General features: G+C 40.9%; 2 protein-coding genes across 4 annotated transcripts; one reads left to right on the plus strand and one right to left on the minus strand.

Annotated features, from left to right (window-relative positions):
• Nucleotides 1–38735: 38735 nt before the first annotated feature.
• RPL7 (ribosomal protein L7) lies at nucleotides 38736–46354 on the minus strand. Its single transcript, XM_051612570.1, has 7 exons — nucleotides 46251–46354; nucleotides 45276–45378; nucleotides 44633–44799; nucleotides 43906–44043; nucleotides 43423–43532; nucleotides 42110–42320; nucleotides 38736–38798 (listed from the first exon to the last, which is right to left on the minus strand). The coding sequence occupies exons 1-6, from the start codon at nucleotides 46262–46264 to the stop codon at nucleotides 42112–42114; spliced, it is 741 nt and encodes a 246-aa protein (XP_051468530.1). The 5' UTR covers nucleotides 46265–46354; the 3' UTR covers nucleotides 38736–38798; nucleotides 42110–42111.
• A 1564-nt stretch (nucleotides 46355–47918) lies between these two features.
• Nucleotides 47919–73896, plus strand: RDH10 (retinol dehydrogenase 10). Of its 3 annotated transcripts, XM_051612568.1 has the most exons (7): nucleotides 47919–48571; nucleotides 49069–49307; nucleotides 68520–68618; nucleotides 69963–70108; nucleotides 70440–70571; nucleotides 72496–72648; nucleotides 73443–73896. In XM_051612568.1, the coding sequence occupies exons 1-6, from the start codon at nucleotides 48280–48282 to the stop codon at nucleotides 72617–72619; spliced, it is 1032 nt and encodes a 343-aa protein (XP_051468528.1). In that variant the 5' UTR covers nucleotides 47919–48279; the 3' UTR covers nucleotides 72620–72648; nucleotides 73443–73896. The 3 variants fall into 3 exon arrangements, with proteins under 3 accessions (XP_051468528.1, XP_051468527.1, XP_051468529.1); XM_051612567.1 differs by having other exon boundaries at nucleotides 72496–73896; XM_051612569.1 differs by having other exon boundaries at nucleotides 49072–49307; nucleotides 72496–73896.
• The last annotated feature ends 34355 nt before the right edge of the window (nucleotides 73897–108251 follow it).

Genomic DNA, 108251 nt, shown 5'->3' on the forward strand with positions numbered 1-108251 from the left:
AAGATGTTAGGTGGCAATCAGGTTTTGAGGAAGACGAAGAACTAAAGGTGGAAGGTGAATTGCTGAAAATGGCCACAAACACTGAAATCCACTATTGAGCCTGGACTTTGAAAGACAACATTTCATGAGGAAACTAGCAGGAAGGACAGCCCGGAAGGAAATTATGAAGGGGGTATGAAATGGCAATTATTAAAGAGAATATAGAACAAATTGCCCCACAAAGGGAAAGAAAAGAAGCTTACCCAGCTTTACTAATAAAATCACATTCACAAAATCATGTGTTTGTTTTAGGAAATACAAGTAAATAAACCCACAAAGAATCTATTGACATTGGGAAATTGAGAACACACTAACTTCCAAATCTGTGAAACAGGCCAATTGAAAATGAAATGAAATGAAATGAAATGAAATGAAATTAAGAAAGAGAGAGAGAGAAAGACAAAGAGAAAGAAAGAATCTGGGACCAGATTAAAGATTTTTGATAAACTAAACATTAAAATACCTGACACTTTAGCATTTAGGTAGAATCCGTGACTTGGTCAGTCAAAGATTAATCTCTCTGTTGTGAGATCGGTACAATATGTAATTGTTAATAGTGCAGCTGATAGAAAATAACTGATTGATCAATAGATTGAAAGGGAGATTCAAGTTTGTTAAATGCTTTTTTGCCAGACAGGTGCTGTTTTGCCAGCAAGTATCAACTGAAAATTGCCACATTTTAGAGGACTACCTGTCTCTGTATCACTGGGGAGCATTTCTGTTTCAGAAAAAGAAAACATAGCTTTCTGAGTGAGTGCCTGAGTTGACAGAGCATTTCTATGAAATCCATGCCATCTGGATTCAGAATGGTTCCTCTCACCAGGTACTGTACATCTTTGTGAGTCACTTCTGTGTAGCATTAGTAGCTCCTGGCTCTGAAATGAGAGCTGGGTTCACATGCAGTAGGAGATACATTTCAAAGCTCCTCTCTTCATTCTTACAGCACAAGCGGCTCGGCATGTACACCTTACAAGTACAAGAGGCGACTTGAGAGAGAGAACCAAAAGTTCTTCTCTGCTTGCTCTTCAGAAGAGGCAGACAACCGAAGGGAAGTATCCAGTTACCCTGATCTGACTCATGTGCTGGCATTCAGACCACACTAGTTTTGCATATGGTATATAAAATGAGCAAACATAAAAAATTGATATTGATGAAGTGAGATTTCATGCTTAAAATACAGCTGAATTCATTGCATCAGTCCAGACAAGCATCAAAAATGTGAGGGAGCTGCAATAGTATCACATAATCTGTTGTAGGAATAAATGTAGAGTTAAATGGACCTCACAGCATGAATGTGGGGACTATGCCCATCCAGTGTGAGGAGGTCTCACAGTATAAGTAAGATTCAGACATAATTCTCGCAGGAACTGTCACAAATAGGGGTACCTAAAGACATTTTCATGCCTCTGCAAAAACTATCATCACCACCACTTAATGGCAGTAGCAGAGGGGTATTGAGTGCAGCAGTTTGTAGGTAGCCAGGAGTAAGCCAATCACCACACTGTGCTTATTTTCTGCACCTTTAAACTGCTCAGTCCTTGGAAATTTGGCACCTTCAGATGGTTCTATTTTCTCACTTGGCCCTAGGAAAAAAAGCTGGTTAGGAGGGAATAAGTAACCTTTTTTCGCCTTGTTGTTTTGTTGAGGGCTTTTTTCCTCAAAAAAAGAGCAGAATCATCACTCTTCTTTTTTTCATCATTTTCTGCCAACATGTTGAAAGATGGGCACATTATCAAACATAATTTTCCTAAGAATTCTAGAGAGTTGATCCGAACCAAATGGAAATACTAAGCAATGAAACTCTCATATTTTCTGTGTTCAGTGTGGTTACAGAAGTCATTAAGTTGAGTGGGGCTTGGACCAAGATTTGTAATATTTTTTTCCATGTTCATCAGAGATCACTAAGTAACTTGAAAAATGTTCTTTGGTATCTTAGTAAACAAAACCAAAAAAAGAAGACCAAGTTTCTCTATGCCATTCCAAAGTTAAACATTTTAGCTTCCTTTGAGATTTGTCCTTCCCTTGAGAGATATATTGGAGTTTAAAAACTACCATTGGATTGACAGACTGGCATGTCAGAACTTGTGGGGTTATTACTGTTGCTTTATGCTCTCTGGAGCATGACTGCTACACTTCTTTGGTTCTCATTTCATGTGGATAATTCCACTGCAGTCTTCCAAGAAGAAGTTCAAATACATCAGGATTTATGGTTCTTCTGATTCCTGAACTGTGATCTGTAGACGTTGTTTGTAAAACACCTGAAGTTTATTCAGTGTTAGGCACTCATGGGCATGTTCTTCACTGAACAGCGTCTAGCTGTTGTATAGTGAATTCTATGTAGATCTAAACAAACTAAGCCTGAAAATGTTTCATCATGACAGACAGCAATAGAAAAGTTAAGAAAAAAGCACAAGTCTCAATTTGTATTTAATAATTAATATACATAAGATTGCAAACCCTTTACTCCCACTCACAGACTGCTACTTGTCAAAGTATTTTCTGTGCAGTCAGTGAAAGGTGTGTAACTGCTGACAAACAAGAAAAAGAGTCTGCAAGTCTTCAATACTTTATGTGAACTGCCAAGTCTTAAGTAAAATTTTGCTGTAATTTCAGGACAAATTAGGTCCATAATATAGCTGCTACTTCAAAAATGTGTGGAGTTTTGGAGTTGTGTTTTTTTGCATCCTGGCAGTTTTTTAGGAAGAATCTGGGACTTTTTTTCTCAGGTTTAGAGTATCTCAGGCATGTCTACAGCATATGTGGCTAACAATTGGGTAGCACATGTCAATGTCAGGCCAGCATGGAGCTGGCAGGGTAAGCTGCCCAATTTTCTCTGGAAATAAATGTACTGCAACTCCCTTTGATGTCTCAAACCACCCGTGCACAAAAATTCTGCCAGAAATCTGACCTAATGTGTTACAATGTGCATATCTGACACTAAGTAATGTTGGCCATATCCTTAATTACCATAAGAGGTCAAATTTCTTCCACAGTCAGCTTGTTTCACTTCATATGCAGAGGGAAGACCTTATAGTGGACTTAGAGTATATGATGGGGCCCTACAGCAAAGCTGGGGAGAGACTGATAGGACAAGGGGGAGTTGTCTTTAACCTGGAAGAGGAGAGATTTAGGTTAGACAAGAGGAAGAAATTCTTTCCTGTAAGGGTGGTGAGACACTGGCAGATGTTGCCCAGGGAAGTTGTGGAGGCCCCCTCCCTGGAAGTGTTCAAGGCCAGGTGGGATGGGGCTTTGAGCAACCTGGTCTAATGGAGGTGTCCCTGCCCCTCAGTGGGGGTGTAACGAAATGATTTTTTAGGTCCCTTTTAACCCAAACCATTCTGTGATTCTATGAGATGCTTGCCCCTTCATTTGATAATCTGCATTAAATGAACTACTGAAAGCTAACAGAAAACTGAAGAGGGATGTGTGAGCAACCCTTTGTCTTACAAGCTGCAGCAGGAGAGACACTATTATTGCTCTCCCTCTTACCAGACTTGCAACGAGAAGAGGCTGGCCTAGCACATTGGCTCCATTTGCACCCTTTTCTTACAAATTTCTTTTACTGTACCACATCCTTTGACTTTGGTAGTACCTTGCATAGTCCATAGGTTTGAATGGTTTTCACCCATAAATGATTCTCCACAACCTGACCAGCTCTCAGTGATGTTCTGGGAACCACAGCACTGTAGGAAAACTCTGGCATTGGCTGTGTTTGGTTGAGCCTTGCATCTGATATATGACTTTGGAAAAAAAAATGAGAAGAAAATACACATTGGAACAGAAACACCAGAATAGCCACGTGGCTACATTTTTCAGCATTCCTCATTTCTAGAACTTAGTGTTCAACTTCTTCATGCCTGTAACAGTCTGTTTGTACCATGTGTGGTCTGTTTCTCTCTGCTGTTCTCAGTAATAAGGGGTTGTTGAAACCTTAATTTTAGCTGCTATGTGTCAGTAGATTAACATGAACAAGTTGTGAATTCAGGCACTGATGCTTTCTTAGCATTTAAATGGTGATTACAGGACACAATGCAAGAATCATAATCTTAGTGTGACATTAGTGTCAGAATCCTGGAGGCACAGAAGTCTTCAGTGTTCACTAGCAATTTCAAACTTCTCCAACATCTAGAAACATGCCTTATTCTGCCAAGTACTGAACATTTGACTTTTGTGGAAATCTGTTTAACATATTTCTAAAAGCTGAAAAAAGACCATCTCCCTTAAGTTACTGAGAGAGACAGTAAGTTGTCAGTGTGATATAATATGAATGAAGGTTTAACTCTGGTTTCTTACAGTTTTGGTAACAAAGACATCTTTCTTTCCTAATGGAGATGATGTTTTTTACCTCCTACATGGTATTGCTGCTTTTTCTTATAAAGACAAACTAATGGACTTGGTTTTTAAAATATCCTAAGCAACTAAGGCTCATGCTGACTTCATGGAGGACTCTGAGTTCTTAGTACATCAGGTCCTCTCTCATTAGTCCCCTTCTTCATTCTTTCAGTAACACAGACCTGTGTTTTCTTTCCAGGAGTTTTCTGTACATTTAATGTCTCATGCTGAAGATTCTTTTCCTTCCGCTGAATACTAATAACACACAGCTTTTGAAGACATTCTTTATTTCAGCAGTTAGCTACTAGTTATTAGCTATTCACCTGAAAGGTAGATGATAACTATTATTATCCCCGGTTTTAATAAAAGAAAACTGGTGACCTATGGGCAAATAAGAAAAGGTTCCTCCTTCCCCTTATAAAACTTGCCATGAAATCTCATTCTTCCTATTAATGACTATATAAGGCTCCGCTTAAAACTGAAATTAGTTTTTTCTAACTGAAATTAGTTGCTAGATGAAGAAGCAGTAAGGAAAAGATTACAGTGGTGTTGGTGGGAAGACTACTGGAACTGGTAAGAGAAGCTACTAATTACTGAAATTAATCTCAATGGTTACAATGGGAGAACTAAATCTCAGAAGCTTGCAGATTTAAGACACACTGCAAACTGTAAACTAAATTCTCCTATACCTGTTATTTATTTGCATTTAGATACATTCCAAAGGAGATTTTTAGAGTATCTTTGGAAAAAAGCTGTTTGCTTGCAGTTTCTATGCCTAGTTATTTTTCCAGCCTTCTTGAAAAGCCTGACTGACAAAACCATGGGGGTCCATTCAGGTTTGTTTAAGTGTAATGTAGCTGACAGTTTGTATAGTACTATTTGTACAGTGAGACTGCAACTGGTGAGAAGAATGGTGTAAAAGCTGCTGAATGCACTTCTAATTTACAGGAAAAAAAAACCTCTTAGAAGACTTTTTCTTAATGAGAATAAAAATGTTTTTATTTCAGACTTTCATACAACACTTATTTCTGTCATCTGTTCAGCATTTTTCTTACACTCTAGTATTCTAGATAGCTGTCCTGTTTGAATGCATAGGCCTCCCAAGGATAGCCTTGGATGGCTGAATCTGAAGATCTGGGCAGTATCTCCAACAATTTTGCCTCTCTGTTTCATGAGAGAGAATCCAGCTTTATTAGATTTTTTCCTTATTTAATATGCTGGGTATGTGCCTGGTTTGATGTGCAGCATAGTATTTGCTTGGTTTTATTTCCCCTCTGTGACATATAAAAACTAATAACCAAGTCTTTTTCTTTTGTTGCTATGGCAGAAAGATTCTTGAAACACTTAATGATAGTATTTTTTATATTTTTTTTAAATGGAGTGGCATCTCACTTCTATTTTTGGCAAGTTTTTTCACATATGTGTTTACAAAGCCAGAACTCTGAAATGCTCTAAGCTAAGAGTTCCACAGTGAATCCAGGCCAATCTCATAAAGCTCAGTAACTCCAGAGTCTAAATTCTTATGCTAAATATATTATTGTTCAAAAGGAACTTATAAGGATCATTTACTGGGAAGGCATGCCTTCCTAATAATTTCCAAATAAAGCTTCACCTGCTTGCCACAATGAAGCAATACATAAGGACTGTGTTTTACAGGATATATTTTCAACCCTGCAGTTATTCAGTACTCCAGAATCCTATTTATAAACTTTTCAAGAAATGTGTTTGCCCCGCTCCACCTGATGTTTGGATGTTTTTCCAAGTGTCACTGTCATGGAAATTTCTACCAATATTTATAGTGTTCACTGGTTTTAAGTTTCAGGGGTGCTGCAGTGGCCCATGGGATCAAATTAATAAAGTAAAGAATTACAAGATGATGTTTCTGTAAAAATGTGGTAAGGAATGGTACCGTTTCAGTGGGATTTCCTGGTTATGTGGGGTTTTTACTGGGATGATTGATTTTGGTTTGCAACCGCATCTGATAACCAAGCGGGCAAGGAGAGGAAAGGTTAAAACTTACTATGGATTTAATACTTTTATATCCTCCTCTATATATAAAAAACCTTTGATTTCCATTTTTCTGCTTCTTGATCTCATTTCCCATCTTACCCAGTACCCCCAGAAAAAATCCTGCATTGTCTGTTCTACTATGAGGAACACGTGTTATCCAGCCTAATCTCACAGCACACTACATCTGTCTGCTCCTGCTTGCCCCAAAACACCCTCACCCACCATCAAACCTCCCTGGGCCTGAAAATGTCAAGAGAGAGCAGGTGTGCAAGAGAACGTACTGGGAGTGCAGAGGAAAGTTTTAGCAAGAGTAATTCCTCCTATCACAGTGGAACCTTTCTGTTCTCTCTGTGCTTTCTGGTACTCTTGCTTCCTGCAGAATGCTTTCTGAGTTCTCCTGTTAGAGAAAAAAAAAAGAGCAAAAAAGCATGTGGGACCTTATAACAGTCACAGTATGCTAATGCTATCTTTACATAGAGGCAAAGTCTTAATCCTGTTTAACTGTAGGTACCAAATTTACACTTCCCCTGCAAGCCCAGTGGCTTCCAAGGGTCGGACAACTCAATTACATACTTTAAGTTCAATGTTGTAAGCAGCACCAAGGTAGTCATATAACTTCCTGTTGTTCCCACACTCTTACTTTTGTAATGTTTCTTCCACTCTAAGGAAATTGCCAGAGCAAACACTAAGTGCTTTAGTAACTCATCCTTGAGGAACGTGCTATCAACAGAATTAACAGCTTTCTCAGGCAAAAGAAGAATTGCCTGGCAGAAATTTTCTCAATAAGTCAATAAAGTCTATCTGCCAGGGGTAGCACAAAAGCATATCAGAGAGCCAAGGGTTTTTAATAACTCGGTTTTAAAAGAACAAGATGAGCCCACAATGCTGTTAAAAGTTATTATAAACCAATTACTTTTTCATGGTGTTTCTAGAAGCAACCAGCTACAATAATACACTAGATAGCTACATATTTGTTGTTTTCTTGCAACCCTAGATGCTAATGGAGTCATGTAAGTGTTTTTTTACATGGACAAGAGTTTACAGCAGATGAATTCTGAGGCTAGGACCCAAAAAGGGGACAAGCAGAACTTGATACTTCTTCCAAAAGTCCATACAAATTTTTAAAGCCAGGGAAAACTAATATCCTTTATAATCTAAAAATAATGTTTGAGTCAGAGGCACAACACTGATATCATACACAGATTTTTATGTGAAAACATGGAATTTATAGTATTTTGCTGAAATATAATCTGAGGAAATGATGTAATTACATGTTATAATGAGAAGCTGCTTTCTATTATTCCTTTCAAAATTTTATCCACACCCCAACTGCAGGCAATCCTGCTGCTCCAGCATATGCAGCAAGCTAAACTAGGACAAGATCAGGTCAACTATTCACATACCCCAGTGTGTTCACCAGCTTGTGAATTAGGGGATAGTAGTTGGAATTTCAGATCCCACTTGAGTATTTTGTGACAGTGGGCATGTCATTTTGGCTCTATGCAATATGCTACAAATCTCTTAGATGTCTGAAAAGAGGGGGAAAAGTGAAACAATGAAAAAAGCAGGTTACAGAGCCTGTTAAAATTGTATAAACTGTTCTCTAATAATACCAGATTAAGAACACTTATTACCGCAATGGTACCTTCACTAGAACACTGTTATTCCAGACCCAGTTTCATCTCAGCATCACACAACAGTTCTTGTTCTTGGCTTACAACTCCTGTAAAGGAGACTGAGAAAGCATCACCAGAACCAAACCCTTTACAGACTGACAACTCAAACCAAAACCCAAAGTGGGAATTCATGCGAATCACCAGCTTAAGTTATGACTAATAGAAAACCAAGTTTTGGGTTGGCAGGGGGGACAATGCTAAGTATAGAAAGTACTGCTGGGTTAAGCTTGAAGGCTGGGCAGATAGTGCAAAATAAACAAACAAACAAAATGTTTAGGAAGTTCAGTCACCGTCTGTCTTAATGCAAGAGGTACTGGAGTTGCCTGGCAGTGTATCACAATCTAGAATGAGGAGGTCTGGGAAGTCAGACCAGTGGAAACAAGACAATGCAAAGGTAGGAGGCTGCTTCACACGACCCAAAACCAGTAATGTCCTTATAAGCCCACCCTGCACAGGGGTCTGTGAATACATGGCTTGTTAGGTGAGGGAGTTTAGTGAGGTGCTGCTGACATCAACACCCACATCTTGCTCTGGTGGCTAATGCCTCAGCCCATGCTGTGGCCATCCCCATGGCTGCTGCACCTCACCTGGGCTGCTCTGAAGTCCACAGCCCTGCCAGCAGCCATGAGGCACAGCAGCCACAGCAATGGGCAGTGGGCCAGAGCATGTGCAGCACATGATGGCATGAAGGCCCTGGTGTCAGAGGCAGGAGGCTGCTGAGGAGGAGGAGGCACAGATGGTTGAAGCTTCCTGCAACTTGGCCCTACCTCAGTGAAGGGATGGCCTGAGCAGCCACTCAACGTTTGGACGCAGAAAACAGGGAGTGGGAAAAAGAAGTGGTTGGAATAGAAAGCCTTATCTAAATACAACTGTACACGGAAACCCAGAACAAATTAATGAGTGTGATATAAGAGAGACTGGAATTCCAGCCTGTTGCAGGAGTGTGAGACACAGCCACGGTGTATGGAACAATGCACAACAATCTGGAAGGCCATGTCAAGGAGGGAAATATCATCTGCACAACGAGAAACTCAAAGGATTTGGGAAAGAAATTGAAATGTAGCCACTGAGAAAAAGCTCTTCAAAAAAAGAATCCTTAAAAATCTTTGACTGAGTATAGGAAAAGCTGGTGATGAGTTCACTTTAAAAAATAACTAACATTTAAATTGCTTTAGATATTATTAAGGTTAATGTTTCATTTTTATACTTAAATGTGGTTTCTAAATTTTGTCTTTATTGCTTTTTACATTTCATAATCATAAGCAAAACAAGTTAAGTGCCCAGGGCTTCATTTTTACTTGTAATGAAAGCCTTTTATTATGGTGTGTAGTGTAAACAGCACAGCACCTCCCCACAAAATAAGCAGATTTACCAAAAAGCCGGAGTATCTTCTTTTTCTAAGTAGTTTCCACTCAGGTGAGACTGTCAATATTTGTAACAGAGCTGGTTTAAATGCATACAAAGATGAAGACTGCTGTGCTACAGCCAGATAACTCAGTTTTCTGAGTTTATCAGGCTATTTGCTCTGTTACACACCGCTGTCATGAGAGAGGGACCTTTGTATTGCAAATCAGGAGAGAGCTGGATCAGTATTATTATTGTTCTGTGTTGTTATTTAGCTTTATTACAATGTTCAGCTTTCATCTGTGGACAGGAGGATTGTCCCAATCTCATGTTGCCTCTGGTCTCTAGTTCAGGGCAATGCAGAAGCGGATTTGCTTCTTGCTCTTTCCAGGTTCTGTGTTCTTCCTGCAATCTCCTTTTCTAAAGTGATTATATAATTCTAGAGAGCTAAAGAGGTTTTTATTGTGCTAATGTAATTTTTTGTACTGTGTCCTTCAGGCTGAGGTTGTGGCTTCATGTTACAGTGAAACAATGTGACAATGAGCTATTGCCAAAAGGAGCAGGCCCACTGTTTGCCCTCCATCTGCAGATTCTTGCTCTGGCCATAGCAGACAGTTCCCCCTTTTTCATTTTCATCCAGTCTCATGACCATGTGGTTTCAGGATTAGTCTGTTTATATGACCCATGACAAAGGGAACTAATTCTGTTTCTTCTCTCCCAAGCAAGGGTTTCTCTTGGATCCATTCATCCACAGCTGCACATTTGCTAGATCTAAAACACAGTAGGTTCAGGTTGAGTGCTTCGTTGTTCTTTTTTTTGTGTGTTTTTTTGGGGAAAAGGGTTCTATTTTTTTCTCTTTCTTTTTTTTTAATACAATTAAAAAGTTGAATTTGTGAAGAGGCAGAACATTTATTTTTTCCAGTTTTGTATGTGTGCAGGTATCCATTTCCATGGACATTATCATCTTAAATCCCAAATGACACTTCCTCTGTTGAGGCATCTTTCAAAATAAAACAAGTAGGGAGACTGCTGCATATTAAAACTCTGAGGAACGTGCTGCCTGTGTTGCTGCCACCGCTTTGTTCTCCTCTGTAACTTTAAGCAACTTTAAACAGCACTTTTCAAAGGCTCTGATGAAATACATGTCTCATTAAAAGAATTGAGAACTCCTACAGATATTACTATACCTCAGGAATCTGCACTCTTCACTGCTTTTCTTTGCTTCCGGGATCCTTGGTGTTGCAATCAGTTCAAGCAGAGTTGGCATTTGGAAAGAGAGGAGGTCATCTTTAATTGATCTGACTCATTTCTGGTCACAAGGGCTCTGTGTTACTGCGTATGTGGGTCAGAGGCAAACATTTCTGTAATATAGGCAACTTGATTAAAAAAAGAAAGATCCATCTCTGTCAAAGCAGCATGGACACTGCAGAGGGACAGAGGTGATCCAGGTGGTACCTGAAATTCAGACAAGCACATGTTGCTGACAAAGACACCTGACTTCTTCAAAAGTCCACCTCACAAATACAAGATGTCATGACAGCCTTGGTAATGGAGACCAGATCTCTTTATAGCTGACAGAAACATTTGTTTGCATTCCACCAGATGATTCTGTTTCCCATCACTGAAAGCTTAAAGTTTTTCTTGACATTATGAGCTTTTTAATAGGTTTTCTTTTTATTAACTTAAACAATTTTCCATTAACATGTCAGTGTTCTAACTATTTGTTTAATGTCTGAAGGTGATGTGAATTCACCTTAATGGCAGCTATATCACCATTTTCTAGCCTTTCCCCAGTATGTAACTGCAGTAATCCTGCCTTTCAGTACCTAGTGTTCTTGCTGGAAAAGTATGTTGGTGTTACAGTAAAAACAATATAAAGCACAGTCAGCATCAGACAAGTTCTTAGTCATAAGGAATACAAAACTGATATCCAGAAGCTTTCAGGATGTATGAAAGTAAAAGAAGCTGGTTTTAAATAAGAACTCTTTTTATATATTATTTAAGGTAGTTTCAAAAACTTTTTATCATTGCTTAAGTTAACCCTTGGCTGCTGTGTTGTTATCTGTCTCCCCTGAATCCACTTTGCAGCCATCATGACCAGAAACATCCATTACAACCAATATTGGTGGTTATAACTTCAGCAGGGTTATGGGAGATGAAGGTCAGGGTGGGAGGGGAAGCACATTGTCAGTGTCCCACCATGCTGAACCTTTTCTTCAATGTTTTTAATGACAATCTGCAGTGACAGGAGAGAACACTTCATCACTACGGAAAGTTTTCATGGCAAGTGTTGTTGTGGATCTGAATCAATGCAAATGGTTCATACTCACGGCATATCAATGCAAAGCAATCATGCTTCATTGGGATTTATGGCATGTAAATTACTCAGAGAGTAGAGAAGTGTGCAGAAAAGGTGTGATCTGTAGAAGGAAAACTATTGATAAATTAATAGGTTTTTTTAAAAAATTAAAATGTCAAACTCCCCCCTTTGCTTGACCAGCCAATACACATTATGAAATACATTTTTATGTTTAAAAATACTAAATCAGATCACCCATCAATGTCTCACTCTCGTGTAACTGTGAGCCCCAAATCATTTGACTCCTTGAGAAAATTTCTAACATCAACCATGTTACGATTTTTAAAAAGAGCTGCTAATTTTAAAAGTTTCACATAACCACGTTAACATTGTAAGACCATGACATGAATGTGGGGTTTTTTTCTCCAAATAACACACCTCTGATTTTAAATTCATGAAAGGAGTTTAATAGGAATTAGTTGGTTAATGCTCTTTAATATATCGAATGTCTTTGTTATGACCAGATGCTAATGGCCTATATATATCTCTCTAAATATTAATTTTACACAGAATATACTTCAGCCTTTCACATGAGACAGAATGAGGAGAGTGTTGCAATATCTAATTTTACTTAGAGACTGAGTAAAAAGAGATTTTGTGCTCTGCAAAAATTTCCAAGCTGGTATACCATATATAGTAGTATATGTATATATATATATATATACACAGGGCAGTTTTTTACATATGAAGTGCAGCATGAATGATAGTACTTTGCTATTTGTCACAACTCTTTATAGGTGCTTCATCCTGTATACTCAGTTATTTTTATGTGCCGAGTATCGCAAGGTAACTATGTCAGTTCTATTATTGAATGCCTCTTGAGTGATGTTTACAGAAGAACAGCACTTACAGTGTATACATAATTCTGAATATGTTTCTGTTCAGTTACTGAAGAGATCAAAAAAGTTTACCTCTCCCTTCCAAAACAGAACAAATTCCACAGTGTGTTCTATGCACCAATTTAGAGTGTAAATTAATATTTGGTGTCACACGGTCCAGTTTCTTTGTAGGATTGTCTCTTCATGTCACTAAATAGCACATCAATAGAAACCACTGGTAGACCTGCAGATATGGTGCCAAAACCACATGGCTTGCTGTATGTGTGGTTTGCTAGTCTAATAGGATTTCTCCTTTTTATTATTACAGGCATATTGTGTAAGAAAGTTTTTTGCTGAAATAGCATATCCTATGTAGCAGAGCCATCCTGATAAGATCCAGGCCTTGGAATAATTGATGGAGCATGCTCAGAAGGTCTTTTCTTCTTTCTTCAGAACCTAATGAAACAAGGGTCTTCTCTTAAGCTGTGCATAACTGTGAAGGGTAGTGATGTTTTTTACATTTTGCTGAGTGAGTCATGTATGCAAAAAGATAAAGTTTCTGCTTTGATGAGAACTGAACACCTATGTCTCTGGACTTGTAGATCTATCTGTTCTTAAGACAGTTATCTTTCCGGATGCATTTAGGCCTTCTAATTTTAGTGTTTTCAACTTTTTCTTCCAGATCAGTTCCCTGACTCAATTCATTGCTCTCACTTTTGTCAGATCAGCATGGAGAGGGGGCAAACATCATGGATGAGGGTTTGAGAGCAGAAGCCTTTTCAGCCAGCTTTGCTCCTTTTTAATTTAACCTTCACATTCATTCTTTTTATGCAAACAACACTCAGTTCCTTAAAATGTCAGTTAGGTCCGTGTGAAGTACATAAATAGGTTTCTCTCTTGTACAAAAGTTTTCCACAGTCTTAACATCCATCCAAAGCTGAGTTCTGTCTTGAAATCTACTTCTGACTTGAAATCTAGTGCTCTAATTTACAAAGTTTCCCAAATTTTCACCATTTCTTAGAATGTTCCTTTGAATAGTTTAGATCCTCCTATAAAGATGGGGGTTGGTTTCTAATTTGTTGTCCTTTCTGCCCCTTATTAGAAATATTCCTAGCTTTTTAAAAAACAGATCATTATATATCTGTGCACCCCCATGTTTTCCAAGTAGCAGTGAGACAACTTCTCCAGCACCATTTATACCAACTTCAAGTCCAAAGAGATTCAGTTTCTTCCTTTACATGCTCACAATAACAAGAAGACACTGTTGTGCCCCATAACATTTACCCAACAAAATCCAGCCCTTCACACTCTTTATCCTGCTTCTACCAGGAGCATCCAGGGTTTAGATAATTTACAGGCAAACAACTGTTCAGTTGTCTATTCACTAGATTTCTTTCAAGGCAAAGTTCACTGTTACCCATTTCTTTGAAGCAGGACACGCTGGCTTGCCATCCTTTTTATACTTTTCTTTCCCTGTGTGTGTTTCAGGTCTGGTGCATATGTTAGGCTTTCTTATGGTCTTCATAAAACCTTTTATGTGCTTGTTTTGTGCATTAGGTAATCTAGTGTTGATTCATCTTCAATACTTTGGTTTCCACCCACTGAAACAATAGAACAGTTTACACCTGAAGCAGTTCTTCACAGTAAATATGAACTGTGGAATAACTGACAAGTGTGTGCCTGTTCAAGTCATCCCTTCTATCTTTGGTGGAAAGGGAGTACTGATGAAAAGAGAATGACCATGTGTTTTCTTCACAATAGCAGTCAATATAAAAGCCTTGTTGTCTTGTTCCACACTTCCAAAAAAACTGCTTCTCTCCATAGGGGAGGATACTGTCTGTGATAGATCTGCAGCTAGGGGTGAAAGAATCCTTAAAGCTGGGCACTGGGAGGCCTGCAGACATGCACACTGGAAGGGAGAGATGGAAAACTGGAGGTAAGCAATTTGTAGTACAGCATATGAGGGAATACACATTCTATTATATAGGAAGTGAATATCAGTTATCAGGCCACTGCAGAAAAGTGGGTACCAGCTGCCAGAGAGAAACAGTAAATGGATTTTTGTGAGTTTTATTCTCTAGACAGGTGCACTGGGGTCAGATGACTACCGTTCAATCTCCCTTTTGCTGTCCTTTATATCTGCATCCTAGGAAAGGATAAGGTGAGAAAAGAATCTGTATAAAATACAACAGATTTGTTGTGCGGAAAGATGAGTTCTGACAAAAATTTTGTTATTGCCACGGTACTTCATTGTTTGCTAGTAAAAAACATAACATAGAAAATTCTGTCATCTTGGTCACCCTGTTTAGCAATATAGAAATCACTTCAGTTTGCTTAGGGGAATTTCCCAGCCTGGAATTTGACTAGGAAATTGGTTGCAACCTTATACAGATAAGAAGCCACACTGACCATCATGTGAAATCCTTCATCTTCTAAGTACCCCACCAGAAAAATAAAGGAAATCAAGACTATCCTAACTGAGAAAGTTGATGCAACTATTTCTGGTTTATGGCATGGACATACATGAATGAACAAATTGTCCAAAAATGCTGGGGAGGTTTTTTAAACCATGGTAATTTAATTGGCATCACGCTTAACACTGACTTACAGATTCAGCACATACCTCAGAGACATAAGAGTACAGGGAATGAATTCCTTAACTAGATAGGAAGGAAAACAGAAGCTTCCAGGGGCACTGGGGAAAACAGTGCAGCTACACCCAAAGAGTCCAGGCATCTCTGTTTGTACTTTATGATTCTATTATACAGTACATTAATTGCAAGACTTCTTGTTTTAATGCAATAATAGATTCAAGAAAGACCCCAAAATTTCTAGATTGTACTCAGTTGCAGAAGAACCCTGCCACAAACTTGAGAAGAAAGGTATGGGTAATATTTATGTTTTTTAAGACTGTCTCTTACTTCAATCAGCCACTTAGAATTCTCTTTTAACTGAAATGACCATCGATTTGTGGTATAAACTTTCTGACACTGTTCTCTCACTTTTTCTAATACTGTTTCCCTGATTCTAATTGCATTTATTAATTTAAAGGGTTATATTTTAACAAAATGGTGAAAGTATAATTTTTTATGTGACTTTAGAACAGCTTAAGAGTCAATACTGTGAAATTCACTTTGAATGTAATTTAATGTAAAGGAGAATGCTCAAACATATAAAAATAAATTTACTGTGTAACGGTTTTTATATTATCATTGAGCTTTTCCACTTGTTTCTTCGTAAGGTTCTGCATGTGAATAATAGAAATTATAGTCTGTATTCAACGTTATGGAGAAAATTATAGTGGGTTTTGGGACTGTGATGGAATGAAACTAAATGTAGGATATGATAACTATGTAATGTAGGTTATTTAGCACTCAGAGTGCCTATATATACCACATAGCTATATATACCACATAATCTTCTATGTTTTGGTAACATTTGGGGGAGAGTGTCAGTATTTGTACTAAAATACAAAAGTATTGGTTACTCAGTGTGATGCTTCAGAAAGTGCAGCACTACACTGTGTGTGGTATGACATGATTAGAAGAATACATGTATTTCTGATATTTCTGAATATTAAGAAGAAAACAAATCCTAGCAAGAGCCTGAAATGGTGCTTTTTGAATGTTACATGAGGTCCAAATAGCAGTTCTAAGCATACAGATAACAAGTAGCACTGACAGTGTCTTTTACATTAGTAGTGAATGCGACACAAGAATGAAAAATATCTCTAAATAAAATGTAAAGTATTAATTGTAAAGTGTTTTGGCAAAATAAGCCCTCTCAATGTGACCATAGATAACTGTAAAACAACACAGATAGGAGAAAATTAATTACAGAGGCCTCAAACCTAACTGTCTTTATTTTGTCTGCAGAAAAGATCTTAACCACATTGCTATTGGAGCAAATTATTTTTTTTCCATTTGCTTGTCCTCTGTCTTTACCTCAAGGTTCTAGGGAGTTGCTCTGTTGAGATTATAAAGGAGGTAGGCTGCCTCGTTGGTGAAATACAATTATCTCTGTCAGCTTTTCCATAACTTCATTTTCCAATATTAAGGTTTAATTTGAAACCATAGCATCAAAATTCAGCATTATATTCATCATTCATTAAAGGAAAAAAAGAAAGCTCCAGTGCATACTAATAAGAAATAATTATTTTGCAAAGTAATTGAATTTGTATGATGTAATAAATAGTTCCTGGTTTGGAACTTTTAAGTTAACTACCTTTTCACAGATTCTTTAACTGGAGCCTGACCTGACCTGAATACCTGTGAAGGCTTTCTGAAATGGCTTCATTAGAAAGTGAAAGTGTGTATGAGGAAAGACAAAAAACTGCTAAATCTAAGGAAAAGAGAAATGTGGGCAAGCTAACAAGAAATAAACAAGTTCTTCAGAAAGTTACTTCAAGGAACTAAGATTTTGTTGACATTGAAATCCAAAAATTACTTCTGATGTAGTATGATACCCAGTAATTTTTCCTTAAAATTCTACCAATATAAGTAATAAATATAATATTTTGTTATTACATATTTTATCTTTATATAAAACACATCTGTTTGTATAAATGCTTTATTAAAATAAACATATTTTTATATAATTTTAAAATAATTATATAGATTGTTCTTTTTAGCAAATCATACTGGATATGTCTGGTAGCCCTGAATGTGTCTGTGGGTCTGGACTTGCCTTAAACCTGTACCTTGATTCTGTGTTGTGTAACGAACCTGTCTCACACTCTCTCTCCCTTCCAGTCATTTCCTTGGGAGGCAAAGCCCAGGCTAACAGATGCTGCACTGTGTTCCAGCAGGCCTGCTCATGGCAGACTGAACTTAGTCAAAGTTCTGGTTAGAATATCATTAGGAAGTCTTAAATAACACGATAATTTTTTTTTTTCATCTGCTGTCAATGAAAATCAGGTCTGAGTAGTTTCCTCATATAATTTTTTAACTCCTGCTGGCATAATTTTCAGCTAAGCAGTTTTTTCACAAGTTTCATTTCTGAATTTGAACTATCAGCGAAATCTTTTTGCCCCTATTCTCCCCCTGCACTTTTTCTCCTTTAATTTTGAACTTCCACTGGGTGGCATAGTTTCTCCCATATAAAATCCAGCACATGTGATTTCGCGGTAAACTTGCAGTTTTGAGCTTTCCTACCTCTTACACAACTATAGTTACTGCACTGATGGCATGGATGGTAAAAGACTGGTCCCTCTGTAGCAGGTTCCATCTGTCTTTTTATGGCAGCCTGCAGATGGTCCGTGCCTTCAGTTTTTCAAGGCTGTGCTGAGAAGAATTGCTAAGTAGGTTCCTTTTGTTTTCTCCATTTATACCCCAGGTATCTGGGGAAACTGGCACAATTCAACATAAATTTATCTGTGCAAGACAGCTTGTATTTATGAAGCTTTCTCTGGAGATGACAGGATTAGTGTAACTGGAAACAAAGACATCTTGAGGGAAAAAAATGTCAGAATTGTGCTGTACAAGGACCAGACAAAAGGCATTTGACTCTCATTTTAATAGAATCACAGATCACAACTGGTTGCAGAATGCAATAAAAAACCCTTGCATCCATGCTGGAAGAATTCTTAGAATTTCAGATGAGAAGTAAAAACTTAATTCATCACCAAAAAAGCATATTTAAAAAAATAATTTAAATTTAACTAAGGGGGTGGGCAGCATCTTCTGCCTTGAATTACCTGTAAAACTGGAAACTGAACTCTGCAAATGTATTTTTCTCTTCATCAACTAAAGCAGGCAGTCTTCTATGCCTAAATCTAGATTTTGTGAGTGTTTTTCACCTGAATATTAATAACTGATGCTAACTATATGCCTAGTTTTCTACAAAGAAACTTGGCTTACTTCTTGACATGAAGTTCCTAGTCAGGCACAAAAATATTGGTGAGAGGGAACTGAAATATTGAAGTTTCCTGTTAGCAAAGTTGTTTGAGTGTCAAATGTTCCTCTGAGTTCCGCAGTGAAAACTAGTGAAGTGATACTTGACATTGTGGGCAACAAGGAATCTGGTATTTCCTGGTTTGCTTCCAGGTCTTTGGATGTCTCACTTGCCAAACTTTCCTCACACAAAAAAGCAATTCCTGTTACATGGTTTTTGAGTGAGACCCATCATCTAATTTCTAATTATTAGTGAGACTTGCTTTCTCCATACTTTCTGGTTAGTAGTGGCAAGAGCTGTCCCTCCTTCCCTTCTTTCTCCGCATTTCCAGTGTTTTATCCAAATCTATTGTAAGGGCAACAGCCTAATTCTCCAAACTGATAAATGTAAATATTCAGACCATGCCAGCAAAAAACAAACCTCCTGTGAATATTCTTTATTAAGTGTAACACCACTCAGCCTGAAAATCAGGAGGAACTGAATTTTAATTTGATACATATTTCCCAGTTGATAGACCCTTCAGATTGTAGCTATTTATGGCTCTGGATGTTATTTCAGATGAGGTGGGTAGAAAAACAATGAAATAACTTTGTTAAATGTTTACTACCTGTAGACAGCTGTTTGGAAACTGAATCAGTCCTTAAGTGTTGCACACTGGTGATGTCAAATACTAATTTTATGGCCAAATAATTGGGTTATAGCTTTGATCTGAAAAATCCTTAAGAAACATGATGATTTGTGAATAACACCTTTATTTCTTTCCTACAATTAAGCAGGAGATGTTGCAGAATTTACAGAAAAATGCCACAATTTGAAAACCTGAAACTTGACCAAAAATTGCCTTGAAAGCCATTCAGACCTTTTAAGAACTGTCAAAGTTTTCACCTTAAGTTTAGCTGGTCCCGAAAGATAAAGTTTTCATCTCCTTTACCACACAGAGTCAAGTTGTGGGGAAATTAATGTGCCAAATTTCACTGTGTGGACATCAGTCTTTCCAAGGAAAAAAATGAAGCTTGCTTCTGATTTCTGAAGAAGTGCACAGGAGATGCACGTGCTCAGCATTTTTAAAATTCAGACAAGTCTATATAACAAATCAGTGAATGATAATCATGTTTGCTAAGCATTTGTATTGAATTAATTATTTAGAAATGTGGTGCTACTTCTGAGGATAGTAAACATGAGTATATTATAGAACCCAGGAAGGAACATTGATGTGATACATAAAAAGTATGAAAAGCATGGTCATTTAGTATAATTTTCATTCATGTATAATATTACGATAAAAGATTAGATGAAAGGATCCCTCCACAAAATACCCAGATGATTTTTAACATATTAATACAAAATTAAGTGCTTAATTTGTGGAACAGAGATCTGAAGGACATCCCAAAGTTAGGCACAGGCTGAATTTTTTAAGTGCCTGGATAATGTGCTGGCTAAAAGGGCCTGTAGCTAGATAATTTAATTTTGGGGAGATAATTTTTTTTCTCCCTGAAGTACTAGATGTCAACTACTACCAAAGAATGATGTGTGGTGAATAAATCATTATGTCTTGCCCAGCATGGAAGTTACATTTTGCTTGCTCAATAGTTATTCTATTGTAAAGTCAGAAAGTATATGTCTATTCCATTTCAGATCCTCATCTGTAGGTCCTGGAAGTGAATGAAACAGGTAAAACTATGTAAATTAAGCTGATCAAACATAAATGATGCCATTATACCTTGCCAATTTATATAAATGTCCATACGATCAGTTCTTTGCATCTCATTATTACAATTAAACATATTCAGGAAACAGGCTATGAACCTTCAGTTCTTCTCTGACAGAGTATCTTCATGACTCAGCTTTTAAAGTTGTGGCTTTTATTTATTTGTATGTATTTTCCTGTTGCAGTGTAGCTAAATAGAATACTTATGGATGATTTTCAGAATTACCCTTAGGAAAGTTTTGCCAATAAGGGGAATTGACTGGCTAACCAGGCCTGGGTTTTATAATATGAAAAACCTGTGTTGTATTGTTTTAATTTTTTTATCAACTGCCTCATGCATCTCGAGATTTTAATGTACTTTCAGCTGGTTTTGTTTCTAAGAGGTTATATCTTCCAAGTGGATACAGTCATTCTCTAATTTGTTGAATTTTACTTGTATCAGCCTTTGACAATATTTTTTTTCTCCTTGCCTAAATTGCTATAACTTCTCATGACATTTCAGTTTTGATGTCTTGCCAATGCATTGTACACATAATGAACTCTATTTTGTTCTCCCAGAATATTTGCTCAATAACTAATTGTACTGTCTAGTTACTTAAAATAAGAAAACCACTTGTTTTGTGACAGTTCATCAAAAGTTTATCTGGTCAGGACTCTGTTTTCAGAGACCTTACCAAAATTGTGTTAGCTTGTACAATTGTAGTTGAAGAACATGTCTGTCTGAATCCAAGGAATTGAATAGAGTTGCTGAACTGGTGCTCAAAGGGTCTTAAAATTGAAAGACGTATTCTTCTGTCTTTCTTGTTTTTATAGGAAACTTTCTTGCATTTAACAGTTTAACTAACTCTTTCTGTCAGCTAAAATCCAAAACACCAATTGAAACATGGATAGTTGCAGTAGGCTATGTCCCAGTTCAAGTCAGATGTATACTGTTTGATGTTTTCCACTGTTACTTCCTTCACGTTACTCCTGATCCCCAGTGTATAAGTCTACAACTGAATTAAGACAGTCAACCAGAATGTTGTTGCTCCCCCACTTCTGCACTCTCTTCAGCCAGTTAGACCTTACGCTGCACTTGAGTGTCTTCACTTTGTTTGACAACATCAGTCCAGCAGATCCAACTTCTATGGCTGAACTCCCTGAACCCTGAACAGGGAGTGCAGCTGCTTGCACTTGATGTTCTGCCCTGGGCTGGACTCTTCATCTGTTTCTCTATGACAAAGAACTTTTCTATGACTCCTTCCTAGGATTTCTAGGATACGAATATCCAGGTACTATTGTAACTATCCCTAAACTACCTGAATATCCAGGAACATGTTTATCTCCTTAGCTTGTTGGCTAAGATAAGCTGGAAAGCTCTTTTTGGTGGTCCCATAACTAAAAGCTCCAAAGCCTTGACCAAAGCCTGAACACTTAGAACTTTTTTTGTTTGTTTGCTTTTGTATTTTTGGTGGTGATGGTTTTGGTTTTGTGGGTTTTGGTGGTGGGTTTTTTTGGGGTTTTGTTTGGTTTTTTTGTCATTTCAGCAGGAAAAAAAATGGTTTATTATTGTAAAAGCCTTTTCCATAATTATTTGGATAAGTCTTTCTAGAGCTTCTTTTCAACTTAGAGATTAAATTTGATTAACCAAAGAGTGTTTCTAATGCTGTTGGCTGGGTGGTTTGGCATAATTAAAATGTATTGGCTTTGCTGTTCTGTAATCATGATAGACCATATGGAAGAGAAAAAAGATAATTTTTTTTCCTACCTTTCTTGCTGGAATCCAGAAAATTGTGGAGTATAATTCTGAGCAGCTGGTTCTGAGTATGTCGAATTCTGGTTGATTGATGTGCTGTTAAATAACATTGAAATAAATGGTTTATCTTAAAAAACCTAAATAATCTGCTGCCTTATTTGGTGAACAGTCTTGAGTCTCTGAAAGCTAGAATTAGGTTCAGCCTTAAAATAAATATTTAAGAATCCAACAACATTTTAAATTATTTTAGTTTTAGAATATGCTCAGAGCTCTCATGCTGATTCTTTTGTTTAAAAAGCACTAGCTCTAGCTTCATGCATAAGTGCTGTGGCATGTCTCTTCTGTTTCTTGCTAAACAAGGACAATCTAGAATTGATAGACAATACATTCATATCCAAAAATAACTTTTCCTTGTCATTACACGGGCTTTTGCATTGACCTATATTAAGCAATATTGGTTTGTTTTAAAAGCTTAATATATTTTAACTGATAAAAATCTGATCAAGTACAGCCTATCAGTTTTGTTGAATCTGTGCCAGCTCATGAGCTGAATCGTTCTATTTTGAGTTATTCCCAGATTTCCAAATAAATAACTGGCACTAGCATTCAGATCTAGTTAGATAAGTAAGACAGGGAAACTGCTTTAGAAAGTCACCAATGCATAGTTCTTCAAAGCTCCATTTAAGATTTATGTTTTGTCTCATTAAAGAGAGAGCAGTGTGTGTGGAAGGAGGAAAGGTAGGAAAAGATGTCAAGAAAAGAAATCTGGAATTTTTCACTCCCAAGTTTAGAATGTGAGAGAAGGAATACACAAGGTGGCGGATATTTGGGGAAAGTGTATTTAGATGACAATCTCATGACAAACTATCCTGCTTTGGTTTGGTCTTCATGGGTATGGGGAGTGACATCAGCTTATGTGTCCCTAGCAAGGGTTTCCTCTTAGAGATTAGAGCTGTTCAAGTTGCTTTGCATGAAAATTATTTCGTTGAAAACAAAAACAATAAAAAATCGGAAGCTTGTAAAACATTTTAAAGAACTGTTGGTCTTCCATTTGAATAAAACATTACTTGATATATTTTTGAATCCTATAGGGAAAAAGCCTTAAAAATATGAAGTTTCTTTTTCATTGCTTCACAGTAAGGTAAAATAATACACCTCTACCTGGTTAACCCTTCTTTTTCCCCTTCTTCCATCAAAACTGTTTTCTTTCAGGATCATTTTTTTCCACTCCATCTACTGATAAGTATTGTTCATATAGAATAGCTAGATAAAGTCAGCTTCTTGCAAATAATAACATGGAGCCATAGCAGGATATTGTTTGTGGGTCTCTGGAGCTCCAGGGATTAACCTGTTGCAAACCTGCCCTAGCAGCAGTGTAAAGTAATGTCGGTTTTAAAAGGAAAAACCAAACAAGCAAAAGGAGTTGAACTGATTCCACTGAGAGAGAATCTGTCTGTGAGAAATCTCTACAGCAAAAATGTAGCTGCTGTTAGCTTATTTTCTGGAAGAAAACCAGACCATCATTTTGCCCACTTTCCCAGAAGACAGTGTCTGTGGGTGTTCTCTTTTCTTTCTTACCAGAAAGAGATGAAAACTTACAATAAGACCTGACTTCTAGGAAGACTACCTCAAGCAAAGCATTGTCATGGAAGACACTGACATCAGCCCAAGCTCTCTGTTGTTGCTCTTGCACCTTTTATGTGGTGCAACATCAGTAAAGAATCAATTGTTTATTTCTTGGAACAGGAAATACAGCAAGAATCGCTAAACTTAGCTCTAACCTTTTGCTGGATTATTTTGCTTGCTTAGAGCTTTCTTTATCCTAACCTCTAATTACATTTCTCCTGTGTAAATATATACAGTAGAAAAAAATATTTACAAATACTGAGTTCTCCAGGAATATGTGGTGTGAAGATGATGGGAAGTGGCTTCTCCTGCTTGTACTTATGTGTCCCAAAATAAACTATTCCTCTGTTTTGGGAAAGAGACATTTGCAATTTGCATTATTCCTTTATCCCATAGGACAGGGAGCCAGAAGAGGCCCCACAGGACTGTGATTTCAAGTGCTAAAGGAAACCTGGATTCATAAGTCTTTGTAACACTCAATATAGTAGCTGCATACCCAACATTAGCTGGTGAATGCTTACAGTTCCTGTCTTTGGACTGCGATGAACAAATGAAGAAAAAAGCATACAACCTAAACTGGGTTTGTACTCCCTCTAGAGCTTACTCTGCTGCCTACTGGTAGAAAAGGCTGACTTCCAAGGATCATTCCTATAAATCCGTAGGAAATTGTCCACTTTCAGCTCTAGTGGTACTGCCTTAGTTGGGTATCATGGCACACCATCCAGAGGTTACTGCCTCTGCAGGTTCCTGAAGAAGTGCTCCCTACTCTGCTGTCAAAGTCAAGTAGGTTAGCTGAAACCACCTTCACTGATGGATGAAACTGAACTGGTCCACTTTGTCTGACGTGGTAAAGGATTACTTACTTTGTGGCATCAGCAGGATTAGGAGGTTGGTGACAGACACTAGTTTAACACTGTTTACATCTACTCCAACATCACAAAGCAGTTCTCCTTCTGATTACTTTGATACAACCTTGCTCCTCCATCCATGACTGTTGTGTTCCTAAAAAGTTCAGTGATCAGCAAGTCAACAGCTAGTGAAACATTTTTTCCCACAAGACTGAATGCAATAGAAGGGAGATGCCTACAGGGACTTAAGTACAATTTAAAACACAGGGGCAGTGTATGTGGCATGGAAGTTGAAGAGTCAGAAACAGGATCATCAACCGGAGGAGATGATGGCTTTTTGGCCACTGAGATGTTTCAGTATGATCTGTCACAGATTGCTATCTGTCATCATTACTGCCTTTTTCCATTCTTCATCCTTGATAGATATCACAAATTCACTGAAGTTAGAGAAAGATTATGGCAATGATAAAAATGTAATTGTTCAAAAATAAGCAGCAAGAAGGCAGAAAATATTAAGGTCAGGCATTCAGCCTCATAAAAGTGACCAAGTTTAACAGACAAAAAGCCACTAATGCTAGTCCCCAGAAAGCCAGTATCCTCCAGCTGGCAAGCCTGATGATCTTCCTGCCTCCATTTGAATACTTCTGTTTTCATCACTGTCATCAGCTTTCTTAGATGAATTAACATCATTAAAGCATGAAGAATGGAAAAATGAAGGGGTAAACGGTGGTGAGCAGAGAAGGCCGATAAACAATTTGTAGTGTAACACTGAAACAACAGCTAAAAAAGTGACAGTGAGGGGTGTTGCTGTGCTGTGTCTTGAGGAAGTGGCACAAGACATTCTGGAGTTGGTCTGCATTATCAGCAAAAACTTTACTGATGGTAAGTGTGGAGGGAAGTTCATGTCTAGTTTAAGTTCTCCACAAGGTACTAACACTAAAGTTTACCTCGTGGAGGTCACGTTCTTTCTCCACTGACCCTTAGAATAAGCTGTTGTGTCATTACAAGGTCACAGACTTCTTATTCAGCAGCACTCCTGGCTCCTTTGGTTTGTCAGATAAATGATGCTCACTTAATGAAGAACAATTCAGTACTGTTCGCCCTTTTTTGCTCAGTGTGTGGCCCTCAGACTGATTTATTACATATTGTTCTGAAGACAGAGCTATGAATTCTCTTAGGAGTTTTCCTCACTACAGTGCACACGTGTGTCTCACAAAGCAAGTTATTTCACTCTTCTTGTAGATGAGGGGCTGCTCCACACAGAGAGTACATTTCAAAATACCCATTGATTTTGCTTGCCTAATCCGAGGCATTCTGGATCTGGTTTGTTCAAAGTACTTGCAACAAATAGCCCTTCATACATAAAAACACAGATCCCATTGCTCTTATTATGAGTTCTCAAGGCTTTTTCAAGTAATAGCCTGAGATCTTTGGCCAGGCACATAGAAAATTAGGAAATATACAGTTGTGAACATTTAAATGCAGAGGAGTTCAATTCTTTATGGTAGTATGAACTGAGACCTCTTTTCTTTCCCAGTATCCGTTTATGTTACTCACTGCCATTAAACTTCATCAGGAAAAAAATAAAACTGTTCTTTCTTAGAAAAACTGGGTTTATTCGTAGAGGCGAGAGCTGTGAACAGAAGAGAAGGGTGAGAAGAGAAATCACAGGGAAAATGTACTATAAAGGGGAGAAACGGATGATAGTGCTTGGAGATTGCCTTCTGTGGGAGACCAAGGCACCCATCTGTTGCATGGAGCTGCTGTCTTGAGGTGGTTGCTTGCCTGGATTTGGGACACTGTGGATAAATTGCTGAGTAATCTAGCCTTTGGACTATTATGCTTTGCTACTCTTCTATATGGGCACAAATGGTACTACACTGCTAACGCAGACATCCAGCAGATTACTGCAGTCCTCTGGGGGCAAAGATGAATGGCATGCAGCTCCAGATGGCATTCTCCTCAGCCCTGCTGATCAAGGGGAACAGTTCAGGCATGAGTGGAAATGCAGCTGTCTGTTTGGCCAGTGTCATCAGAAGGATTTTGGCCTCTATGACCATGGGACTCTGAAGAACAGGAAATGCCAAGGAAAGACAGGATCCATCTGAAAAATGTGGCAAGGGCATATTTTCCAACAGTCCTGCTAACTTGGTGTGGAGAGCTTGAAACTAGACTTAGAAGCGTTTCTTCAGAAAAAGATGTGAAGGTTCTGATGGACACGAGCCCACCTTGCAATGGCGAAGGCTAACTGCATAGTGACATAAAATACCTGGAGTATAGCAAGTAGACTGAAGAAAGAGATTATTTCCCTCTACCAAGCTCTGGTGAAGTTGGAGTAGAATGTCCAGTTTTGGGCCTCCTAAGAGATATGTCAACAATATAGAGAAAGTCTAGAGGGCCATTAAGGTATTTGGGGGGGTGGCACACACATGATGAGAAACTGAAGGAACCAGGTTTATTTAGCCCAGAGAAAAGAAGTCTAAGGGAGAAGAGAGAGGAGACTCTAATTGCAATCTTGAAGTACCTAGATTGAGATTAGAAAAAAGAAGGAACCAGACTCCATCATCATCATGGAGGCACACAGCAAAAGGGAAAAGAGACAACTCTCATAACCTGTAAGAGGGAAATTTAGTTACATGAGAGTAAATGGATAACATGGAGAAAGGCTGTAGCACTTCTATCCCTGCAAAATTTCAAAACAGAAGGGACAATGCTCTGAGCAGCCTGACCTAACTCAGAAGTTACTGTGCTTTGAGAAGGTGATTGACTTAGAGAGCTTCCTTCCAACCTATTTTGTTTTTCATTATTCATTCCTTATTAGTTATCCAAACTCTCATTTACTTTCAACTCAGTGCCTTGTCACTACGGAGCACACTTTTATGTTCGAAGAAATCACATTTCATTGTTGTTCTGAGGCAAGAGAAAAAGTTCTACTACTTCATATTTCACCGTGAACATTTATCTAGCTCTTGGTGCTCTGCCAGGGATCATAGAAGGTTACCGTGGTAGAACTAGAGCTGCCATGTCACCTAGTGAAGTTATCCACATAACTTCTACAGGGAAGTGATGTCAAGAAGCATTTGAACAATACTCAGATATACTGTTTAACTTTTAGGTTGCCCTGTGTAGGGTCAGGAGTTGGACTTGATGATCCTTTTGTGCCCCTTCCAACTGGGTCACACTGTGATTCTTAAGCCTGTATATATAAAATAACTGGTAACTGCTTTCCTAAAACAGTGCGCAAGTAAGTGACTGGCAAACCAGACATCACACCATAAATACAGCACCAAAAGGGAGATTGTGACTGGCACTTGTCAAAGCTAACAATTCAGAAAATCATTAATGTGCAGGTAGACACTGGAGGATGCACCATGAGATTCTCAGGTAGATTTTGTATATGTAATGGATGCACAGGTGCAGATTTACTCTGACATAAAGAATTCTAGTATTCCATTAGCTATTAATGTGTGGTAAAATGCCCCGATATACAATTGTTTAGACTATTAGCACTGCAATTCTTTAGGCTTGAAACCCTAAAAAAACAGTAGGGAACCTGAGTAGTTTTCAGGTAGATAGATACTAAGATCTGCTATGGAATTAGATGTTTTCTTATAGCTGTAGGCCTTCAGTAGAAAATCTAAAGGCTGTATCTTTGTCTGCAAAACTCATATATTAGATCTGGTTTGGCTCCATCTAGAGATTCATTTACAAATTGACTGTGGTACAGCCATCTGGCATGTCCCTACAGGCTTTGTGTAAGAGACCAAAAGGTACATGACGTTGAGTATCTACAACTATTTTTAATGCTGAGATTACTACTGGTTCTAAACTATGTGCCCTGTCTTTCCCGGCCACTCCCAGAATGTGGACCCCACGAAACATGCATGTTTAAAAGGGACTCTTTTTGTCTAAGTGAACTTTCAGAAAGTGACCAAAACTTTCCACAGAGATTATCGCTTGACATGTGCTCTGATACATCCTACTTCATAGGTATTTGGCAGCATCCAAAACCATAAACTGATTACAGGAACTGAACTTGACTTGTGAAAGCTCCAGTTGGGTAATGGGCAGCTTTTGGACTGGGGCCTATTTTCTCTTCCCATCCAAAGCCTGCTCTGGATACAATTCTGATGAAATTTTATGCAACTAATAATAGTATTGTTGGAACTTGGTCTAAGCACAACTGCTTGAAATAAAACTGTTTCAACATAATAGAGCAACTGCCTCTTTGTAGCCTTCAGCTACAAAGTGCATGCGTAGCTTTGTACAGGGGTGTTACCAGGAGGAACGTTTCCACAGCATGTTACTGCAGAAGGAGCCTTTCTGTCTGATTCAGCTGTCAGCACTATTAACTTTGGCATTGTGATAGGATCCTGAAGGTCTTAAAGACTCAGAAGCTACTCAGAGTACTTCTGCTCTATGAATACACAGGTTTCAGTTCAGCACTTCAAGAGGAGAAAGTGCAGATGGTCCTGGGAAAAATAATCTGTGGAGGGAGAACTTCATCACCCTGATTCCCAGCTGGAGAAAAGTCCTGCTTTTCTTCAGGGATACACAGACTTTTCTTTCACATTTCCTTCCATTTTCCATGTAAAACAACTGCTACCCACACACATTTATCTACACTGTTAAAACACTTAATATAATGAATAGGAAGAAAAATTTAGTATCTTTACTCTTTTTTCAGAAGTGACAGTTTATCATTAAAACATATATATATATATATATATATATATTCACTTCAAAAGCTCATCTTCTGAGCAAAAGTTAAGACAAGTTTATTCCAAAATCTTGGTTCAGGAACACTCAGTTTGAAAACATAGTAAGAAACTAAGCACTATAATCAAGATTTGCATTCAAGCAGAAATAGTCCCTTCTGCTCATGCAGCCACATTTTGTGAACAAAGCAAAGAAAGAGATGAGGGAACAAACAAAACTAATAATAATCTAGACATTTAACAAAAAGTGCATTTAGATCTAACTACATATCAATACTTTTCTTATAACATGATTCACTAAATTTATATTTCAAAGCCATCACTTGATTTACAAGCTCCATTCACTGCAGTTTATAGTTTTCTCAGTACAACAACAATCTTCCAGAAGGTGCTGGTACAGCCCCCTGAACAAAACCTCTGCAACTGTATCTCAGGTCTTGGCTTCCTACTCCAACACAACCAGTCACTTATTTAGAATACTTGTTAGAGGAGAATCAATGGGCTTGGTGAAAAGAAGCATGCAAAGGGAAGGGATAGAAATTAAAGTGTTATTGCACTCCCATTCCTTGTTTTTTTACAACTTAAGTTTTCACAGAACCCCAGGGTAAAAACTGTAAGAAAATAAGCCAATTTAAATAAAAAGAAGCAAGCAGTGAGTGACTTTTAAAAAAGAGACTTGCTCATTGAAATATATTAAAAACACCAGAACTACGAAGGAGTAGTCATAGAATCATAAAATTATTTTGGTTGGAAAAGACCCTTAAGATCACCAAATCCAACCATTAACCCAGCACTGCCAAGTCTACCACTAAACCATGTCCCTAAGCACCACATCTACATGTCTTAAAAATACCACCAGAGATGGTGACTCAACACTTCCCTGGGCGGTCTGTTCCAGTGCTTGACAACCCTTTTGGAGAATAAATTGTTCATAATATCCAATATAAACCTTCCCTGGTGCACCTCTGAGGCCATTTCCTCTTGTCCTATTGCTTGGGAGAAGAGACTGACTCCCCCCGCTGCAATCTTCTTTCAGGTAGTTGAAGAGAGGGATAAGTTTTTTCTCTGAGCCTCCTTTTCTCCAGACTAAACAACCCCAGTTCCCTCAGCTAGGGGTAAAACTTGTGCTCTAGACCCTTCACCAGCTTAGTCTTCCTTTGGACACAGTCCAGCACTCCAGCACCTCAATGTCCTTGTTATACTGAGGGGCCCAAAACTGAACACAGCATTTCAGGTGTGGCCTCATCAGTGCCTAGTATGGGGGCAAAATCACTTCCCTAGTCCTACTGGCCACACTATTCTGATACAAGCCAGGACACTGTTGGCCTTCTTGGCCACCTGAGCACACTGCTGGCTCATATTCAGCTGCTTGTCAATCAACACCTCCAGGTCCTTTTCTTCTGAGCAGCTTTCCAGCCACTCTTCCCCAAGCCTGTAGCGTTGACCGGGATTGTTAAGACCCAAGTGCAGCACCCGGCACTTGACCTTGTTGAACTTCATACAATTGACTTCAGCCCATTGATTCAGCCTGTCCAGATCCCTCTGTAGACCCTTCCTATCCTCAAGCAGATCAACACTCCCTCCCAACTTGGTGTCATCTGCAAACTTCCTTGTTCTGCTCATCCAGACCATTAATAAAGATATTATACAGAACTGGCCACAGTACTGAGCCCAGTTCCAAGATAGGGCTCCTCTGCTGGTTCAGCCAACCCTCAGTCCAACTGAAAACTCTGCTGGCTTACACCTGGCTCTGAACCCAGTTCTCTTTGCAGATATGTACCTAAACTGGTATTTAAAATGTGTATAAAGCTTACTCCTGCAGGACTACAAGAGCCAAAATTGCCTTCTAAAACTCTCCTACTGTGCCTGTCCAGAGTAATGAACATTTTGGCAGGACAAAGAATCTCTGTATTTATATCAAGTCTAAACATATTTAACATCCATGATACATGTCTATAGACTGAAAGATACTCAAGCCAGCAGGATAAATCAGACCATATGTAACTCTGAGTTCAAAAAAACCATAATAATTACTCAGAAAAACTCAGTTTCTAAGAAGCATGGGTCATGTTTGCTACAGACTGATAGATGTGAATTTGAAACTCTGTCACAGGTTTCTGCACACACACCAACAATCTCTTCTCAGGTGACTGCACTAGACTAATTTGCTAAAAAGGGCACAGACTATCTCCACCTTTCCAGCTACCTCTGAAAACCTGGGTCAGGGATTCATGTTCTAGAAGACTAAATCCAGGACAGGGTTTTGGACAGTGAATCCCAACCCTGTGTGCAAGGGTAGTTCAGCTGGGGAGTTGTGAGGAGGGGGGAAGGAATCACAGTTTTATAATTGTAGTTTCTCAGGTTCATTCCCCACCAGCTTGTAGCAACTTGGCTTCAAAGCCTTCCCTGGTCACAGTACAGTAGCTGGCACAAATGCCTTTCCCAGCCACAGCAACCAGTTCCCCAACATCACTTAGAGACTTCCTTCCAGGCTGCAGATTCCTTTTCTGCTTCTGCAGGCTGAGTCTTGGCTCAGCTCTCAGTCTGCCAGATAAACCTTGGCAAGCCACGTTGCCTGTGTAGGTCTGCTCTCCCAGCAGGAAGAAGAGCATAGTACTCCTGTCATTGGTGAAGTACTTCAAAGTCTGCTAAGAAGAATGTTGTCAGACGAAGGCTTTTGAAATGGAAGCTAGAACAGTAGTTAGAAACATTTATCCTTTACTTGGGAAAGCCAGGGATTGCAATCCAACAGAGCAGAAATGAACACCGTGACAGCAGAAACCCAGATGTGTAGGACAGAGAGGCTGGAAGGCAGTTAACTCAGTGTTTCTTCATAAGGTATTGGAAACAAGCTAGCCTGGAAGTACTGTTCAAAATACATACTCTCTGGAGTAATTTACTTTGTTCTACATTGAGCCAGTTAATTTTTAGTTTTATACAGTAAGTACAAGCAAATAAAAAGATTAAAGGAGCTTTGTGGTATTTCTTCTGACTTTTGTCTACCGCATTTCATATCCTGAAAACACTTACTTGAGAGCAATCTTTACAGAGATGGTCATGAGAAGTAAACCAGATAAGATCATGCAGAAGCTTCAAAAAATCACCAGGCTCTAAATTGACAAAGCAATCATTAAAACTAAACCATAATAATAAAAATAACATCATCTGCTAGTTAACACTGTACTCAAGTCAGAGCTAATCCCCCCTCACCTTCAACACCGTAGGTTATAAATAAGTGCAATATTTACATCCTGGTTCCTGTACTCTTCTAGAGTAAATAATGTTATAGAGGTAGACACTACTACATAATTAGTTTAAATTCTTCTTAGCACACAATTAACATTTCCTACACCTAGATAAAACCAACTGAACTGTCACCAACTATTTATGCTGCTTTCAATCCTGATGTCTTCTTCCAAAATTGAGGGGGTATATTAGTAGACTATCTGCATAAAGAAAAGCCCCACCCAATTTTTCCTTCTCCTTTCACAAAATGTATTTCAGTAGTAGGAGAGGAAAAAAAAAAAGTTAAAGAGAAGAAGTTAAGACTATAAAATTAGGATTGCCACAAAAAAGTGCCAGTATTACAACTTACTAGATAGATTTACTCTCATTCCATTCAGTTGTGTTAAATAATAACTGGCAAAAGAAGCTAAAGGGGAAAAAAGGAACCTACCTGCTTTTCAAACTAGAACTAGAAATGCTTAGAACCTTCCTTTAATCCCACTTTTCTACTTGTCTTGCCTCACTATATAATTTCTTTCTACCTTGGAAGCCTTGTTATAATGATGTGTGATATATAGTATTAGTATAAAAAATTTAAACATATGTTGTGCTGAAATTATTAGGTACCACTGTGATATTCTAAACATGAGATGTTCAGAGTGATCAAGCCTTGAAAACTTCAACTGAATTTTATTGTGTAATAAAAAAGCATAGTCTTGTGGATAACAGATGCCATCAGATGTGGCAGACTACTGTCATCTTTGCATAGCTCCTAACAAAGTGCAGTGGGAGTGGACATACAGGGCATGGGGTAGAGCCCCATGATGCTGTTGCAGGGGCTGGGCAGTACAGGTTGATCACAGATGGCCCATGCTCCAGGCAGACTCCAAAGACTAGAGAAGTCCTACAGAACGCTCTGACTGCCAGAGCAACTCAGGATGGGAAGCATGTAAAGCAGCACGTGGCACACTGGCTAGTTAAACTGGATTTACAGCCCCTCTGCACTGCCAAAACAGTGCTAAGCAAGTGAAGAGTAATACCGCTGCTCACACCTTCCTCTGCTCTCTTTTCCTCCTCTACCCTAGATTTTATGCTGCATGTGGCTTCTTCTCTATACCCACCCTGTGGCCCTATGACTGTATACTTCCTTATTTTTCATTCTTTTCCTCCAACCAAGTACCTACTTATTTCCAAAGGAAAGAGATTCAGTGCAAAGAGTAGTTTATATGAAGACCTGCTTGGCAGATAAAAACTGCCTTTGTGGAGTTTTTTATCTTTAGAATAATAATTCAGATAAAATTTCTTACAGCTCTGAACTTCGAAAACTTGCTGTGATTTAGAATGTGACCATTCAACCTGGATTAGGTGAAAAGTACCTCTCATTTTAACAGTTAAAGCTAGAAATGGCCAGTGTGATCACTTGCAGACAAGCTGTAAAAAGTCAGAAGTTCGTGTAGAAAATTGTTACTGAGCACCCTCGTTCTTCCTTAGCACTTGCAGTTCATGAGCTCAGTATTGATTTTTCTGATTCTTCAGTGATGAAAAACTGCACCACATAAGAGCCTGTTTACATCTAAACTGGTATTTAGGCAGGACACAGGTATGTTTGGGGATCCTAGATGCCTGGAGTAGTTTAGTATGGTACAAAACTTTCTAGGAAAACAAGTATGCAAAGGAAAATGACAAGTTCACCAAAGAGAACTGGCACAATCACATTAAAGATCCCTGCAGACAAAGAATTTCCCACTACAATGTAAACCTGATTAACTTAGTTGAGCAGAACATTTTGCCTGGGATCTGGGAGACTAAAACTTTCTTTCCATCTAAGCATGACTGCTTTCTGATTCCTACCGCTGCCTGATCTGCATTTTTCTAATCTAATCTAAAAATGGGATCTTGCCTTAGACTTTGGCACAGCTTCAGTGAGGAGCAGCATACAGAGGTTTTCTCACTTGCAGTTCTGTGGAGTTTTCTGAAAGCTGGGAAATGGAAGGAATGGTTTGACCAAAACACACACATCTAGTTTCCTAGGTGTGAGCAAATGAGTTGTTGTATGAAACAGGAAGACCACATTGCTTGCTGGGGACTCAGAATTGACAGCAAGCTGTCCAAGTTTGAGCTGGGATAGAAACAATTTTCTTTCTAGTAATTTTACTTTTCAGTTAGGTCTTTTCTAAGCAACTGCAGTTGCTGAAATTAACAGCATGTTTTCCAGTCAGTGTCTGTTACAGGACTGGTAACACTCAGTGTTTATAGTTACAGCTGGGGAATGGTATGGAGAACCCAGGCTACTGCTTCGTTCTGATAAACTTGTTATGCTCCGAAAACAAAGGAAGTAGAGGGGTCACACCTGCAACCTGCCTGAGGGGAGGAGCAGACCAGAGAGGTGACCGAAACTGACCAAATTAAGTATTCCATCCTGTATGTGTCATACTTGGTATAAATTTCAGGGATCACAAGGGTCAAGCTCTTTTCATCCAATTCCATGGCATCAGCCCCACCATCCCAGCATCAGAGCAAGCGAGAAGTGATTCACCTTCATGGCAGCCGAAGTCCCTTCTCAGAGTACTCAAGCCCCTCATAGAGCATGATTTAACAATTACTTCTGGCTCTGAATCCTTCTCAGGGGCTCTAACTAGGAAGAAGGACCCATTCCCTCACTTATTCTAGAAGGACTGACTCCATTAACTGCTTGAGAATGACTGGCCTTCTCATCCTCGTTAGAAGGACTGTCCCCTGATCTTCATCCTCCACTAGTAAAACCTCTGGAGATTTTGCACGGAGATATGGACAGGGAACTGATTTCCTTTTTTGCTTTGCTCCTAGTCACAGGGCCGACTTGCACCGGTATGGATTGAGTGGGAGTGGCCATAGTAGCTGCAGCAGTAGCAGCAGGGCTCGCTTTGTGAGTGGGAGCCTGTTGGGGTTGCAATGCCCGTGGCAGCCACAGCAGCAGTGCCCGCTGGTGTGAGCCAGGGTCACAGCAGTGCCTGTCGCGGGGGGTGCGGTAGCTGCACATGCAGCTACCTAATTTCCTAGGTGTGAGGAAAACTGTTGTATGAAGCAGCAAGACCACATTGCTTGCTGGGAACTCAGAACAGACAGCAAAACCTGCTTAATTCTCAAAAACACACATGGGTCCCAGTCCTGGAGAGGGCTGTGAGGTCTGGATTCCAAATAGGCAGAAGCAGCGAAGCCCATAAAGGGTACGTGAAGTCCTACCATGGCACTCCTGAGCCTTATACTAGTTACTTATGCTAAGGTTTAGGCAACTTGCTACATTAATATAAGTTCCCTTGTCACACACACAACATCCACCTTCTTGAAGTCTACTCTGGGTACCCAGACATCTTAAAACAAGGCTCTGACTTGTACCCCTGTGTACCTAAAGAGCATTTAGTAACTTCTGCTGACTAAGAGAGGCTCTGGGACTGCTCCCAACACATCTTCCAAGTATAGCATATGCTCTAAAGGAAGAAAAAGCCCAAACCTCAGTTTAGAAATGACCACTGACAAAGAATCTGGCACCCTGCTGGTTAAGTGTTCCACTAATTATCTACCATTAAAATTGCTTGCTTAAAGCTGAAATGTATCTGGCTTCAATTTCAAGACATTTCATCCTATTACAGCTTTGTTAGATCAAAGAATTCTCTATTATCAAACTACTTTTCTCCACGGAGGTAATTATAGGTAGATACTCATTTTGTAACCATGTCTGCCTTTAAAGTGAATAAATTAAGCTCTCCAAGTTATTATAAGGCATGTGCTTGATTTTTGGCACAAGAACTAGATACTGCATTTGGCACTAGTATAAGCACTACTGGAACAAAAGTAGTATTGCCTCCCTCATAGCATTTGATATTCTCTTTTTAATGCATCCAAGAATTGCATTTGGCCAAGTGGGAGCTCATGTTCAGCTGACTATCCATCACATCTCCTAACTTTCTCTCAAAACACTGATTCTTGGGATGGGCTCCCATTCTGTTTCCAGATGTATGACTTTATACTTGGTGATAGTAAAACAAGCTGTACAAGCTGGACACCAGCAAAAAAAAAGGAACACCAGCTAACTGTAAAGCCTATAAACTGCAGCATGCCTGAAAAATTTTTGAGTTGCTAGAGTTTCAATCTCCTGTTGCTCCTCCAATAGCTATTAGGTAAAGCTTCTGGCTTCAGTTCTGAGGACAAAAAGGAAGATGTTGGTCATTCTGAAAGAGGTTAAGAGTTCATAGGAGTTTTATTCCAGAATGTGTCAGCAGCTGGCAGTTATGGTCTGGGAGAAAGTAACAGCATGTTTGCAAGAGCCTGAACTTTATCACAGAATGTTGACAAAGAATCAATGTTATTTTCTGTTTAGGGACCAAGTGATTGTCTTCATCAGCTCCATTAACTCAAATTTCCTCATAAATGCTCCAAAACTATTCAAGCATTGTATGAATGGATTGTGCCTCATTTCCAGTGCAAATTCTGACCTTAACTATGAACAGTTTCTGTAAAGCCTGAAAAGCAGTATTAAAATGCTGAAAGGGGTGCTAGTACAGGCAACCTGCTATGCAGGATTACCAGCTTAAAACACAGCTATGCTTTAGTATTGGTTTCCATACCAGCTATTAACATTTTGCAGCTGCTATCTGAAAGTGCATTTCAGGGGCAGGAAAAATGTGTTGCTTGGGTACCATGAAGACCAAATTAACTTTATCCACACTAATGCTTTGGTAAATGTATTATTTTAATCAAAATGTGGGACCTTCAGGGCATTCTTATCAGACAAATTAAGTCCTACAGCACTGATTAACTTCATGATTAATTAATCTTTTCTTCTCTATACCTATCATAGAAAGTTTGCTATTCATTTGTATAGCTTCACTAAATCTATGAAATGCTTTTCTGTCAATATACTAGAATATGTCTTTACCAATGAAAACAGAGAGACAGGAATATTGTTTTTAACTCAACAGCTTCGCTTAGGTACGCCCCAGGTATCTGGATTTCATTGCCAACCGGTGCAGTTTTAAACTGAGTCAGATTGTACTCCTACAAGATCAAGTCAGAAACTGAGTCTTCCTAGGATAGTGCCATGTTTTTCCCTGCCTTCATCCAGCAACTTTATGAAAATGCTTCTTCCTTGTAAAACATACCATGTATCACTTTACAAAGATGCCTAATAAATGAATTATTTTAACTTTTCACCTCATTCACTCTTAAACCATTTTCAAGCACATTTTGGTAATGTCTAAATTACAAGCCCTGAAGAGCTGTAAGGAACCGCAAAGTTACTAGCCTAAATGGACAGAGGTGTTAGTACTTCCATATTTAGACAAAAGCAGCTGTGTTACTAGATTGTGGAGCTTGAGTGACAATTGTCACTTAACACAGGCTTTACAACTCAGTTCTTCAAGTATCTGCAAACACTGACCTAACACTGTTCTGCCAGTGTCCTAACACATTAGCAAAGGCACCCAGCTAGTTTCAGTTAAGCCACTATCATAATTTCATGAGTTATTTAAAAAAACAAAACTAGCTTCTGACAAGCTTTAATAAACACTGCTGTGAAGTGCAGAAATATGCTTTTGCACCAAATTGGGAAAAAAATGTCAATGCCAGCAATGTTTAGACATCCTTCATTGGTAAAGTGTGTAAACACTACTTGCCTCAAACAGAGCAGCATTTCAGTCAGAGCAGGCATAACTTGTTGATCTGTTGTACCAAAGGTCTCAGCAGGCTGAGGGTCCTTCAGCAATGCACTTGCAAGATGAGAAGTCAATGTGGCCACAAGTTGAGTTATGCATTTTACCAGTCCCTTGGTTCATAATCTGTACTCTGCTAGACCTACACAGCAGCAACAATGGTTCATATCCTCATGAATCCTGTTGTCTCCACTTCTATAGTATCTGAAATAAACCACTGCAAACCTGACTAATTATCTAGAATGTGTGAAGTAATTTGCAATGTTGTAAACTCTCTCATGTTTCCTTGAGTGAAAAAAACCCCAAAAACTGAAGTTGCTCAGAGCTGAAAGTAATGACTATGATTTTAAAATCAGGATCTTAACATGTTAAAAATAATTTATCTGCCCTTCACTCTTTTTTACATAGGAAAATCTCACACAGTTTTCTAGGTGCACTCACTCCAACTAAGCAGGAACCCTGTCCACTCAACAGCATACAGCTCAGAGCACAGTTTGCCATTTATTGTACTTGCAATCACAACAGTTGCCACTCAAAAACTAAACCCTTGACTGCATGAAGGGTTCCAGATTTCCTCCCTCCAAAAGGGGAAACTGTTAACTATATACTGTTAATGCAAACTATCAAAAGCCTCTTTGAAACAGCTTACTCCAAAGTTAACTTAGCAAGCACCACTAGAGAAGAGGATCACAAAGAGACCAATCAGTATGACACACCGTTTTGTGCAAGACGGTTTTATTGCCGGCCCAAAGTTTAAAATATCGCTGCTGGACATCTGAATCTGAAATGGAAAAAAAAAAAGTATCATTAGACATCTGTAAATCCAAAACTACTCTGGCCAGCCGAAGAAATCATACATTTCTACAGTTTATATTTTGGGCTGAAAGTACTAATTTTATTCCACTAGATCGAAGACTTCAAATAGTCTTGCACACAAGAAATGACTTATAAACATCTCTTCACTCTAAACACAGATTTTAAGTGTCTGAACTAATATGATAAATATTTCTACCTTGAATTATTGGTATCTCTTTTCCTATGTGTCTAAAAGCATAGTGGGGGGAACAAGATCATTTAAAGATCCACTGAGGCATTGTGCTTATTCTCACTTTTGCTGCAGTCACCTTATTTTCAGCACATTTCAGGGACAGCTTACATACGAAAATTAAAGCAAAAGGCTAACTTGAGACAAGCTCCTCTAAGTTTGGCTTCAGAGCTAGTGAATTTCAGTATATTGCCAAAACTGAATTGTCAAAATTCAGTTATCAAGTACTATGCTTTAACTTCTTCGTCAATCTTTATGAAGGAATCAGTTCTTTAAGTCTTTATATTTTTGAAGATTTGAGACTATCACTTACATGTTAAGAAATAAAGTAGCAGGAAACCACCTATGCGCTGGCAAGAGGAACAAATATGCATCTTCAGATACAATGGCCCTTCAAAATGACAGTACTTAGAATACTGACTGTATCTCATCTGAACCTACTGCTCTAGTTGCCCACTACCTCAGTAGAAACTTCAACATTCTACTTTCTTTATGTAGGCTACTTGTATTTTAAACATGTACTCAAATCAGAAGGGGAGGAAAACAGCAGGAATAGAAAGTGCAGGAAATGAGAACAAGCAGACATCAGAGGTATGTTTATTTGCAGTATGAACAGAACAACTAATTACCTATAAGCAAAAAATAAGAAACCCCAAGGTCACTTCTTAATGGGATCACAGAATCATAGAATGGTTTGGGTTGGATCATCCAGTTCAAACCCCTCGGCCATGGGCAGGGACACCTTTCACCAGACCAGGCATCTACAAGCCCCATACAACCTGGCCTTGAAAACTTCCAGGGAGAGGGTACCCACAACTTCTCTGGGCAACCTGTTCCAGTGTCTCACCACTCCCACAGTAAAGAATTTCTTCCTAATATACAATCTAAATCTACCCTCTTCCAGTCTGAAACCATTACCCCTCTTCCTATTGCTACATGCCTTTGTAGAAGTCCCTTTCCAGCTTTCCGGTACACTTCTTCAGGTACTGGATGCTGATCTAGAAACCCAATGAAAAACTTGAGCAAGCAGCTGAATATTCTTAGTTTCTCTGCCAAATACTACTCCTTACAGGCATGTATAGCCACTGCAATAGTGAACTAGAAGCTTCCCTTCTGTAAAAAGGCTCCTGAAAACTCAAGACCACGATACTCTGATTTTTATCACTGAAGATGGAGAAGAAAGGATTTACGTTGACATAAAAGCAGCAGTTTCCATGTTATGCTCAGAAACCAGGCAGGAGCATAAAGTGAAAACGGATTTGCCAAATCTCTGTTATGAACCCTCATACCCCAACTCAAGGTGAACATCTACCTTGTACTGAACTTATAACAGTTTGTCCCACCAGCAGCAAAACTCTACAAGAGTGATAGTTAAGAGTAATGTAACATAATCCCAGGCACCAAAGACAACTACAATTCTGCTTCTCAAAGTTACCCACTTCTTCTCATAGTTGAGCAAAAAAGCTTTGCAAAACACTGTCCCCTGTAAGCTACTGATCTCCTCATGTGCAAGTTTCCACAGGCCATGTAGCCAGCGCTTTAGAACCCTGCTGCTGCCCGGAAGGACACAACTAAGCAACGTGCGCGAAGCTTGGGGGAGTGGAAGAACAGCTCACAAAAAGCTTCAAGGGAAAAAGCTCAGTCCAACAGAAAGGTATTTCCTAGGTCTCCTTTAGCTCCCTGGACACACAGCAGACCTTGATGAGCTCAACTTGCTATGCCTGGTGGACTATAAAAACGTTTTTAGAAGACTTTAAAAAAAACTCCAACAAAACAACAACAAAAAAACCCCAAACAAAAAACACAAAAAAACCCCACAAGAAAACCCTAAACAAAACAACAAAAAAACCCCACAAAAAAACCCCAAACAAAAATCCCACAACTTCCCCCCTTCAGAAAATTTCATTTCTGAGAATACATCCAAACTGCAGCTGCACTTGTTTTAAGCTGTAAAGTGACACCAATACCCACTTTTTTATTAATCATCCCTCTACAAGTTAGGAATTCCTAAGTAAACTACACATCCAATTTCTGGGAAAAATATACAAAACAAACAAGCTAACAAAATCCCAAACAACAGCAAACCAAACAAAATACCTTTCTGCCTTTGGAGGAATCAGTTTGAGGAAAATCGCGTTTTGCCTGTTAAGTCTTTCCAAGCACCCTAACACACAGTTTTCCTAAATTCCAGCGTATTTGTCACACCAAAAAGGCGTTTTATCCTTGATTGAAAATAATATTTGGGCAACACCAAAGCCAGTTTAGTGGGGGGGGGTGGGGAAAGGGAAGTAAAAGAACCCTGAAAAAAGCTGTTTTGGCTTGGGATAAGAGACTTCATCAAAGAAGGAACAGCAGAGGGAAAACAACAGATGACAGGACAGATTGTTTGAACTAGATACTAACACTTCAGGACTTAGCTGTCACTGACAAACTGCTTAAAGTGTTAATAAACCCCCTCATTTCTAAAGGATAGCCTATTCAAATGAGACAATTAGTACTTCAAAATTACTGTCTGTCATGCTAACATGAAAGCCTAAACTGAATCATTCTGAAGCTTGAATGAACTGAAAATTTAGACCATTAAGATGTTGTAAATTAAGAATTTAAATTCTCTCAATCTTAAAAAGGCTTTTATCGCAGAAATCAGACAATCTGAAAAAAACCATGCTGTACTTATAAGACTTTGATCACATTAAGAATTCATTAATGAAGACTGAAAATTTCTGCCAAGATCTAAGGGCTTCCCATCACAAAACCCAAGCAAGTTTTAAAAACAAGTTATAGGTAAATGGAAAATCAGTTATTGGATAATCTTTATACTTCCTATTCATATCAGCTATCATCAAGACACTATTTCTTCACAAATGTTTAAGTTTTAGTAAGATTTTTAAAAATAAAATCAGAACACTGTATTGCCAGAGTAGCTTTATACTGAAGGTACCACCCAGACATGAGTGAATATACATAAAACTGGATGTTCAACCAATTATGGCAGCAGGCTACAGAGACAGAACAATGGATAGTATTAACCTTTGGTCATATCTCACCATTAGTTCATTCTCCTTATGAGTCTGTTGATCTGGTCTTCCCTGTTACCAGCATCCCCACCTTCAACAAAGTGGATCGTTTTCTTCTTCATCCCACCCCGAGGAGAGGATAACTTGAAGGGCCACAGGAAGTTGTTCACAACTTTGAAGTTCTTGCCAACAGTGTAAATTTCATGGATCACATCTTCCATGCAGATGATGCCAAGCTTTCCTAAAATTCAGAAATGTTGTTTTCAGAAAGGCTACAGTGCCACTGATCAATCACAAGCTAAAGATTATCAAGTTGTTACTGCCATACCTACTTATTTTGATCACAAAGTTTGAAAGCACCACTATCATGACACCCAGTAACTGACTTTGCCAATTAAAATGGGTTAGCTGCAGCCAACTCAACATTACTTAGTTGCTACAATTGGCAAGAGGCATCAGTTTCCACTGTTGTATATTTGTAGCCAGCAAGAAGGAACAATAAAAAACAAACCCCGCTCAGTCAGTCTTAGGAAAACAGACTGTGTTCTCTGAAGCAAAGCTACATTAAATACACTTAAATAACAGTGATGTGTAGCTCAAGGCAATTCCCTAAACTACTTATGCTGTTGAATGATGCAACAGGATCTTTCCTTAATGTCTTTCCAGAGTCTTCAGTGACACGTTACAAGTTAACTGCTTGTAAAAGGCAATGCTAAAAAGGAAACCGATTGCAGGATGCTTGTAGCTTTAGAATCCGATTACCTATTCCGCTGGAAAAGAAACAAACACAACACAGTCTAGTTTGAAGTGATACACAAATCAAGTGCCAAAATGGGACAGACATCAGTGTTTGATTCTTTCCTGGCATGACTGAAAAAGAAGGCTCCTAGAGCAGTCTACTTCCTGACAACCGAACACCATGCTCTGCTTTTACTAAAAACACCAATCACTTTCACTAGCTGGTTCTTCTGACGGGAAATATAACAAGTCTCTTTACCAGATCGTGAAGGTCTAAACCACAATGTCCAATACTAAGTTTTAAACTTTAAAGCTGTGTGGAATAAGCTTTTCTGCTGCAGCATCTTTTCACTACACTAACCTACTAAAGGTGAAGGAGTTTACATTTAAAATTCTAAAATTGTATTCTTTAGGCTAGTTTTCAGTACTTTATAAAGAAAGTTACTTCCGGCTTGCTTTACATTAAGCTATTAAGACAGCAGCAGAGATCATTAACCAATCCCTACTCTTGTCCAGAGACAAACAAGGATAGTTGTCCAGCTTCACAGATATCATCCAAATGCACCAACTGCGCTTCTCGTTCTGCTAAGTGAAGGAGTATTTACCAAGGCGCTTCTGAATCAGGGAGTTGTCAGTAAGAGCAATGCGCTGCTTGTTGATCTTCCCATAACCACGCTTGTAGATCAATTCATGCACAGACTTCAGATTGGGATAACTGAAACAGTTAAGTACAAAAAACCGAAACAAACCGTCAATCTTTGCACGCCACATTTTAAGTTAACAGCCCCAAACTAAGCGTCCATAACAAACAATTTGAGATCATTTCAGTGTGTCCCAAATGTAAATAAAAACACAACAGAGAACAAATGTTACATAGACTTCCCAAGAACACCAGTATGAGAGTATAATCATAGCCAGCAAGCCTGGATATGATTTCAGCACTTTTAAAGCACTGCCTTAATCATGTTTCAATTCAAAGCAGGGAAACGACACAGAAGACACAAGAAGATTCTGAGCACGAGGGAAACCCGCAAGTCTAGTGCAGCAAAAGGTGCTCAACATTTGCACCCTGATTTGATCTCACTCACCCCCATGCAATATAGGGTTCAACGATCCTCAACATGTTGATAGAAGCTTTGTTGAGTTTCACAAACGTGCCGTTGAAAATCTGACGCAGGCGAAGAAGCTGCAGCACCTTGCGGACCTTAGGGCTGACACCATTGGTACTAAAGAACATAAGGGAAAAGCCTCCGTGATCCGCATCCCAGTACAGTTCCCAAATGAAACACATGACCATTTTAACAACTACACAAGCGTAGTAAACTACTATCTCTATTTCAGTATCAAGGTAAAAGAGATCCATTTCCATGAAAAAAAGTGAAATAAGCAAGATATTGAAGCAATTTACTACTATCCTTGTGCTCTCCCAAATGTGATTCTTCCAGACCCACCTTTTGCTAGTTTTCTGTAAGACTTCACCAAAGTAGTTAAAAAACACTTCAAACAACACCTAGTAGAATGTAAGGGAATACTGGCATGTCATTTAACCAAAATTAAGATGACACAGAACAACTGTCTGCAGGTATTTGTAGCTTTGTCTTTTTCTTAAAATTCAGGGACTGCCACAGAGTGAACAGCCAGCATAACAACTCTGCACTTGATTAAATCCCTGGTGCACATACTTTACTGCCAAGAACTTTCCAAGCCATCAGCAGCTTGATTTGCATATTTAAGCCTTCAAAACAGGCAGATAACAGAGAAGTCAGTTGCAGTGCTTTGGAACATAAGACCGTTTACATCTGTATTCAATCTTACCCTCTTATCCTGATCACAAATGCCAGTTTTGGTTCTGCTGGAACATAGTAATTGCCAGCTTTCCGGGCCATCCTGGCCATACGGATCTCCTGCCTATACATGTGCCTGTACTCCTTGTGGTAAGCTTGGGCCTTCGCATAGATGAGTTTTCTTTGTGCCTTGCGGGCCTGAAATCAATTGAAAATGAGTCTTTTAATACATAAAAATCACCTTCAAGTAACATAGCATCTTCTAGAACTTCCCACAAACAACACAGACAGTAGAACATCTGACAGTATCATGGAGTTTAGAATCATCCTCAGCCATGTTCTAGAGAATCTGGGAGACTGTTCCACAGCAGTGCTGCTTTTACAGTGAACAGTGTCATCATGCATCCAGCTTACCCCTCTAGAGGCTATAACCTCTTGCCTTGCAGAAGACTAACATTAATCTGACAAGTAGGTACTTTGCCCTTACTCTGGCCACAACCATTTTGTTACTGACCAAAAAAAAAACCTCAAAACATATTTTAGTGTATTAAGTTAAGAAAATATTGACATGCTTGACCAAAATCCTGTAAACTTCGGTAAAGCTATACATCAGCAGCAACAGCTGACGTTGCAACAGATAAGCAATTCAAATTAAGGAATCATTAAATATTCACCCTCTTTATAGCCAGGATCTTCTTCTGACGTTTGGCTTTCATAGCTGCATAAGCCTGCCGCTTTTTCAGCAGGCTTTCCGGAACGGACGGCACCTTCTTGGCCCTAAATTAGAAGAGAAAAAAAGTTCTTTTAGCTGACAGAAAGAAGCTGGACTTTGAAATTACTCATTACAAACATCAGGCAACGCATACACACACCTGACTGCCTCGAGCCAGTTCACTGAGGCACCCTCCTTGCTCCCGCTGTCACCAGGCCCTGATGCAGCCTGAGAGGATCACCCTCTGCACCACACAGGGCAGGCTGACAGCCTTGCCGCTGAGCTGCACGCAGCTGTAACACCCGAGGCCGCCTGAACGGCAAGCTTTTACTCTACTTTGCAACAGACCAGTTTGTAATGAAGTAAGCTTGCTTCAAATAAGCAATCATCTATTTCAAATAAGCATTTCATGAGGTGCTTTAAGAGAAAAACTAGCTTAGCAGCATCCTGAAGTGTATTTCACAGGATTTTAAACTTACTGAGAATTCTGAAACCTGAGACGTGACAAAACTTGCAAGACCAGTGCTCACAGACGCACAATTACCCAGGAGAGCTCCCACCCTAAGCGCACCAGGCTGTGATTTCCCCCTCTCGCCGCACGGACCGCCCGCCCGCCAAGCCAGGCCGAACTCTGCCGCCCGGGGTCCCCCATCCACCAGAGGTGCTGGGGGCCCAGCTCTCCCTCCCCGCCTCCCCGGCGACCGGCAGGAAAGAGGCGGCAGCCGCCCGCGGAAGGGACAGGACCGGCGGCGGCTGCATCCCCGCCGCGCTGGGCCCCATCCTCCCGCCGCTCCCGGCCCCAGGCCGCTCCCTGCCCCCTCCCGTGCCGCTGACACAGGCCTGGCCACCAGGAGGCGGCGGGCGGCAAGGGCAGCGGACGGGCACGGCCACAGCCGCCGATGGAGGCGGATTGTGCTGGAGCGGGACGGCGACTTACTCCTTCTCCGCCATGGTCAGCGCCGGAAGAGAGAGCGCAGCGCATGCGCAGAGCCGCCTTCACCCGTCTGTCTGCGCAGGCAGGGCCCTGCGTGCTGCCAGGACCCTGGATTTGGGCGTCCGCGGCGGTGCCTGACCGCGGTGCGGGCACGGGGGTGGCTGGCGAGCGCCTGAGCTAAGAGTGGCTGGCGGCCGGGACGGGACCGGGACCGGGACGGGACGGGACCGGGGCCGGGCCTGGCGGGAGCCGCTCCGCCGTCACACTCAGCCTTTCCCGCAGGAGAAGCGCCGGGGCGGCACCGGCCCTGACACCTCATCACATACAAGGAGAAGGGAAACGAGCGGGACGGGGAGCAGCAAAGAATGACTCGGTGCAAAGAAAAGAGCGGGCGGCTGCGCTGGGCTGGGCTGCGCTGGGGAGCAGGACCAGCCGGCCCCGCGCCCGCTGGGGCTGCCGGCAGGCCGGGTGCGGGGTAGCGCTAGGGAGGATTGCTGGGCATGCTCCGGGTTTGAGAGGCAGCCGCGTCGAGGCTGGTTGCTGTCAAGCTGCGTTGCCTGGTGCCCGTGCAGGCGGGGCGGCTCGTGCCGCTCGATCCCGCTAAGGCTCTCGGAGCAGCGTGGCCTCGGCACCGGGGGGCGAGCGCGCCACTGACGACCTGCAAGCTCTGCCGAAGGGAGAGGCTCTCTGCGCTTCCTCCCGGAACGTCTGAGCTCCAAGTCCTGCTAACCGCGAGAGGCAGCGGCCGCAGACACCGGCAGCTTCTCTGGAAGCCGGCGGCTGCGCGGGGAGGGCGGGCGAGCGGCACCGGCTGCCGGCGGGCACGGGCGGGGACGGCGGGGCGAGACCTGCCCCCGCGGCGGGGCAGGGCAGGGCAGGCTCCGCTCCTCGTCCCCCGGGAAGGGCAGGGGAGCGGTAGCGGGCGGCTCCCGGCGCCGGGGACCGCAGAGCGCCCGTCTGCGGGAAGTTGTTATCTCACGGGTGGAAATGCTTTCCGTGTGCTGGTACCTCGGTGGTCGGCTAGAAACTAATACCCTCTGTGTTTGCCTGACACACACACACACACATCGGGGTTAAACTCGGCAGGAGAACCCGAGACACATGCAGCAGGTCTCGGCGAACTTGCGGGGACGCCGGCGCCAGCCGGCAGCTCGCCTCCCTAGCGCTGAACACGAAACCCGAGCCCTCCGCCTCCGCGCTCCTCCAGCCCGCGGCCGCCCCTCCGGGCACCCGCCCCTCCGGGCACCCGCCCCTCCGGGCACCCGCCCCTCCGGGCACCCGCCCCTCCGGGCACCCGCCCCTCCGGGCACCCGCCCCTCCGGGCAGCGAGGCCCGCGGGCACGGGCCGCCCCAAGGCGGCGCTGCGGCGGGAGGCGCGGGGGCCGCTGCGCACCCTGGGACGCGTAGTCCGCGCTCCCCCGCCCCTTCCCCGCCCGCCGGACGGTGCCGCCGCGCTCCGGCCGCCGGGAGTACCGGCGGGGCCCGCTCCCGTCGGACGGGGCCTGAGGCGGCCGCCGGACCCTCCCCCAGCTCTGGGGCGGGGCGGAGCGGGGTGAGGAGGGGCCGCGGCGGGGGCGGGGGGTCCCGGGAATGCGGGGCGGGCTGGACCGGCCAGGGGGAGGGGCCCGGCCGCCCGGCCCGCCCTATATAGGGGGTCGAGGGAGCAAGATGTTCACTGCCAGTAGCGGGGCCGCGGGTGTGCGGGCACGGGGCGGCGGGCGGGCGGGCAGCGCGGTGCCCGGGCTCCCTCCGTGGTGTGTGTGACTGAGGCGGGGCGCGGGGCCGCGGCGGCGCCCGGGTCCGAGTGCGAGCGGCGCGCAGAGGGGGAGCCCGGGACCCGCGGGAGCGGAGTCGCCCTCCCTGCCCGCAGCGGGAGGTCCCGGGCAGGGGCGGCCCCAGGTGGGGAAGCCGGGCGGCCGGGAGGAGCCACCTCCGCCTCGGGGAGGCTGAGCGCCGGCGTCCGGTCCCTCCGGCTCCGCGGGCGGCCGTGCCGGGACGCGCGGGTCCCCCCGCGCCGTCGGGGTCCGGCAGCATGAACATCCTGCTGGAGCTCTTCGTGGTGACTTTCAGAGTGCTGTGGGCTTTCGTGCTGGCCGCCGCGAAGTGGCTGGTGCGGCCCAAGGAGAAGAGCGTGGCGGGGCAGGTGTGCCTGATCACCGGGGCGGGCAGCGGCCTGGGCCGCCTCTTCGCCCTGGAGTTTGCCCGGCGCCGGGCGCAGCTGGTGCTGTGGGACATCAACACTCAGAGCAACGAGGAGACGGCGGGCATGGTGCGCCACATCTACCGGGAGATGGCCGAGGCGGCCGCCGCCACCGCCCCCAGAGGTAAGCGGTGGGCTCCCCGGGCTGCCCCCGCCTCTTGGAGCGGGCCCGGGCGCTGCCCCTCTCGCCTTTCACCTGCCCAGCCGCTCGCCGCGGCTGCGTGCCGGGCGGGCTCCCGCCCGGAGCTGCTCCCGCTTTGCGGCTCGATGCTGGAGCCCGCCGAGCGTGGGGGTGTCAAACACCCGGTCAGTACCTCTGCCAGCCGGGCCGGCCCGGTGCCCGGGCTTCGCGGTGAGCAGCGGAGACCTGCCTTGGGTAGCCCTGGAGTCCGGTCGGCGCTTTAAAACTTGCGGCTTTTTTATTTATTTTTTTTTTTAACGCTTTGGCAGCGATGTTAAATAGACGAGCCCTTTTGTACTGTGGTGACACTAAAGTAAACAGAAGTTTAACTGTAGTTGAAATGCATTCGTTGTTTCCCCTCAACCATTTGTTCGAATGTCAAGATACAAGTAAGAACTTTATTTCTCCCCCTCTCCTGTTCTCTTGTCTGTAATCTTTAGTAGCTGGAGATGGAGAAGAAGATGCACCGCCCCACTGCAACTTGCAGGTTTACACGTACACCTGTGATGTAGGCAAAAGAGAAAACGTCTATTCAACTGCTGAGAGGGTCCGCAAGGAGGTTGGCGAGGTGTCTGTCCTGGTTAACAATGCTGGTGTGGTCTCCGGGCACCATCTTCTGGAGTGTCCTGATGAGCTTATTGAGAGAACCATGATGGTCAACTGTCACGCACACTTCTGGGTAACTATGAACTCTGTTCTGCTTCCCATTTTGTCAGTTAATTTTGGGAAATCAATGCCGTTAATTACACCTGTCTCCAGAAATTTTGCACTTGTTCATTTGTGAGCTCACCACTTTGTGGGCTTCTTATTTTTAATTTACTGTTTCTGTTTGACAGGAATGGTGAGTATTAAAATTAGTAACAAATAGTTTTAAATCAAGTATATCTTCCCAGAATCCAGTGTCTTAACTCTTGTGTCCCTTCCTGTAGCCCTGGGTATGAAATCCTTTGCAAGCATAACCTCTGAATTTGCTTAAAGGTTGTTATTGTTAATGAATGACTTCTCAGCCTTCCTCCCATGGTCTATTGCCAGCATGTTAGCAGCTTTAAGATGCTGTTTTAGCAATGGGTACAATAGCAAATGTGCACATTTCTGGAAAAAATACTTAAAACCCCTGCTGGAAATGTTGTTTGAATTGCCTTGGAGGCAAGTTCTTCCTTTTGAAGGCTGGGAGGAAAGGCGAAAAAGATTTTTCAAGAAATCAAGCCAAGAACACTTTTTCAGGAATCCTGCTTATTCGTTCTCATAGCTTTCTCTGGGGGCTGCCAGTAGAAGTAAGAAAATCTTTAATATGGTTTCTGAGGTGATGTTTTCTCCATAACTATCAGATACTAATCAAGGAGAACAAGCTATGTGATCTTACTCTTTTTGTCTATTTAAACCTTGCTTTCTTGTGTCATTTATTTTTAAACCCACAGAGTGTGGAATTGCATAAATTGGGAGTGTTGAAGGAGGGCATGATGCACACGATGCACACTTGGATTAGCATTAGCTGTCATAGTGAGCCCATTGTTAGAAATAAAACTGTTCTTTAGTCCTTCAAATAAGGTTATGAAATACACTTGCATAACAATTAAAGGATTAAGCAATCCGAAATATACTTCAACTTAAGCCTTCTTTGGCTGGTCTTACCTCTTCCTAATAAAATCTTGTAAAATGCCTCATCTTCAAAACTTAGAAGACCCTCCCAAACTGAACTTATTTAACATGGCAGTGAAGTGCTGTTTCATAACCCTAAAGGAGCCCCTTCAAATCTGTGCTGTGAAACACTTCATGGCAGAGCAGTCTTTTCCCAATGTATTGTAAAGCTTGCAGCAAGAGTGCTTAAACTTCAGTGTGTTTAGAAACTCTTTTAAACTCAAAGTATATTTTAAGGCAATTTGAAAAGTTCTGAGAAAGCTCATATGACTTCTTACAACTAAGATCTCTGTGTGTTCTCCTTCATCAAAGTTAAATTGATGCTTAAGCAGAGATGTGCACTAGATTTAGTGACTGTTATTGATGTGGTTTAAATGCCGAATTGACGGTTTCCAAGAACTCTTAAATTATGACATCACCATGAATTAAAATATGGGAGGATCCTAAATTCTCCAGCTGTTCCTCCTTCAGGCCTAAGTCATACATTTATTTATAACATTGTTTCAGAGACCTTTTTAAAGCACCCTCTGTGTGTTCTGAATGTCTTACAGTAATAGAAAACTAAACTTAGAGTCTAGTATTGCTATGATGGGGTTTCCATAACAGTTCCATTCATCTCAAAATGTTACAGTGGGAAGCACTTGAAAATAAATTTTTAAAATTACTCTGAGAAGGTATAGTTAGATCTGAACTGTGGAACTTGAGATCTTGGCTTAAGCTTCTAAGAAGCAGTCAACACCTTTTGTTCAATTGAGGATCTGCTCATATGTACACTTCCTGCAGATCCTGTGCCTTGCTTTGCTTTTCTTACTTTTTGCTGTTGGCAAAGCTTTTTTCCTTGCCTTCCCCTTCATGATCCCAGAAAAGGCTGGCTTGACCAACAGTGGGTGGACTTCTATTAAAAGTAATAGTACTTAATTCATAAGATATCATCCGAATCAGCTGATTTGAAGCCAACTTTTTTTTATGCAAGTCAATGCTGACTTAAATAGAACAATGTGTCTAGATGTGTGAAGTCTTATACAGCTCGTCATTTCCATGTCAGCTAAACTGGTGGTCCAAAAGCAAAGCTAATACTCTGGAGCATTATGTAGGCTTTTAACTATTTTTGGAGGGCGTTTCGTCCAAGAAGCTGTAAATGGGTTTTATAAAGACATGCATCTTCCATGTAATATTGCTTCAATAGTTAAGTGACTGCAATTTCTGGGGTTTTGTTGAGGGTTTTTTTAATGTGACAGGAAATTCTTCCTCATCTCTTGATGATTAATCAGGCCTCGGTGTGCTGCTGTGTAAAAATCTAAAATGGGGCTATCCCCTTGAAGCATCTCTAAAAAGATTGATTGCCTACTCTCTGTGCAGAATGCAGGTGATTGGAGCTTGCTTTAGGTTAGCAGCTATGATCTGAAGGCTGCCCAACTTCTGCAGCAGGCAGTGGCATGAAAGTCTGTCAGTGGTTTGTTGTTGTGACTCCAATTGGGCTGTGCATCATATCACAAACTGGCAGTTAGGAGAGCTTTAGCAGTGTGCCACAGCCTAAACAGATGCTTTCCATTTTGCTGACATTCATGATTTGTGTAATCCTTCCTATGAGTGTTCTATATAAACATGTCACCACTGCATCATGTAGCAATTTCCACAGCATAAAATCCACTGCAGTATTAAAAACCTGTTATTTCATGCTGTGATAACTTGAATGCTTCTGATATTGAAAACATAGGGCCAAAATCCATTCCTGGTTTGAAACAAACCAGCTCTGGTTTACTATAATTTGCAGATGCCTAAAACTGTAGCAGGAGTGTAACACTATCTTTCCTGCCACTCCGTTGTAAGAATAATAACTTACTTGGCTGCACTTGTGAATTACTGGAATTGAACTTCTGCAGACTAGGAAATTTTATTCCTGTGATACATCAGTATTCAGATTTGAAAATTTTCAAATCATAGTGTAAGATAAAGCTGTTGCTTAATCAGTTTTAATCAAATACAGGAGCAATAGTTTTCCTGGTGGTTTTATAATAAAGCTTAAATGAAATATCAAAAATACTGTGTTTTGAATTATGTAACTTTATTAAATAAAACTACTCTACAAATTTTTATTTTGGGACAATTTGAGATTCTTTTACCTACTCCAGTTTTTCTATAAGAATATTGCTGTTGCTGGATAAGTAGGTATTAATATTGCCCATCAGCTTAGTTCCTGGGAAATCTTCTAGGTTTGGCCCTTGTATGAGTCTTATGAAGGGCCAGGAGCAAGGCAATGATCAGTCTGTGAGGTTCTGTGGCAGAGGCACAGCAGACCTTCAGCTCTGATAGAACAGTGATCTCTGATTCCCTGACATGAACATCCTCCAGAACTTTCAGCTTAAAGCTCTCCTAGAGGAGTTCTCTTCAACTTACCAAAAGGGGGAAGCAAAAGCATTCAGCTTCACCTCTCATATTTATATGAAAAAAAAATAATCCACATAGAGACTAGGGCCCAGGATTTGATTGCTTGTGTATTGCTCTCTTAACAGGAGTGGTTATGTTCATTCAATTACAAACTGATTTTTTTTAAGTTAGGCAGGTGTAATTGTCTTTGTAGGGATTTAACAAAGCTTTTAGGTTGCCTGACATTGATGCAGGAAGAGCTAAACACTGAGTAAAGGGAGAAGTACTAAAGTAATTAGGGCATTTGTAAATAGTATGAAACTTGTAAAACTTAAGTGGACCTTGAAAAGAAAGTTAATGCAGTGTTGTTAAATCAAATCCCTATTTATGCAGCTGTTGTAGTTGTCAGTCTAATTAGACTGACAGGCTTGCCTTTGAAAATAAGTAGCTTATAGCTGTCTATAATGTATCAATACTTATGTATTGTTATTTTAGTCTCTTCAAGCTCCCTGGCATTAAAACAAGCACACTTTTGCCTAAAGCTTGTTTTGTTTAAATATGGAAATATTGCACTTAGTGTGCACACTAAATCTTCTACCAAAGAAAAGACAGTTTAAGTTATTTGAAACTGAACCATGTGAAGTCTTGTGGCCTGTTGGCATAGCAGTTTGGTTTTTGCCTTCATCTCTAGGATTCTAGCGTCTGTGATCAAATATAGATACAGTATTTTCCACTGACAGGCCAGCTAGCTATGTTAAGCACTTTGGATGAGTGGAGTTAGCTGTTTTAATTGATTTTTTTTTTTAATTTTGTTATAATTTATCCCCAGGTGTATAAGTTTACTTACAAAATTTAGTCTACAAGTTCTTAACTTTTTTTCTTTGAAAAATGAGTTGGACCAAGTTCAAGCAAAACATGTGCAAGTGTTCCAAAAAGTGTCATCAAAACTAACTCTTCTCTTGCAAAATTATTCCAACTACATGCCACCAGTAAATTACCCTGGACAGCACATGTGTTTCATATACTGTGATAGCGTGCTGGGTAGTGAATATGAAGGGAAAAAGCAGTCATACTCTTAGCTACAGAAACAGTTGTATTAGTTGTACTTAAAATTTATAAGTGCTTTGGTATGGTTCTGCACTTCATATGTTCTTGGTTTCATTTCTTAGGAAAATAGAGGTAATCTATCAATTGAGAAAATACTATCTTCCAGATGCATGCTCAAGAAAACTGCATGTTCCCATTTTATAAAGGAATGTACTTAACACAAGTTTTAGAAAATAAAGGGGTGGATATATGTCTCTGGAGCTTGAGCAGGTACAAGACTACTGGCTTAGAGCTTTCCTCACAGATTGATTTTATGGTCTACCAGGAGCTTGTCTAGCGTTGCATCAAGCACTGGTGTTGCCTGCACATGGTCTTTAATTTTTGTAAACTGTATGTGTGTGTCTGTAATCTAGCCTTGCAGTCAACTGTAGTGATGATTTTCTGAAAAAATCCTTGAAGTGTTTACAACTTTCTCATCCTTTATGAGGAAGAATGATGACACCAACCTCAACCATTTATTGAGGTACCTGGATGTCTGAGCTTTGGCTGTAGAAGCAGTCTTGCTCAATTCAGAGTAGACATTGGTGAGGATAAAAACAACCCTTCAGACAATGGATTCAGCAAGCATGATTAAGCATGTAGGAATGGGGTGCTAGGTGGGTCTTACGCAAATTGCCCCTTAATTTGCTTTGTGTGGAAATCATATGAATTCAAGTACCCATAATGGATTTCAGAGAGCTGCCCACCAAACTGTAGTGTTTCACAAATTACTCGCGTCTGGTCCCTGAGGTCTGTTGAAGCTGTTCAGTCTGGTTCTCCATTGTCTACTTGATGATAAATGAGTAGTTACATATCAAGGAGTCTGAATAAAACAACTTATAGCACACTTGTTCAACTAGCCACTGTTCCATGAAAGCAGAGGGAAGACTGTATTGAAAATTCTGTGAACATGTTACAACATGAACCTTTCTACATATACTTTCTGTGCTAGAGCATCGTTTTTGCATGGTGGAGAATGCTGATCTCTCTTGTTTGAACAGCAGCTGAATGCATGCGTTTCCCTTCCCTCTCTCTAATGAAGTAAAGTATTTGATTTTCATCCCAACCAGTTAACAAATCTGCAATGACCATTCAGGATGTTTTTCTTACACTGCTTCAGTTACGCCCTAGCTTTTTTTACAGATTCTCTCAGACCTACTTTAGAAATTAATTTGCTATGCCTTTTGAAAGGTGTGTGGATCCTAGATTCTCAAATGACAGAAAATGGAGATACCCAGATTGTGACCCATGGGTTGTTTGTAGACCAGTGTCCAAGATCCAATGTCCAAGTGATCAGCCAGTTACTTCCGTGCACTAAAATATATGAAACTTGAAGAGTTTAGGTGAAAACAGTAATAGATTTCACAGAAAAGCAGTGTGAGCTTCTGTTAAAGAAAGGGGAGGTTGTCCTGCAGACACCATACCAAGACTTCTTAAGCTATATGAAAAATATTTGAAGTATTAATCAGTTATTAGGGGCTTGCAATTCTATAATAAAGCTGGAGTTGCAGTATGGCTTGCAGAGGTAAGGCACTAGGGATAATCTCACTCTTCCGTCTCCTGTAACTTTTTCTAAGGGTCAGAGACTTGTCAGCAAACCATATGAATGCTTTCAGGGTTGCTAATCTACTCTGAAGAAATGGTCCTGGGTGAGCGATCAGAGCAATTATTAAATTCCTGCTTCTTATGGAATGAGGTAGATCAGCTGAATAAGCAAAAACTGCACTGACTTTGGTCTGATATTATGCTTTTACTTGTGAGGGATTTGGGGAGACAGGAAAATCTTGAGTGGAGCCTAGAAGTGGAGAGAGTGGCTTTTCACTGTTTCAGTGGAGTTTTCAGTCTAAAAGATTTTCTTGTCCTGTGGAGGTTAGGAGAGCAATGGAGTTTAAAGTTCTAGATTCTTCTATCTACTAGTAACATCTGCTTTTATTTTATGAAAAGCAGCTAAGTTAATGAGAGCTCATTATGTTACTAACTTTCTGTAATAACCATGTGACTGTAGCAGACTTCTAGAAGACAGGCTTGTTCATGTGCTCAACTGTGGCAAAAAGCAATCCTAATTACGATGTGGCTAAGTGTCCTGGTAACCCAGCATTTGCATCACTCCCCAAGACCTGTCTTAACTGATCTGTGTGGGTGAGCAATCCTTTTCCATAGCTCTCGGTGTCATCAATTACTCTGACTAGACAGGTTGAGGAAAGATTAATTTTATGTTTTCTAGAACCATTGCTGCACTTTTAAGCTATTTTCTACTTTTATTTTTATCAACTGCAAAGTATTATTCTTTCCCAGTGTTTCTCGTGCTTTGATTTCACTTCTGGGTTTCTGGGGGTAGAGAGGAAAGGATTTTTATGTATCTCTAGTACTAAACCTTTCTACAGCCCTCTGTATATAAAAGCCAAAGCATCAGTCTCTTGATAAACCTTTCTCCTTTGACCTTTGAGGTTTTCTGGCTATTCACACTGATGGTAAGACTGAGTTACTGATACCTGTTTATCTTTTTTGAAAAATAGTAGAGGCCTTTCTGAAAAGGCAAACTAAAGCTGATTTACAAACAACACTATATGTTTTTACCTGTGGTCTTAGGCTTCTTAGTCTGTTAAAAAAAGAAAGTCTTTCAAAATGCAGCCACAATGTAGGTGAGTAGGCATAGACTTTGAGATTAGTAGAACCTCAGTTTCTGAGGGCTTAGTTTGAAAGAAGATACATCATAAATGGGGGAGTGATTTACATATGTGCTTGCACTTCTGAACGAACACTTTGTTCTTGTAAATAATTGTATTAGTATAATGATTTATATGCCAGTCAAATTAACACTTGACACAAGTGAGTTATCACAACTGAGATGGGAGGGCAAAGTAGGCCAAGGAATGCCAAAACAGCTGCGGAGCCTGCAAAGGTGGCTGACTTGGTGTGAGCCTTTTGAAATTCAAGTTTGTTTGGCTGTTGAATTCTGCACCTAAATGTGCCCTGGTGCTGGTCACTTCTGCCATCTGTTTGAACTTGCGTGACAGCTTTTTGAGTACTCCCCTTTTAGCATTGCTTTGGAAAAGTGCTTGAGCATATGCTTAAAAATAATTTGTCCAAAATTTCTGTTGATTTAAGATGAAGCTACAAGGCAGCTTAGTGGTGGCAGGTTGTCACTTGGGACCACCCTTTAGTCTGCATCTCACCTTGCATTAGTTTTGGTGTTCATGTGATCCTTGGGTGAGCCAGTTCAGCTCACCAAGTTGTCTGGAAGGCAGGGAGTGAAGCTGTTAATTTTCTTGGCCAAGTTGGTTACTCTTTTTAGAGACTAAAATCACTTCAGCATCTCAGACTTGCATTAGCTGATGTGTGTTGGGGAAAGGGTGAGGACGAATAGGTTAAAACCATGTAGCTGTGAACAGAACCTCTGAGACTGTCTGATAAAACCTCATTCTTGGAGAGCTTTTCTGGAATAGGTTTTATAGGCTCTTAATAGTTAAATAGTCATAAATAGTTCCAAGCTATAGAAAACTCAGCACTAGCATAACAGTCTGAATGTAACAGCTTCTAAAAAGATTGCAGTGTTTTAATTACGCACAATTAAAACCCCCTAGATAAGGGTAAGTTAGTTTTCTGAACACAGACATAAAATAATGTTGTGTTAACAACTCTAGCTTACTCGTCTTGCACGGATACTGTGATTGCTGTTGTGTACCATGGAAAGCGATGACCTCTGTTCCTGCTGCACTCTTGAGTTCTGTGGAAATCAGTTGTACTAAGACTGCTTGAATGTGGAAAAAAAACAGACTAGAGCCATGTTTCAGCTTGTGGGAAATGGGCATATTTGCCACAGGCAGGCAAAGGATGGAAATATCTCCTGTGTCTTTGAAAATTCACCCTCAAGAAAGTTTATTGGTGTTTGGTTAAAATGCCTGTGCAAGTGGAATATTGGAAAATTGTATTAGCCACTGTTCTTGTCACTGTATTGGCTGGAAGTGTTTTGTGGGTTTTTTGTTTGTTGTGGGGTTTTTTTATTTTATTTTAGCCTGTGTTGGCTTATGAAGCCAAAGTTTACCTGCTAAGAGTTTATTTTTTGCAGACCCTTTTTTGGGAAGGTGGGGAGAAGTATGAAACAAGAACATAATATGTTTTTTAAAATCCTCTAATTTCCATGCATTTTTTAAATGTTACTTTTTCATTCAGTGTGTTACTTGGTAGTAAGTTGGAGCCTTCTAGAGCCTTACTGTATCCTCTACAAGCTTCAAAGCTAATTTTCCATTCAGCTATATAATCTTCTTATTTTTGTTTCTGCCAAGTAAGACTGTTGTGGAAGCTTTCCTTCTATTCTTGTTCCTCTTCTGAGATACTCAGTTGTGGCATAATAACTTATTTTTTTTAAAGTAATTGATCTAAAACAAGACTTAGTGACTGAGTTGGAGAGGATGAGTAAAGTAATTCAGCTTTCATCTGCAATTGCAGTTCTATGGAGGTACTGGCCTTAAGGTATCTATAAAATGTGAGACAGTCTTTTTCTGTTTAGCCACTTTTGGAAAAGTCTGTTACATAAATCATAAAAAATGATGACTTCATATTTTCTGTAAGTAGTTCTGACAGTACTGTTCTCTAGTAATTTTTCAGAAACATGCAGACTAAAATACCAAGTTTTACTAAATATTCCAGAGGATGACTAAGCTTATGGCAAGATGGAGAAAAAAAATGTGGTTTTAGAAGTTGGATTGTATTCTTGTTCACTGGACAGAATATTCGGAGCTCGTATCTAATAGTTGTTGTAAAATTATTTCATTATGTGGATTTTTCACTGACTCATAGGGGTATGTTTTCATTTTTGTCAAGATTATCAAATAGCTGGCAATAAATAACTGCTCTCCAAATGGTTGGACATTTGCTGCAAGCTTGTGCTAATGAAGGAGAGGGACTAATGTGTTTGTTACACTGATGTCAACATAGCTCTGAAACACTACAAATCCTTTGACGAGGCCATTTGTCAGTATATAAACAAAGTAGAATTTCTAGTCACTTGACTTCAACAAAGCTTAAACCAGGAAAGGAGTAGCCAAGTGTTAACTTCTTATATCACTTGACCAGCAAACATTAAAGTAATTTCAAATCTGACATTTGAATAAATGCAAGGTAGGTAGGTCATCTTTACTAACAGATCTGCCTGGGGAAGAATATTAGGTGCTACCTGCTGGGACTGTATGTTAAGTTCCTGAATTTGCAGGAGTGTAACTGGGCTGTCACAGCCATGTTGAAGCTCTGTCTTGGGTATATGGAAGACTCAAATGCTGACATGGTTGACCCAAGCAGAATAATTTAGTTTAAACTGCATGTTGCTTTTTACTGGCTGCTGCCAACCATGTAATATTGGCTCTAAATGGCAGAGTAATTGTGGTTGTGTAGCTATGATAGTCTGAGAGTATTATGAGATTAATATTTGCAGAGAATAAATATCAACTTGTCTAATAAGATGCCTTTGGGCTGGAGGGAAGAGGTCAGCCTTTGAGCATGAGTACACTGAAGACTTCAGTTCTCATGCTTGGTTATGCCTTAAATTCCTGCTGGCTGGAGAAGTCTGCACGTATACATTTGTTCCTAAGTTTCACTTCAGTCTAGACTTGTATCTTGCTTGTTTTGCAGTGTAAGGCAAACTTAACATGTAGCTAGGCCTCCAACAGCCCTCTTACCATACCATCTTACCTACTACTAATTATTTTCAGCTTTTAGATTAGTTTGGCATGTGAAATTCACAACAAATGTCATTGGCAACTTATATTCTGCACTTTAACACTGTTTAAAATACTTTCACCCTGTTCATTGTTAGCTGGTGAGAATCAAATATGATTGCTTCGTTGAAGTTTTAAATGCTGTTAAAATTCAAAGCAGGCAGAAATGTCTGTGAGGGCTCAGAATACCTTAAGAAGCTGGTAAAGGAGTGTAGTTACTGGAAGGCATCTAATAGGCAGTGGGTCATAATTGGGTTTTGAAAACACTGTAGGTTGTGTGTGTTCTGGACTCACCTGGAGATATGTTAATTCCACAATAGTTTCATCTAGGTGCTTTGCTTCATTGGACCCTCTCTTCAGCTGAAAGGACTGGAGATGAAAGGAGAAGGAGAAATGCAAGTAGAAAAGACACTGTTTTGAACAGGGGAGATACAGGAGAGAGATGGCAGAATTGGCATCCTTTTAAGATTCTGTGTTGATAAACTTGCAGTTAACTTTGGGACAAAGAGTGCAAGGTTGCTGGCTTATGATCTTATTCCTCTGTAAGAGGAAAAGCAATGGGCTGTTGAGCAAAGAGTTGATATACTTGACTAAGTGGTGAATCACAAAGTGGTTGAGGTGGGAAGAGATCTCTGGAGGCTGAGGTCCAACCCCCCTGCTCAAGCAGGACCACCTGGAGCCAGTGGTCCAGGACTGTGTTCAAACAGCTTTTGAACTTCCACGGATGGAGAATTCCACAGCCTTTCTGGGCAACCTCTGAGAATGTGCTTAATTTTTCATAGCCATATGAAATTGAAGAGTTGCAAAAACTGGAGGGAAGAGGTATAAATTAGTTATAAATCTGCTTTGTGTATATGAAGCAGTCCTACATCAACAAAGCAATATCTGCAAGTACAAATCAAAGCAGACAAGTTGGTGTACCTGTATGTGTGTATACAAGCAAGCCCATTAAAGGTAGCTACATGCTTCCACAGAAGTGTTTGGTGGCTTATAGTCATTATAAAGATATGGCGCTTTATGGGCCAAGCCTGACATCTGATTGTGGGAATAATTTTAAAAGCATGTAAATCTAAAATCTGTTTCTTAGGAAGAAATAATATAAAAGTTTTCAAGAGCAGAAACATGGAGACTGCATACCAGTAACATAAAAGGTCTAACTTCCACTTGCTGATACAGAAATGACAAGGGCAGTTCAGCTTGAATACCTGAACTTCTTCATGCCCAGAAAACATGAAGTAGTAGCTTCTCTAAACAGAAGTGAAATGTTACTAAGAAGTAGTCAGGGCCACTGTTGGCTGTGTTCTGTATACCAAAACCTCTGCCCTGATTGTAAAGTTGCACTCAAAATCCAGACTGATGCAATGGCAGGGAATGCAGAAAAAGCTTTGTAAGAGAGCTGGGAGTTTGATTAGCAGCAGACCACTGTAAACCTTATGTGATGATACCTTTCCTAGGCACTTTTCATATCCCACTCTCTGTAGACACAACCTTTTTCAACTAAGCCTTGTTAACAAACTGTACAAAAGGCAGTTTAGCCAGGCAATGTTCAGTCAGCCTAGGCATGGTGTAATTAGTTCTAGTAGTAAAGAGTGGAAATCAATGATTAATGTTTGAGAGATAACTAGTGGTGTTAGTTTCATGTGAATTTTTTTAACAGCATTACTTATCTTATCTTTACTGTCTACCCATTGTAAACAGCTTTGTGGCACTAAATTCTGGTTAAGGAAACTAATTAATTCAGTTTCATCTTTCTTCTGATATACTCAACATGAGTTGACTCCATGTAAGAAGAACCACTACAATAACTGAACCATTCACAGGAAATAGTGGTAACTATTTGCTTTGAAAATTGAAGAAATTTTGTAACAAGATGCTAAATACTACAAATGCTAAATACGGTAGTAATGTAAATATGGAGTGTAGCATACTTTAGCAAATGGCATGTCAGATGTTTGTTACTACTAACCCACTTACTTCAGTAAATAACATTTAACCTCATTTTGTGCGACTTTGGTGCTTCTCAGTTGATATGTCTGTTGAGAAGCAGGGGTTTTCTGTGTATGGATTGGTCATGAAGGTGCAAAAAAACAGGAATGTTGATTACTAACATAAATGAATAAAGAATTAAAAACCGGTGTTTCAAGTAATAGCTCATCTTTTTACTAAGCTAAGACTTCATGTACTTCAAAGCAGTATTTCTTGGAGAGTTGGAGCGAGGCAAGAAAGATGCTTATTTCTCTGTTAATAAAATACAGTTTTAAATAAATTGTTGTTGCTTTTCATTGTGACTTAATTCTTGAGGGTATTCATTTTGTTAGCTTCTCCTTTTAACCTGAACAGATCTTATCTGCAGTTTCACTCTGCAAATGTAGGATATCCACACTGTTGGGTTGTGTCTGGCTTTGCTTCCTTGTTACTCATCACGGTTATAGTTTATCTTGTTCTTTCATGAGCTTCTGGTTGCAAGGCAACTGTAACATTATTACTGTGCATGTATGTTAAGCATTAACTGCTGTTGCAGTTCCATATTAAAGGAATCCCCATGGCCCCAAAACAGTGGGGTTTTATGTGAAGGACAAATAAAGCTTTAGTGAGAAATTGAAGGTTGTGTTGCCTGCCAGGAGCTAAATGACTAACGGGCTCCTTCAGAACTGAAATATTGGAAGGTCTATCTTTGTTTTGAATGCAAGGCCTGTTCAAGGCACACTTGAGGGTAGTCCTTGAATAGTTTCATGCTTTTAATACAGCTGTCTCTGGAAGCTTGGCTTGAGGACATCATGATCCTTTTTGCTCTGAAAGGATCTGGGTAGTCCCATCAACAGTCCAGAGAAATTTGTGAGTTTAATTTATTCATGACTTTAGGAAGACTGGGTAATTCTGGTGTATTTTTCATTATTGTTTCTTGAGAAAGAAACTGAAGATCAAAAGTAGCACTGATTTCCACAGCTATTCAAATATTTACTTAGACAGTGGCTAATTACCCAGAAGGGGCCCAGCACTTCTTGAAAACGGTTGAGAGACATCTGACCTCCTTCAAATCACAGCTTTGGTCCCTCATATTAGCAAGGTCAACAGTAGTTGTAGACTTCTGTCTAGCTTCTATATTCAGCCTGTTACTGTCAGACCCATGTCCTTTGTGCTGTGCAGTCTCTTTAGTGTTTGTCAAGACTTGGTATTTTCATGTAGTCTTAGCACAGTTACTAATCTCATCTTAACCTAATATTTCAGAGATGCTTGTATAATGGATTTTAGGAAGGCTGTGGAGATAATGTGGGAAAAGGAATTGAGATGATAGTGATGATAGTGTAAATGGCAAGCAATTACAGTTCTCATTGGAACCAAATAAAAAAGCTAGAAGAAAAACAAATAGTTAAATCTAGGCTTGTAACTTCATCCTTTATGAGAAGGCATTTTGGATATTATAGCCTCTAACTTGAATAAATTCTCCTTTGAGAGTTACAGAGTTCTAGATTATACTTTAAAGGCCTCCTCTAAATGGCTTTCACTATGATCCTCTAAGTGAAATTTTACCCCATGTTTATAAAATGTATTTAAAGTGGTTATCTTCTGAAATAAGCTTGGCTGTACGGTTGTAGCTGAAAATAACTTCAGTCTATTTACTGATAAGCTTGACATGGGTTTTTTCTGCCTTTTAGGCACCTCTCTTTCACTTTTACCATGCAGTAGTACCTAAGTGCTGCCTGGTCTGGACAAACCTCTTTTAAGGCAAGACTGCTACAGCCTGTCTGTGGAAGAGTTAGAGGTGCTGTTTTGTCAGACATTCATGCATTCCTTCTCAGTTGTTGGAATGAGAAAAGAAATTGAACATGTGGATATCTCTGGATTTTGTTCTGTAGTGGGGTGCTGTCCTGCATGGGAATAGGACAACTTGCAGTGTGTCTTGCTGTGGTCCTTGAAAAAGAATTGGAAGAAGGCAGAACATCCATGCTGAGGGTGAGAGAGGATATAACATGTAATTCAGACAAAACCTGGAACATTTTCTTGACACTGGCTCTGTTGCTTCATGGTAAATAGTTCTAGGCTTAGTTAACACCCATGGCAGCAGTCTTTTATGATTCCCGGTATCTCAGTTTCCAGAGTCATCTGGATGAGTCCTTGACTAATCACACTCGTTTTTGCTTCTTGGGTATGGCTGAATAATGTTTAACATGAAGACAAAACATCCCGTTTACCCAAATGTTGCCTTTGTTTGTACTTCTTTGCAGCTGTCCTGGCAGTCAAGAATAACCGTGACTTGAGAGGAAATGTTATCTGTTATATCAGTACACCACTGTTGATAACTATGGTGATATAAAAACTCACCTGTTTTGATCAGTCCAGAAAAATAACCATGCTCCATTCTTTTTACCTGAAGGGATTGCATGGAAAATGAGTTATTCCTTTGGCATAAAGGAGTTTCTGCCTTACAGTAAAGTGGCTTGATCATACCATCAAAAGAGTTTAAAAGGATTGTTGATCACTGATGGAAGGCAGAAAATATGAAAAAAGGTATTGAAAAATAGAAACTTGAAGTGCCTTATATGTTGGCACGTACTTTATTTATTTCTTTGTTATAAAGACAACTCTCTAAATACGAGGTGGCATGTACTTTTCCACTTTGTGCTTTCTGCATTCAGTATCCATTGTCTTGAACTGCATACAGCTGACATTGTTTTCTGTGGATGCTTGTTTTCTACTTTAAGAATAATTAATCCAAAATTTAATTAAAAAAATCACTTTCCCAAACACAGTATTTCTTCATATTCTCATTTGGTGTATTTAGATTAATTTGTCTTGACATTGCAGCTGTGCTGCTCTTTGTGTTGCACAATCTTTTGAGTTTTGTTTCATTAAGAATGGAACTAAAGAATTTGGGGAAGGGGAGGGAAGAAGTGCTAGACTGTTAGAAGTTAATTTGCCGTAAACCAAAATGTTGAGAACAGATTATGAAAGCTATGAAGTGACATGTAAATGCTTGTTCAGTTTCACACTTGTGAGAAATAAGTCATTAAAGCTGTGTGCACATGAAATAGATGTTTGGTTACTGCTATTGGGAATAGTTTGGTTTTACTAGTATATTCAGAAGTATGGACAAAAATGCTTAGAAGATTAGGAACTGATCTCTAGGCCCTAAAAAAGTCAAAGATAAAAGTAGCCTGAAAAACTATCTCTATTGTCTGTTCAGAACAGCTTAATATGTTCTCTTTAGCCTACCTAATTGCTGTATCTGAACTATACTGCAGGTTAGAAGGCTCGTGTTTGTATTGTGCTTTTGAGTTTTGGTTTGTTGTGGTTTTTTTTCTAAAAGGAAAAAGCTATTTCTGAGTGAAGACATGGCTTAACTTAATTTTCTTGATGTTGAGCACTGCATAAGTTCCCTGATTTCTTACCCTGATGCATCACACAATTCATTTCATCCATGATATTTTACTTAGTGGTTTTTCCTCAATGTTGAAAAAAAGTGTGTTATGTTTGTCATTAATAAAAGACCCAGCTCTGACTTTAGTACTTAAATGTTTTGGTTAAATATCTTCCTCTGCAGCTGTGAGAGGTAAAACTGAAACCTAAAGGATCAAACCAGAAGGCAGATAGTTCGATTAAATCACTTGAGTTGATTTGAATTATTTTGGGGGCCTGGTCATGACCCCTAATGCCATGGACAATACCACATTTCCTGCTTGGTATCTTCTAATACTTTTTCTTTTATGGAGGATTAGCATGTCCATGCATCACCTCAGAAGACTAATGTGGGCTGTGCTACCTGTTCAGATTCAACTCCAGATGGGAAGGCCACCCAAGAGGCATCTTGCCCCTGAACCAGCTGAACCCTCAACTAGTTTCTCAGCAGCACAACAAGAACATAGAAGACTTCAGGTCTGGTAGGCAGATGTAGCTGAAGCTGAAATAAACTAGAAACAAGAAACTAGGTTGATCTGGTTTATGTAACAGGCAGAAAAACTGGGGATCAGAGTATGGAGGAAGCTGCTTTGATCAAGGAAGTGGGCTATGCCAAAGGCTCAGTAAGAGCACTGATTTATTTGGGGAATGCTTATGCCACGAAAGAGAATAACTTCACTTTGGGATTGTTTTTCCCAGCAAGAGGAGGCTGGGAGGAGCAGTGGGCAAGCTTTTACTCTGAGACTGGAAATGAGTCCCCCCATAGGGTGTGTCTGCCTCTGACAGGGCTTGTTTTTAAGTGCTAACTCCCAGCTGTAGCAGATGGCTTGAGGATGGCAGCAACTGAGATGACTTTCTCTGTCATCCATTTCACTGAGACTGATAGTTGACTGCTAAGTTTTGTACCTATGATAGTTGTGCTATCTTTATAGTCTGCCTCAGGTTCAGGTTTTAAATGGATTTGCAGGATAATGTACCATGATAAGCACAGAGGCCTGCCACAAACAGATTGTTTCAGAACACTGAGATCTCATGCAAAGATTTCCATGAATTGCTAATTGTCTTCAGAGCAGAGTAGTTGTGCTTTTTCCTTTGTGGCCCTAAATGGCCTTTTTTTAAGAGATGACTTACGTGAAGTGACTGTGGTTCTGCTGCTGGGAGTTGTTTCGGCTGCACTTGAATTGCTGAAGATGTCACCCGAAAGTATCCTCAACAGGGTTTATTCATCATGTGCCAATTTCTTCTTGGTTGATAATGGGTTACTTTAGCCACAAGCTCTGAAAACTCAGTCTTTGTAATCTTCATGCTTTGAAGGAGTGTAGCATGGTTGAGTGGACTTTCTGAAATTTCCTGCTTTGCAGTTGCTCTAGTTATTTCCCATGTCTGTGTACATGCCTGTGAAAATTCTCTTCTTCAGCCATGGATAAATATAGACATTTGTGAACTCTTATAGCTCATCATATTAAAAAAAAACCAAACCAACACTGTGTCATAGTAAAGATAATAGAAAAGCCAGTCCAACAAAGCTTAGTGCACTTGCCTGTTGTTTATCTCTTGGAAGAAAACAGTTATTCATGCCTTAAAAGTGATAGGGGGAAAAAAACCACTCAAAACTATTACTGCTTCTTTCCCTTCTATCTCTCCCCCAAGACAAACTCCAAGGCGAGTGTCTCTTCATTTCTGTAGTTGCTGTGTTTGCAGCCAGAGCTTCAGTCTGCTTTATCAAGCTTTCTGGCAAGACGAAGTGGCAATCAGTCATTCCAATGTGATGTGGATAGATAACTGAGACGTAAGTGGAAACTGCTGACGGAGCTGACTAATGCTCTGGAGGGGAGTAAATTGTTAGCAGGACTGAGTTGGGAGCATGGATCTCTTACAGGGATGGTGTGGAAGATCAGGGCTAGTGTACACACCATCGATGTTGGGGTGTGTTAGGCTGTACATATACTGTAAAACTTCAGTGCTATCCAAGTGAAACCTCTTACCTTTTCAGGCCTGTGACGACTGGGCTTTGTTGCCATGCAACATTGAAAGAGAGGCTGAAACTTTGTGTGCCTGGCACAGATTAGTTTAACAGCAAACTAAATTCTTGTCCAAGGCTCTGTATAAGAGGTTTAGAGATCCCTGCCATGAGGAAAGAAACAAATGCAATGCAGCTTGCTCTCAGAGTATTTTTTTTATATAATTAGCTTTGTTATGCAATTATGACAGAGTCTAGGAGTTGTATGAATCAACAGTAGAAAAGGCAAGGAGTCAGGAGGTCTGTTAATCTTCTATCATCTGCCAGCTGTCCAGTGAAAACACTCTTTTGTGTGGTGTTAGGAGGTCTGGATTAGTCATTTAACACCTGCAGGCAAAAATGCTGTACAGGAACATGTGAAAATCATTAGAGCAAAACTGTCCTGACGTCTGTGATTGGAAAATGCAGACAGCATAAGAATGGAATTACATGGATTCAGCTGTAGCTTGGACATCTTTTTAAGAATGCAGCTGACACGACTCAGACCAACAATTAAGCAAGTAGCAAATACTTATGGGGCATTTGCATGCTCTGAGTTTGGATCCAAATGATGTGGGAAGACCAGGTTTCTGGAGGATTAAGCATTCACAGTACAGAGTGAATTACAATAGAATAATAGCTCTGTCATGAATAGATTTATATATTAACTAGGCATGTTTATTATTAAAACAGATTGTCTGAAGTTCTCTGGCAATTTTAAAGTGATCTCATACAGTACACTGGCAACCTGGAAGCTGAAGTAAATCGTGACTACCCATACCATTTTATAACTATTGATTTATTTATTTATTTTGCATACACAGTGCTCTTCTTAACTTATTTTAAAAAGTGTTGAGTCAACTTCAGAAAACAGGTATGACATAGGTACACTAGCAGAGGTTGAGTGAATGCATTCAATATATTGCTTAAAACTTATTTTTTTAAGGTGTTAACTCTGATTTTTAAACAGAAGCAAACTTTGTTTTAATCAAAGCATAAGAACTGGAATTTAAAATCAAAGTTTCATCTTCAGTTTTGTTTCTGTTTATGTTGAAACTTAAAATAAGGAATTGATCACAGAAATGTCTTTTTAGTTAGAGCAATGTTTATGAATACTAATAAAGATGGAAAGTGTTTTAGGCTGATAGATGTTTATAGTATTTTAGATATAAGAAGTAACATCAGCAAAAGTTCTGCTTCCAGTATTTCTTTCTAATGTTAAATGCACAAGATCATAAGTTAATTGGATAAAATTAACTGTAACTTGCAAAACACACTGTCAAGAATTGGAACTGATAATCAGCACTGGTCTTAACACACATGCTAGATGATGTAATTAAACACTTCGCATTCCTTTTTCTGTCTTAAAGTTACTTCCATTTTAGGGTCAAATTATCTCTTTCTGATAACTAGTCTCTTGCAGAAAAATAAACATGTCTGAGCTCAATTGATCCTTTAACCTTAGGATTTCTGGAGATACAATTCTTGCTGCGTTGCTGAATTCACAAACAAGCTGTAGATTTTCTCTTGGCATTTTTGACAAACTTAGAAGTTTAAAACCTGTACAGTGATCTTACTTCTAAATTCTTGATAATAACCTGAGGATAGAGGTTTTGAACACTTATCAATGTAATATGTTCAGAGTGTGGTTCTTTTGTGTATGTTATTTGTTTTATTTTTTGCTTTGTAGACCACTAAAGCATTCCTTCCCAAGATGTTGGAAATGAATCATGGACACATTGTGACAGTTGCAAGTTCCCTTGGATTGTTCAGTACTGCTGGAGTGGAGGTTTGTTAAACTATAGTTAACAATAAATTAGGCACTTTTTGCTTAGGATAAGCTAAAGAAAATAAAGTCAAATTTTCAGAGGTACTTGGAAGCTATGATGCTGAGTACTATATCAACACATGGCTCCCTGTGGGTCGGATCTGTAGGACTTGGGCAGCAGTATTCACCTACTTTCCAGGTAGACTTGCCACTTAGAGTGAAAGCTAGGGACTTCAGGATGCTAAATAGTCTTTGAATTACCTGATAAATTTAGGAACCTGAAAGATGCCCACCTCCCTGCTTGTGTCAAGATCTTCAGTGCTTAGCTTGAAGCCAAAGGAAAGGATTTTTGAAAGTAATGGTTTCTGTTTTCTTTTTCTGTGAGGAAATGGCTGCCAGCCTTCCCTCCAGAGTGTACATCTCGCCTGCTTTACTAGGCTCCTAGTTATAACCATTAGGTTGCCAAGTTGCTATCAGTCATTTGAGAACACCGGTTTGTGAGACTTGTTTGGTACATAAAACTAGATTAGGGCTAGAGCCTATTACACTGCTTTTTGGGTCATTAGCACAAGCGGGAACAAAAAGCATTTGGTTCCTGCAAGTTAATTCGTGCGTCTAATAGAGTAGTGGCCATCCCCTATAAGCACAGGCTTCTTTGCGTATAGGTAAGGCTCAATCCAGGGCCTTAGACTGCAGTGTTCTGTAACAGAAATTAATTAAGCTGGTGTAACTTAATGCTTTTTAGAGTATTTACTGTCTTGAGAAAAATACAAATAATTTCTTAGGTTGTGGGTGTGACCACCAGCAGAGGTGGACACATCCAACAGAAAACTTCAATGCTACTGCTGTCTATGCAGTTCTTTAATGTTGCTGAATTTAGTATTTCCCAGAGTTATACAAGCTGTATCCTCTTCTAAAAATTAAATATGCACTTAAATCTTCATTATCTTCTCTTGAAACTAACATTAAAAATAAAGCATTTAAGATTTTTACACCTATGCCTTGCCAACTCTCCAGGCTTTTTCAAGTCTCATCCAAGGTAGTATTGGGTATCTCAGTCCATTTTTTGTAACATTTAATATTAAGCAAACTGGTAACTGGAGTAACTTGCCATGTGAGCCTGCCTGATTTAAAGACTTGAATCCAAGGTAATATCCTCCTACAGTCAGCTTTCCTGCTTTCATGGGTCTGTGCTAATTTCCTTAAAAGTAAAGTGATAAATGAGATGATGTGATGCAGTGAATGTCTTTTGTTGTTGCTTTGAAAATCTGTGCAGAATGGCCTGAGATATGCTTTGGCTTTGAACATGATTCATGTCTGTCCTTTTTAAGTTGCCTTTTTTTGTCTTGTTCATTGCCAACACAGGATTATTGCGCCAGCAAATTTGGAGCTGTAGGTTTCCATGAGTCTTTGAGCCATGAATTGAAGGCTGCTGAAAAGGACGGGATCAAAACAACTTTAGTCTGTCCTTATCTCGTAGATACAGGAATGTTCAGAGGGTGCAGGATCAGGTAAATAAAATTCTCCTTCTGCGCTATGTTTGTAGTGTCATAAAAGTACTTGAAGGTAACTAAACTTTTACCATAAAAATACTAGTATTCTGCTGTAATATATGTTATTGTTAGATTCAGAAAAGAGGCTTTCTGAATTCATTGGGTATCTTCTGTCCTTTTGTGCTAGGCAGCACAAGTTTTGAGCTACAGGCTTTGTAACTAAACACTGAATATAAAAAAAATGAAGTCTCCTTGCTGAGGCATTCCAAAGAAGTGAGTTAATAAACTCTTCACTGAGGTCTGTAGTCCTTTATGTATCTTATTAATCTGTCTTAATCAAATATTTCAGAAAAGAAATTGAGTCTTTACTTCCACCCTTGAAGCCAGAATATTGTGTGAAGCAGGCGATGAGAGCTATCCTTACAGACCAGCCAATGATCTGCACACCTCGCCTCATGTATATGGTCACCTTCATGAAAAGGTAAAAGCTGAAATGCCAGTTCATTGGCAGTGGAGTCTACAGAATATTAGTAAAATACATGAGCATGTCCATTTTCTGGACATAAACACACTCTCACCTACACAGCCCATAGGTGCTGTTTTGTTAGAATTCATAAGTCTCTTTTTTTGGCTCTCATGAGTGTAGGTTTCTTGCTTGGGAAGCTTCATAAAACTGAGATCCTGTGTATTGTGCATCTTTGTTTTACTATTCTGGTGTCTTCCATCTTCCTTAGATTCCTATTTTTGATTCAGTAGACTTTTATTTCCATTGTTTGTGTTCCTCCTTAGGAATGGGGCATGAGGCAGCTTCCGGCAAAGGAATGTCTATTTGTCTCTAGAACCAGTGTGTAGGAGGCCCTGCATGCAGATTCCCCTAGGACTTGCACAGATAGGGTAGCTAAACTGCAAATCTATACATTCAGAACCAATTCCCAGAGTCTAAGTTCGGAGGAAGGGCTATTTAAATTAATTACCTCCTTTGTCCTGTCTAACACAGGACAGTTTTTGGTTGGGAATTCTGTTTCATCTGTACCCAGGATGACATTACAATGATGCAGAGTAATACAGAAGTTGGCTCAACTCCACTGATAGAACATCACTTGAATTCTGGTTTGTAGAGAACAGCTTCACAGCTGTTTGTGTTGTGGTTGTTTTTTTAAAATCTGTAGTGTGTAGGAGGAGCCTTTAAAATACAACATTGTCTTATTTTCATTCTACAGGGATGGTTGAAACTGAGAACCTTAGTGATTTTCATTCCACTTGTAAGGCAGTGGTTCTCCTCTGCCTCAACTCTCTCATGGTGGACAGGCTTACCAAAGACTTGAGGAGCCTTCACATCTCGCCCCCTTACTGTCTCTTCTGCCAACAAATCAAGGCCACTGTCAGCATCTTTAAGAACTAGCTTCTTCAATCAGAAGCTCAGAGGGTGCTTCAGTACTCTCTGCACAAGTAGTGCCTTACACAGCAACAGTCACATCAAAGGCCTTTTGGGTTGTTTTGTGTTCACCTTAACTTACAACAGGGAGATCAAAGCTTCTGCATAATCTGTGCCCCAGGCAGCAGCACTTAGATCAAAAGCCCTCCGCTGGCTACTGCACAAGCAGTACTACTGGCAAGGACACCTGTACCAGTGACACTTGCTTCTCAGTGCTTCAGTGGTCATCACTCCTAATGGCTAGATTCTGTGCGTTGCTTTCCACTGAATGAGTGTCAGCCAATATTTCTAGGAGCTGAGGAAACAGCATCTTAGCTGCCCTTCACTAGAGCCTCTGAGTACTGTATTTGAAATAAAAGTAATATTTTGTGGATGTGGGAAAGAGGGGAGTGTCCATAGCCAGGTATCCATCACATCGTCACCTCTTGGAATTTTATCTCAAGGGGGGAAAAAGGAAATTGCTCTCTTTACTTCAGACCACTCTTTTTGAGGATGGATGATTTAGTTTAGAATATAAGTCAAGGTTGTTAGACATCTGGTGATCAAAGGATGGCATTAACTAACACTAATCCCACATTAAAGAATATCTTAAATATCTGATGACCTCTGCTGATGTGGCTTTGAGCAGATGCTTTGCTTTTAGTAGGCCTTCTGTGATGCCCTTTCCCCCCAGCCCCCCACCCCTTTAAAACAAGCTATCACATTGCTTGTGAAGAAGCAGCAGGAAATCTGGTCTAAGCTGAAGGGATGTGAAGAAATAGCTTCTTCCTCCTTTGCTTGCCTGCATGTTTGGGGCTCTAAAATTTCAATTTTCTCTGTAAATATCCCTGTGAAATAAAAAATCCTTTAAATCTCTTAGGAAGCCTCTCCAGTATATATGATGTTGCTTTTAAGAGAACCAAGTACATAGTGTAAGTGAAGGTTTTGTTTTATGCTGTCATCTAAAAATTTTGTAACCTCTTTTTCACAGCATTCTGCCCTTTGAAGCAGTGGTGTGCATGTACCGGTTTTTGGGAGCAGACAAGTGTATGTACCCTTTCATTGCTCAAAGGAAACAGGCTACAAACAACAATGAAGCAAAAAATGGAATGTAGCACTGCTTTGGATGGACTAACACTTAGAGGTGAATGCAATGTTACATGACTGAATTGCAAAGTGCACTTGCATCTAACAGGTGCAAATGTCAACATCTTACTGTAGCATTCTCTTGGGTCCTCTAAACCTGTGTGTTGAACTCTAAAAATCAATGTTTTTTATATACTGTAAATAAAACTGACTAGAGTACTTGGAAAATGTGATAGGTAAGAGAAGTGAACTTACAATGTAGCTGCCACCATTGTCCTTTAGAATATCACTGTATGTACAGTAAATTAGTCTCACTACTTCTTGTAGGGACACACTGTGTGATATCTTTTCCTCAGCCTGCCAAGGTTTGTAAGAGCTGTCTCCAACTAGAAAATGCAATGTTTCAGAAATTGTTTGTCATTCCCTGTGTTACTCTGGAAGGGGGAGGGAAATCTTGAGATTTTAAGCTACTGCTCATGACCTTTTACCAAATTCAAGGACAGTTTCTGAATGCATCTCTTTGCTTGTTCACCTAAGCTCTCTAAAGGACACATGGCCAAACTGTGGTGTAATTCTCTTTTGTAGCAATCATGTGTGTTATATTTAAACAAAGATAAAAATAAATTTGTAAATCTCTGCCAATTCAAAGGCAAGTGAATGTCTCAAATACTCTCAGAGCAAATGTACTGGGCATCTGGTTTTCTAGGAATGCAGTCAGTGATTTAAATGGACTTTTTTCAAGTCACTTGATTTGAAATATGCTCTGTTCTGTTTTCCTCTGTATGTCAGAGTCCAATCTTATATAATGGACTGTATGTTTCTTTTCTTCCTCCTCATTCTCACTTCCGACAGAGTTCTGCTACCCCCTGAGGAAGCTGTTGTATTAAATTTCTGTAACTGGACTTGTGCCTAAAAGACAAAGCAACTCAGCTGAGATACAAACTGTTTATGTAAGTTCTGGTCATATGCCAATTATTAGCAAAGGAAAAATAGGATAATGCCTGATGCAACTCCACATGCACAATATAGAAGGGTGTAAAGATTTGTTTTGAGTTGCTCTCACATTGTAGAACAGCAAATGACATTTTTACAGTATTTTTTGTAAAGCGAACAATTTTGTGCCTTGAATAATTTGGTAATCTGTATTAGTGAAGCATTGTAAAAGTGAACTTCTACCTCTGTATCTTAATGTATACCATCCACTTGTAAACTACTATTGGACAAATTGTGATTACTTTTTTAGAATGTCTTGTTAAATAGTGACCAATGCCTGTGGTTATTAAAGTGAGCCACCTTTTCCTTAAAACAGTGGTTGCCGTGCTTCCTTGAAAACTAAACTAATACCAGCTACTTGTGCCTGTTTCATAGCTCTTCAGTATCAACACAGTTCAAATATTTATTGCTCAGTTCATATATCCACTGTGTCAGCCACATGGTTGACGATGTAATCTCTTAAGTCACTCAGTAAGTACTGTGAAATCGGGCCTTAGGAACTGACAGTTTTCTCTAGTTTCTATGCTCATTGATGGAGTAACTGGTCAAAGATCTTTTGAAAAATATTCATTTTGGTTTTCTGTGGAGCTTCATTTAGATCTGCATAAAAATGACCCGGTGTGGATGCAGTTTTAATAAATTAAAAAGTAAATGTAGTTTCAGTACAGCTGCAGTTATGTCTACATATCATGTATCATACATACAAAAGAAACTGGTGTCTATGTGGATAATCGTGTTGTTAACTAAGAGTGTTTAGAAATCAGTCGAAAGTAGAAGAAATTGTTTACATTAACCCTTACTTCAAATTCCATGCTCTTTTGAAAAGGCCTCTTAATGACTTCCCCAGGGCCAAATTAAGTCCTGTGTTCTTACAGCAAAGTCACTAAGAGCAAGTGCAGCAAATTTCATTCTATTACAGAGTATAATTTTAAGGCACATTTGGTGTTCTAAGATGTCCTGAACTATATTGTTGTCTCAGATTAAGAAGGAACTTTCAGCATTTGAAAAATTTGTGCTCAAGACAATTATTACCCTGATAGAAAAGAAAAAAAAATCAGCTGACCACTACTACTATCAAGTTTCTATAAAGCATCATGCCAATTTAAAATGGTTATACACTCACTTAAAAAGCAAGTTTCAGGGCTTGTAGAGTTCTGCTTTAACTATCAAATACATTGTTATCCTGATTTCTGTGGATTTATTACCCTTGCAGAAAGATCATGGTCCATCTTAGAGTCATGGACTTGTCATGGTTGGAAAGAACCTCTGAGATCACACAGTCCAACCCTCAACACACAAAAACCCCAGAAAAACACAGCAGAGATGTCACTTAAGATTAAAAAGCATGAAAACTCCTGCAGAAAGCCATTTGCTGCTGTAGCTTCACACTCCCACTGTCCACATGAAGCAGATCTTCATTTTATATCAATAATATTCTTGTTTTCATCAGGTGGTATAGATTTTAAGATGTAAGAATGGCTTTAGGTAGGCTGGATAGAAATGAGGACAACAGAGAAAAATTACATTTCAAATGTATGCATACAATTTCACTGAAGTGATAGAACTATACATGCAGTTGGTGGCATCTTTTTGTCCTGACAAGAGCATCTGTGCCATTTGTGACAATTTCACTTCTTTTATCTCTTTACTGATGTGTGCTTTTATCTCAGTTCTAGAATGGGGTGGATGAGGGGTGGCTTGTGACTGGTGTGATCTCTGAGCACATTTCTAAGACTTGCTCAGACTCTGACTTTTGAGATTAAAATTTATTACATACATATAGAATCATAGAAACAGATTCACCCAAGACTCTTTTTGGTGACTTGATGGCTTCCTAGTTGCATGAGGGACTCCTTACTCCTTACTACTTCTTAGGAAGATTTGTGACTGAAGATGGAGTGGGAACTGGGGTTTACTCTGTCTAAATTACCCTAACCTGCTGCAAATACCATGTGATGCTTAGAGTTTCCTTTAACACTATGATCAGAAGCTATGAGAATTACTATGTCTCTTCAGGGTTGTAGCTGCACACCAGTTAAGTGATAGACTGCATTATTTCAGCTCAAACCTGGTGCAGTAAAATTTTTAAAGTAATACTTCAAACTAGTACTTTGGTGTAGGAACATTTTCCTTCATTCTGTAGGATGCTGCTGCTGCAGAAGTTTGCTGTTACACCCAGATGAGCTAATACTGGTGCACCTCTTGGCATCTTCCTGTCTTTGTCTTGCTCTAACAACCAGATGGGATAGACAGCTGATACAAGTTTTCAAAGAAAGCTCCCATCTTAATGATGCTCAGCTTATAGTCATGTAAACAAGGCATTTGAAGATCATTCTGTAGCACTGTATTCCCAGCAGGACAAATCACACCTGAAGTGGTGCTTTAAAGTACAGTGAGTAGAGAGAAATAAGGACATAAGTTTTTTTCTTGACAAGTGTCAGTTGTGTTCCTGTCTGATGATTAGATACTTTGACAACACAGGAGCTGGATGCTTCCTTGCTACAGATGTCTGGATGACTAGTTCAGGCCTCATCATCTGTGTTCCATCAGAAGAATGGTTCCTTAAGGGTGTACATGTGTTCTGGGTAAACCAAAGCTCAGAAGGTGTAAGATAACTTTTTCCTCTCTGAAGAAAAAAATCTCTCGCATTTGCCCCACGGCAAGTATTTATGCACAGGCAATTACTGCAATATAACTTGTACATCAGAAGCGTGCTTGCAACTGGGTTTACCTTGTGGTATCTTACTCCTGAGCTTATGCTTTGAGAGTCTGTCTGTGTAGTTCCCAAGTAAATGTCTACACAAACAGTTTTTTAGAGCCAGGCTCTTCCCAGTGGTGCCCAGTGACAGGACCAGAGGAAATGGGCACAAAATGAAACACAGAAATTTCCCTCTGAAGATCAGGAAGCACTTTCTCACTGTTCTGGGTGACCAAGCCCTGGCATATGTTGCACAGGGAGGTTATGAAGTCTCCATGGAGATATTCAAAAGCTGTCTGGACGCAGTCCTGAGCAACAGGCTGTGGATGACCCTGCTTGAGCAGGGAGATTGGATGAGATGACTAACCTCCAGAGGTCCCTTCCTACCTCAGCCATTCTGTGATTGGCTCCTGACTAGTAGGCATACTATGAAACTGAATTAGCATCTCTTAAAAGCTTGACCACGTAGGAATGAAATATAGAGTAATCCGAATTCACATGTCCTGTACCAGCCTCCTAGATGAACAGTCCTAATGGATAGTCAATCCTGGATTAGTCTCATTAACTTTTCATAGCTAAATAAGAGCCTGTAAATCTGGACTTTTGCTCCTATTATAACTGAGGTGTCTGGAGGGAAAAACTTATCTGTAAAATCTGTGGTGTTCTCAAAGTGACTCTCCCTTCTTTTCCATTCTCTGGTCTTTAAAAGCAGTCTAGGGTGGGCAGGTTTCTAAATTGGGTGTACACATTAGGTAATTGGAGTGAGATGAGACAAGTCTGGGCTTTGAGTATCTTTGCTTTTGGTCCTAGTGGTTTCCTGTACCATGTACTTGGTTATTTTATGTATTAAAGCAATTGCAGCTTGGAGGACCTAAGCTAGATGCCCAATATAGTACAAATCATTCTTTCCCCCACACCCTGTTAGACCTGTTCGGATGGTAGAGTTAACACACAATAAGTGTGTACTTTAGCTTACATCGTAATGATGTGTGCAGAAGATCTCTAAGTGAGGTAGGCTTATCAGGAACAATACCCTTTTGCTTCATAACAAATAAATAATTGTGCAGCAAGCATTATTCTTTACATTAAAACACCGTTGTAGTCTGTCATAACTTTTGTGTGCAGACAGGCACTGGTGAGCCTTGTCTTCAGAAGCAACCTGGGAAAATTCAGAGGAAGCAAAGCTGTGTAGTGAAGGCATGTAAACTGAAGGATTAAGTTATGGACCACTACGGTTCTAAAAGTGTGCATCTTGTGCAATAAATGCATTAAGCTCTGGATTTGATTACTAATTTTTCTACATGTCTTTGAGTAGATGAGTCCTAAGCATTTGTTCAACAAAACCAGATGATATAAAGCAAATAGTAATCTGGTAAGTATTCAGCCTCAGAGTCTGTTTCTGTGCACTTATGTTTTAAACCCAGGTTTTCCAAGTACAGAACCTTAGGGGCTTTGCTCAGTTTTCCATTACTGCTGAGTTCATACCCTGTGAACAGGAACTAACACTGTCCATCACAGAGATAAGGTCTTCTCACAGCCCCTGAAATGAGGCTAGACAGAACCAGTGGATGAGGGCACCTGATTTAAGGCTTACTTTGACATGAAGCTCCTAACCCTAAATTCCAGGTGTTAAGTCACACAGCTGCTCCCCTCCCCTGCAAAAAGCAGCTGGGAAGTCTAGTGACAGTCCCTGACAAAGTTAGAAATGTAGTTTCATTAAAGCAAAAAAACTGATACCCTTATTAGCTGGTCATGTTTCAGTCTGGCCATTAAATGCTGATCTATGTAATGACAGAAAGTATGACTTCATCATGCCATCAAAGAAACAAATAAATTCATATTAATTTCATTTAAACATAATTTAGCAGGACAACCCAAATATTTTAAAATAACTTTAGAAGTAACATTCCAGCTGACATGCTTATCTATCTGCTTAATACTGACAATACACAAACAATTAATTTCTTCCACCAAAAAAAAAACCACACAGCTTTTGAGCTAAATGATGAATGTGCAGAAGTCAGGATCAAGTGTTTGTGTGTGTGTATAAGTTAAATTGGCAGGATGTTTACTCTCCTTTTCCTAAACAGGGCGATTGTAGCTCTTAGCCAAGGAGCTGCAATGTGTTTTGAAAAAAATGAAACACATCCTTGTTGGTGCAGGCTGACCAAACTGCCTTCAAAATATTAGCCTATTCTGACTGAGAATGTTTCTGCAAACTGTGTCAGTGTCTAAAGTACTGGGATGACTGGAGCCTTTCTTTCCTAATTCAATTATTGATAAAAGCTGCTGTGGTAGTGAGCTGTAGGGAATAGCTGAGCCATTAGGAAAGACAGTAGCTGTACCCAGGGACAGGGTTTTAGCAGAAGGGGGAAAAGCAGGGTGCTAAGGTGACTCTAGGGTTCTCCCCCTCCATACCCTGTGCTAACAGCTTATGTTGCAGAGTGTGTGCATGCCCAACGTCCCACTCGTGCTGACACCCAGACTTCTCATCACAGCTGCTGGCAGCCATCGTCCTGAGCTCCTCTATCAATCCTTGTCTACACACATCCCTGCTTAAAAGTTATTATGGAATAACTAAGCTTAAGCATGTGCCTGTGTTTGTGCAGATGAGTGTGTACCCTTGTGTTCTCATCAAGCATAAACTGTTCCAGCCTACCTAAAACAAGAACAATGCTCCAGAGATGTTCTGTGCACAGGAACTTACTCTGGACTAGCCAGTGACTTTTGAGTGCCTGTCATACTCTCATCTACATCAGCTGTCACATCTAAACAAGCTCTTAGTAGATAATCACAAACTTTGATTGGGACATGTCCACTTAAGCTATGGGTAAGCAAATTTAGCTTAAACCTGTTCCATTTTCTTAACAGGAAAGAACATTTTGATCCACTGTTTGGAACAAACCTTACTCGATACAACTTAGGTCTTTACATACGTCAGTAGTTAATAGGCAGGCGGAAACGTGCCAGGGTGATTAGGATATTCGGTTTTCTTGTGACACCAAGAGCCAGGAATATTGACCTTTCCAGCTGTTTTACAAAGGAGCTCCTGCCTAGTTAAACCTCTGGCATGTAGGATAAGGAGTTTCATGTCAACAGCAGCATCAGAGGAGAGGGTGAAATTAACGTCTCCCAAGTATCCCCAAATCAAGCTAGTCTCAGTGCTCATCATTTTACGGGTGTCTGCACAGAGGTTTCATCCCCAGTTCTTGTCTTGTTACTCCTGCCAGTTCAACCTCACTTCTGGTAGCAACAGTGGGAGCCCTGATGCAGATGCAGCTCCAAGGGACCGGTGTTTCCTCAAGGCCTCCACTTTCCCAGGGCTCGCCTGTGAACTGCAATGCTTGACATGCTGAGGGTTGCCAGCTTCTTGTCCAGCAAGTGCTCACAGTGGTGGGAAATAAGTGTGGGGCAGATGAGACCAAGGCTTCCAGTGGAGGGATCATAAACTAGAACAGTCCAGTAAAAACATTGATACATGGATTGTCTCATCTCTTTCTTGTATCTACAATCCAAACAACCTGATAAGAAATACAAGCTTTTCTCTGCTTGCAGGGACTTGAAATAACAATAATTTAAACACTTGCTCTCTATATTTTAATTCTGAACTTACAGAAGTGACCACTTCTCTGGTTGTTTAACTAACAGTTTTGACATTTAAAAATAACGTGGCTCACATAATATATCATCTGTTAGCATGTGCAAAATAAGGCTCTTTGTTCATCCCAGGGCTAAACTGGGAGTTTCTGAGGAATGCTAAGGTTGTTCTGAAAATGCAGGGTGTTCAAGCGATAGTTCAGTCTATTCTAGCTTTCTTTCAGGTCTTTATTTTGTGTAGCAAATGAGAACAAATGGAGCAATCAGAAGATGTGTAAGTGTCCTTGCTAGACAGAGGAACAAACTAATCTCTCTGCAGTAGTGCCGGGTCTATGAAGAGGTCATAAGCTTTGGGAGTAAGCTTTTAAAAATAATTTGAGCTATATTTTAATATGGAAACCTTATTTATAGGCAGAGTGCTTCTGAGCCACAGCTGCTGGTGAGATGGTGTTTTCTCAAGGAAATAACTAATTTCTCCTTTACTGAAAGAAAACAGTAGGAACTTTCACCAAGCCACTGTCCAGTTCAGGTTGGAGCTGGGACCGGGACAAGGACTGGCAGAAAATTTGTGCCCAGGTTCTCCATTCCTGGAAAAAGACACACCATTTTAGCTGAAAATAACAAATACAATAGACTTGGAGACAAGTGCTCCCAGAGTCTCAATTAAAGAGCTTTTAACTTTCTCTGGCTTTTTGGTATTATAAGTATGCAGTCTCCTATGAAGGTTCTCCTCCAAAGACCTAGAGCATGTAATAAAAATGATCAGGTCAGCCAAGCCAGCCCCTTTTTACTGAAGGGGCAAAATTGCACATGAAATTCCATTACCTTTGAGCTTGTGGGACCCAAGTTTCTTGTCTTCTCAAAAAATGCCTATTTTCATTTTTGCCTTTGTCCTGATGTCTGAACGGTCAGATGTGGAGATGCTGTCAGTGTTCCTAGGATCCACCTTGGGAAGTCAAGCCTTTGTTACTAAATATTTGGAATCGAACCTAAAATTATTCTCTCACTGGGGACTCATAACACAATCTGCTGCCTTGAAAATTCTTACACAAAACAGCTTGTGGGACCAGGATGGCTGGGAAGTGGAGAAACTAATACAGCAGTCTGGGCCAGAGGGAGCAAGGCAAAGCAAAAGCTAAAGCCCCACTGGGAAATTCATTAACCGCAGCTCCTACAGCTGCTGTAACTTCCTGTTCTGTCACTGTCTGGAGTTTTTCCTTGTGTCCCACTCCCTGAAGACAATTCCAGTGTCATGGTCAGGACTCTGAGGTTTCTCACCTGTTGAGGTGCTGCATCCTTGCCTCCTCTCCCTGCCGGGGGAGACAAGTCTGACCCCAGGTGGGAGAGGAACCGAAACACATGGGCAATGTGAGAGCTGCCCATCTGCTGTGTCATTCTCATGAGGGCAAAAGGGAAGTTATTCACGATCATCTTCGTACTTTTTCTTTTGCTCCTCTCCCAGCCTGTATGGAGAATTTTCAATTGCCCACAATGAAAAGGAGAGATAGTTACCCCTTGCAGTCTGGCCCACACAGACCAGTGACTTTTCTAGCCCAAACTTCTGGTGTAGCTCCAAGGCTGGAGAAGTTGCCTTATGAGCCATAGTACAGCATTGTCCACCTACAGCCCTATGAAAGCATCTCAAGCCCCAGAATAATGAAACATCAGGCCATAGGCAGATGCCATTGGACCTGGCATTTCACCTGGCAGAAAAAGAGTGTGTGAAAATGCAATGTGTGTGAACAGGAGGTTGCATGGATGGTCAGGAATCTCTGACGTCTCAGCTGGAGTCATTTCTGCAGGTAGCTGAAGTGCCGCTGTGGGAAGTCGTTTTCTGTCAAACACCTTTTACTTCACCCCAGATAGGGACCAGTTGCACATGCAGCTTTTCCAAACAGAAAGCCACTGCACATGGAAGAACCTCACCCCTTAAAAAGAACAAAGCAATGCATTGGTTGCTGAAACCTGGAGACAAGCACTTCCCAGCCTTGTCAGTACCCTTGTCTCTGAAGACCATGTCGTGCCCACCAGTGCTAACAATCTCATGCAGCGATACCCTCAGGAACGGCTCCAGATCAAGGCAAGTCATTCCACATGGCAACCATGGTTTAATGGCTTACTTTTCAAGAATCAAGGTTGTTAGGCCAGATCTGTCACTTGAAGCCATCCAGACAGGCTCCCATTAAATTAGTAGGCTTCGCTGGGAGGTTGAAAATTTCTCTGTTGAAACAGCCACTGCTTGTGTGCCAGCAGCAGCAGAATAAAACTGAAAAAAATTACCTTTTACTCCATAAATAATGGTCTTCTTATTAGATGGCCTGGCAGTAGTTTGGGCCAGACAAACTTGCTGACTATCTACCTGGTGTCCTGTAAAAGGGTCCTACTGTTGTACGGCTTTGCCTCTCCTGTGCTGAAGTCCCCTGCTCACAGTAACCCAGCCATGAGCTTAGGCAGCTGCTGCAGCTCCTCAGCTGAGTCCAAGTGCTGAAGAAGGGCAAGTGAGAAACGAAGTGGAAGAAAGCATAAAGCAGGACAACTTCCTCAAAAAGCACTGTGTAGTGGTACTGTGTCTCCAGGCTCTGCCTGCTTTGTGTCTGAGTGTTTCACTGTGCTGTTCAGGCTACACATTCCTGGTAAAAATCATTGTTCGGATCTCAGACATTATGGAAAAAAATGGTTTGCATGTTGTCTTAACTACTGGATTGTCTTGCTTCTTTGCAAATCCTTGCTGCATTCATACCTCTGCCTACTTTCCAAATAGTCATACAGTGTTAGATCAAACCACAGATTTTCAGCCTGGTCCAAGTCCTTGAGTTTGCAGTTTGCCTCACTTGGACACTTCATTTAACTACTAGATCTGCTTCACAGTTCAGATCTGTAGCTGTCTAAGTAGTGAGTGTGGTTGCAAAGAACAGTGGTTATTAGCAAACACATACACTAGGCAAACTGGCATTTGAAAACAAAGCTTAAACACAGAGAAACAGAATTTTATAGCTGTCTACCATGCATGAAAAGCTGATCCAGCACAGGAAAACAGCCCCTTAGTTCTTAAATCTGTATTTTGAACTGACTTTCAACCAGGTGTTTCCACTTTAATTTGATCCCAGGCATTCCTAGAGGTGATGTAAGATCCAGATCCACAAGGTAATAATGAAGTCAAGAGTTGAAAAATTATCAAGGCCTAATCTGGCAATTTAGTCCCTTGTAAATCATTTGGTTAGTTATTGCAGGGCCATTCTTACCAACCAAGTTCTCTAGAGACTTAGCATTAACTTCGCCACCTGTTTGACTGTCAAAGAGATAAATTTCCTTGAAGGGAATCCTCCACTCCTGACTTTATTTATGACTGGGGGGAAGAGGATGGATTGACTGGGAAACTTCAGCAGCAAAGCTCTGCATATGCTGAATCAGGGACTGGTGCAATTCATTTAATCTGTTTGATATTACGCAGAAGGTCCCAAAATGAAACATATAGGATTAAGAAATTCTTCTGGTTTGTTTGCTGAATGGAAAGCTCAAATGAAATGTAGTCAATTGCTGCTTTTTCTTCTTCTTTTTGCTAGTGGGGTTTTTTTAAGCAATCAGACTCAAAAGTCAAAAGATCACATTGGAGCTATTGTGTAACATAATACTGCATGTCTTTCAGAACACCTGTGCACTCAGTGTCCCAATGGCTAACAGTGTATCAATGAGTTTGAAAAAGCTCCTCTACTGGGAGATAAACAGAAAAACAGGATAATAAAACCAGCTCAATGAGATGGATCCTTCAGCTAACTGCCTGGGTTACAGGAACAAACCATGTGATAACTTGTAAGCTCTAAGCTCTATTACTGAACTGAGCAGCTTGTTCCTTGAATCAAAGATGAAGCAAAATACTTTCACAAGCTCAAGCTTGAGACTTTTACACAAAGCATAAGCTCATATTGCTACTTCAGGGTTTTTTTCTGAGTTTTTGTTTTGTTTTGTTCCCTTTTAGTAAAGTCCTTTGAAACAGCTGAAACCTGAGTGTACTAGAAGTAAGGAATGAAAAAGAGATTTTAGGTTTTTAATCAGTTCTTTCCTGCACACACCAGTTGCTTCTGACAATATTTTATCGAGTTTCTTCAGTTTGAAATTAACTTGCAGTGTATAGTGTATTTGCAGCTTATAGCGTGGGTTTGTAGAGAGGTACTAGGCATAAGAACACATAGGCACTCCACAAAGCTCTCAGCCTTGCCTCCTCTCATTCTGTCCCCTAAATCTGCATCCAAACCACACGTTTTATTCTGTGCAAAATCTTACCATGTGGGGAGCAATTTTCTACTGCTTGCAGCAGTTTTGTATTTATTTGTCTTAAGTGGTACTGTAGTAAACCCAGCCAATTGATGCTGCTTCTGCTGAAAGGCAAGAAATCATCTTCCATGGCTTCTCTACCCCATCAGTGCTCCCAACCACACAAAGCAACTAGTGTAAAGAAGTCTTTTATCTGAATTTACACAGAGTGTCTCATTTCCTAGGCTTTTAAGAGGCACTTGTTTTGTTATTCTGTAATCTTGGACATGGCTGGCACCAGTGGAGGGGAGGCTGTGCCTCCATTGGCACGAGGGCAGAAAGCTCCTTGTTCCTCTAGGCTGTTGTACCTGCCAATTGAGAGGGAACAACCAACAAGCTGCCCTTTATCATCAGGGTGTTTTTTTTTTAAGTTTTGTGAGAAGGTGTGGGGTTGGGGGAGGTGACATCCTTTCAGCCTAGAAAAATATCTGTATTGAGAGATGCAAACTAAGAAACAGATCAGTGGAGAGGAACTGGCAGAACTCTGGAAGACTGTGAGCAAAGCTGGGAATGTAAATGCATCTTAAGGAACTGGACAAAGTAAGACTATACTGAGTTAAGGGAATACTCAGGATTTGATTCAGATAGATTTCTCTTCCAACTGTGAATCTTGCATGCTCTTTATGTTCAGCTGTACAGCGGGCAATGCTAGGATCATGGTCTTCAGCACTGCTCCCCTGCTCCCTGGTGGGAAATGGGGAACCAGAGCCAAAGCCCTCAAGCACTTTTGAGGGCACTAGAAATGTCTCCAGGTAGACGGAAACCTTTCTAGGCTCCCTGGGAACACAGGGTCAATCAAACTGTCAGTGAGAATAGGCTCAATATCCTTTCTAACACCCTCTGGCATTTCTGGAAAAGACCGACAATCTTTCAGGTCCAGAATCCCAGCAGTCCACAGCCCAAAAGACCCTGGGCTGTTTAGAAACCATTCACCCAGTTAAATTCATTACATTACTTTTGATTATATTAATGTTAGCCTTTTTTTGACCCAAACTTTAGCCAAATCTGTGGAGCTGCAGGTGTTGCACGGGAAACCGAAGATGGAGTCAGCTGTCTCTCTGAGGCGATCCTGTTTACTTACAAAAAAATTCAGAAACTATGCTTTCCCTGGAGGTCTCAAGCTGCAGGTGACAGTCCTTTTGCTCCATCTCACATCACTGTCAGCCAGACCTCTGCTTGGGATACTAGCTTTCCCCAAGTCTTTCTCAGAATCACATTTCTGGACAAATTTAGCAATGCAGACATTGCCCAGGCAACATAGAAAGGGACATGACACCACAGCCTGATTTTGGGGAGCCTTGGTACTGCATTTTTTAAACTGGCTTGTCTTTGACTTGAAAAAAAAAAAAATACAGAAAGAGAGCCTAGAATTTGGTTTTGTTTCAGACTTGTTCCAGAATGTTTAGGTGTGGAGCCATGGTCCTGTCCGTGCTGCTTTGCTGGCCCTAGGACCTGGCTTGCTTCCAGCCCAGCTTCAGCCCAGCAAACCTTGTGAAGGCTGCATGGTGGGAAAGGCCCTCTGGCATCTAGGGGTAGCACAGCTTTGGCTACTGCTTCCTTCTTCAGTCAAAACTTTTCAGGTTGGTTCTCTAGAAGAAGGATCCACCCTTTGTCAGGGACCCAGTTTTCTTCTTTCTCTTTTAGCCTACAGGCTAAATGAACACTCAAAGCAAGCTTGGAGGGAAAAAGTGCATCTTGATGCCCCACTGATAAAACAGCTGTGGAGAGCAGCTTACAGTTTTAATTTCTTGCTTTTTGCCAAAGTTAGGACAACAAGACCTGTAAGCCTTTTCCTACCTGAGACAGGAGATCTTCTGATTTCAAAATGCTGAGCACCTCTAGCAACCAGATCATAGAATCATAGAATGGTTGGGGTTGGAATGGACCTTAAAGATCATCTAGTTTCAACCCCCTTGCCATGGGCAGGAATACCTCCCACCAGACCAGGTTGCTCAAAGCCCTGTCCAACCTGACCTTGAACATTTACAGGGATGGGGCAACCACAACTCATCTGGGAAATCTGTTCCACTGTCTCACCACCCTCACAGGAAAGAATTTCCTCCTGATAACTATCTAAATTGACTCTCTTTCAGTTTGAAACCATTACCCCTCATCCTATCACTACAAGCCCTTGTAAAAGTCCTTCCCTAGGTTTTCTGTAGGCTCCTTCAGGTACTGAAAGGCCACTGTAAGGTCTCCCTTGAGCCTTCTTTTGTCTAGGCTGAACAACCCCTAGCCTCTCAGCCTGTCTTCATAGGAGAAATGCTTTAGGTGTCCACAGCTCCCTGACGAACGGCTGCTGCACATCAGCCCCACTCACTGCACATGTGCAGTCAGGTCTGCATTCTCATCTCTTGCCTTTCTATGTCCTTCCTTTGCCTTAATCTACAGACTGAGGCTGTATCCTCTACTGACCTAGACAGATGGCAGAAGAAGCGTGTGGGACACCTACTGTTCAAAGGTGTATTTGTGTACATGCAAAATAATTGCATGTTCTACAGTCAATTTCCCTCCACCATGATGTGCCACAGTCTTCAGTGAGAACTACGCTTTGCTAGGAGAGCTGGGAGACAGCTCTGGCTTTTGTGGACCAGGAGCTTAGGAGTAGGGTGGAAAAACAGGGTAAGAAAGGTGAGGGATTGTGATCTGATCATCACTTTGGATGACAAGACTTGGCTGGTGAAGGTGACAGGGACTTGGGAGGACAGGGAGGGCAGAAGGAACTGATAAGGGCAAGAACAGGGTGAATGGGGATTGCCCCAAAGTGGAAGCCATCTCCCTGTACATAAGTGTAAGAGAAGTAAATGGGTTTGTGTAAGCAATTTATTCTGGCATTTCATAAGTATTGAGTACTTGGACCACTTAACTGCAATATTTTTCACTGTGTTGATAAGAACATATACATGTTTAAGGTATATTAAAAACAAAAACAAAACAAAACAAAAACAGCCAGGTGCTTCCAAAATAACATTGATCTCATAGAAAACTGATTAATCCTTTCTCAATCCCTCTTTCTAAGTGTTACATTTTGAAAAATGAGCAATAAATTCTGTAAGAGATAAAGCTGAAAAAGAAAGAGCCAGTGTAATCAGGGCAGCAATTTGGGTTTTAAGTCCCACTGGCTGTTCTTCAAATATAGCCCTGAAGAGAGAAGAGTTTTTGTGTTCAAAGATATGAAATAAGGCCATGTGAGTCTGAACTCTGAGTTTTCCGGCTTGTGTCAGACTAAGTCATTATAAAAATGTGTTATAGGGGTGTGGGTACATATAATTCATGCCATTCAGCTATCTGGGATAAACTTTTGTGTTGTTCCTGTAGGAAATTAAGAAAAGAGCTTGGAAGAAAAAAGCCTGGAGAAGTAAATCTTCCATTATAACTTGAATGCACACTCTTAAATATGAGAAAAGGAGCAAATTGGCCATTAATTTTCCAAACATGAGAGTTCAAGATTATTTACTGGCAATTTCGTGTCCACACATGCACACACATACACAGTTGCTTGTATCTAGCTTTACAAGAAATCTCGGAAAATATCCCAGCCTGCTTTACAGAATTACAGTAAGAAGAATGTGACACCCTTTGCCATTATGTTTGCTGCCAGTGATTCAGGCGGGGGTGGTGGGGGAAGGGGAAAGCTTTTGGCAGAACAGCTCAAGGTCCCCCTACACTTGAACTTTGAATAAGCACTGACTATATCTTCAGGAGAACTGTGGGTGTTAGAACAGGACAGTGAGATAGAGTGAGAGTAAAAATACCTCAGCAGGGGGTTTCCTTTGGCTTTGTGGAAAATGATGCAAAACCATTTGTGAGTTCCTTGTAATGGGAGTGAAAAAGGATGCAGGATTTATTCTTTTTTGATTAAGGCAGACAGTGGTTTTGTGAGGTCATCATTCTTAGTCACCGCTATCTCACAGCAGCTGAGCAGCTTTTCTGTCTTCACCTGGCTGCATTGCTCATCCAGTGCCCTGGGAGACTTTCCTCCTAACCAGGTTTGAGAGGGCTGTTTGGACGAGAGGAGCTTTTAAAAACAAAGTGTACTTCCTTGTGACTAATTCTTTTCTGATTTTTTTTGGTGATGCAGAGCAATTTCCAGACAAAAGTGTGGCTGATACTGCATCTATCAATTGTTCCACAGACTTGCCCATTCATCTTTGTCCTGGAGGAATGGGTCAAGAAGTGTCTGAGAGTGTTGGAGCCTTTTCCATCATCCTCATGTGCAGAATGACCGGAAATGGAGGGCTAAAGGGCAGTGTGACCCTGGCGCAATTCCAGGATCCCAAACCTCCTAGGGTGCTCCGCATTCACCGCTCCCCCTCAACCCTGAGGGGTTTTGCTGGGGGAAGAGCTCCCTTCTCAGTCTACTCATCCCCACAGTGAGGGGCTCCACTGTAACTTTTGCCCCCAACCAAGGCTTTGGGAGGAGGTAGTGAGGAGCAGAACCACACTTGTTTCCACGCATGCTTAGGGCACTGTGAAGACCCCATTATCACAGTCCCCCACACGTTTGAAATTAGGGATGAGGCACACCAGGGCAGAAGAAGAAACATTCAGCATCTCAAAAATCAGAGAGAAAAATATAAACTCGTTTTCCACATGGATTTTGATAAAGATATGAGCATTTTGAGTATATCTCCCTCATGTATTATGGTTAAAATCTATGTTCAACCAACATATATAACCAGCTTCAGACTTACCTTTCACTTCAGTGGTAATTGGATCAGAACTGCAGCTTGCATCTAATAGCTTCCTGACTGCTTATAGTTAAACTGTAACCCTGAAAATATCACTAAATCCTATCAAATTCTTCTCATATTTCCTCTCAAAGCAACTCTGCCCTTATGAGTTGAGAATTACGTACTATGCCTCATGGCAGGTTTTTAAATAACATACCAAAACTCTGTTTGCCACTTGCTAGCCCTAGTAAATTTGATATTTTATTATGTCATCAGCTAAAGTGTGTTGGGCTCCTGTTGTGTGACTTTGGGGATTTGCTGGGGTTTCTATAAAACACAGGCCAGCTGCAACAGTGAAGGCAGTTCAGTTTAATAAGCTAATAAATACATTTAATGACCCTCATTATGTCTCACAGTGATATCTGGTATTAAAGTGCAAGTGTTAGCCTAAGTAAAATGTAAAATAGAAAGTCCCCTGCTGAAATAGTGTGGTCTGTGTGTGCATACGTACATACAGAAATACCCACATATATGCATATAAACCCATTGGAAGTTTCCTGCAAGAGAATGTTGTGGCACTCATTTTTCATTAGTTCTTGAGAGATTTCAACTGTCTTTGCAGCTCAAAAAGAGGAAATAATTTTAAGTTGCAAGACAGTAAGGTAGATAGATTCCCAATAGGAATGTAGACCATAGAACCACAGAATCATTAAGGTTTGAAGAGACCTCCATGATGATCGAGTCCAACCATAATCCAACTACCACAACCACTAAACTACATCCTGGAGCGCCACATCTAAAGGCTTCTTGAACACCTCCAGGGATGTTGACTCCACCACCTCCCTGAGCAGCCCATCCCAATGCCTCACCACTCTTTCAGTAAAGAAATTTTTCCTAATATCCAACCTAAACCTCCCCTGGCGCAACTTAAACTCATTTAATCTCATCTTATTGCTAGTTACTTGGGGGAAGAGACCAACACTGACCTCTCTACAACCTCCCTTCATGTGGTTATAGAGAGCAATAATATCTCCCCTGAGCCTTCTCAACAACCCCAGTCCCTGAGGTACTTGACACTTGGTCTTGTTAAACCTCATCCCATTGACTTCAGCCCATCGATCTAACCTGTCCAGATCTCTCTGCAGTGCCTTCCTACCCTTGAACAGATCAACACTCCAGCTCAATTTAGTGTCATCTGCAAACTCACTGAGGGTGCACTTGATCCCTTCATCCAAGTCATTGATAAAAATATTGAACTGACCTGGCCCCAACACTGAGGCCTGGGGGACACCACTTGTGACCAGCTGCCAGCTGGATTTAACTCCATTTATCACAACTCTTTGGGCCTGGCCATCCAGCCAGTTTTTAATCCACCAAAGAGTCCACCTGTCTATGCCATGGGCTGCTAGTTTCTCAAGGAGAATGCCGTGGGAGACAACGTCAAAAGGCCTTACAAAAGTCCAGGTAGACTACATCCACAGCCTTCCCCTCATCCAATAGGTGGGTCACCTGCTCATAGAAGGAGATCAAGTTGGTCAAGCAGGACCTGCCTTTCGTGAATCCGTGCTGGCTGGGCCTGATCTCACCATTATCCTGCACTTGTGTGAGTGCACTCAAGATGAGCCACTCCATAATCTTGCCTGAGACTGAGGCTCCTTGCTGGCTCACAGACATGCTGCACCCAGCCTGTGCCACTGGTGGGTAGCCAAAATCATGCCCCATGGTTCCCTGTGCTTTCTAAAAGATTGGGGGAGGGGGATCTGAAACCCCCACAGATTTGAGCTGCAGTGCTAAAATTGGTCACCAAGCCCACATGGAGTGTGTGCACCAAGAAGCTTCCCTCTGGGTTGGCAGACAAGAAAACAGAGCAGTCACCTTCATTAACACAACCTGGAGATAACGCAGGAAGTGGAGGCAACAAGTCCCTCTACCCCTATTGTGCTGTGGGCTTTCTGCAGAGGCCATAGATAATCCCCTGGGCCAAGGTCCTGGTGTGATCCTCCAGCCACCTGTGAGACTGCTCTGCTTTGATGCATGGAGAAGGGGCCATCCTAAGGAGGTCCATGGATCAGCTTGCTTAGCCAAATATGTATTTGAGGCAGAAAAAGCCAAGCAGGAGCCACGATCGTGAGGAAAGACAAAAGACTGTGCATGACTGCACAATGTAAATTGGATGCCATGTGAGTCATAGCACACCAGTAGGTACCCATGCCAGATTAAATGAGATGCCTCCAGGACTGGAACTGGCTGAGCTGAGATAGCACAGCCCAAGGTGGACAACATTGCCTTCCACAGATGTCTCTACTGCTCAGACTGCTTCAGGCTCTGGCCAAGCTCAGGCACAGCACCAGGACTGCTGTCAAGAGGGCACAGAGGTTTGACATTTCAGGCTAAGTGGACTCTACAGGAGGCTTTTAAAAATCTCCTCCCTGATGAGGTTCATGTGTTTGGATGGGCAAAATAAAAAGGAGATGCTGTATGTGGAAAAAATGCAAAGCAAGTAATAAAAAATACCAATTTTGTATTAAAAAAAAAAAAGTCTTTGATAAACAATTCAGCACATAGTTGATGAATCAAAACATGCCAATCAGTAGATGATCTGGACTCAAATGTCAGCATGTGCCCTGGGCATAGACATATCTTTTTTACGTACACTATAGATAAACTCATGAATTAACTGGCTAGTATGAATTTGAGCACTACGGAAAGCTGAGGAGAGAGGCTTGAGCTGTTTCTTTTGTCACCAGAATAGCGAGATTAACCTAGAATTCCAAATATGTCCAATCTTTATTTTTAGTTAATATGTTAATCCGCTTAACAAAATCTCCCTCTCTTGCAATGCCCCTCTGCTTTCCTGCTTGCAGGGTAGAAAATTATCTTGATTATAAAAAAATCCTCTCAGGCCTTGTTTTCAGGCATTTTATCATAAACACAGAAACTTCTGTGCTGGTCAGGCAATGTACTAGCACTGTGACTTTCCAAGCCAGGGAGAGTTTCCTGTGAGGGGATGGCAAAGAGTATCCTGTGCCTGCCCACCTGCTCTCTCTGCTTTGGCTCTTCTCAGAGCCTTTGGAAGTGCTGGTGGCAGCTCTGCCTTCATTTGCTCTCCAGGCAAGGCCAGACTTTTCCCTGTGTAGGGACTATTAGATAACTTCCTCACCCAGCCAAGCCCTTTTTTGAAGGCTGTATGCAGCTAATCACGATTCCAGTTAGACCAGCTGCTGTGAAGATGGATGCTCACATCAGATACACCATGGAGTTCTCTGATACTGGCAAGCACAAACCACATTTTTCCTTTGATCAACTACTCTCATGAACAACCTGAGTAATTACAGCTTTCAGAGAGATTTTGAAGCAGGTCAGGGAGGTGTGGAACAGGCTGTAAGAACACTGGACCACAGGGTTTCAGAGCAAAGAGAGTGCTTGGACAGCAGTCTGCAAGCTGGGAGAGCTGGAGACAATGCTGGGACCTGTAACACAAGTTGGTCACCCAGGGCCAGAGAGATTGTCCTCAGAGTTCAATAACACTGTTAGTCACCGCAAAAATATTGGGAAATGTAAATTACAGGGGAACTTCTCATGGGCTAGCTGACTCCCAGAGCATCCCCTCTGAACTGGAGATGGGAACAGTATGCACCATCAGTCTTTGAAGTCATTGACCCACGTTCAGTGACATGGCCTGAGCTCCTGTGTCCCCAGGCAGGGGCAGAGGGTTAGAGTTAACTGTTTCTGACCAGCGCTGCTGTTTTCCTTTGTCTCATCATAGAAGTCAGTGTGGCCATGTGTGGTGACTCATCCTGGGAGATCCCATCCTATTTTTGCTAGAAGATCTTACAGCAGAGAGAAGCAATGAGAAGCACAAGCCTTGGAGGATGACAGCCTCAGAAAGCAACAGAGGAAGAGACCAGTGCATTATCATAGAATGTTTTGGACTGGAAGGCACCTTAAAGATCATCTAGTTCCAACCTACCTGCCATGCGCAGAGACATCTTCCACTGGACCAGGTTGCTCCAAGTCCCATCCAACCTGGCCTTGAACACTTCCAGGGAGATGACATCCACAGCTTCCCTGGACAACCTGGACCAGTGTCTCATCAGCCTGACAAGGAAGAATTTCTTTTTAATATTTAATCTAAATGTACCCTCTTCCAGTTTAAAACCATCCTGTCTTGTTCAATCAGTACATGCACTTTTAAAAAATCCTTCCCCATCTTTCCTGTAGGCACTTTCAAGAAGACCACTATAATGTCCCCCCTGAGCCTTCTCTTCACTCAGACTGTCTTCATTGTAGTATGGTTTAAATCTCAGGGTGGGGTGGAAGTGTAATTTTGTGGGCCCTGCAACAGCAGTAGATATACTGCCTTTGTTGTTAGTTTCCACAGTGATCCTTACTGTAGATGGACATGAATATTTACAAACAGCTTATTTTCTCAATTCCAGATGCCATGTGTATGCCCCCACAGTGCAGCAATAGCATCTGGGGACTGGTGCTGAGACAGTCTGGCTGCTCTTTGACAGAGAGTTGGATGGCTAGTTACACTCCCTGCAATACCTTTGTGATTCATGCTGTTGTGTTCCTTAAACACACTGGCTGCTGCAGCACATGACTGTTATTCTTGCTACTTGGTTTTGTCACCTTGGTATTGTTGCCTTTTCTTTTTTTATCTTTCTTTATTTTTTTTTTTTCCCCCAAGGGTGAGTTTCTCTTCCTAATGGACCACTGCAAGGTAAGGATGGGTGTGGAAGTGGGTTGAAATATGACTTGGTGATGCTAGCATCAGCAGGCTTGCCAGCTCACTGCCTTCTAGAGTGGGTGTTTCAGATTATTTAAGGAATTCTCAAATCAACATAGCCAGATGACTAAACACAGGAGAGCCTGTAATGGCCTTTGAGCCTAGTACTGCTCCAGGGGCCGCGTGCTGGCAACAGGTAAATGCTCTCCATCTCTGGTGGACACAAGAGGATCAATGCAGAGAATTTCCTTTGTGTGCCACAGGAGATTCACTTGCATTTTTCTGAGCAGAAATGTGCTCCTATTGAGTCCCAGGGAACCTGACTTACCTTCAAAGGAGGCGGTTGCATTAAAAGAGATCTGGAAGACCCTGCATCCCAAAATGGCACGGCAAAGCTGCTGTACCCGTTACAGCCTGAGGAGGAAGCAAATGCACGTCAGTGAACTCACCCAGGCTGGCGTGGCATGCCAGGGCCCTTTAGTAGGAAAATCACAAGCTGGCCTCTTGTTCCAAAGAAACTTTGAGAGAATTCTACTGTTCCATGAGTTCATGGGAAAGTGAACCACCCTTTTTTTAAAATAAATTTTCTTGTTTCAGATTGTGATGATGACAGCCCAGAAGTTTGATCCTCTGGCTCCCGCAGACCTCACTAGCTTTACTTTGGCGATAGCTGCTTGTTTGCTTTGACAAAAACAGACTCTTGCTGTGACACTTCCTAATGTTTTGAAACTGAAAGGTGCTTTCCTGAGCACTTTGCAAGACAAAAGTCCTGCACCTGCCAAGAGAGCTGTAACGGAGATGAGAAGGCAGCTGGCTGGGTGGGCAGGAATAAATGGAGGCAGAGCTGGTACTTTTCCATTTAACATTTCAATATTTTCAACTTAAATCAATTTCAGTATATTTGTAGTTTCAGCAGGAAGAAAAAAACATTTATCTAGAAAACCTTTAACTAGCTGTGGTGGTGGGGATAGTGCCACTGTGTGGGCCATAGGAACCCTAGGAAATATTTCCCTTGTCCTGAATCAGCTCTGAAAGAAGCTCTTGTAGATCATCAGGAGGAGGACACGTAGTTCCTTGTACAGTCACTAAATTGTCCCTTCTGGACTTACTATGAGTTGCACCATAGTTTGGCCTTAACAATCTAATCTTTAAAATGCGGTGTCTGGTATTTCTGGTGACTAAGAACTGAAGAAGAAAAGAACTTTTCATTTGCACTGCTCACAATGCCTTCCCCAGTTTTTATTAATCTTGATAATCTCAACCATTCTCTGCTCCAGGGTGAATGAGAGTTGGGCGAGTCTGGTCAAAACCACACTCTTTCCGCCCAGACAAAGAGACACGCCACATCGTTATGGTGAGGAGAATATTCAGGCTGGGGAGACAACAAGGGCCTGGAGCCCCTTCTTTCACATGAACCAGAAGAGAGGCATTTAATGTCTTTATATGACTTTGAGAATGCCCTCTGAGATGACACAGACACAAAGCAGATCAAGCCTACACAACCCTGAATGACAAGCCCTTGTGTGGGACAGGTAGTGAAACTTTCCTGCTCAGTGGAACCCAGATTATTTGACAGAAGCATCTCCAGAAAGAAAATTGAACATTGTGCCAGGCAGGAAAATCAAGGTGTGTCTGGCCTGCTCTTACCCCACCTTAATTCTCCCTTGTATGCTTTCTGTCTTAGGCTTATAAGCCCAAGGTGTTGAGGGAGAAGAAGGCTGACTGAACATTCATTTCCTGCAAACATTTCCTGTATGATGTAAGAACGAGAGTGGGAGCAGCAAACAGCTCCTCAAACATTAGCTCTGTCAGGATGTTTGAGATTGTGTGAAGCAAACGGTACTCAGAGGCTTGAAGGAAGGGGTTATTTGTCAGTGAGTTTAATCATTAGGGGATATTTTTTTTTAAGTTTTCCTTCTCCCCAGCTCCAGTAAGAATTTGAACATTAAGAGTGGGGCCCAACAAGCTAAAAGGAAATGTCCCCTCTCTTCAAGTTTATTACTGAAAGTGGCCAGATGTCATTTGTTTGTGACTAGAAAAGGGAAGTTGAATTTCAGACTGTGACACTTCAAACCCCATGGTAAAAACAAAAGCAAAAGTAGGAAAACATTTAGCTGCACTCATTTACATTTGTAATCCACAATGTGGGGCCCTTTGACATGGAGATAAGAACTAAATTTTATCCCATATAGGTACACTGTGAGTGTTGTATGTCTTGTAAATTCAATCAGGAGTTGATCAGATGAATCAGAAGCCAGCTGGGGTGGTGGGTGGTAGAGTTCTACTAGAAGAAATGCTCTATATTAACTGGTTTCACGTAATCTAGTGTTATTGCTTTGTTTCTTTCCCAGTCTCAGCTGGAATGCCCCCTTGTACTTGCACTCAGAGCTGTGAATCCTTGCCTTGTATGGGATATGACATCTGCTAAGAAAAGTAATATGAAGTTCTTCAGCAATGAACTAGTTATTCTGGCACTTGATTCTGAGCAATAAGTGGAGTGGGGGAGCACACACACCATACTCTGTAGATATCTTACTAAATTTAACAAAGAAGGAGTACCAGGCAAAACCTCTGCTACCATTCATGGATTCATATTAGCATTGCAGATCTTCTCTCATTGCTGAAGAAAGAGATGGGTTGTGCTGCCCTGTAGTGTTTATACCAGCAAAGCTTCAACACGCCCACTTGAAATCACTTAAGCTGTTTTTCTTTTTCAAAGCACGTGAAAGAGGTAAATACACCAACGAGCTCCTAAACTGCAGCAGCAGTTATATAGGCAGTATTACATTAGATTCAGGGTCCCTAGACCAAATCTGTTGCTATGAACTTCTCTAGTGAAAGAACATACTAGAATAAAAGACAAATTCATTCTACAGGTATGATTCACCTTGCCTTCTCTATAAGTTTGTCAACAGCCAGTCACCATCTATGTGCCATGAATACCCAAAGAGCATGAACAAGAGGTGAGACCAGTGATTCCTGTTCCAAAGGCTTCCAAACATGAGCAGAATGTCACAACTTCCAGCCATATTACCAAGGGCTGGACATACCCTGAAAAAAACAAACAAAATCTCTGTGCTGTCACTCAAATTCTCTGCAAATTCTTTCTCACATACGGTCACTTTCTGTACATCTGCATGAGACCAGGTGGTACTAACAGAAATGCTCACAAGGGCTGTCCAGAAATACTTTTTACCAGCCTGGAATCTAGGAATTCCTAGACTGGGAAGGGGGTAAAAAGTGCTCAGGTTTTTTTGAGGGAATATAACGAAAAGGATAAAATAAAATCTATTCTGGAAATGCTGTCTACTGGTGTAATGCCAGACAGCATTCTCCTAAAATCTTCCCAGTGTGTGCCAGGAGATTGCACAGGCCGTGGGCCAGATCAATTAGGTAGAGTGAATTTGCCTATCCCCATGCTGGGGTGGGCAGGAACGTTCAGGAGTATGGGTGTATCTAGAACATGCCTTTAGGTCTCAGGGTTGGCACAGTTTGAGTTACTACTATATATATAACTATTGGTGACAGAAAAAGTGAAATGATTTTGCTAATTCCATTCCCACTTCATTAGTCATACAACCAGCATGTTTGGAAGACTGCAGGAGACATACCAGAAAATTACTGGAGACAAACTCCACACCTCCTGGGGAAAAAACAAGGAAGAGGCCAAGAGCATGCCCAAGCCCTCAACAGAGAAAGCAACTTGCCTGGGATGGCCAAAGGTTTCTTTGAATCTGAGGGTCCCCAGGTGTGCTTTCCCAGGTCCCACCACAAAGAAGGCACTAGGTGTGTGCCAGGCAACGAGGAGGCAGAAGTGTTCAGCTGTTCAGGCTCTATTTGTATACCACTTCCAGGAGGTTTCATTACTGCTAGTGACATCTGTGCCACAGGATAGGGCTCCTCCTGCTCCAAGGTAACTCTCAGTAAAGACAAGCTACCTGAGAAGCAGAGAGGAGGACTCAGAAAGCCACCTAATATGTACCTTTCTGGTCATACTGTCATCAAGAAACGTGATCTTATTAGGACATCTGTAAAATCACCATGAGTAACCAGAACAGAAAGGGATAAGTCATCAGGGAGAGGATATACATCAGGATTCATTACCTGATCAAGGGGATGTCCTTTGAGAAAGAAGCAATTGTTCTTTCTCAGGGAGATCTGCAAAGTAGCAGTGAAGGAGGTGGGTGCTCTTCTCAATATCAGAGTGAAGAACACTGCCTGGACTAGGGTAACAAGGCACTCTTCTGACTGTATATGTGTGATTGATAGTCCAAGCACTGCAATGGGAACCAAGAGTCACTCAGAGGGCTGTACAAACTGATTACCTGTGTAATCAGAACCTACCTACTCGAAAAAATCAGGGTCTGCAAACAATCAATGTGGATGCAAACTAAACTTTCTCATGTGAATAAAGCTGGGGTAGGATCATTCAAAGCCTCTTGAAACAGCACAACACCTGTTAGTTACACCGAGTGCTGTTACAGCCTCTGTGAGATACCACTATTGGCTTCGTCTCATGTGTGTCAGTATTATCCATCCCAGCTGGTTGAATTATTCTGGATTGCTTCACAGATCTGGTACAGATAGGCTGTCTCTGATTCAGTGAACTGCCAGGTCATAGTGAAAACATGTTTTTCCTCTGTGCTGTCTTTCTTCAGTAGTAATAGCCTAATTGCCTTGGAATTTGACATATACAGGTTATGAGTGATTTTGTACTTTTTTATCTGATCAATTGCTCAGTGATTTATCATTTTCCAGAAATGAAGAAATAAAGGTATTTCAAAATGGAAGTCCAATTCTGAAATCTTCTGTTTAGGCTGCATGAAATATAGGAACTAAGCCTTCGCCTTAAGTGTGCAATCTCAGAACAAATATGAGTAGTGGACCTGACACAAATCAGAGCTGACTTCTAGTTTGGGCATTGAAGTAATTTGTTTTTTTTTTCATTTTCCATGCAGCTTAAGGTCATGGACTTAACTGCAGATAGTACCAAACCCTGATATACATGAAGGGTAAACCTTCAATAGGCTCATTTGCCTTATTTTGCAAATTTTACAGTATCAAAAAAAATGGCTGACACAGGACTCAGAGGGCATCATCCAGCAGATAATCTGCAGAACCAGCAATGATTGTGGTACAGAGTTCAACTCTGCTCCCCTCCCAAGTGTGATTTATGCCTACATGGAGCAACTCTTTGATATGGTGTGTGAAGCAGTCACTGGTCTTAGCTGGCCAGGACAAAGCTGAAAGGTAAATGAAGTGAGTGAGAAGAAGACATTCCAGTTAAAAAGAGTATTTCAGGGATTTGTGTTCCTGGCATATTTCTATGTTCTGTTGGGCTTTCCAGCAGAAATTAGCAGTGGACCAATTTAAATGATTCTATGATATGTGCTCAGTGGATTTGGGCTCACAGACTGAGCTTAGCCAGAGGATTCCAAGAACATTCCTAGAGGAGCAGTATTATTTGCCCTGGAACTGGACGCCGTCCGTCCAGAAATACACCAGATGAAGAAGCAGCTGCTAGAAAGGAGGCAGAAAGCTGGCTGCCATGAACCCTATACATATTGTTCTGTGTCTAATGTCCATGAGGAAAGGGGGATACTTATCTGGCTCACAAATTTACTAAACAGTGAGGACAGATGCTGCAAAATAAGGGACACTGACATAATATGGGTGAAACGTCAACCACGTGGAAAAAAATATCTTGTGATACAAAGGAGTACTATGAGTACAGGGCTGTGCATAGCAGAAGCCTGAAAACAAGGATCAAGTCTACCAGTGAACAGCACATGAGATTGAATGACAGAAGAAAGGAAAGGCATATGACTATAATGATCCAGGTCAAACTTAAGTAATATTAAGATGATGGAACAGAGACTCCAAACCTGGAGTATCCCGTAGCTCACCTGACAGAGAGTGATGAGGGAGCATGGACAGACCTATGCAGCAGTTTTGAAAATGGGACAAAGTGGGCATCTGAGTCAGTGCAAACAGTGCCTGACTATTTGTGTAGCAGGGCTCTGGGAGCAGGAGTAGCACAAGGTTGGTTCAGGACTCCTGCAGAGAAGCTTTGGTGGGTGTACAGTGCCAGCCCAGCTCCCTTCCTGGTACAATGGTGGCAGCTGGGTTGGGACCCTCTTGAGCCCCTATGTAGGGGTCTCCATGCTGTTATCTTCAGTTTGGGAACATGATCAGTGACACCTGTCCTAGCCCTGAAGGCAGGCAGCTCAACCTCAGCAGGATGTGTCTGTTCAAGCTCCATACTATGTGAAAATGGCTAACCCATTTCAGGCCAGACTGACTATGGCAGCAACAGCAGCCTCCCACTGTCACTAATCTACAATCATCCATCCATGATGGAGAAGATTTGAGTGAAGCAGTTCTTATTACAGCTGAATAATTATGGATTCTGGCAGCTGGATAGTTGTTCATGCCCTAAAAAGTGATTACACAAGAATTAAACTGCTTATTACTTGGAGACACCTACATGCCAGTTGTAAAGCCAGTTGGGATTTAGAGCAAGTCTCACGTTTAATTTCCTAAACCTCACAAAGCTATTAGATAGTGAAGCATCAGCCATGAATATATATAAAACTGAGGAAGTTGTGATGTACTTGCTACAGGGTTGTATTCTGATGAACTTAAATGTGCATCATGTAGCCACTAATCACAGATGTGCCAGAGAGGTGCTGGCTGCTGGAAGTGGAGGTTCAGGCTTGTCACGTTCCCTTTCCTGAAGCACAACACAGGCTGCCTCCCTGGGTGGTGGATTAGTCTGGAAGACTTCCGTTAGCTCTAAGCCAGGGTGTAGAGCTCTGCAAGTCCTTATTCTCCTTAGCACATCTATTAAGTTAAATATTTGGGATTATCATCTTTGTGCATTTGTAGGAAACTGCTGCTGTCATCATAGTTTGCCACTGTATAAATGTAAAACTGTTTAGAGACAGTGGTGGCCAGAAAAAAAGAAGTTTTGTTTCACAGTGTTCAGAATTGTCAAAGCATGAAAAAGTGTAAGAAGGGTTTTCTTAGATGGTTTCTAAACAAACACTCAAATGAGACAAAGCTTGGGAAACATAAGCCACAATGGTGAATTTTTTGGGATTACATGTACAGGTTGTAATGGAAAAAGTGTTGCTCCTTTGCCTCAGAAACCTGGGTGCAATCTAGAGAAATGCCAAAGTTTGATTTGTGTCCTGAGGTGGGGGTCCCACATTCCTGAAGTATTTTGGAAATCCCTACCCTTTCTCATCATGATCTGCAATGGAGCGTGTCTGTGTAGACTTGAGACACTTTCTAACAGGCCTTTCTTGCCTGTAGCTTAACTGAAGTGATTTGACCACGCTGCTGAGCATGTGCTACCCAGGCTGGTTCAGTAAGGCAAGACACTTAAATTCTGACACCATCAAACAACACGTTGAATTTTCTTCAGAGGTCTTGAATCTCTGCAATTACATCTTTAACACATCAATAACTTAGCCTCTGGTTAGCAAGGATCGCTGAAGCATGACTAATCAGCAGATGAAAGTGTCTTTGTGGGGATTAGCTTTAATGAAAAGAAAAGGGATAGTTATTTTGGTAGTTTGAAATCTTCAATAAATCAAAGCAAATACTGACAAAGCAGGTTCATACGGTAAGAATGAATCTATTGTGACTAAAATTAAGGGAACAGCTACTTTTATAGAAATCACAGGCCAGGACAACATTTGTAAGAGAGTTCATGGGAACAAGATCGTTTAACTTCTTCAGGTGTAAATAAATGATATTTAGTTAATGTTAAAGCATCCCTAAAGAAAAAACAGATAGATGAGGGTCCTTAGTAGGGAGTTTCTTTTTTGGTTTTCATTTTCCTTTCTCTTTTGCACGCAAAGAATACCCAGCTAGTTTATCTTGGCCACTTTGTTCTGTGCAGGGACAAACAGCCAATGTGTAACTTGTTTCTTACCACTGCCAGAGAGGAGGTCATATCCAGAGAAACTTTAGTCTGGATCACTGATAGGAGTTGTTCTGGCTGGTGTAAGTTAGAAAGTTTCTTGGTCTGCTATAATGTGGCTTGGAGTAGCTCACAGAGGCTGTGGGGATAGGGGCAAATAGAAAGAAATGCAAACTCCACACTTTCTGGGGAGTATTCATGTTCAGATCCTGAACTTTAGACCTCCTATATACTCCTGTGCGGTTAATGTGCTGTATAAATAATCACCCTTGAGCTCCTCCGGGCAGTGACTCAGAGCACCCACGCTGAAAGCTTAACCCTCTCCCATGACTGCAGTTAGACTGTATGTGTTGATGTACCTAACAGCTCCATTCCCTTTATGTTCTCCTGCTGTTTTATGCTGTGCCTTCTCCATTGCTTTACTGCGACATTAACATTTAATCCTTGTGGACGTGAGAACGAATCCCAAACTCATCATTATAATCCCAGAGTGGGTGTCCCTGCCTCTGACTTAACTGAACAATCTTTCAGGTATCCTGAGGCAAATGGAAAAACTGCTCAGATCCAGGTTCCCTTGTTTTCAGCTATGCTTCTGTACTGCAAACATACATACTTTTCGGAAATAGCTATTAAAACTTTTGGCCTGCATATTGCAGGAACTGTTGCTAAATGGTTGATTGGGAATCACACATGCTTGCTCATCGTTCTAAAGAAATTTGGAATGAAAAGTAAGGCTCTGTGTAGAAATACCAGCTTACAGTACTGCTCAGGTCCTGTAGTGGAAGGCTGCCTGTGCTCTGGAGTCTTTCAGTTCAGGGCTGGTTTTTCTCTTTCTTCTTTTTGAGCTCTCACAGCTCCAGCTTTTAAGGGATTCAAGTGAGCGACAGAGCTCTTCTGAAGAGTCTGTGAATTGGGGTCTTACTTGAAGCTTTTTTAAATTGTTTTCACATTAACTGAGGCAAATGATTAAATATTTAATATGGAATGCTATTTTAACCAGTGTAAATTTTTCCTTCTTCCTATACAAACATGCTTTCTATTCGGTCACTGGGAACATGTATTTGTGTGTTCACATGTATCTGGGTTTTAAAATCATAGTTCAGTTATTGCAAGCTTTCTAGGGAAATTGAAGCCAATGACTATGTGGTTACATAGTGGCAAGAGCAGGATTAAAAAGTAATTTTCATGGAAGAATTTACCATAGTGCCTAGCATAATTATTCTCCCATTACAGTTTTTAGGGTCATGATGAAAAAATAAAAAATCCAGTCCAACAAAACTCTGTAATTCATGATGTTTACTTGATTCATAATTTACAATGGGAAGGAAAAGGAACATTATGTGAAAAAATGTTATACACATTTTTGCACAACATTCTACTGATACATGAATCATGCTTGTCTTTGGTTACCTCAAAGGAAATAATCTCAGTAATGTATGTAAGGCAGTCATGCCCACATGTCTGGGTTTTTTTATATCCGGATTTCAGTGGAAAGAGAGATACTTTTTAAACAGATGGCAAACAAGCCCCTTTCCCCCCCAACTACTTAGCAAATATAATAACACAGCTAATTATAGGACTGTGTATGTCAATCCATTCATATGCTTGCTCCATATACTTAATGTCACACGTCTAAGGGATGTATGGAATTGCTGGGCAATGGCAGCTAAATTGCATCCAGACAATGTTCCCTCTTTAAGTATACTTTGGAGACCGAATCTCTTGGGATTCCTGTTGGCAATTCAGTACAAAGGCTAATGTCAAATTTTGTGGCTGCTGTGTGGTAGTGATGTTTGGAGAAGCTGAAGCACGCTCAGAGGCTGCATCGCCTGGTCTAAGGTGATGTCCCACATCACATTTACTCTCAAGGGTCAGAAAGAAGAAGATGAGGACAGTTGTTTCCTGTGAATTTTCCCTTTGGCTGATGGCTGTGTCATGGGGTCGTGATGCTTCCAGGGCTGTTGGCAGTAGTGCCACAGCCATCTGCTGAGTTGGAAGGGCTGTCTCTTTCCTCCCTCAGAGCTACTGCATCTCTTTTAATCTTTTTGGACCCTCCACTCCAGTGGACAGTCACAATTGCTGAAATACTAGACTGGGTCAGCATGGATTGCAGCTTGTCAAGCACCCACATACTACTGAGAGTTGCCAGTCGGCAAGGACTAGGAGCCACCACTTAGACCTGTAAAGCATCAGCCCTGTCTTTGTTCATAAGCCGGTGAGAGCGTGAGTTCTTCTTGGTGGTGCATCTAATGTTATTTTGCATGTGATACAGCTCAAGTATGTGTGACGCCATTGAGGCAGGAGGTCAGAAGCAACTTTGAAAACATGCCTCACCAAGGGGAGAGGCATGCTAATTATGTGTGAGGACAGCGGCTCATTTCGCTGTGACTGACAGTCTGGAGTACCTCATATCAATAAAAGCCTGATCTCAAGTGTCAGACGCACTGAGTAAATATCTATGGGGTTTTTACATCAAAAGCTGTCCACAGGGCAAGGAAAACAAGCTCAGAGCCAGACCATCTTTTGGTTAGTTTTATATTTGTCATATGAAAAAGATTTGTCAATCAGGAAGATCTGGCTGTTTATTTCACCAGTTCTTTTTATGTAGAATTCAAAGTGTATTACTAATAAAGGATAATAATTCAAGTTAAAAAATGTGAAACTCACAAAAGAAAACAGTAATACTGTCTGGAACAGGTTAAAACCAAAAAGAGAAGAGAAAATTCAGAGTATCCAAGTTCTATAATCTATGGATCTGCCTACACGTATCTGTTTGCTTCAAGTGCTCTTTCTGATCTGTCAGAATTATTTAAAAACTTATTTTAAAAATGTATGGATACAAATTTAGTCACATATCACAGAGTAGCTCAGGAAAGAGAAAAATCTCACAAATCACAGAGGGATTAAGTTGGGGAGGGGGGTTCAGAAAAGTGACGGTAGGTGATGTCTCTTCTATGCAAGTGCCATCCTCACCCTCCAAGTGTAGGGGCGAGGTGTCTCTCAGTTCATGTAACCATCGTGGCACCCATTTGCTTCCCACAAAATGTTGAAAACCCAAAATATTCATGCTCAGGAAGTAGTTTAAAGTTAATCTGCTTGAGTTTTCCTGCTAATTTCTGCCATCTTATTCCCTTTAAAATTAAAGTTATTTCATCCCAGATTTTAACTTTTGGATCTGTCAGAAAAGCAAAGTTGCAGTGAGTTTAGGGTCTCCTATGCTACCCCACAAGGGCAGGGAATTTCTCAGCTGTGTAGTCCATCCATACAACCCTTGGTGGTGTGGAGGTGTTGATGCTCCAGTGTGCTATTCACCCCATTTCTGCTGTGGGATTGTGCCTGTAGAGTGTCAGTCCCACATTTCTGTGCAAAAGTCTTCTCCTGCGGAAGCTTCCCAGGACAGATTTCCAGTGAAACCAGGTGAGGGACTCAGCCCTGGCTGGCTTTCTCTGGGGCCTCATCCCAACCCCGTGACTAATCTGGGCCTTTACCCTTGAGGCAGCATCCCTTCCCCACAGATGTATTCTCTGAAATGCCTAGCAATCCTGGAACAAGCTCCCCTCTGCTCCCCAAAATCTGTATTGTTCCTGAAGTCTGTAGGTTGATTTTAAAAATAGAGTGTGCCCTGGCTGCGTCTCACCGGGCAGAGGGCCTACTGCCTGTCATCCTTGATGTCTCTCCTTACTACTTGTTTCAGCTGGTTGTGTTCTCGGTATTTAAAGGCTCTGTTGTGTTCCACGATTTCAATTAAGGAGGAAAAATGCTCTCTGTGTTGTAAGAGTGAAACTGGCAGTTCTACGCTTTGGTTTGTAGCATAAACAGTTGCACAAGGATTCATTGGCAACCTTCCCTTCACTAAGGAGGCTATCAGCTAAATGTCACAGATGTGTCTGGGTCTTGCCAAGAGCTGGAAATGTACTGGGAAACTTCTGAAAATGCCCTCAATTTAAAAAAAAACAAAACCAAAAAGAACAGCTCTCAGGATTGTAGTGGATGTGCTAGCTGCAGGAGAGAATGGAGACTCTCTGAGCATATGGTTAGTGTCTCTTCTTGTTCATTCCTCCTTACCTCTGGAGTCCTCTTCCTCATCTAACAGGCTGGGCCTCTCCCCCACTTGAAGCCAGCCTTCCTCCTCGGCAGCTCACTTCTTCCGTGTGGCCTATAAAGCTGAGCTGTTCCTTCTTGGTAACAGGATCGCAAATACCATAAAGCATTAAAAATGCCCTGACCCCTTGACACCTTGGTTATAAGGAAAGCAACAGCATGATCTTATTGCTGGAACACTTGCCCTCCCTTCCCTCATCACCCATGATCACGTCATGGTTTAACTACAGCCTAATCCTGCAAACACTTCCTACCCAGCAGAGCACTTACCAGTGCCTAAGTAGCCCACTGACATCGTAGGATTATTCCGGGTAGTACGTCTTAGGAAAGCTAAAGAAGTGTTTGCACCACTGGGCCATTTGGTTTGCAAGCTCTTGGGGGATATTATCTTTTGTCTATAAAGAATCACGCACACGCACAGCACCGTATAAATAATTAATAATAACAGAACTCACATCAAACTAGAACATGTGGGAATTCATACTGCTGGCTTTCCTGGCTGCTAGCAGAAAAATCACAGAATTATGGAGTTTGGAGAAAACCTCCTGATAGCATATCTGGGTTTGTGGAGTTCACCTTGCTTTGGGAATTTTTTTCCTTTCTCTGCACCAGAGGAAACACTGAAGGACCTTCACCCAGCAAGAAATGCACAGGAAGCATATTTTAACTTAACCCGAAATCTGATTAATATCTCCCAAAGGTAAATTAAAGCTCTTATCACCCTGTCTAACCTTTAATTGCATAATACAGGCGGTCTGGGTTTTATCAAACCATTGACTCTTTTTGTGTTAAGATTTCTTTGGCTTTCAGCAATGCTGCACAAATTGTTCCTTGGTGAAGGCCTTAAGCAATAAAATACAACTGCTAATTTTATTTCCAATGCACTCACCCTTGCTGTTCCCAAATTCTGTTATATTCTTTCCTCTTTGAAACATGACAGCATGAATCTGAATGGACTCAAAATTCCCAACAAAAATAACACATTTAACCAGGGACAGCAAATGCGCAAGCAAAAACTGAGCTGAGTGGTCACAGAACCTTGGAGTTCAATGTGATGTTGTAATACAACTTCTGGATTAAAGAGAAAAGGAAAAAATTCCCTTATTTTTAATGTGATTAAGAAGGAAAATAAACCTAAGGTACTTGTTAGAACATAGTTCCCTCTTGACTCCAGATGCAATGTGTGTTTTTTGATTCCAAGAATCCATGAGAATGAGCCTTTCTCTAAAGGTACTGAGTATGTCATGGTCATACATTTCTGGGCTCACATCAGCTGTTGCTCAGAGGGAAGTTCATCACTCAAGTGCAGCAGTCATGAAGGAAGGTTGTTTCCTTCTCAGTAAGACAACTTTTTGTTTCCTTATGGGCAGGGTGGCATAATGTACATCATATTCAACTGCTGTACTTTCCACATGCTTTTGCAGATCAGCTGAAATTGTAAAGTGCACAGGGTGACATTAATATGAGTTTTTATCAGGCTGGTAATGTCTTTGATTAGCAGTTAGAATATGCTTTTCCATCTTTAAAGAATATTTTGGCCACCAACATTTGGAAGTCACCAGGCTACTTTCCATCTTCATGCAAAACATTCCACTTTGTACAGAATAGTTTAATGTTTAGTGGTCGAGAGAGCAGAAAAGTGAACATTAATAACTGCCTCGTGATTAGCTGATACTGATCTTTCACTGTTTCAAGGAAAAAACTTGTGACACCAGCTCCTTTCCATTCTACTCTGCAAGTACCCTAAGCAACAGGTAATAGGAATACCTTTTCTTTCTCACTGATTTAGTGAATGATGAATAGATGTCTCCGAAGTTAGAAGGACCATCTGGAGAGATGGATGACACTGTGCCTCAGTAGAGACTACAGCCTTATGGCTCTGGGCATTCTGCAAAACAAGGTGCAGAAGAAGAAGTTGAACTCCAGTCTTAGCTACCAGGTAAAAAGCAGATTTTTGTCAGCAGGAGTTCCTCCTGTAGCACTACTTTGTATGTTGCCCAAACTCGTAAGAATCTCTGAAGATCTACAGAAGAGGGTTTCCTCTCCTTGGGAGAAAGTGAGCATCCAGCTTCAGAGTCCCAAAGTGTCTGGAGGAAATAGTTAATGTGGCTAAGATCAAAGTGCTTCTGGAAATGCCTAGAAATTGAGAATTACATGGGCAATCTTCTGCTTAGAAAAGCTGGCTGTCTGGACTTTGAGTTGTTTTATGTTAGAACTGGGTACACAGAGATTTTTCCATACCCATTGCACTTCCCAAGTAAGACATCTAAACTTTTGTGTATCTAGAGCATAGATGCTTCTTAAAATTGCTTTCTGTTTTTAAACCACCAGATAGATCATTTGTATACCTATATTGAAATGCACACAGACATGCACACATATATGTGATTTGAATCCATTTGCACACACAGGAACTAAAGAGTATATATATAATCTTTAAATATAATATGTATACGTAATGATAGAATGTCAATAATATATTATATATATATATATATAATGTTAAGCTCAATTTTAAAAATTGCTGTCCCCTTTTCCAGATTTTGCAAAACTGTTATTTTGTGTTTACTCTTCAAGTGAAACAGTAAGTGGAGGATTTCCGTTTGTAGAAAGAAAGAAAATATTT

The sequence above is a fragment of the Apus apus genome, chromosome 2, assembly GCF_020740795.1.
Source record: "Apus apus isolate bApuApu2 chromosome 2, bApuApu2.pri.cur, whole genome shotgun sequence".
NCBI lineage: Eukaryota > Metazoa > Chordata > Aves > Apodiformes > Apodidae > Apus > Apus apus.

Excerpts from the sequence above, each read along its gene's own strand:
- RPL7 (XM_051612570.1), bottom strand. Across the intron at positions 43,533-43,905 it reads GAACCCTATATTGCATGGGG|TTATCCCAATCTGAAGTCTG; the intron begins GTGAGTGAGATC and ends TAACTGTTTCAG. Across the intron at positions 42,321-43,422 it reads CCTGATTCAGAAGCGCCTTG|GAAAGCTTGGCATCATCTGC; the intron begins GTAAATACTCCT and ends TCTGAATTTTAG.
- RDH10 (XM_051612567.1), top strand. The coding sequence starts at position 48,280 with ATGAACATCCTGCTGGAGCTCTTCGTGGTGACTTTCAGAGTGCTGTGG. Across the intron at positions 48,572-49,068 it reads CGCCGCCACCGCCCCCAGAG|TAGCTGGAGATGGAGAAGAA; the intron begins GTAAGCGGTGGG and ends TGTAATCTTTAG. Across the intron at positions 68,619-69,962 it reads TCAGTACTGCTGGAGTGGAG|GATTATTGCGCCAGCAAATT; the intron begins GTTTGTTAAACT and ends TTGCCAACACAG.